This window comes from Macrosteles quadrilineatus, unplaced genomic scaffold, assembly GCF_028750875.1.
Source record: "Macrosteles quadrilineatus isolate MER2022 unplaced genomic scaffold, UCM_ALF_1.0 Scaffold_5__1_contigs__length_97177068, whole genome shotgun sequence".
In the NCBI taxonomy this organism is placed as follows: domain Eukaryota; kingdom Metazoa; phylum Arthropoda; class Insecta; order Hemiptera; family Cicadellidae; genus Macrosteles; species Macrosteles quadrilineatus.
This window is the reverse complement of record NW_026542598.1, coordinates 51603998-51732316: the sequence shown is the minus strand read 5'-3', so window position 1 is coordinate 51732316 and position 128319 is coordinate 51603998. Positions and strand designations below refer to the sequence as shown.

The following is a 128319-nucleotide window of genomic DNA, read 5'->3' as shown; positions in this document are numbered from 1 at the left end:
CCTCGGTGGTCTAATATTAATTTAGCGGGCCGTGCTGATATGCTGAGAGTCCCGGGTTCGAATCTCGCTGGTGGCACTAACTTTTTGACTAAGATTTTTTCATTATCAGCAAGTTTGGTTGGTTTTGTTCGGTTATGACAGTTAAATTTTATTATTAAGTCATTATAAAATTTTAATTGAGCAATTTCTAGTTTTATTTAATGAAAAGAATTATATTTTCTATTAATAAACTTTTTTTATATTATTTCACCATCAGCAAGTTTGGTTAGTTCGGTTAGGTCATGATAGTAATTTTATAATAAAAAAAAATATAAAATTGAATTTGAGGCATTTATAATTTAATTTTATGAACAGAACTATTTTTGCGATTAGTAAACCATTGCCAAAATGCTCTTTACTACAGCGCTGTTCACGGAGGAATTTTGAACTAATGCCTCAATCGTACCTCCCAGACTCAGAATCAGACCCGAATTTTAGTGTCATGGGACTTTTATCGACCGTCGACCCACCTTGTTTAACCACAAAAGTGATCGGTGATGGAGTACTATAGAACTGATAGCTGTATGAATCGCTGGATCATAAACATAAGCAAATGACGTGGCCGGCCCGAATCCAAGACTAAATTACCCTAACATAGTAAATATCATAGATAAAACATAGTCGCTTGGAACGGAACTATGTTTTATCCATGGTAATATGCTTACAGTATTTTATACAATACTCTAAATTTCTTCATTCACACCCAGTGGCGTCATTTCACCAAATCCTTGGGGGGGGGCAAACACCGGGGGGAATGGGGGGTATGGAATTCCCCTCAGCAAACAAGGGGGGTCCGGGGGTACCCCTCTGGGAAATTTTGCAGTTTTCAAACAAAAAAGAGAGGTTTAAGCTTATTTTAACTGTCAAAAGCACTTCAAATAAAAAAAATATGAGTAAAATTTATTTAATTTAGGCAGAAAGTTAATGAAACTAAGAATTATTGACAACAGACAGAAACACAATAATTTTATGTTGGTAAGTTAGTCATCTAAGAAATGTGATCAATAGTTCCATGATTAGTATTAATATTATGTTTGTTATTAGATTCATGACCAATTTCTCTTGTACAACATTTAGCAATGAATATGGTTGTTCATAGGTTATAGTTTATAACAGTTTATTTTGGTTTTTAAATAAAATACAAGTATTTAAGAACTTAAAATCAAATCAAATTTAATCACCAATAAAATAATTTGACACAAAAGTACCAAAGGTTCTATTTAACTTTATTAAATTGGTAGTCTACAATTTTCAAAATAACTTATGTAAAATTTATACACATGTATAATTGTATAAATTGTATAATACATTGTATAATGTATAAAGATAAATTTAAAATATAAATTATTATACAGATAGAATTATAATATTCATTCATCTTCCAAAATGCTGACTACTTAGGGTAAAAAAACTAAGCTGGATAGTCTAACTTTTGACAAGTTCTTTGCATCGCTCTTCAAACCGCCATGTGTTACGCTAACAATTATTTACGTTTCCCACCCAAAAAATTGTTTTATTATTTTTTATTGTTTTATTTTAAAGAAGAATAAAAAACTATTTTTTCTTTGCTGTTGACGTACGGTACTTTATGAAATCAGAAAGTGCGAGCATTGTGTTACTCTACACAGTTGTAAATAAACACGACAGCTAGGTCACATAGAACAAAAAGTTGTAGGACACTAAGTCTATGGGTGCATGTCATGAGTGGCTTAGCAAGGGTCAGATATATTTTCCCACTCCAAAAATTGCCTCCGGGAAAATTTTCTGGATTGATTCCGAGTTTAACAGAATCAACGATAGAATCAAAAACTAATATCATACGAGTAGGTGGTCAAATCGGATCGAACGATATAATATTTTGTAATGGAGATAATTAAAGGTTCTTGCTCTCTGGCAATATTTTGTGATGGAAATTCAATCTTGGGTGGGCCGTGTTAAAGGAGAGATCTATTTGTGTTAGTTCCTGGCATTGACTATATAGGTAGGCTATAGTCAATGGTTCCTGGTATGGGTCAAGGCTACTGTCTTTAGAACGTTATCCATGGTGAAGGTGTTTACGCCAGATTCTGTCGTTGGTGTCATCCTCAAAGGCGGGGTTAAAGTGGGTGAGGCAGTTGCTTCATATGTCCAAGAAGTACTTCGTATAAGGCAAGTCGAGGGTTGTCTTGGTGATCTCATTAGGTTAAAGTATATGGACCAGTCAGGGCATGAGACACGCGGCCAGCGTGAGGGTAGTCATGCAAAAGCGTTCGGGCTTGAATCCAAGCGGCCCGTGGGGAGTTTATTAGTTTAGTAAGTGGGTATGACTTGCTACTTGCATTGCAAGTTGAGTCGTCACGGCACAGTTCAGTGATTTTCGTGGGACAATGACTATTCTTCCTGCAAAAAACTAAATCAGAATTTCATTTATAGGAACTAATAGTTTGTCATGTTTTTACAGCAGCTGTGCGATCAACTATAATGTATTGACGCACGCTGCGAGAAGCTTGCTTACAGCATAGATAAAACATACTCCCCAAGGAGTTCCTTGAGGAGTATGTTTTATCTATGCTTTCAGTCAGAAACCTGCGCTTGGTACCACCTAATTTCCAGACTGCAACCATTGAATATGACTATATAACACTAGTGTTATATAGTCAATGCTGCAACTAACTGCTGCTGTGGACTTATGCTGTGGAAGTATATACAGTACATATAATTAATTTATAATCACCCAACGATCATACTTTACAGTATAACAGATTGATTGGCGTAGTAAGGAATCCGATTGCACTGGTTATTATTCTACTGTAATTGGTACCCTACTGTGGCAATCCTGAGGACAAAACATTTTCACACTGAATTCTTGAAAGAAAAAAAACTTAGAATACTTAGAATACCACATGCATTTAAAAAAAAAACATTGTCTATATATCTCTGATAGGGTTTCTGTACAAAATTTTCCATATTTTATAAATTAAAATGCACAAACCTTCTCTATTTTCATAGCTGCTAGAGTATTGGGTTTCATAGTTATTTTAGAACTTTCTTTTGATTATGAGTTTTGTTTATGACATTGATTATTTTAACGACAACGGCAACCAAACTTTGATTTATAAATTATCATAAACAATCTCTTGCAAGTCGTTGACTTTATGACGATTAAGATGATATCCTTAGGATAAATTGAAAACAGTTGGAAGTTAAATGTATAACGATTAAACATATTTCCTGAACGATTTCACACTTGTTATCAATATGCTTATAATTAACATTAAATTAAGTTAAGAATATTCCCTTTATGACTTTGTGTTTCTTGAAAATCATATGGTAACGTATTTAAAGACAAAATATTTTGTTTACTGAAGAGTACCTAATTATTTAACTTAGAACATTGTAAATTTTAGTATTTTTTTACAAATTAAAAGTGCATTGTCCTAAAACTATTACGACACCTCATTTCAACAACCCAAACAAGAAAATCAAGTTTTATCTGGGAAGAATATTAATTATTACATTTTGAAATGGGGGATGCAATGCAGAATGACGCTGAAAAGCTGTTTTTACTGGAGGTATTGGTGGATAACCTGCTTATACAAACCGATAGTTCCAGCCCAAACCTTAATAAGGATTTGGCGTCAAACATGGCGGACACATGTGTGATGTTCCAGTTCCTTCACTATCCTCCCTTGGTTGTCTGCGAAAGTGACTTCATTGGAACCTCTGTCAGTAATAAAGACACCAGTCACATTACATTCAAGAGTGGAAAGTCCTGTTTTTTTTCTTTGAAGACGCCACAAGGACCAATTCTTCCAGTCCCCTTCGAGGTTAAGGTGAGTGTCATTCGGAAAATGAAGGAGGGGGTTCTCCCTGATAAGCTGGAGTTGGGGAAAACAACTGTAGACATAGGGGATAGTTTTACGGAACTTCTAAAACAAAACACGGATGAAAACAGTGACACATCATCTTTGTCCAAAATTAAAAAAGGGACATTTGATATAAAAGACGAGTCTGGAAGAAAAGTTGGTAGTATAACAGCATTTTTAAGGCTTTCGTGTTTCGGGAAGATTATTGTAACTCAGTTTAGTTTGAATAAAGAAACTGAAAAGTCTTACCTTTTCAAAGGCACTGACTTAAAAGCTGCTTGTAAAGAAGAATTACCGGTAGAAAAACCTCATTATGTGCCTGCGGCTCAAAATCGCCCACAATGTTCCACAATACCTGGGAACCCACTACGTAAACCACCTATCGAGCCATGGGAGCAAAGACAGGTAGAAACTTATTACCCTCAATCAGGACCAAGCAGTACTAGATCTGTCCCTCAGCCAGGGGATCCACTGCATTGCTACCCAAAGTCATCATGGCCGCAAACAAGCAGACCCCAGGTGACTTGGGAGCAAAGCCAAGTAGAGACTTTTGATCCACGGCTGAAACCGCCAAATCCAACATATAGCCAAAATATCACACAACCTGGAGATCCGATGCGATGCTACCAAAATCCAAATAAATCTAGTCCTCCGAGGCCGCTTACTCCATGGGAGCAAAGCCAAGTAGAGACTTTTGATCCACGGCTGAAACCGCCAAATCCAACATATAGCCAAAATATCACACAACCTGGAGATCCGATGCGATGCTACCAAAATCCCAATAAATCTAGTTCTCCGAGGCCGCTTACTCCATGGGAGCAAAGCCAACTTGGTGCTTACGATCCAAGAGTAATCCAGCCTCCGACTAGAATAGGAAGAGAAATACTTTGCGAGTGCCCATACCCCGTGTCTCCCGCATCCAAGGCGAATTATTCCCAAAAGACTGATAGAAACATGATTCTAGCTCCAGGAGAAGTTGGCATGCAAGACGATCAAGTTATATTCCAGCTTCCTTTGAAGAAACCTGGTGACCCTCTGTCGGAAAGAGATCAACAACTAGATTCGCAAGTGTATTATAAGTTAACATCCGCAGAAGAAACTAGAGACGGTATGCAGAAAAACACTGTAAATGTTAAGTCAGATGACATCCCCGGGATGGCGACCAAGGCAGCTGTTGGTCCTGTGTCAGGGCTACCCGTGGACGAAGGCCACGATGTTTTCCTCCTCAAAATAGGCAAAAAGTGTGAAGGGGACAAAAAGAGAAATTTAGAGCTTGAATTGCGAACTCCAAAAATGAAAGAACCAAAACCTCCCGCAAGTGACAAGGACACTCAATATCTCGAGTCAGACATCCCAAAAACGTCAAAGAAAAGCATCAAAGGTAAGGATAAAGGTAAGGGCAAAGGGAAAGGAAAGGATAAAGGAAAAGGTAAAGGAAAAAAGGGTAAAAAGTGAACAAGTCATTTGTAGCAAGATGGTTGCTGGTGGTTGGGTGATTTCAGATACAGTATTAGCTGCATGTACAAGTTTCATATTGTCTAATAAATATATTATGTAAGAGGTAAACGTTTTTAATTTACTCCTGATTTGTATAGCAAAATTCTAAATGTGAACACAGTTTACTGGATACTAAAACAACCCTGCTTGGTTTCTATGGTAGGACTTGTACTGTATATATAGTATTTTCTTTTTTCCTAAGACGCTAGGGCTAGGCACGATCCTGGAATTGTTTTTCACATTACTTCAGGGGTTGCGGCATTATCACTTAGATAAAATCCATTGGTGATTGGCGGGATTCGAACCCGGGACCTCAGGGACTGGAGTCCCGCGCTCTAACCACTAGACCAGCTCGCTCCCCAAATGTAGAGATAGACATAAGCAATGTAATGGGATGTTGTTGGAGGAATTCCGGGTGGACCTGAAGTATGCGTGAATCTAGAAACTTCACCACAGAGGAAAACCTAATTTTGGTACAATTTTGTTGTAATATGGGTTTAAGATAAATTTGGAATTGTTCAACATCTAGCGTGTGTTTCCTAGCGTTAACGCTCATGAAAATCAGTCAGTGCATGAATAACCCATGTATGTGATCGTTGGAATAACCCGACCGTTACAGCATCATGAACATCGTCTGTATTTAATGCGAAATCTAGAACATCTTCAGCGGCCATGGTGAATTAGTGAACACTGAACATTCTCTGCAGTAATGGCAAAATAGTGAACATGATGTGCAGGCATGGTGAAATCGTAAAACGTGATCATATTTTGCTGAGCATAGGCCTCTCACCCACTCAACGATTTCGGTCGTCCGACACAGAGTTCGGGGTTGCGGTAATGTATTCTACTAACTTGCCTTTAATTTGATACCAAATTCGACCATTGCTGCTATTTCAGAATTTCGTCTGACTCTTCGTGGACCGGGGGCCGTCCCCCTTTAGGGAAAAAGTTATAGTGGCTTAAAATAGTAGACATTTATTTATTGTTATTATTGATTTACCAGGTCTCATTAGTTTATCGAACATGGTAAAACGTACATCGTTCCGGGACTTTTCAATCACACTGTATAAGATGTGTCCGTGTGAATTCGAAAAACATAGACAAAAACCATCGTCAGGTTGTACATTGAGAATTCTACTTGCACTGTTCATAGTCAATGATACATTTTTTACATGGAAATGGAATCCCTAAAAGGATTAATAATCCCTACTTGTTGAGTGGAACGAGCGAAGCTTCATACAGTACCTGCTTTAGTTTTCCAAATACTCCTCCTGAACGGCTGAAGCCGTATTTAGCACAGTCATATACAGGGTGATTTGTACTCAGTGTGACAAAATTTTGTTGATGTAAGTACAAAGTAAATGAAGTGTGATGATGCCTCCACATCAATGACATGGAATTCTTAAATTTAAAGTTTAGTTATTATTTTTCCGTAACCGTTAAGCATTCAGCAACCCAACAGTATACGAAATTAATTATTTTTTAAAGCTCTAAATGGGCCTACCTGACAAAGTGGGCTTCATTGCACTGATTATAGCCATGTTTTATCTATGTTATAGCGCACAACGTAGCTTTTTGCCGCTCTAACGTACTTTTTTCGTTCAACACTTGGATTTAACAAACCTATGTTGTTTAGTGTTTGAAAGACTAATTATTTATGTGCTTTTTCTTTATAGTAACTATAGGAAAAATACAATGTGTAACGTGAACGCAAAGTGCTCCACTAGTGGCACAAAAAACTATTGGAAAGTAATTGCAACATTTAATTTATATTCCTTAGATGCCTCTTAGAGTTATCTTCTCCATCTAAAAAAACAATCTTTTAGAGAAATCTTTAGTCAATACACGATTTTAACATTTGCTTTCTTTGTACTTTGGAGACTTGCTGTCGTTTGTGAAAAAGAATCTTGACATGTTTGATGTTTCTTCTTGTCAAAAGTATTTTCTCTTCGAAACACTAATCATTCCCATCCCCCAACACTATCACCAGGCTTGTGAAGAGAGCTCACAAGCAGGCTTACTACAGCCTCTAGAATTTTTGGCTGTTAGATTGAAGGAGTAGATTCAACCTGAAAATAGTTTTACAGATGTTACTAAATAAGAAGTTTTGTGTTTTGGTTTATTTTGACCTCGGTTAACGTTGTGATTGTATTTGACTAAATAAATTACTTATTTTCGGGATAAAAAATGCGAAAAACTATTATTACCCCATAAAATTCCGTATAATACAGAATGAGTAACTAATTAGGGCATAATCAATTATACCCGAGCCAATTGGGGACAATCGATTCGTACAGTAGTTACATTTCCCAAATTGGATGAAATGCTTTCCCCGCTGAATATTTCAAGCAGACATCTACATTGCATTGAATCCCTAGTCTGTATACTTAATACAATGGTTTTCCATATTACACCCCTTTTCCAGCCGACCTAGAGAACCGATTTTTACTATTGAAGTGTCATTTTAAAGCTAATGATCTAGTGTACCCGCAAATGGCGATTGAAAATGCAATTTTCTTTGCGGCTTGGCCCTCACGTTTAATTTAATTATTGAGCCCATTTTCAAAAATCCAGTTATGCCACCAACTTTCTATATAACGGATTAAATGTGAATTGTATTTTACCATTGACTATATATACCTATATAGTCAACGATTTTACTGGTGTTCCTTCAGTTAAATGTTTAATCACAATCACGATTGTAAACAAGAGATTAAAAGTTTATGAAAATGCACGATTACTAGAAAAAACCCGGTATGGATCATAAACATCAACAAATGACGTTTTTGGCCCGAAAATAAACATGATTTAACATTGGTTAAATGGAACTGCTAAAACATATGTTCAATGCTATTAGTATAGGATTCGGGCCAACAACGTCACTTTGTTTATGTTTATGATCCATACCGTTTTTTGACAACTATGATTGATTGAGGTAGGTAAATTACTTTTAAAGTGTAGATCTAAAAACAACAAATAACGTTAAAAATAAATGTTAATAGTTATGTTAATAACTGTTCTAAAAAAAATATATTGCAATTTGCACAGTTTGCAATTTGTCCCCTCGTAACAGTAATTGCCTCAAATCCACCACAACAATATGTACCATGTACCAACTAATCATATGTTCAACAGTACAGGAAGATGTTGCGCGCGCAGGACCAGCTGGCGGCGTTGTAGTTAGCTCAAAGCGCGCGAGAGTTCGCACCAATCGGTCGGCGCGCGGTAAAGCCAAAGGTTAGGTAAGAAAAGACCGAAAGGCCATTCTACGCTAACACCTTGCCGTCGTCTCTCGCGGCCAGTCGGTGTCGGTTATTTCGTCATCCCTAACCTAAACTTTGCCCCACGTTGTGTGGTGAATTATTACTTTCGTGTACCTCACACACCTGAAAGACAGTGATAGTTTTAAAAAAGGTGCGACATTTTTTGGTGATTTACCGTTCGCTAATTCGTCGGCCACGTGTTAAGAGCTGTTTTCAAGGCTGTAAGTAACATTCAATATGTTTTCTGCAAAATGTTGTGTTTGAAACAAATGTTTAATGGGTTACAATTGGTATTTGACTTTTTTATAACTATTTAATGTGAAATAAAATATTTGTTGGCATTATTTTGTACCAATTAAAGCACTTTATAAAGTAATTATGATTGAGATGGACGCAATCATTTAAATTATTGTCCTAATTGTATTGCAAATTTGAAGTCTCATTTATATAGGCCCTACCACGAGGGTTTAGTAAATTAAAAACATAATTACCTAAATTATTGGTTTTACCTTGAACTTGGTTATATATAGCAGTATTAGTATCTAGAATGCATTTTACTTTAATTCATGCTAAATGTTAAAAATGGTTAGGGATTATTACAAACATTTCTTAGCTACAGTTTCACAGTAGATTAGTCTCCAACCTGAAATACAATAAATACAATTATTATTGATAAACATATTTACTACGTTGAACTGTTAAAAAAAGTAGATTAATTTTTATTGCGAGTTGAACTAATACTATCTACATCAAGGAGATAGTAATAATTTCATTAATTGGATTAATATGATTTTTATTTGAATTGCTAGAGCAAGAGTATGGAATTTCAATAGGCAACACTTTTTTGTACTCTAGACGGGAAAATTTATTACGGTTGTGTTTTAAGTATTTGATTTTTTGTTGACATTTTGAATACATATTGATAAATATTATGCTTTAAAGTTATAAACGCAGTTCTCCATAACCTAATAGGCTATAACTTAGTGGTGGTGTCAAAAAATCGCGTGTGCCAAAAAATAGTTCCATAACAACAATTTATTAAATACTTTTTTACGATTTGAAGAATGCGTAAACATCGTCTTAAAACCTTTGCCACTTTGTAATGCTAATTTCTATTGCGTCTTTAGTTCTTTAATTGTGTTTTGAAAGTTACTGTGGTCACCGGGCGATCGATTGACAGCTTACCATAGTAAGCGATCTTTTTAACTTACAGAACTTTTAATTAATTGATGTTTAGTTATTTATAACTATTAGTTATTTTTATAGCTATTAGAGTTTAGCTTAGAAAGATTTAAAATTAGTTTTAATCTCATCTTATCTGGACCACCAAGGTAATGGAAGTACCTACATTGTGTTTTAGAGAGATAAATTATAAAGATGCTGTTAAGTGTGTTTTCACTCTCACTCAGGAGCTAATCCTATTTTACTGCCGGTTTATCTGTTTACAGCTTTTAGTAAAGTGCACTATCTCTCACATTTAGTTGTTAATTTTACTTGTTTGCACAATAGTCGTGTTTGGTTTGAAATTAGTGTGTCTTTTATTGTGTTTTTAAAGTCATGGGCATTTCGTAAGGAAACGGTCCACACCTTGGTTGTCGAATTTTAGTTCGATACGATCGTTATCTGATGACCGATTAATTGATATTGAAATTGATTTATGGGTTCAGATTTGACTCTGTTAGGATGAAAGGACAAGATGTAATATCTTACAGAATAGATTAAAATGTATATTGCTCCAACACACTGGACTTGGGTTAGTCGCATCATAGATTAAAGGAGTAGACTACCCTCTAATCTATGGTAAAATGGATAAGATGACAGTTTTGTTACTGACAGATCAGCTGATCCAAGAGCTATTTTATTAAAAACATGGATTGTACCAGCGTCTTCTGATTAGGAGGCGAGCACTTTTCAGCTGATCAGAGAATATCTAACATCGCATATGCGTAAACATTGAATACCACTTTAACATAGATTTTGAATATGAAAATTAATCGAATCTAAACCAAAAACTGCTCAATAAACTTAGAGAAATTTCATGTTTCCATTTCTCCGCCGGTCTGACATTAACACCGGAAGCGTGTAGGACTCAAGGATATCTCGAGGCGGTGTTTTTCACAAGTTGAGTTCAATTGTAGGTTGATTCTAGACTAGACAGACGCGTTGTAGTCTACGACCAAAATAAACCCCCATTCTCAAGCGGCGATGCACTGCGTCTATTGACAGAGTTTTCAGCTGGCACAAAAACTAGGTCAGTTGTCTGTACAGGGTGTTTGTTTTGTGTACGAGTGCCGTGACAAATTAACTAATTTTTGTGTAGTTTTGTTTTTTGTGCTTTGAATTTTTGGATTATACAATACAAATAGATTTTAAAATTATTGCTCTAATTCTACGATTAAATAAAATTCCAGAGGTAAAGCAGCAGTTTAGGATGGATCGGTATATTAAGCTACACTAGTTGGCTAAACAAGTAACAATAACTGCAGTATGTACAATATAAAATCAAATATTTGTTATTTTAAAAATACTAAAGAAGCTGTACAGTAAATATATAAATCACAAATAATTACATATAGGCTTCTCTCTGTCTGTGCTTGGTCAAAAAAGCGCCTTCATAACACATACTTTAAAGTAGTGTAATCGGCTGATCCATAAGGATGGAAATAGCTATTTTTGTGTATTAAGATCGCAAAATACACCCAAGATTGTTCCTACGCCATAATTAACTTATAGTAACACACAGATTATTTTATTAGATGAATAAAATGCCATTTAGGCTATGGGTTTGCTCTTGTAAAAGGCCGCCTTTGTTATTTCTTACCGGTTGATAACTAACGTACCGTATCCGCGGCTGTGTTTGGTCTAGAAACGACTACTGGAATATCAGCTGATTGCTGATTTGTATGTATATCAGGCAAATGTAAATTTGCTTAATCTGCAGGTTTGCTGCCGTTGGGGTATTTGTTCTATAAGTTTATGCAATAATGTCATATAGTTACCGGAGGACAATTTGTTCTTTCATACGTTTATTTACGGTATATCAATGGGCACGCCCTGTGAACAAGTATCGGTGCACCGGTTCATGTTCCTAGAACGCGCTCATTGATTTATCCCTTTTGGTTGAGTTATTAAATTCTGATCTGCATTTCACTTCTGATTAGTCTTGGTGTATGTGGAAACGAAGTGGAAGCATATAAGAATACAACTGTGCAAAAGACATACAGGGAGAGCGGAGTAAATAATTTAGTTCTTAGTAGATTTAATTTGTGGTGGAGATTTGTTTGACATTGATCGTTGTGGCTTTGATTATTGAAATGCGTTTTGTCTAGTAGCAAAATTCACATTTAGTTACATTTATTCCATTCCAGCACCATGCTTCATCCAATAATTTTTTGTGCACACTTGGTCGGGTATTTTAAGCAGAACTTTAATGTAATTCGACCTTATTATGAAGTGACACTATCGGTGAAGTGATCTTTGTGCTTTTAATAAACTGACTAAGATTAAGTATTTTTAACCAATGATCAAGGATAGTTACCTCCTGTTTCGGACAACCGAAAAACTTAATTCATAGTAGTCAATTCGTAACCACGTGTGCGCCGCGCTGAAAGGGCAGCACCACAGTAAAATAATACCAGCTGGAAACATTTTGAATGGGCGGAGTAGGACAAATCACAACAACGCAGCACAGATGTGCTGTAGTTGCACAGAGTATGCAAATATTGGCACAGATCCAGAGATAACCTTGTCGACACGGACGCCATGTTTTGTGCTCAGGGAAGCAGCAAAGTGCTAGGCTAGGTTAGGTCATGATCCGTAATCTGCAGTCCATCACCACCTCACATTCACATTGACAACTGGCCTGGAAGTTCCCGCCATTTTTTACCGACTGGCGGCAGACTGGAGACAAGATGCAAGCAGGCGTGACCGGCTCAAGCTAAGAGGAATGTTAGCGAAGAAAAAGAACCTGAGCCTCAATACAATAGTGATTTAAAACAGGTTTTGCGTCTACCATTCAATGATAGCTGGTCTAGGGCTTTGCGATGTGCACGCGGAAATTTACAATGGCCTCTAGGAAGCCGATATTATAGCTATGTGTATTAGCTTAAAAAGACTTTTCACGCCATAGTATAATATCTAATCGGTTTTGACGTGGGTTTCATGATCGGTATACGGTAAATATAGAATGCGTTGATGTTAAATAAATAGTACACTGACTTATTGGCATTCTTCAATATCTATATAATTAATACGCTACATGAAACTTTGTCGGTTGAACTCCTCCGCCATTTCATAACCGATTTTATCCGTTGATGTCTCATTGGAAAGAGCGTTTTGCGTAGATTTGCAAACTGGCCTTACATTTCTGAAAAAGTCCCTTGGACTCTGCCCCAGTGGCTTTGAAAGTTCCCATGTTATCTTTATGAAGAACATAATTGTTTACATTTTGATCAGCTGTATAATTTTATTGCTGTTATTTACTTTTCAAATCAATGAAACACATTGAGTACATTTATTTACTACTAGCTCTTGTACCCGTGCTTTGCAACGGGAAGAGGACACAAAATAGAAACATTTTAATCTTTACATCTGTTGCATATAATAGTTACACATCCGCCAACGCTTTTAGAAACAAAAATTCAACTTTTATGGCCTTAATAGAAACGTTTAAGTTATGACTTTTAAATCTGGCAAGTAGTTGATACCACCATTTTGGTTTTGATTAATTTTAAATCTTGTGTAGGCTGATATGAGAAAAACTGACCAAATCTTCGAATAACTTTGACATACATGATTTACCCTCATCTCCCTAATTAGATATCTTTTAATTTATTATTTACATTTTAAATTTCAATTTTGAAGTTGCAAAAATAATAATTATTAAATTTAAATGAACATTTAATTTCACTCTTCTTTATATTAAATCACAATTCCTTCCATCTTCAGTTTTTTCACTCACAATAAATCATTAGCAAAACTAAGTCAGCTGTTATAGAATGTTAGAAATATTGATGTGCCTTATCAATACAGTCTTTTGAAATATTAAAGAAACTATATCTATAGGTACTATAAAAAATTTCAAACAAATAATTTAGCATTAAAGACAGCAGACAAAACTAATATGATTATCAAAGCATCAAGGACTAAAAATGTAATAGCAAATACAGTATATGTTTCATTGCATCTCTGATTCTACTATAGAAAAATATCAACAAACAACTTAATATACAAACCAGTTCTTTTAATCAGTTCCATCGTCCATTGCCTTTACATTTTCACACTTACCATAAAGAAAACATAGTAACAGATTTTTCATAGATTTTAGAAACAAAAGAACACTGTGTACTGCTTAGTTTTATGATAATTTCCTTGGTGCTGAAAGCTATGTTAAGATAAAATAAGAGTATTTTGTATTACCATTTGATAATTGAATATAGTTACACATATACAACAGATTTTAGAAAACAAAAATCAACGACAATTTAGTTATTGATGATATTCTTTAGTTTAATTTAAGCATAGGTTTAGCAAAACACAATAACTTAATTTACCTAAATATACATATAAAAAACAATGTGATGTGCAAGTTATGTTAAGTTAATCTAACACATGTGAAGCAGTTAGAATTTATTTAAAGTAGCCTCCAAGTTCATACAAAACATCTATACATTGTAATTTTCATACTGTTTCCATGAAAACATATCAAAAACATTATTTTCACTTAAGATTATTAACTTAAGACGCTTTAAAAAATCCAAAGCAGAGCCGGAGTTGATACAGCACCGGTTATAAAATCTTTTTTTCTATAATCATTGACGTAGTTTTAGAATAAATAATCCATGACAAAACGTTAGATTAAAATAAACCTACCTCATATTTATGAAAAATATTATATTTAATTTCTTTGTATCAGCTGTCTGAAATTGTGAAATATGCAGTATATCAGTTATTCTTGTTTATATTTAAATGTCAAAGCAAATGTAAACAAACATTGTTAGTATTCTCATCACAGCCATAGAGACCAATCAATATTTACTTTTAAAATGTTAACCTCAGAACTTTTAAAGCCAAAGGGGCAAAGCCTACGGTCAGTATCGAAATGTGGATAGTCCTATAATGGTCCTTGGTATGGTAGCTATATTTTTGTAAAATTTAAGCCCAGTTGGTTCAGTAGTTTTTGCACCTATTAGTAATACACATACAGACAGACACCATTAGATTTTTATATAATAGTATAGATATAGATTTGAGTTTGTGTAAACATAACCCCCAAGACGGATCGTGTTAGTATGGTTGTATCTTAAATTTGTGTATTTATCGTTGTTTTGTGTCGCTATGATGGATTGTGTTAGCATGATTGTAACTTAAATTTGTGCATTTATCGTTGTTTTGTGTAGCTATAATTTGTTTATTATTTGTTGTTTATTTCTTTTAAATGTCTCCGACGCAACGACAACGAAACATAGACAGGAGGCGCAATCGTGATAACGACCGCAGCTACAGAACAGTGGCGCGTAATAGGCTTAACTCATCACAGTCTGAACCTGAACCTAGAACCTGGACAACTTCAACTATTTGGTTACAAATGCGCCCTAACACTACCCCAAAACGTCTTTTCGTTCTCAATTGGCCCTCTATTAATGACCTGTGTTGCCTGTACAGCGAGGCTTTTTGAGAAGGAGAGAACCGTCCGGAATGCTTTAGGTTTATCAATAACGAAGATAAACAGGGTCTGAGTTACACAACGGTAATATTTGAGTTGACTCTTTTAAACTCATTGTAAGTATGACTGTTATTCAATCTGAAATAAATCCTGTAATACTTTGGAATTGCTCGAATTCGAGCAACATGTACACTAGTCCATAGTTGATCCATTACAATGAAAGTTCTAAGGCGAGTACGTCATGTTTAGTCTACTGGCATTCGGACGTTACAATTTTTAAGGTATATGAGGGAATTATAGGCGTGATAGTAAATTACGTTATGGGTACAACGCCAGTTCGATGACTGCCATTGCTATCTCTAAAGTCAATGAGATAGCAAGTCAACGTTCTTGCTTCAACAAATACAGCCGTGAGGTACGAGGACCAAGCGACTGAAGCGATTCACTCCGACAAAGAAAGAAATACGGGCAGTAAAATATGACCATTTTGCACTGATTGTTATACACTTTGAGCTAATTTCTGCACTTTTTCACTTTGCTTCATTCTTTTTTCTGCACTCTGGATTTTCAACCAAAAAGTAAAATAGTCCGCACGAGACAGCCAGGAGAGATAGATGCCGTACGAGTGAAAACAATCTGTCAACACTGACTGTCAATACTTTTGGGTGCAAGGGTGATATCAGAAGGGTTTACAGAGCTCCCTCTGTGTGTTTGCAAGTCTCCACTTACCAAGGGTTTGGGCGCCACCCTCGGAAATTGTTTGAAAATTTCATCTAAAATTAGAGACTTTTGTGTACATATTTTTACAAGGTATTGCACACAAAACCCATCGCAATCACCCATATTATACGTGAAAACATGCCTACATAATACAACAGCTAATTGTTGTATCTTCTCCACCCCTTTCTGCTATCATCCGTACCAATAAGTTTTAGGGCTATGATGATATAGGCTAATACTTGGAAGGACTTATCGTGGACTGACTAGGTAAAACGGTTAAAAATGACAGTTCCAAAGATAACTGTCAACAAAATCACGAGATAACTGCTTTATCATGTGATACTATTTTTATCGAGTAAAGAGGCCGCTCCACACACTACCTGCCTATTGAGAGATTCATGATGTGTTCACTCACATTTTATATTTTTATGTTGCATGAAAGACTCTAAACGGCAGTGTTTATCAACGCCATTGATTTTTTTTACGTATTTTTGCAAAGGAAGGATCAAACCCCTGGTCTGGTCTGGTTACTATAGCGTCGTTAAGTATAATCTATTATATTATTAAAGTGATACAATCAAATTTTATGTAAACGGTTAAGGTCATTTACCAAATAAAAATATAGGCATATGGCACATCAAAATGAAGCTTAGAGTGTGTAGATTTGCCGAAAAGTATGGATATGGACGAATTTCCTAAGGGCTCTGCCCCACATGCTGATTTCCAAATGGCCTCGCATGCTTCCAATGTTTAAATGATTTATTTAATTTAGTTATTGATGAAACAGCTGGTCAGTACAATGAACTTGGTGTTTGTTTATTTACTCGAAAAAGATGTTTTTTATGCTTAATGTAGATTGAGGAGGGTTATGTTTTGTTTTAAAGTGAGGTAGTATACGTTTTGTAATTGCTCAAAATTTCATTTTTTAATTTATATAGTAAGCTAAATGTGAAGAGGCTTGACTATTGAAGAATTATGGTATGAATCATCAATATGAAGCGATTGATACTATTGCTACACTAAGGTATGTTGTCATATTCTTATGGATCTATGAACATCAAAAGTAGGGGTTTGAAAGTAAGTAGGTTTACGCTTTTAAATCAGTTTATATTTTCAAACTAAGTCATAGAGTTGCTGTATTTTAAAACGCACATCAGCACCACTTTAATAACTCTCTAGGTCACATTTTCTTCCCGTTGCAAAGCACGGGTATAGCAGCTTGTAACAATTTATAGGCATACCATGAATTGATTTCCCGATGACAAATAGCATTTAGGTTCAGAATCGATCTCGCTTGGAAATCGGAACTGAACTAGTATAATAAACTATTGTAAATGTAGAACTTACGCCATGTATCAATAATACTCGATCCCTTATGTCATACGGGTAGGATATGCATTACTACGACACAATTATTTCACACAAAAGAAAATGTTGTAAAACAGACTTTTAAAAACAATTTGAGAACAACTCTGGTACAGTATCTAGTTTAGTTTTCATAATTACGTGACCGCAATAACAATCGGTTCATGAAGTTGATCAACCCATTGCCAACGAGGCGCTCGCATTACTCATTAGAAGAAAGTTTTGTATCGTGCCAAAATAAAATGGGGCGCCATTCTGCAGACGGAGGTATTTTGGCACCAGTTCCCCTCGTCTGCAGCAAGATGCAGTCGTCTCGGTCACCACGCGCCACGGGCCGTCAACAGTGAAAATTGAACAGACTTTACTTTTGTTTCACCTCCACATTAGTGATGTGCTTAATGAGTACTTTCGGCAAAGACAAAAGGGTCCTATTATTCCCTTGGCTGTGCTGTTGAGCTCTCAGTATTGATCCGAGTGGCGAGTCCTTCTTTAGGGAGTTACGAAAATTGTTTACTTGGTAGTCACAGTAAAGTTTGATTATTACATTTACTGTATCAAGAAATCATATTGTAAGCAATGTAGCCGTAATCGTGTCACTGTAGAATAGTAACGTCGTCGCCGCGTCATCACACATGATAATCAGTCAATGGAAACTGAACATTAAAGTATTACCTTTGACGATAGTCAATGGTATTACTAGAGGTCATCCAGTGGTCGAAAACTCACCCAAAAATTTGCAATGTACTTACTTCTTTATTTTAACCAAAGTTTAATTCACTATCGCTTACATTGCTCTAAAAACTAGTGGTAGTGAATTAACGGAAAAGGTCGAAAATTGGATTCACTCGTAAGTCGTAATGAAAACGCAACGTTTATATCGACCAGGCCGTGGCTGGATTGGATAAATAGGCCAAGGTGTATGTAGTGGTGGCAGTGGCGCACGCCTTCTAGATCGTCACACACCCACGTGTCTGAGTGAATCGCGTGTGCCTTTACAACTGTACAACGGAACAGCTGATGCAACAATGCTTGTTTCCGTCCGTATCCGGTGTCAACGTCTTTGACACAATCACTTCCGGTGCGGTCAGATGTCAACTAGGGAAAGGAGTTTCATCTATTGATGTTGTACAAGAGTAGTGGGCTGAAATCTAAAAATTTATGTAATAACAACAAATAAGTACCACATATTTTTAGGCTATGTACTGATTTTAAAAATAGTATTTGAATATTATGGTAATATTATTATTTATTATAAGTTGGTGCAAAGGAATTGAATGTGAACCTAGAATTTTTGTAGATATAAACATTACTACTGTATCTCGATAATTTGTGGACCCAATGTCGAGTTACAGAACATAGAACTGTTAAATGAGTTTTTGTAAATTAGTACAACAGACTATTATTTTATATATTTTTTCAATTTACTACTTACATGGGTATTTTTATATGTTGGGTAAACAATCTTCAAAGAAATGACAAATGCTCAACAATTCAAACTTCTTTGTGTTGAGAAGTCGAACATACAATTGTTAAGACATATGCCTACAGCCAGCTGGACGTGACAGTTAACTGTTGACTGCCGAGTTATCGGGTGTCGAGTTAGTAAAGTTTTTCTGTATCAATATGCTGATGAGAGGAAATCTTTGCTAGTGCACACTTGATAGGAGTCTTACAACTAACATGACATCTGAACGTTTGCCGATTTGATCCAAAGTACAACACATTAGTTTGAAGGCTCAAAACTCTGCACAGCTGTCTTTGATTGTTGGACATTAAATAAATGATACAGATTAAATCGACAGCTGATCTTAGTTTCAGTGGTGACAAAGTTATACAGATCATCTCGCTCCATTCTACTCTCGCCCTACAATTCCCAAGTGTCGCTGTCCTAAAGTATCGGTATTGATAATGAAATGAAGATAATGATAATGCCTTGATGCTCAAATACAAACAATAGTATGTGATAAATAACAGTGAAGACAATTAACTTTCTAATTAACTCTACTTCAAATCAAAACATTAGTTTTCAATGGGCAAAATGTGGCAGCATACTGCTACTGCTGGCTGATAAATGAAAAACATTAAAACCTACATATACTAATTAAGTTGTAATTATTTCACTTACAATTATTAAGTTACAATTATTTCAGTGTTTTATAATGTTATACAATTGTAATAAACAAAGCTTATACATGAAGTTATTTTTGTATTATTTCCAAAGAAACATCCGTGGAAAATTACGTGAGAAGTAAAATATAATACTGCAATACAAGACTTGTTAAACTTAAGTTATCTTTGTGATATGTGGTACCTTTTGTAGTTTCTCTTGTGACCTAAACTTTAAGACCAAATCAACTAAAACAGCAGAAGCTGAGAGTTTGTACGTTAGTACGTCGCAGTCTCAACATTGCTAAAATTGAGCTATTTTCGCATCTTTGGCATAGAATGCGCGGCAACAGCTGAAACCCATACAGCTGATTTGCAGGTGATTTTACCGCCAAACTATCCACGTGAGTCACCCACTAAGGCAGTTTTACAGCTTATTTCATGGTTAAGTTTTTTATAAAAAGCGTAAAGATTTTTATACCACTGTTTTTCTAAGATAACTTTGTGACTTGCTTGGAGTGCGAATTGCCTTGAATGTTATCCTTCATTCATTCATTATCTCAGAAGTAACTTACCGGCTAATTATTAAGACACATTAAGGACTTATCATCCCACTGTACATTCTCAAAGACGTGTTAATCGTTTTATCTCCCGTTATACGATTGACCTGATGTCGAATTAATACAGTCAGTTTTTAAGAAATAGTTTTATTTTGTTAAATAAATTTTAAAATTGGGAAAATTACAAGAAATAAAAAGTAAACGTCAAAAGAGACTCTTATACTACACCCTACATACAGCAAATAAATAACACAATACATATAGTTCATTGAATATATAATGTAGTATGTTTCAATTATCCCCAATATCGCAATATCAATCCTATTAATGATCGGGCGTTGCTCTATTAATCCAGAAAATTCGTTAAAATTGCCCATAAACCAAATTAAACTAGGCTTATGTTTTTTACGTCTAAAAATAAAACAAAAAATAAATCATCGAACATGTATGGTAAAATGCCGAACACCTTGACAGTTCGTCCAACGTGACCCGAAGCACAGAAAACATACTACTCCCCCGAAGTAAGTCACTTTGTACAAAATCATACACGAGAAGTTATCATGAGAGTCAGTCAGATTCTTGGATTTGACGTTTCAAAATCATTCAACAAGGGCCTTCACACAGCTCACAAATGAAGTAGTGACCAGTGTCGTGGAAATATTTTATCACATTCCACGACTTGAGGTCAGTAAATGAAGCGATGTAGGACTGACCTCCGTGACCCCGTGACCTCCATCGGTGATAACAGACATGTACAGCCGTTATCAGTCACGACGTTATCACTTACAGGATCACTTGACTCCATTATGCCAAACGACACCGAAGTGACGTCCGTGGATGAAACGGTTTCATGATAATCCCAGTGCTTCTGTGAAATACGCTGTGTTTTATTACTATTATTTTTGTTTTTTAGTGTTTTTTTTTATCTCAGCTCTCGGGAAATATGAGCGAGACTGGAAAAGAAAGTTTTGGTCTGAGTAAAGGAATATATTTTTCGTCGATCGCACTATTCTTCAGGCTTGTTGTATGTTTTATATGATGGGACAAGATGATACCATTGACGATTGGATACATAAGTTGTTGTATTAATAGTCAAAGATGATACGCACAAATTCAACAAGCATTGGTGACACGACGAAATTCATTATCGTAGACGAGAAGGGTAATTTTTTTTCATACATTTCCATTTAAATGCTAAACATTGAATGGCCTTTAAACGTTTTGACAAAACTCCGATCACATGATCCATGGACTTTATTCAGGCTATCATGAGTTGCCTTATCAACCATTCAACAGACAGTCAACTCATAGTGAAGTACTGCACTCGTTTGTGATTAAGTAGTCATATAAGTGTTATGATTGTCAGTAACCTACTAACTACCATGTTTTCCGATTAAGTTTGCTAAAATTGATAGGCTAAGATTACTGTTCTGAAGTTTTACCTCAAAACTTTTTTGGAAATAATTGAGGTTTCGAGAAAAACTGTAGATAATCTGAATCGGGACCTTTTTTGTTAACTTACATTAACAATTACTTAGATTGTATGCAACGACACACAAGTGAAGTTTTAGGCTATTCATCGGCTCTAATCCATCAATCCATCCTACACAACCCGTCCTAACCTAACCCTTAACAGGATTTGCATATAATTATAATATTTTAACTTGAAAAACAGTAGTTGAAGGGAATGAAGAGAAAACGTCCTTAAATTGGTTTTGACCTTGTCCTGAAATTGAATGGGATAAGAAGAAAAATGCAGTTGGGCGCTCTGAAGGCCTGTGTCGAAGAAGAGACGAGACACAAGCACAGGACGAGGACGATATGCAGTTGCGTGGTGGGTTATCTCTGCGACCTTGAGAGGACACCAGAGTGCTTATCAGTTAGTGACCTTGATCCTTAAAGCTGTCAGTGACAATGTCAGTAACTGTCACTCGACGTAACTGTGTGTGACGTTTTACTGACACGTGAGTTAGACACTTTGTCAAACCAGAAGTTAACCGGTTCGATCCCGAGGAGAGTGTCTGTAACATTGTGATGTTTCGAAACTTGACCCAGCTGTTTATTGGGCTATAATAAATTATATAGCTAAAGACAGATTTAGTCAGTAAAAAAGCTACAAAGGACATATACTTTCCTGTTACGGTACTTTCCTGTTAAAGGAAACATTCTTTATTATCGATGATTTTTTTCTCAATATATCGATATTAACAAATTGATACATATCAGCTGACAACTACGATAAATATTGTTGAGTATCAACAAACAATAATGAAATGAAATGTTTCCAAAAATATAACCTAACATAACTAAACAAACTTCCTGTAACATTTAAAAATTCCGTGTTTAACTTGCCTTTTCTATTATCAAACCCAAACGGAATTTTTAAATGGTACAGCAAGTATGGTTGGTTATGTTAGGTTAGCTTAGAACAGTTTCATTTCTTAATTCATATAAACAAACAATTTCTATTTTCTATTTTAAATAAACTATTTCTATTTTAGCCTAAACAAGATCAGTTGACAATATGTAATGAATCGGTAAACAAAAATATCGATATATCGAAAAAATCATCGATAATAATGAATGTTCCCTTTAACAGGAAAGTACCGACATATCACTATCCGCACTCTGCATTCATATTCATCCTAAAGTATGTTAACACAGTGCCGTGCCGAAAAAACGTGATGAAGTAACTTGGGATACTTACTATAAGTAAATTCCTTATCATATTGTAAAATACGAATCTTGGTTGACAAAAAACATTCATGTCACTGATTCCAAATGTATGGCTGGTGATCAACCATTTCTAAAGTTTATATTCAAAATTAAATCATAGAGAAGATTCATTACGAGCGGTAAATGGTTATCTGGAGCAGTAAAGCCATTGCTGTCGTAGTCATACCATTGGCATTATAATCTTATTAGTGGGTATCCTGCTTCTTGTATTTATTTCGTTGGGAGTAACGTTATCAATACTGCTTGTTACCGGTACGCACTTTAAAGTTAAATTCTAATGCAGGGTGATTAGCCTGATTAGCATGGAGCTGTACTGTGTTGCTTTGCAGAACCATATATGAACAGCTTTTGGACTGTTTTGTTTATTTGGCCCTTGGATCAAATTTTGGCCCAGTTCTAAACCTTTATTTTCTTAGGATTGAACCGACTACCTTTTGAATTCCAGACGAATACTATAACCTCTTAGCTATTCTCAGCATAGCTTTATATCAGCTAAATCTCCAACTAATAAGAAAACTAGCGCAACAATTGTCTTAAGAGGGTTTGATTTTAAAGGTCCACAATGGGATACACATAGCTGTACCCAAAGGAAAAGAAAAGTTTGTGCGGAATTTTTATTCCATGCATTTCACTTTTACCCAGGATCGACAACGGATAAAGGTTTGAAAGAGTGAAAATCTCCACCAATTTTATAAATTACCACGTACCAGCAATTTAATGAGTGCAAGATAAGTTACGATTGTTGTTGTTGCCTTTTTATAATCTCAACACGTATAAACGTTTATTTCAAGGTTAAATTCGCTACAGTCTGGCGATAGCGCACGTAAAATATTAGACGGGCCTTGATGATAAGTGCAAAATGCACTCTTATCACGTTTCCTTATTGTTATTCCATGTAAACAAACCATTATTACGTGAACTGTATCTACTGTTATGTAATAATTAGACGAATAGCGGAATCCAAATATTTACCTAGATAAACCGCGATAGGTTACACGACAATTAAGATACTGTATACTCGTTTCTATTATAAATTAATAAATACTAGAGGTAGCCTCGTGGTTGAAAACTCAACCAACAATTTTTTTTTACCATGCAAACTTCTCTATTTTAACCCCATGCTGTAAATAAAACATGTGATTGGAGTTTCTTCCATTTGTTTTGATTTTATATAATACTAGCTGTACCCGCGGGCTTTGCCCCGTTTAACTTCATAAGTATTCGCATGGCTCATTCACGTCCTGGTTGAAGTTCGTTCGCTACGCTCACTCACCTTTAGGTTGGAGCTCGTTCGCTGCGCTCACTTGCCTTCAGGTTAGCTCGTTCGCTACGCTAACTCGCCTCCAAATTGAAGTTCGTTCGCTACGCTCACTAACCTTTTGGTTAGAAATTAGCTGTTGTCATAAATAAAAAAAAATAATAGTACTGCACCCTGTTGGTAATCCTTGTAACTTTTATGCTATTGAACATCATAGAACAAAACCAACTTGTTTAATTGAAACAGCTGTTAAGATTCATTAATTCCTTTTAAATATGAAAAACCATAAGGTTAACATGGGGAACTACAGAGCCACTGGGGCGGTGCCCGAAAGGATTTTTGGGATAATAATATGCTGTAATGTTAATCGGGAATGTGAGCTATCATCATGCCAAATTTCAGCCCAATCCGTCCAGTAGTTTATGCGTGATTGAGCAACACACACACACACAAACACACACACACACAAACTCACAAACTTTCAGATTTATAATATTAGTAAGATTTCGTTGTTAATTCGTCACCCCTTAAGACCAAACTTGTTTAGTTTACTTTCTTGTTGTTTTATAGCACGTAGTGACGATTGATTACCTTTAAGGTTTAATAATAGCTTTGACTATCAATACAATCCAATAGTCAATGATAATAGATAAGGCAGTCTTACACCACTTGAGGGGGAGTCATGTCAACAATGAAATCTGCAAAGTGGTTCTAACCGATTTCCTAATATGTTTATTGCATCTCAACCATTTCATTTGATACAGTACTTGCAAATATAATGCTCTTGTAGTGTTGTAAAAGGATTAGTAGTTTATCGTATTGTGGGATTAACAACAACCCACTACTGCTTTTTGTTGGAGATTGTTTAATTGTTATGACGTTCTTTGCAATGAAGACAATTTTAATTATTTTGACTGTGGCGAAGAAAACACTGTATGTCTCTCTCTATATTGGAAAACTTTATACTCGAAGCCATAGAAAAATTAGCCACACGATGAATGCGAATGCCAAAAAATACAGTACACCCAAACGTTTTGTAACACTTTATTCCATTTATAAACAATTACAGAACACTTATCACACTTATTATCATTGTCAATATGTTACATTAAGACCAACATAAAGAACGATCAAATTTAGAAAAATAAAAATTATAAACAAATGAACAAAATATAAAAAGATAACAAATCAAACACAGCGTGAGTCCAGCCCTTCTCAACAGAAACTAAACGCATGCTTTTCCTCGTGACATGAAATGCTCAAAACATTAATTCGAAGTATATTTCTACTTAAATACGAGTATACAGGGTGATTTATATAAGTGTGCCAGCTCTGTTATTCGAAAGTTATAAGAGATATCAAAAAATGTTAAATTGTAACTGCCTTGGTTTTTTTTTATTTTAAAAAATTTGATCGAGTTGAAAAAAACAATTTTAGCCGCTGTTTTTTCCGATATGGCTGCCAACTTTGATTTTTCTTATGGAAGACCCTATATTTTATGAATGTTTTTGAAAGTAAATGTAATTTAAAAACGTTTTAATCGTTGGCATTTTTTTCTCTAAAACTACTCATTTAGGAGTTACAGCGTGTTAAAACTAAGAAAAAACAGTGTACATTCTGTGCCATGTAGCCCCTATACTAGTAAGGATTAAAATGAGAAAACTATGTATTTTATGGGATTTTTAGAATGTAAATGCAATTTTAAGACTTAATTACTCTTACTATTTTCTCTCTAAACTTACTCATTTAGTAGCTATATGGTGCAGAATGTACGACGCAAGTCATTTTTTTATTTTTTTTTTATAGTTTAACTGTAACTCCTAAATGAGTAGCTTTAGAGAAAAAAAATTCAAGTATAAAAACGTTTTTAAAAGGAATTTTCTTTCTTAAAAATGCATAAAATATATGGTCTTCCATAAGAAAAATCAAAGTTGGTGGCCATATTGGAAAAATGGTGGCTAAATTTTTTCAACATGATCAAAAATGTTTGATAAAAAAACCAAGGCAGTTACAATTTTACATTTTTTGATATCTCTTAAAACCTTCGAATAAAACAGCTGCCACACTTTATCAACCACCCTGTATAGTGTTTTTAGGCAACTGAAGGAGGTCTCAAGTTACAAAATGTGAAACTAATCGAAAGAAATTAACTGATAGAAATCAGTTCACCTATACTGTACTATACAGTACTTCCTATACGCAACAGGAGTAATGCATTGCTTAAGCTATGAGCGTGCAATTGAATGCACATAGTGTAGTGAGTGTCACATTACTAGATGTCAAACAATGTGATGCACTCTAATTCTTGACCCATCCCGCCCCCGCGGCCAGATATAGCTATCCCATCCCACTGTTGTCCCGACCCATTAATAACTTTGTTGGTTGTTTCGTCCCACGGTTGTATTTTGAGATTCTGAAATGTCATTTGATGGTTATAATCGTTATTCTGTATGAGTACAATACCACTTTGCGCCAACGCAGACAATGTATTTAAATATTTACCAAACAATAAAATAATTTCGCTAACGTAAATGTTGCAAGTTAATGTTTTTATGATCACACAAGTATTTGTCTTAGTAGACACATTGGTTTGTCCAGTCTGCTTAAAGAATCTCAATCTTCTTTAAAGATTAGAGACATTGAAGAGTTTTCATGTATAAGAAAAAAAAACATGTATTGTTAAAATAAGTTAAATTCATTTTCAGTTGTATGCTTTAGATTAGTAAACAGATCCAAAAAGTCAAACCAAAGTTTCTCCCGTGATAATAAGCTATCGCTCTCGAGACAAAATAAATAATTGTTTGAAGATTTTGAATTGTTGATAGCGAGTTTGTAGTTTTTTAACGTGGCTTAACTCTGGCGGCTCACAGGTTCACACACACGATGAGTCATTATTTAAATTTACTCATTAGAACACAGGAAGTGGTTGGTTTAAAACGCATTTCAGGAAACTGCACTTGGCAAGTCTGCCAACTTGACGAGTCTTTATCAGAGCTACCAACTGTGCAATCGCAATTGTACTAACGAAATACACAATGCAATTAATTGTTAGACACCTGCCTTGTTCGTTTGACTGTTTTAAAATTGTTTGCAAAAGTTAAAACGGGGGGGGGGGGTTTACAAATATCGGAAGATAAGGTTTTTTTGCTCTTTGTCGAGTGTTGATGTCAAATAATAAATGCCCCTGTTGAAAAAAAATATTAAGCAGGGTACATTTAGGTACATTCCATTTTGACTGATTTCACAATAAGACGTAAAGTCTACTTGTAGTACAACTATCAACTACTTGTTTAAACCTATCAAAGTACAGTAGAACACTGTTTCGCGGGTTGATCACCAAGAGGTCAAAGAGAGGAAGCTGATAACCGATATCAAACGACCTTCCTCTACAAAAATCTTTGTCGATTGTAATTCGAGGAAATATACTGTGTGTATGGTAAAACATTTGGATACGGTAAATTCGTTGCTTACGATACTGCTATTGTAGTAGACTTCTCGTCCTAATGTAATGTAAAATGTAGCACCTGTTTGTATGTGGGTCATGCTGACGACGTTTGAGTGCGCTGAGGTCGGTTAAATAATGTTCATCTATAATATTAAAACGAAAGTGTGTTTTTTTATTTCACGATTCTGAATCAACCACTCGACGGATTTTCACGATTTTTGTGTTGAAAGAAAGATAATTTTGAAAACTATGGAATGTCGAAGCCATAATTTTAGTTTAGGGTCCCAGTTTTTTAGAAATTAAGTTTTAATTTTTAAAAAGTCTAGCAGCCGACGCTAAGATTCTAAACTAGCTATTGGCATAAAATAATTTGCTTAACATAACAGCTGTAAACATTCAGCTTTTGTGTCACAAATTCAGCATTTGGATAAAAATGTAAAGACATACTTAGGGTTGACTTATTTATACTATGTGTAATGCAAATCATTGATACGTTCAATTCTTCTGTAAGAGGATGACAGATCAATTAAATTGTACATAGTAAAATACTAGGATGTTCAAATTATATTTTTTAAAGCAATCTTTGTAATCTTTGATTTGTTTTAGAGCAATATAATTTGTTTTAACTAACAGCTGGTTAAATATAAACTATAGAACTATGAGGTTATTTCATTTACTCTTATTTTGTCATTGATTATAGGAAATAAGTAAGATTAGTAGAGATAATTACACCACAGTTTAAAATAGTTTAGACCAAAATTAATTAAACCACAGTACAAATCGAGGCTCTGTACACGAGTCTTAAATACAAAAGGATAAATGCAAATTATTTTACTATTCCACTTTTCGAGGAAAGAATAGAAAAATAACAATGTTTACATGTTTTAATTCTTCATGGTCGCTTTTTGTTTACATTGATGTTTGTCTGCTTTAACTTTGTTTGGATTAGGTCCGAAAATATTGATGTCATAAAAAGAAGATCAAGAATAATCAGGAATCACGATTTTAAATTACCACCACAACCTCAGCCGAGTTTTATACGAAGATTGAACACAACGTCAACATTGACCTAGGATACTGCAATTAGACAAACCATCCTTTTATGAAATCGTGTTCAGTGTGGTTACGTTTGGGGGTGCTTATCAGCGCCCCCAAACGTGAAAATATCACTTTTATTTCAACTATGAATATATTGTAGTTTAAATTAACTAATATGGGAAATTACGATGTACACTTATTCAATGAGGGTGGGTAATTATTAAGGATAGAACTGATAACGGTATGGATAATTAACATTGACAGTTACGTCATTAGCTTTACTAGCGTGTTTACTTTTTATATTTCTGCTACATGTGACCTGGGGCCCATTTCATAATAAAGTACAAACTAATATTATTAGTAAATCAGCTGATCGCCCAATGCAAATCCAATGGAAATTACAAGTTACAAGTTGTAACTTGTAACTTGTAGTTTATTATGAAATGGGCCCCAGTTCTTTTAGTAATCTTGAGTTCTTTTTTTCCAAACGAATGTTATTTGAACCAAACAGCTGTTTCAAAACAAACTGTTATTGTTTTTACTTTTCTTTGTTTACACTTATTTATTTAGCAATTAATGCAGTGAAATTGATATAAAGGATAGGTGTGACGATTTATGTGTACTGTGAATTTTATTGGATATTAATATTATAGATTATCGTTTTATTTTAGGTCATTTCTATTCAGACCTACTGGAAATTGTGTATAGTAGTTGTATTGTGGAATAATTATGGAAGAGGCAGGTATGCTATGGAAGGTGGTATCGTTGACTAAGTCTATACATTTCTCAATTGACTATTACTCTCTCTACTGTAGGCTACTTATAATCAGTGTGCGTCTGTGCGAATAGGCTGCAAATCTCACTTCAACGCTTTTCACATCGCAAAAATTGCAGAATTGCTGTTTTATTGTAAAATTATCGGATTTAAAATGCATATCGTATAGGCCTATGATGGAATAAAAACATATTTGGTCACATTTGTTTACAAGATGATTTTTCACATTAAAACTGCAAGAAACTTTGTGTTTATATGTGTAAACTAGCTGATCTGAATTGTACACGGTTTTAACTGACTACTGAATTCCCGTACGTAGGACGGGCTAACACCTCGTCTGTCTTTAAAACAAAATCAACACAACAATTCAGCAACAGTTCATGATTTACTGTTTTGCTATAACACGAAAGGGCAAACAATAGTTTAAATATACATTATTATATTCAGTCAAAATAGTTGGCTAAATTTGATAAATATTTACAAATAAATAGTAAACAACAAAACCATTCTACATATTCAAACCAGGCAGAATTGACCTCTTAAACTTATGTCAGTTTGTAATACTGGGGTTCTTAAATCATTGGAAGTGAATTGTGCTGAGATTAAATCATAAAAAATGTCTACCAAGATACCTCTAAACAACATTTTTGTGCAAACTCTAACCGAGAATATTATACGTTAGCTGAATGTCTTGAGAATATACCAACTATGATAATTTAATGAGAGAAATATACCATTTTAACTATCTACTTTAACTTATGACTTTCATAAAGTTATTTAATAGTTATTTTTAGTGAATTTGACTTGGCTAATGCATTTGTAATGTTGATCTAGCTAAATGAATGAGTTATTGAGTCATAATGGTGTTTTTTCATCAGCTCGAGACTTTTTTAATCTTATATCAATGAGTAAGTTTAATTTTTCGTAGATTTTTAAGAGTATTTGTTAAGCTACCACTTAAATACTACAATGCACAAAAATCCTGAAACGCCAATGCGGCAATAATACACATATATTATTTTTCGCGTTCGAATCGGAAGGTTATACAGGTTATACTGTAGTTAGATCCGAGCGAGTTCGATTTTGGGCCAGATGCTATTTTTTATCATTGGGCTTTAGATTAAATCACGATTAAATTATAAATGAGAAAAGCTCGATGTTATGTGGTAAATTTGTTAACGCCCTCTCACAGAAAACACAAACAATACTAACATAGGGAAACACAAATCAATCCAAATAAAACCGGGATTTACCGGGTCCGGTGATATCTTGATGCAATCAATGCACAATTCAGTTACACCTATAGGAAAGTAAAACTGTTGGGCGATAAGGAAAAAGAGTTCATGGTTGGTTCCGCTTAGCCAGTTAATATTTAAATATTTACAGAAATGCTTGGTAGCACATAACAAGGCGGTGATTGTACCAAGGCGACGTGGACGAGTTCGGCAAACTCAGCAACTCGACGAAAACAGCTGAACCAAGCAAACAATCTGCTTTGTTGGTCGCGAGGTGTAAGCTATTCTTTGTTGTATCAAACTGTTATTGACATTTCTAAACAACTTAGCTGTGACAACATAGTTCTCTACACCGTCAAAAACCAACTCAATATTGACTTGACTGCAATCGTTGACTTTGAATAATATTAGTAGATTTTGCATTCTATTTTAGAATAATAGTATAGTGTCATTCTTTATCACATGAAGATTATTTTAAGATGGGTTAATTTTACTTCAGGTCTGTTTAAATAGTATTTTGCTGTTGACTGTTTTCCGTTATATAACTATTTTCTAGCTATTATTACCAATGAAAACTATCAATTTGTAAACGATTGCTTAGTTCTTTTATTTCTCTAGTATTACAACCAGAGTGTAGCACCAACGTTGTACAATTTGCCCTAAACTAGAAGGGTTGAGAGAGTTTACTCAACATCAGCGAACCTGGACTTCAACACTGTGACTGACTACTAGACTGCTGCATACAGCAAGGGGAACTTTGACGAATACTATTCGACAAATTAGTCAATTGCCGTATTTATTTGCAAGAACTTTAATAGATAGTAACAAGTTGTAGATAGAGCGTATGACTTTTTGTTACTTCTGCATTTCTAGACACTTTATTCTGCTCTCCAAGCATTATTTTGACACAAATGTTGCCAGTAACCTCTATGACAAGGCGACAAGGTAGTATCAGTATCCAGCGCATGCGCCGACACCGCGTTGCTTGCTGTAGGTACACTGTCACTGTATTAGCAAGTCATCAACATACAAAGCCCGTCTCAGTCCCTCGTACCGCACACGCTTAGCTGTCGAATGATGTTCATACCTCCCAAACACTTAATGATGTCCGATGTTGGTATTAGATTAAGGTTATGCAAATTTGCCTTACTAAAATGGAGGTCAAAGGTATAAAGGAAGCGATGATTATTGACAATGGATATTCTTTAGGCAGGAGATAGTTGCCATTTCCGATGAGTATTGTTGACATAGGTGAAAGTTTTCGTACTTATGGACGGCGAGATTTGTGACCGTGATACAAATGTGTGTGTGAAGTACATGTACTCAATTACTTTAAGAAAAGTGAAGACAAACTGACCATATTCTCATTAAGTAATTTTAACAAACCACCCTTGTCAAAAGTAGTCTCTTCCATTTTGCACCTTACATGTATACATGCATATAGCCTGGATGGCTAAAACAGAATATAAATGTTTTGTCATGTAAGTGAAGGTTATGTGACATATCGACCTTGTTTAGTTTGATTGTATTGAAGTTTCTGCTTACACTCTGAAGTCCACTCGCTTAAAGTATAACCCCAGCTTGAGTATGCTTGGGCTTGGATAGTTTCCAGCAAAGTTTATTACGAAATGTATTCTTGGCTTTAGTATTTGTCACATACAGTAACGTAGGTGCATTCACGATTCACCAATCGTGCCAATTATCAGGACAGTTTGCAGAACATAATATAAACCGTCCAATCCACATAATCTACTGAATGACACATGATACTGTACAAGGGTGCTTAATACGACAAACAGGATTGACTGACCCTCCCTCCACAGCCCTTGTAACACTACCCTAGTCACCGGCCAAACCCTTGCATAACTGCAACCATAGATAGACAACATCCTCCCTAGTTATGCTTTCTGTATGGAACTGTCGAAGAAAATTAAATACTAATGCTGTTCGATTTATTTGGTTGGGGTTTGTTGTTAACCGTTTGTTTCTTGGTATTTAACTTGTATAAATATTGTAAAAATTGTTTCAGCAAAAAAGGGTTTATTGTAGACAATAGCTTAACGGCAATAGAGTAGAGCAAAGCTGTTGTATTGAAAAGTAAAATTCATAAACCTACTGCACCTCCAAATAAAATAATTAAAATTCAGATTTCATCAAAGCACTCTAAACGCTACCAAGTCCAAATCTACGAACATACTTGTAATATATAAAGTTGATGGTGCAACTTACTGTTGTAGAGTATGGTCGACAGTTGACGGACAAACAATTACGGTAACTTCATAGCTAACAATAGATTTGAGCAGACACATTAAAGATGTGACTAGTTTTAGAACACAATTGAATTGTACCTTTGACCATGTGTACTGCTGTCTTTATAACGCTGGAAAATATAACAATACTTGTTGTAAGAACGAGCTAATCTTAAGCTTGCAGTATTCGAAAATAAGATCACCCACAAAACTGAGGGTGGAAAAAAAATAGAAAAGTCTAGTTTGGGTAAAATACGGTTAATTTGATTTTCGGTAACCAAACAACTGTTTACGAACTACCGATTGTGAGACATAAAAACTGATGACATAAGTGTATCCTGCGTGCAAATAAAAACATAATGTATTCCCAGTCTTCGGCCCATGCGTATACAATATACAGGGTGAGTTTTAAATGAGTTCCCCCCCTACTTTTTTCTACATTTCTTAAGATATCAACTCTGGACCACGTCAGATCATTGTAAAGTAGTAAGTACTTCATTTTGACTGGGTATAAAATTTTGGCCGCCATCTTGGATCTGCCATATTGGATACAAAGTTTTTTTTTTTTCAAATGCAAAGGTAGGATTGTGACCCATCGTTTCAAACTAGATTTTTACGCTGAATATGATGCTGCAATCCGTTTTTAAAAATCTTGATCCATTCTAAAGTTATGAAAACATTTTATAACTTATTTTTAGCCCATTTTAACATTGTACAGTTACAAACTCAGACTATAATCGTAAAATAGAGCTAGATAAAGATAAGTATACACCACCAGTCATTGTCAACCTATTTTCACTTGGTTATGATCACTTGGATACGATTATGGTCTTAGTTTGTAACTGCACAATGTTAAAATTGGCTAAAAATAAAGTTTTAAACAGTACTCATAACTTTAGAACGGACCAAGAGTTTTAAAAACAGATTGCAGCATCGTATTCAGCGTAAAAATCTAGTTTGAAACAATGGGTCACAACCCTACCTTTGCATTTGAAAAAAAAACTTTGTATCCAATATGGCGGATCCAAGATGGCGGCCAAACATTTATACCCAGTCAAAATGAAGTACTTACTACTCTACAATGATCTGATGTGGTCCGGAGTTGATATCTTAAGAAATGTAGAAAAAAGTAGGGGGGGAACTCATTTAAAACTCACCCTGTATAATAAACGTAGACCTAATTTTATTGAACATTGGCATACAGGGAAAAATAGCGAATGATACAAATTAAAACGTCTCACCAATCACCATAATGTAGTTCCATAATATACATGTTTTTAACATATATACATTCAAATCCCCTCGTATTATTTATTTACGAGGGCTTATAGATAATGCATGTCAAAGATAGATTACCAATTCGACCTTGAAACATCACTTGATTGATTTCCTCTCTATTAGACAGTGACGCTAAAGGAACAGACGTGTGAACTGGAGCAAGAACAGCTGATACAACAATGAACAGCTGATAACGCAAACACATGCGACGTGTTACTTTACAGCTTGGTGTAGGCCACGTGTGTGGTGACGATTCTGTTACGATAGCAAAAACGGCCAATGTAAATAGTATCGCTTACTTTTGAATAGACATTCCATCCATATAGTCCAGCTGTTGACAATTTTTTATTAAAAAGAACGTAGCCTCTCACAGAATGCGCTCCTTTAACTTAACTCAATTGTACATGGGGATTGGGGATGTCCACTCAATTTTCTTCCCTAACTTTTATTACCGCACTAGGATAGTTTATGTGGCATCAAATATTCTATAGCTTACAATGCAGTCCTATCAGATTGACTTGGTTGGAAAGGATGTGTATTCAGTAGAAATCTGAAGATTACAACAAGACAATCTGTTGGTGGTTCAATTCAACTACGTCGATTTTAATTTTAAAACTGGTGACAACTTTAACAAGAGGATATCAATGTCAAAGATAAAACTTAATCAATTATACGACTTTGCAAATGTGTCTAGAAATTTTGTAGTGGCTTTGAAAGTAGTCTAGGTGCCTACTGTTAAGAATATTGTGAAAATATTAGATTTTATTTGTATACTATTTGTATAGTATTTGTTATGAATGGAATAATGGTTCACAACTTGAATTAATTTATGAAAGTTATCAAGTGTCGGATTATCCAGTGTGCCGCGCTGTCAATTTTCTACTGTATAGTAGTACTAATACTACATCCATCTTTCGCTCTTTAACGATAAAACATTTACTGCTGCAACTGACACTCACACATAAATAGTCAGTCAGCAGTCAGTCGTTATGAATGGCCTTGAGATAAATTTAACTGCAAGTTTCCAAGTTGAATTTCAACTAACTACGTTTGAGACTTGTTAGTCGCAAGGCTAAGATAAGCACATCTTATTCTGGTCAGCATGGACAGAGTTTAGACCAATAGCGTCGTAGAGGAAGTGTTTAAATTACAAAGCCAAAAGGAAGTTGTCGGACAGCTGTTATGCCTCGTAACGCCGGATGGGAGTTGTCGTTGAAATTTGCAGACCAGAAACTCTCGGACTTATCAGCTGATCTAGCTGTCCCTGACAAAGCTCTGCATCAGCTTCGCGAAACGTCGCTTCAGTGTCGACTTTCCTGCTTTCTGGCATTACGTTCCACGTGTATGTTCAGTGTTTCTTTCCCGGCAGTCCTTTTATACTCAATTTTATTTTTGTGTCAGTTCGAAATAAGTTTTTGAACATTCATAATTTTGATTCTCAAGTATATTTCCATATGGTAATGTAATGGATACGTTGCGTCAACGAATATTCCAGACCAAAATAACTTGCTGATATTAATCAGTAAGAAAGCTTTCACCATATAATAACCATAACAATATAATAATGTCCTACAGTCATCATCGCCTTCAAACACACGCTCTGTCGATGTCTAATCAAGTACATATCAAGCAACACACAAAATAGCCTTGGGAAGGGAGGGTGTTTAAATACTAGTTTCAGCACTAAGTACATTTCCACATATCGTAGGAAGTTTTAGTAATTATTTGTTGTTGTTTTTCAGAAATTGCCCGCATTCTACGCCGAAGCCGTAAAAAATCCCACCACAATGGTAAGTTATCGTATATTTTCAAACAAATTTTATAGAACAAAAATATCACTAACGACTAATTAATTATATCCCTGTCAAATAAGTTTTTAATATACGATAATATCTCTCGCGAAAAAAAACTTTAATCAGAAATATTTAAGTGCCTGTTACCAGCTTAAAAAATAGTATATTACGTTACTAGTCCTGAAAATAAGTGTTTACCGGACGAGTCGAGTACGGGATTACCATACGAGTCCGGTACACACATTTTGGACGAGTTACGTACGATAGTTTACGCCATACTACTAAATCCGTACAAATCCTTATATATTTCCACCAACTAAAGGACTAAAAATCACTAGTCATAAGAGGTTATGTTTTTGTTTATAAGCACTCACTGCCACCTAAATACAGTATAATCAGCTGATTGGTGTCCGGCAAAACTCATTGCAGCACAGTAGTACGCAATGAAACCCCATTTGAATAAGCTGGCGGCAAACAGCTGTTTTCTGGACTAAATCCTTGCGTGGGAAGTTCGTCAAAATAATGTAGTGTGGCGTAAAAACTATTATTAGAGGTTAAACTTCTAGTACTAGTACTAGTATTATTTTAAACTTCAACGCCAATAAAAAGATTAAACAATTGTGTGTTCAAAGTTATTAGTTGATGGTTTGTCAATTGCATGCAATTTAAATCTTGCCTAATATAACCTCATTTAACCTTGAGTGAAGTTGTTTACTAAATCAATCTGACATTTACTCTCCCGCTTTGATCCCGGAATTAATAAAACCGTCATCCTTCGATTTGGATGTGGGCTCATTAAGGCCATTAGTATTTCCTTTCATATCAATTGTTCACGTGACATAATGTTTTCAAATACCGATATATCAACAGAGCATTAGATGCATCATTAGAACTTTGCAGTTACACGAAACTTGGAGTTCAATAGTAATAAAATTAGAAGCGTTTATTTGTTTTTCTTTTACACTTATATCAGCTAACCGAGAATGTGTTTTGTATTTTTTTTTAGGTTGTAGGACGGGGTTTGTTGTATGTTGTTGCTATGTAAAACAGTCAATGTGCTGAGAAACGCTCGATCGATAAGGTCAATTTTATTCATTTATAGCACACGAGACTCCACCCCATCTTCATTAATTATTTCATCGGCAAAGGGGTGATTATGATTGCCCTCTTAATCTTGTACCATACTTCTGTATAATTCATTAGATATCCTTTCCAAATGGACAAGCTACCGGTACACTCAATCTTTTTTATATATAAATAAAATTAGAGTTTTGTCTGTACATTGCTCAGAATCATACATTTTTAGGTTATTTTTACGTTTTATACATTAAAGAAGCCGAAACAAGTCTCATCTAAATTTCTGTCTGTCTGTCTGTCTGTCTGTCTGACACACTCAAGATGGCATTTTACGCAATCTTCTCCAGGAAAACGAGAGTACCTATCAAGACCCAAGTCATTTTAATGTATTCACTGGATTGGCGAGAGTGTCTTTAGCCATTAAAATATGGTCTCACTACTTTGTAATTAAAATTACGGCCGTTCAAAAATGCAGCTTTGTGCGATTTTTGTCAAGTTTTCTTCCATTGTATCACATAATCATCTATGAAACAACGAACAGCTGTTCGGATCAAGATTATTTTTTCTAACTGTCACTGAAATGTTTACAAATGTTGTTTACAAACACCACAACCATTTCCGATCACGTTTTGAAGGCAAATCCCATCCAAGTGAGATTAAAAACGTTTTTATTACATAAAGGATTTAATTAATCGCAAGTGGAATAATATAGTGTAACCGTAAATTAAATAACTAGGCATCATCCAGGTCAGGAACCAGAAATATGTGTATAAAATTGTTTTGGAGTTTTGATAACCAGAAAGAAGACATTGAATCAAGATTGAATCAGTGTTGTATACGGCTGGGAAACTTAAATTTACTAATGACCGTCGCCAATAGCTTAGAAACAATGTTCCACTCATTGACGGCTCTTCAAGGTGGTTGTGTAAAGTGTAAAGCAAAAAATTACAACTGCAGTGGGTGATTGTAACAGAGGTTTACGGATGATGCTGAACTCGATTTTCCAATGTGTCACTTTCTGTTCCTACCATTGACTATATAAAGTCAATAGTTCCTACTCACCGTGTGATGCAATCGCTGGACCATACAGCCAATAGGCCCATAGCCCTTCTCTTGGGTACGTGTGGTACGTATGCTTACCCAATTATTTATAACAACCCTTTCGACAACGATCCTTGATACCGGTACTTTTCCATAGAATACACGGCCTACCTAGGTACTTAAGAAATAAAATTATAAACGTCCAAAAACCCAACGTTGTGTGATTTTTGTCACATTTCCTTATAATGTTAATACGAGATACCAGCAACCATTGTTTAGAGAATACGTAGGCCTAATCTATTAAATAACAGAAAGTTATGTTGTATAAGGTTTTTTTTTCAAACTGACACCGATAAGTTTACATTAAGAGTTGTATACAAATAAAGCAATTAATGGGAAATAACTTTGATTGCCGATAACTTTTTACGAGAAAATCCAAAACCAAGAGATCAATAACCTTGATTAACGCATATAATTGGTCGGCTGTACTACAGTTCTTAACTGTAAACGTTGGTTTTTGGTACGGTACTGGTTCTTTTCCTTTTAACCTTTAGTAGCAGCAAGAATCATTTTTACGTACCAACACATCACAGTAATTTACAAATTAGTTATCGTTGGTGTTGCACCTTATTTATTACAGGCGTAGGCCTATTCAATTTAATTGATGTCTTAACTGTATAATTTTTGCTTTTTCTGTCTGGATTCCAAAATGTTATGCTAAGAAAACTATAACGCATTTTAGTAAAACATTTATTCAGCAAACCATCATGAATTGTTCAAACACTTTGAACGTTGTTTATGTATCAATAGTTCGTGGCCAATTTTGGTAATTTTTATTACAAATTACCAATCTAAATCATCTATAGTAGGCCTACTGTACTTCATTTCATATAGAAAAACCGATTCAGATAGCATTTCTACAGAATTTCGAGTCATCTCCGGTCCAAGCAAATATAAATTGTTATGATAAAATTTTATGGCATTAACAAAGATTTCAAGTACTAATTTTATATGTACCTTTTTATGCTTAAAGCGTAGCAGATTCCCTAATTAAGTTCGGTATTTTTGTGTGTATGTATGATGGTAACGCATTAATGTTCTTGTTTCTCAATGTTTCACGGAAAGGACAAGAGTGCCTTGATAATGAAAATGTCAACCCGAATAAAGTGTTAAATTAAGAGGTTGAGGTAGTACCTTAAATACTTTTAACCATTATGTTATAGTCCTTTAAACTCTGAACAAAATTGTACAAATCCCATTTCCGTATATTTACTCTCACCGCTTACACATGATAAAGGTTGTTGACAAACTTATGGGAGAAAGTATGTGTCAGAATGCTGATACCGTTTATTTAGTTTAATCATTGGATATAACATATGGACCAACAAGATCCGGGTGACATTTAATTGCGAAGCATTAGTTTTGGCTTGAAACTGTCAGATACTGTATTTGCGAAGGAATAGTTTTGTCAGCATATCTGAAAGTATGCAAACCAACTGCTGTGCTTTATATAAGAAGGTTTTAACTGACTATGATAAGATCCCCGTGCGTAGAACGGGCACACAGCTAGTCGTTAATAGAAAAAGAACAGAGGAATTAGCCCTCCGCAAAGTGCAATGCTGTTAAACATCTGCTTTCTCTCTCAGTATGATAGAATAATAGTTTAGTGTTAAGTAAAAGATGTCTGTATAGTTCTCAGTTCGGCTTGGTTAAATGGTTGGGGTATTTGAAAGACTTGATCTATATAAAAAAAATTATAGTTTTGTCTGTACATTGCGTAGAATCATGCAGTTTTTGGTTAATTTTACGTTTCATAGCCTAAGAAAGCCGAAACGAGTCTTATCTCAATTTCTGTCTGTATATCTGTCTGTCCATTCTGTGACTCTGTCTGTTAACGCCAAATTGTCATTTTACGCGGCCTACTCCTAGGAAACTAGAGTACCGATCAAGGTTCTAATCGTTTTTCTGTATTTACTGGATTGGTGAGAGTGTCTTGGGCTATCAAAACATGGCCTGGCTTCTTTGAAAACAAAATAGCGAACAATCAAAAACCCAATTTTGTTCGATTTTTGTCAAATTTTCTCCCAATGTTTCCTATTACATTTGATGAAATAACGATCAGCTGTTTGGATTAGTTCTCACTTCTAGCTGTCACTGATATGTTTACATTCAAAGTTGTTTACAAATACCGCAACCATTTAATCTATATAAATAAAATTAGAGTTTTGTCTGTACTTTGCTCAGAATTATATACTTTTAGGTTATTTTTACGTTTTATACATTAAAGAAGCAGAAACGAGTCTTATCTCTATTTCTGTCTGTCTGTCTGTCTGTCTGTCTGTCTGTCTGTCTGTCTTTCCCTTTGTCTGTAACACTCAAGATGGCATTTTACGCAATCTTCTCCGTGAAAACCAGAGTACCTATCAAGATCCAAGTCATTTTAACGTATTCACTGGATTGGCGAGAGTGTCTTTAGTGATTTAAATATAGCCTCACTACTTTGTAAATAAAATTACGGACGTTCAAAAATGCAGTTTTGTGAGATTTTTTTCAAATTTTCGTTCAATTGTTATCACATAATCGTCTATGAAATAACGAACAGCTGTTCGGATCAAGATTATTTTTTCTAGCTGTCAATGATATGTTTACAAATGTTGTTTACAAATACCGCAACCATTTCGAATCACGTTTTGAAAGCAAATCCCAACCAAGTGAGATTAAAAACGTTTTTTTTACATAACGGATTTAATTAATCGCAAGTACAATAATATAGTCTAATAGTGTAACCGTAAATGAAATTAAATAACTAGACATCGTCCAAATCGGAACCAGAAATTCTTTGAGTATAAAATGTTTCTTGAGTTTTGAGAACCAGAAAGAAGACCTTGAATCAGTGTTGTATAGGGCTGGACACTGAAATGATCGTCGCCAATAGCTTACAAAAAAGGTTTCCACTCATTGACGGCACTTCAATGGCGGTTGTGTAAAGTGTAAAGTAAAAAATCACAACTGCAGTGGGTGATTGTAACAGAGGTTTAACAGAGGAAGTGCTAAACTCGCTTTTCCAATGTGTCACTTTCTGTTTCTACTCACCGTGTGATGCAATCGCTGGACCATACAGCCAATAGGCCCATAGCTCATATCTTGGGTACGTAAGCCTACATATTTATTCATAACAACCTTTTTGACGACGATCCTTGATACCGGTACTTTTCCATAGAATACATGGCCTACCTACATAAGAAATATAATTACAAATGACCAAAACCCCAACATTGTGTGATTTTCGTCACATTTCCTTCTAATGTTAATAGATATACTAATCATTGTTTAGAGAATGCGTAATCTATTAAATAACAAAAAGTTGTTTGGGTAAGGTTGTTTTTTTTTTCAAACTGACACCGATAAGTTTACGCTATAACTTTTTACGAGAAAATCCAAAAGCAAGAGATCAATAACCTCGGGACTAGATATTAATGTATTTAATTTGTCGGATGTACTATAGTTCTTAGGTAGGTTCTTACGTAGGTACTGGTTCTTTTCCTTAGAACCGTTGGTAGCTGCTAGAATCATTTTTACGTAGGTACCAACACATCACTGTAGTTTACAAATTTAGTTATCGTTGGTGTTGCACCTTATTTATTAGAGCCGTCCGTATTCAATTTAAGTGATGTCTTAACTCTGTATAAGTTTTGCTTTTTCTGTCTGAATTCCAAATCTTAGCTTACCCGGTATGCTAAGAAAATGATAACCTATTTGAGTAAAACATTTGTTGGGCAAACCATCATGAATTGTTTACGCCTTTATATTGTTTATGTATCAATAGTTCGTGGCCTTTTTTGGATTGTTGTTTGTATGTCTGTTGGTAACGCATTAATGTCCTTATTTCTCAGTGTTTCACGGAATGGACAAGAGCACCTTTGATACTGAAAATGTCAACCGGAAGAAAGTATTAAATGGTGAGGTTGAGGTAGTACTTTACATACGTTTAAGTTAACCGATGTGGAAAGTAACTTTCAAATATAGGCCTAATTTAGGGCTACGCTTCATGGATCTATAAAACATTTTTTAGTTTAATCATTGGACATATGGACCATAACGATCCGGGTGACATTTAATTGCGAAGCATTTATTTTGGCTTGAACTGTCAGATAATGTATTTGCGAAGGTTTATATATAATAGTTTTGCCAGCATATCTGCAAATATCCAAACTAACTGCTGTTCTTAATCTTAATATAAGAAGGTTTCAACTGACTACTATAAGATCCCCGTGCGTAGAACGGGCACACAGCTAGTTGTAGAAATAAAGTTATTATATGTATATTGTAGGGAATTTAGTGTAACATAGTATATCTACGTTATGAGCATGTTAAATAGTTCTTATGTAAATGTAGTGAAGACTCATTAATATTCAGTCCATGCACAGCAAGCTGGAGTTTGTTTGTTTTTAGACGACGACATTATTTTGATGGCACTGGAATCGTTGAGTTTTCATTGTACCTACAGTTTCTGACTTGTATAACTATTTCAACAGTTTAAGTCAAACTGAACAACTAAAGCGTTGTTACTTAGTATTTTAACTTGTTTCAAAAAAATCATGCAATAGTACCGGTACTTAACTAGCAAATATAAAAACAAACTCATAAAACTGCAAACTCACAAAAAAGTCGTAAATTTCCATGTAACTTTAGAAAATACTCTCATCTCACTCATGCCTCGGAACGTTAAAAACACGACTAAGCAAAGCCACACCCAACAAGCGCAAGCAGATGGCTAATGTGTTTGATGTTTTATAATAAAGATTTGTTTTCTTTTTGCGTCTAGTATTGATCTCAATGCATTTATGTATGTATTAAATCACCAATGATACCTTTGGTTTATGGCAAAAAGCAAGCTCATAACTTAAAGCAAAACTTCACAACAATAAACCTAGGCAGTCGCAGAGCCTGCAAAAGATAAACCTACGAAAAGTGCGAGTAAAACCCCTTAACATTCATAGATATTGAAAGGACCCCTTGATAAAGAAAGCTATCCAACCTAGTTCATGCATGAATATTATGATTTACGATAGCAAGAGTTCGATATCCCTACCGGTGTAGACAATTAACATACGATATTTAGCTGGGTGGCTGAGTAGAACAGCAATTGCGTGATTGCCTGGTTATCAGAATATTTTCGGTCCGATTCTAAGATGACTTCTTAGAATCGGACGGAAAATATTCTGATTACCAGCTTTTGATGGTTCGAAACTAAACCCAGTTGTCCCTTACCATTGGAGTTTTAATAATTAATTATCCTGCCTGGCTGATGAATCTATATAGATAACAAAGTAACAAAGCTATTATCTCATTAATACAAAACTAATCATTCACCCATATTTATTCGCCTTAAAATTCGCATTCTCGTTTGTCTGCTTCGCATAAATCTAATATAATTATTTATGTTAGTTCTCCCTCTTGGTCTTGCGACCTCTTTGGTCTTGGTAAGTCGAAGATTTCGTGTGTATACACTAATAACCGGGGCAGAAGTTTGTCAGCTAGTCAGACACAAACTAAGATAAATTCGGCTATAGTATTAAATTTGACTGTTTGTGAACAACTGGACGCCTGGACGCCGCATATATTGATTTGGGTCTACAGTGACTAACTACTCGTGTGACGTCATCCTTGCGTGAACATGTGTATAAGCCAAGCCGCACTGACCATATGGCTACTGATAAATTATTTTAAATTGGTGTTTAGCACTATATAAAAGTGAGTAATGCATTGGACCAAATTATGTATAAACATTGAAAGAATCGCATCGAACCGAGTTGTTCCTCGTATTTAAAAGTTTCAACCAGTTGGTTTGCGATTCTTCCCATTTCGTCCACTAGTGAATTGATTAGTTCACGATTAGAGTTCAGCTGCAAAGTAAAAAAAATCCCTTTCAGATCCAATATATTTCACAATTTTACAGTATAACTAAGTCCGTTGTATGATGTTGGTTTTAATGTGTACTATTTATTCCTTGATTTTTCGAGAAATTTAAAACACTCATAACTATATTAAACGGCCAGTTAAACCATAACTTTTTCAGTTATAACAATGCAAGTCAATCACTTAACAGGAATGTATTTAGTACGTATTTTAAGTTGAAATTAATTGTATTAAGGGTAACTGTAGTGCATGGAACGAATTTATGTGTAGCTTTGATATTGACTAATATCACCTGTTTCTTCAGCCAGGATTATTATATTGAAAGCACTGATAAAGGGTAGCTTCGTACCACAGACAATATAGTATTATATTGTCTGTGTTTGTACCTTATACAAATTGTATGAAATAAAGACGTTAGATGAGTGTAGTGTTGTTGCAATACCTAATCCAACAGTAGCCTATTTCAATAACGCAGTATAACTTCCCTTCACTATCTTGACAGTTTTCACCGAGGAATATTAAGGTCATATACCATCGAAGTGATGAACATTTAATCTTTTAGCACATGTTAGTGTCACAAAATTCTCCCCCGTGTATCGCTTATCAGGGTTCATTAGATGTATCGTTATCAGTTGTCAGCTGTTAGATAACACCTCAACATCTGGTGAACATGATCACGCAAAGCCTGTGTAGGGCGTTGTAATACGTGGAGCTTACATCTCCCAGCTACCGTGTTGTAGTTCTATTTTCACATGACGCTTTATGAATGCAAATTGCTGATTTATAATACAAAGACTGCTTTCTTAGCTACAGAGATTTTACTTTTTAGCACACAAAGGGTACTGTTAAGGCTACTGCAAGCATCTTTATAATTTCAGAATTTTTGAACTTCGGCACACACCGCAGATATGCTATGCAGTTGGATTATAGCATTGACTATATACCACAACAATTTCGTTGTGGTATATAGTCAATGATTATAGTTATATAGTTGGTTATCCGACACTTCTCTTGTGAACTAGGCATGATCAATTGAATGCCATTTAAATCGCACACCTGTTCCGTTTTGTACGACACGGAACGGAAGCGGATACATTGAGACAACCCGGCTGTACAGTACTAGGGAGAATTTGCCATTTTGTAGTGCTCTTGAAAGTACTTTTTGATTGTTTTAGTGCGTATCATACAAAACAGTCTGCCAACCTCTCACATAGGGCGCACTACTCTGCCATCCTTCACGCCTTGATGAATTAATAATATACAGTAGCAGATTTTGGAACATTAGACTTACACTTCAATCCGTGTGGTGTATTGCTTAAGTAATTGTTTAGGGTGTTACATGGCTCAGTTATGATCCTAGGTTGGTGAAGCAAGGCAACATGAACCATTTAGCTTAAATTCGGTGTTTCAGAATGAGACGTTTATTAAGGTTGATTGTTGCATAGGTAGTAGTATTAGTTGTTGCCATTCCTTACATGAAATCAAAATTTGTTATATCACATAATTAACGTTGGGAAACTTTATTCATGCTTTTTAATTACACCAATAATAAATAAATACCCTTACTTTCAGATAAAACCTGCACAGAATATACTAATAACAAATAAAGGACACGTATAAATAGGCCTACCTGGATGCATAGATAAGTTGAATAAAATACCCCCGCCGCAGCAAACCTGCAGACTTAGCGAATTTCCATCTGCCTGATTGGATTTAAACTAAAATGTCTCCTTAAAAATATCACATTTATTCCCTATTTAAACAGAATTAGTTTAACGAGTACTTAGGTTTGCTGCAACAGGGAGGGTAAAAAAGTTTTTTTTTTATGTAAAATATTAAAAGGTACTGTTGTTTAGTAAGAAATTAATGTATTTTCCAAACTTGATCAAAATATGTTCATAAACAAGCAAAATACAACAGTTGACTTATTCTCCATAAGAATAACATTGGAATTTTAAAATTACAATTTTTTTGAATTTTCTCCGTAACAATTAAGCGCATAATAACGCTTCAATATACTAAATTATTTGTTTTTTTAAGCTCTACAAAATGGTTTAAAAATAAATTGTGAAATTTTGTGTTTTTAGGGTCAAAAATGGGAAAAACCTATTTTTACCCCATAAAACCCCCCATAAACCCCCGTTCCCATAGTCCGATCATGCTGGTTCGCGAACTCATTCAAGTTTATCCCGCCTTACACCTTCAAACCAAATTTTATCAAAATCGGATAAAAATTACTCAAGTTATCGTGCGGATGGACACATATATATATATATATATATATATATATATATATATATATATATATCTCTATATATAGATATATAAAAATTTGAACGAATGGTGTTTTTGGCCTCTGGGGACATCAAAATGAAAAAGTAAATCGGTCCCGGGTTTAGGTCTTACCATGAGACCTACGGTAATAGCTACTTCCCTATAGGGAAATTCGCTAAAATACTCGTTTTGGAATTTGTTAAAAAAAAACATGTGTTACCTATTAAAAATTGGAGTTGACAATAGATAGTGTCAAAACCAGGATTTAGAGCTCACTCACAAACAACGTAAAAATGGCATTTAAATGAAAAAAAAAACACAAATAAAATGCCTGGACCTACATAATTATTTTTTTATGAAAGAGAGACAATGAGTTGAGTATAAAATATAAATTAATAATGATTAATTTGATAGAAATGTAGGTATAAGCATGCGAGATATATTTCCGTTGAAATTGACGTATATTCTATTTATTTGCGGAGAGATATGATATAATACAGATACAGAACTGTATTGCTATTTTTCAGGCTACCAACGGACAAGCCAACATGACGGAAATGGAAACATTTTTGCCCAAAGATGGATCTAACATCAAAGACAAGTGAGTATTTTTTATGTAAAATTATGGACCTAGACAAGGAGACAAGACAGCTCCTGTTAAAAATTTGTATCAAAAATAAAATAGTTTAATGAAAAAGTTATCATATTCGAGAAAAATCTGTTATTTTTATCAGTTGAGTGGTTGTTTGGCTAAATTTAAATTAAACTACGTTTCACATCACATCTCATCAGTCTGGTTTGTTTTTTTTTTTTTTTTTGAAAGGCAAGGCAGAGGGATTGAAATAAGGTTTTCACTGGATGGTCAAAATAATGTCAAGTGGTCAAAAGTTTTTTTCCAGGACGCTATAGGCACTAGCCTGGAATTGTTTTACACATTACCTAGGGGTTGCGGTATTATCCAATAATAAGATCAAATCCATTGATGATTTGGCGGGATTTTAACCCAGCCGCGCTCTAACCACTAGACCAGCTCGCTCCCCAGTCAAAACCTTAAGAGAAAACTATTTTTTAATTTTACTTAGCTGTTCTATATGCCTTTATTAATTAATTGGTTCATAAACAAATTTTGTCAAAATAACTTGTCTATCATCTCTTTTCACTCGGTTTCTTATGACTCAGTTTCTTATGATACCAAAGGATGTGTGTGACTGTGTTTTAGTCATGAAATGATACAAAATTACTCATGATTATTGCTTATTGCAAACAACTCTTCTTATATACTTCTAATTTATTATATAAAAGGCCTATGGATTTTGATATTACAATATTCATCCACTGTAATGGATGTAAAATAGTAATCAAAACACGTTCACCGTACTTTTACAATAAAAATAAAATTATCAAACTGTCAAATTATTATAAATTTTTACAATTCTTTTGATACTGCAGTTGTTTACAACCCAAGAAAAGAACTTCAAGATAGACATTGGATTTAAGCATTTGTTTCACTGGACTAGCAGTTTATTGTAGTAAACTAGTTATTCTGTATGGTATTTCACCAAATTCAACATGTAAAATTTAAAAAGAAACTTCATTTGTAGATCTAACAGAACAACTTAGTTTTAAAAGTTACCAACGCTGGCAAGGAAGTAGTGGTATTGGTTGGCTGTACGGTTTATTATTCATAATTTAATAGCTGGTGTTTTGTAGATACAAGATCTCAGTTTCTCCAGCCAAGACGAGAGATTTGGAAGCAGAGCGTCTCAACAGTATAGATGGGAAGTACTACGATCCGTTCAAAGAGAGGAAGGTGGAGCACCCTACATCGTAAGTATTTGACAAAAATGCTAATACAAAATTCTCATAGTTATTCAACACAATATGCATTACCTTTATGTTAGTTTCTTCATATCCCTGACCAAAAGCAGCGTTTTGCAATCGTGGCTCAAAACTGATATTTTCGCCTTCATTGACAAAAACACAGCTGTTAATTAATTTTGTCAGGTGTATTCCTGTTATTTTCCAATCATAACCATTTAGATAGAAAAGAAAAGAGAGATTCTAATGGAAATCAGACGTGATTTTAAACATGTGATGCTTTACTATAGATTTGTTTTGTAAACAAATAAAGCTTAGCTAGCTTACCTGTAAAAATTAGAGTCCAGGAGCTAATGGATACACAGTAGAAGGTCACATAACACAGTCTTAATGTAGAACTACTTCAGAGAATAGGTTTAAGATTTCTCAGAATTTTTATTGAACAAGCATTTTTCAAAGGTCTGACCAGCTGACATGCTTGTTCAATCTATACTTATTTAATACGCAAGCAGGATTTTTGTGACAATTACTCCTCCGAAACTACAGAACCGATTGACATGTTTTTGGTGTCATTGGAAAGAGCGTAACGTGAAGTTGTGCAGGAAACTTTCTTTTTAGGTAAATAATTAGAGAGTGAGGCCCTGGGGCCTTTCAAAGTTTTGTATTTCTCCATAAGATTAACATGGGAAACAAACATTGTTTTGAAACTCCAGCTGTTGTCAGAAATTAAATATTAATAAATGGTCTCCATGGAAGCATGAGAAAATTCACCATGTTTACATTTGCTTTGACATTTAAATGTAAACAACCAGAACTGTCAAAAATTCCTATTTTATAATTTCAGACAGCTGATCCAGAAAAATAAAACCACTATGTGATAGGTTTATTTATTCTTAAACTTTATGATAGATTATTTATTATGAATCTATTTTCAATGATTATGAAACAGATTTTTCCTGTTGCGAAGCAAAATTAAAAGTGAGAAGAACACATGTTAATTGTAAACAGTCAATGTGTAAATTATCTATGTTGTATTAAAGATGTGTATAGTTTTTGATGTTGGTTTGTGTTTAATGATATAAATTATAAAATTTTTATTTTAAGGATTTGGCATATGAGTAAGCATGTGATAAATAACACCATTTCAGAGTTCTGCCAGTTTTTTAGTAGAGTTTAAAGTAGCATACACCTTATTGTCTACAAATTGGCTAAATAACTTAGGTACGGTACTTTATAAAATTTGACAGCCTTTTTACGTAAACTTAAATTGTAAGCTTACCTTTTCCCGTCCATGGGCAGGTTGATTGTTATAAATTAACTCTTTAAACTGGAATAGGATTGTTATGTAAATTGTGAGTATTTCTATTAGTTGACTACTAAAAACTACCTATTTAGTTCACTCTTTTAAAATCATCGGAAATTATGACTGTTATTAGTTTCTAAACAAGTTATTTGTTTATAAATAACTCCTGTACTTCTTTGCAATTGCTCGACTTCGAGCAACATGTACACTAGTAAAAAAAAACCCATAAAAAATCAGAGAAATTTTATAAATTTTAGAAGTAGGGGGATTTTTTAAAGTGAAGGAGTGCGATTTTCGGAAAACGCCCAAGAGTGTTTAATATAAAATTTTATTCCTGACCATAAAAATTCTTTCAAATCTTTGCTAGCTCTTACCGTTTTCGAGCTACAGCCGTTTGTTTTTCTTAAAAAAGGGGGCAAAAAATTCAAATTTTGAACTGCCATAACTTTTGATAGGATTGACGTAGAGATCTCTAGTTTGTGCCATTCTTTTTATTTTTTCAAGCCCAAGGGGTACCTTGCAATTTAAAAATTTTAAGTTAAGGGTACCTAGGGGGACAAAGGAGGTGAATGGGAACTTCACATCAAATTCACAACAATTGTGGCCCCTACATCAATAGACGATTCCAGCAAACTGCATATTTCTATCTATTGCAGTTTTTACATAAATAAAGAAGCAAGTTTTTAAAATAACACCCCGTATATTATGGGCACATTCATAGCTATTTATCTTATGGTACCTCACTGTGGGCCAACAGTTTTTATGCTAACAGGTTGCTTTTTACTTTACAAAAGAAGGCGGTGAGGTTAATTTGTAGTGTGAATAGAAGAACACATTGTAAGCCCCTTTTTGTGGGTCTTATCTTTCTCACGTTTCCATCTTTGTATGTTTTGGCAAGTTTGTTGTATGTAAAAGAAAACATTTCTCACTTAACACTCACCCTTTCCACAATGTTACATACACACTGACAGTGCAAAAAGCAGCATGCTACAAGATTGAAATATTCAGCTAGCCTATATTAAATAGTTTTCTGGATTTAAAAAAGTCAGAATTGATGTCTGTACTAATGTGTGTTTACTGTACAGTTTTGTTCAAATCCTTATTTGTTTACAGAGACTGTGACACTTTGACTCATCTACTGAAGGCATCTCTAGGTACAGGGATCCTGGCTATGCCCATCGCTTTCAAAAACGCTGGCCTCACCATGGGAATATTCTTCACCATCATAGTCGCCCTCGTCTGCACGCACTGTGCTTACATAGTTGTAAGTAAACAGCGGCAGACACAGTGAAATTCATAATGAAAATAGATTTTCCTTAAAGTCAGGAAATACAATACAGTGAAACCCAAAAAAATTTCATTCTTGATATTTCTACCTCTTAAATAGCTTTGAACCCTCTGATTGATCCAAGTTTTTTTTAAGTACCTCTATAGTTAGAAGATTAAGCTTAGAAATCTCTCAAATGTATATAGGTGCTGCATATCTGCAAGTTGAAATCAATGCAAAAGAACCTCCCTTAGCTAAAGTTATTAAAAGTTAATAAAAGCTCAAAGTTATCGCAGTGGTGAAAAGGAAAAAAATCTATGCTTTCAAAATTTATTGGTTGCATAATATTGAACCTTGATAATTTGCATCTTGGTAATTCAAAATATGTGATCAATGGTTGTTGAACTAAAAAAGTTATGAGCTACATGATGATTGTGCCACAGGTGAAGTGTGCTCATGTGCTGTACTACAAAACACGGACTCCCGCCATGAGTTTTGCTGATGTGGGAGAGGCTGCGTTCACTCATGGTCCACCATGGGGGAGAAAGTTTGCGAAGCTTGCAAGGTAATTACGAATTAATAGATTTTTGCCTGTCTTTACAATGAGTCAGGTATCTTTTAGTGAATTTTACCCATAATGATCAGCTGATTTTTTAAGCCACAAAGGATTAATTGTCTGGGTAGTCAAGTGGTTAGGGCTCGCCTTCAAGGTTCAAGAGTACAGTAATTCAAAACCTTCACTTACAACCATATGCAAACGTAGCTCAGCAAAAACATCTAATATATAACTATAACTGTTCCCAACACATGTTTAACTTAAAAGTCTGTGTTAGGTTCACCCACCTTGTAAGTGTGATAGACCATCAGGAATGCCAGCAGTCCTGAGCAGTCGTAAAGTTATGTCTCCTGGCCCAGGAGCAGGACTCTGAATCAAGGGTTCTTGATTGGTTTTGCGCGCAATTTATATCCATATTTACATCCTTCCTCCAGTCTAAGATTTTTAATAAAGATCACTATTTTTGTATTTGAACATAAATTGTGTACTAAATAAGATTTCCCGCAGGGTATCCATCCTGGTGGGTCTGTTTCTATCCTATTTTGGGACCTGCAGTGTCTACACTGTCATCATAGGAAACAACTTCCAGCAGGTCAGTACTTGTACAATAAAAGATTAATTGTAGTCTTGGTCATTAATATAAAGTTTAATGATTGTTTATTGTCTTTTTTGCCATGTGATATTTCAGCTTTGTATGGTTAGGTGCAATATTGTATCATACACCATTCATAAAATTTAGGCAGTTTGAGGGGAAGTTCACCATCCACTTTTTTGCTTAATGTACATACAACAGCTGATTAAAGCTGCGCGCGCACTACGGCGGCACGGCACGCACGGACGGGCGGGCGGCACGGCAATTTTTAAAAGTTAATAACATTGAATATCATATAAGTGCGCCCACTACGGCGGTACGGCCGGCAACGGACGTTCGGCAGCTTCCGCCGTTTGTTAAAAAGTCCGGGAGACAGAACTCCAGGACATTTCCGAGCTGCCGTGACGCCCGTACCGACCGGGAGCACTGCACACCGACCGGGCGGGCGGCACGGGACATCCGCCATTCTCAACTGATCTCTGTCAAAGTAGCAGTGTTTTCGTGTGTTGTAAACATAGATGTTAGTAAGTTGATTTTTCTCGTTGAGAAATACCCGAACTGTACAACATGCGACATCCTGAATGTTTTAATAACGTCCGGCGTGACAATATATGGGCAGAAATATGATCTATTATGAAACAATCAGGTAAATTTTACACATAATCCTTCTACAAGATCAGGAAACAAGGTGTGGAACTCTCCAAAACTTAGTCTTTCCCTGTTTATGTGGTGTATCTAAAATATTTGCTTGCACCTTCTTGTTTCCTCTTCCTCTGCTAAAATTTAACCTACTATCACCACTTTATCTACATCCACCTTTACTCACAATTTTTAGCTCGCAGACTGTCAACTGTCCTAAATTGCGGATGTGCGGATGTCCCGTCCCGTCCGTCCGTGCTGTGCCGCCCTAGTGCGCGCACCCCCTCTTAAAAATGCCGTCGGTGCCGTGCCGCCGTAGTGCGCGCGTAGCTTAACGGGTTGAATAAAAAATTATAGTTTTTATATCAGCTGTTAAGCTATCCTTTTAAAGGTACCGGTAGGGACAAGTGGAGGGAATGGATTTCTTACCCTAAAACCGCCTAAGTTTTGTGAACGGAGTATAATGTGGAAGACAATACAATAATAACAAACCAAAATTACACATGCTCAAAAGTTTAAAATATCACAAAAAATTTTATTTACAGTAATTTAAAAATTACTGGTTGACCATTGCTTGGTGCCCCTCTATTTCATGACCAAATATTTTGTGTTGTAGTACCTAAAGAACAAAACGGGCTATGTATTTAATGGGTTAACTATTAAGGTTCATTTGGTGTGAGATACAATGTACTGTAAATTCCCTGTCATTCATCTGACTGTTTTATTTATTTTATTCTGTAAATTTAACTGTATTGTTGTTGTTCAAGTAGCTTATTATTATTTTTCTCAGTATCTATCGTATAATTTTGATTATCTGTTAGGTATATATATGTTGTGGTTGTTTTAAGTGTTAATATAACTTTGCTGTGTTGCCAACCTGGCCGACGGCCCTTCCCGCCAATGCCTAAAGTGTTTATTTTGGCAGATGCCCTGCGTGGTATCTGGAAATGTAAATAAAAGCAGCAATAAAGCACTTTTTCATTCATTCATTCGTTTATCTGACTGGTTTGACCGGCTCAGACAATAACTGTCACATATGCAACACTTTGTCAAATAAGTAACAAACAACCTGTTTACACATGCTACTGTTAACTGAATAATAATACGTTATAATTAGTCCAGCTCTCTTTGATCATTACACTTTTAATAAATGGTCCTAGCATCTTAGTCAGTATAGTAGAGCTGTACAACGCATCTCACTCCATTCTACACATCATATTTGGGTAAAATACGCCCAGTTGTGTGTTCTACTCTTTATATTAATTATTGGTAACATGGTAATAATAATTTCACACTTGCTGTTTCTCCAGGTGATAGATTACCACCTAGGGTTCGAGAACAATCAGAGGATCTACATCATCGCTCTGCTTGTCCCCCTCATACTCATGTCCTGGGTACCCAACCTCAAGTCTCTGGCCCCTGTGTCTATGGTATGTGTACTATTGAGTTTCAAATAAAAATTATACTTTTACTTGAATTAAACTTTTAAGTTTAAGTAGCAATAAAAAACATTGCAATCAAATACTTTGAAGTGGTTCGCTGAAACTATTGCAAAACTAATATATTAGTCAGTATGAACAAGTTAAGCGGTGATTCTTTCCTAATATGAAGAGCATGAACTTATCTCAAAGTTTTGAGGATGTGTTGTGATCTAGGGAGGTGGTGGCAACGTGGTCTTCATCATTGCTTCATACATTGATTTGCTCACCCGTACAATGCAGAGCTACTTGTCAATGTCCATATTAATCTATGTTTCTTATCAATGTTGGTGTTGAATTAGTTATGTTTGGATATAAAGCCGGGTTTACACGATGCTAGTTAGGCAAGCCAATTGTCTTAGCCAATTTGTCATCACGTGGTTGTGGAATTGTCGTAGGCCAGGCAAGTTGAACGAGAACCTGTTCACACGTGGCCAACACTTGCCCAGGCATTTTACAGTGAACCAGGGTAATACTGCCAAAAGACAAGACAGTGCTATTGGCCTCTACACCGTTTACACGGTGCCAATTGTCACGACAACTGGGTTTTCGAGGGGTGGGGGCTTGACTGGGCCCAGCTCATTGTCCTCAGTCTACTCCCGGAGACAACTGAATTTCGGGGCAATTGGTGGGCCAATTGGCTTGCCAATTGGCCTGAAGTGTTAACACGAAGCCAGTAATTTCAAGCCAGTCAGTTGTCTCCTGCCAATTGTCTCGCCAACTGGCATCGTGTAAACCCGGCTTAATATTTGACTAGAATTGCAAGCCAGCTGTAGTCTTTATGTATGCCTGCAGGTGGCCAACCTGTTCATGGGCCTGGGTCTAGGCATCACATTCTACTACCTGGTCCAGGATCTCCCTTCACCTCAGGAGATGCCTCAGGTTGCCCCAGTCATGGAATGGCCCATCTTCTTCAGCATCTGCATCTTCGCTATGGAAGCCATTGGAGTTGTAAGATAAATTTGTAACTATTATTATTAGTATTATCATTTGAGATGGGGACACATATTTCAGATGTGTTGGGAGTGTTAGTGTTTTGGACTGTGTGATGAGAGAGATGGGTATGAGAGAGTGGTTTTGAGAGAAGCATATCCACAAAAAATATAAGGGGATTGCATCGCTTTCCCAAGCATTTAAAAATGATATTGGATGGAGAGGACACAGCTAACTGAACTGAAGAAAGTTTGCAGACGAGTCACAGCACAAGTATATTATATACACTTGACATTTTGACTCTTTCAGACAACCACATTTCACATTTGTATTTTGTATAATTGCAAAACCATCTATTTCTGGCAATCAAGTCTATTGTGTGTATAAATTATTTGTGCTGTGACTCCTCTGCAAACTTTCTTCAGATGAGTTAGCTGTGTCCTATATCATTTTTTAATCCAAGCTAAATGCTTTTTCCTAAAAACATTTCCCAACCATTTGTGATATTTCATACAAAATGCCACAATTATAATTGTAGACATAAGAAAAGTCAAATGAGTACATATATTCTGTAAAAATAATACGATTTATTTGCCATATACTAGCTATGGGTTAAAATTAAATATTAGCCTTGGAAGTAGTTAGATGATCCAACTGGCCGGTTGTTTGTTGTATGCATGGAACATTTCTATCACTTACCAGAATGTTCAGTTTGGACTTCTAGCTATTTGTATATATATATTATATACTTGAGGGCTTCTATATGTACCAAAACAGCTAAAAACATTATAAAACCCATGGCCCCTCCCACTTTTTAGGGCGATATCCTGCACCTCAAAGATCCTATCAGTTACTTTGGAACCCCTTAAATAATTTTCATAAACCAGTACCCCTTATATTTAGTAGTTAGTACCACTTGTAAAAATTGAGGAGGTTGACCAAAATTATAAAAAAGTGCTACTAGTACTGTACCTACAAATATATATAGTTTACTCCAACCTATTTTAATTAGAGTGTTCATTTTATTTATTATACAACTACTTATATATCACAGGTGATGCCGTTGGAAAACTCTATGTCAAACCCACAGCATTTCATTGGCATCTGCGGAGTTCTCAACCAAGGCATGGGTGGAGTGACGCTTGTCTACATCTTGCTGGGTTTCTTGGGATATGTCAAGTATGGTGATGAGACAAAGGGCAGCATCACACTTAACCTGCCTACTGAGGACTTGTGAGTGCCGTTGCTACTATCTTACGGATTCAATTTCTTAATACAGTGACGATTGTTAGAAAACTTACATAGTACTGATGAGGTGTAATTAGGACTATTAATTTGGGGAAAAGAGACCCCCAGACGTAAGAGACAGTGCATACCGTTAAAAAGAGGACGGTCGTAGATTAGGTGAGGTCAATTTGTGTCCGTCATGACTGTTCCTTGGACGTTATGAGACTTTTCAAAAGTTTTAGTTTCAACTTTGGGACAGTACCTTGGTCTATTGCTAGAACTAGACATTCGATCCCTGTGTTAAAGTTGTCACTAGTTTCTGAATACAAACGAACGAAGTTGAATTCAGTCACTGACGTAAACTTCTGATTTCTGTCGAATACGACAACTATTTTTACCAAGTCAAGAACAACTTATTGTAAGCTATAACAGCATCTTTTATGTCACATCAACTATCACGGTAACAATGCAGAAAATAGAATATTACAGACTGTCCCCAAAGTTGAATTACATTAATTACTCAAAGACTGTATCCAACTCTATTCTACGATAGGATTTTATATAAGGATAATAAGATGTCTACTAGCACTATTTAAAGTCATGGTATAATGTACAATTGTCTACACAGCTTGGCTCAGTCAGTGAAGATTCTGGTGGGGCTGGCAGTGTTCTGCACGTATGGTCTGCAGTACTACGTGTGTCTCGAGATTGTCTGGAACGGAGTGAAAGATAGGTTCTCCAAAGGCTCAAGAATGGCTGAGTATGTCGTCCGCACCCTGCTCACCTCTGCTTCAGGTTAGCATAACATTTGTTTTAGTTTTTAAATCAGTTTGCTAATCCAAAAGCCATGATTACACTTATTACGGCTTCTTTTACTGAATACTGAATAGATGAGCACAGACTATTAATGGCACAGAAATTGGTTACTTTAAAGTTGGAAGATAACCATTTAGTTTAAGGCTTTTACAGGTAAATTGTACAAGGACCCACAGGAATATTTTCCAGTAGCAAACTGATGTCTTGTTACGGAAGCATGAAAAAGTCCTCCTCCCAAACAATGTAAGAGAAAATGCTATAAAGCATTGAGACTGTCTAAAAGTCATTTCTTTTAAGCAATCAAAACTTAAAGAAACTGGACTCCAAAAAACAGGAATGAGATTATAATACAAACCTATAGCATAAAAATTCAACTTATTTCTTAACTTTCGAATGTTGGAACTAGCCAATAAAATCTCTAATACCCCTGCCGCAGCAAACCTGCCGACTAAGCGATTTCCATTTGTTTGAATTGATTTTCGATGAAATATATTTGACATTAGGTTTAACGAGTACTTAGGTTTGCTGCGACAAGGAAACTAATTAAGTGTTTTTTTAGTAAACTATTAATAGATTTGTATAAAATAAATAAATTTGCCAAGTTTGATCAAAATATATCCATAAACAAGTAAACTATACCATTTTACAATATTCTCCATTAGAATAACTTAAGAATTAAAAATTTAATTTTTTTCTGTTACCAATAACCGTACAAAAAGACTTTCATAACTATATTATTTGTTTTTTTAAGCTCTTTAAAAAAGTATTGAGAGAAATTGGGAAATTTTTTGTTTTGTGTGTCAAAAATAAGAAAAACCAATTTTTACTCTATAAAACCCCGTTCCCATGGTCCGATCATACTCATTTGTTCATCCAATTCATCAAATTTCATCAAAATCGGACAAAATTTACTCAAGTTATCGTGTTTGCGGACACATAAATCTATCTATATAATATAAAAATTTGAACGAATGGTGTTTTTGGCCTCTGGGGACATCAAAATGAAAATAGAATAATAAATGAAAAACCGATAGAATAGTGTAAACTTGAGTACCTACCTCAAAAGGTATAATTCTGTAGCCCTTCTTGTTAAATGCATTTTGGCTGACAGCAATGTATGTTTTTAGTGCTGCTGGCTGTTGCTGTCCCAACCATTGGTCCCTTCATCGGCCTTATCGGAGCCTTCTGCTTCTCCCTGCTTGGACTCATCATTCCCATCTTTATTGAGATTGTCACCTATTGGGACCTCGGATTCGGCGCATGCAACTGGATCATCCTAAAAAATATTCTAGTCTTCGGGTTCGGAGTGCTGGCACTTATTTTCGGGACGTACACAAGTATAGAGGAGATCGCAGCCATGTACTCTCCTGTGGTCGATGAAGCCCAAGATTTGTTCAACAAGACCGCGGTCAACGCTACCGAAGTCTTCGGACAGCTGGCATCGACAGTTGTGTCGTCAGTCAATGTAACTGACACCATCGACAAACTCCAATCAGCTGTTGGCAATAATACCGCAATGGCTGCAGTACTAGACACCTTTAGCAATGGAACAAAAACTGTCGCTGAGGCAGTACTGAATGCAGGAAACGGCACAAACCCTTTGTCATAGTGTCTGCACTGCAATAGTTCTTGAGACGTACCAGTGATTTTGTATCTCATCCAGTGATTTTTGTAAAGTGGATATGGTAGATGTATGCAGAAGCAATGGTGAAATGAGGCTTGTAAAAACTTCTCTCCTTAGTCCTTACTAAGTGGTATCAATTTTCAGGTTCTCACGGACCTTTGTTAGGCTATATTATTTTATCCTTTAGGTTAAGCTTTTATACAATATACACAAAAGATTATTTACCTTGTTACATTTAGGATGAATTTAGTCTTAACCTAAACTCTACTGCATCAGCCAGGGGCTGATTATAGGCTAAGTTTTAAGTAAATACAACATTTAATGTTGGTAAGTACTTTTTATCCAACCATTATGAAAAATTGAAATGACTTTTTAATGTTTAAAATGAACTGCTTTAAAGGTTTTAAAGAAATTATTGAATTATTTCCTTATATTTAATGGTATGTAAAGATAAATAATAAGCTGGAACTTATAATTTACTAAACAATGATTGAATTTGTTGCCATTACATATTTTAACAAAAAACGAATATATACTAGATATGAAAAATAATAATAATTATTATTGATAGTATTATGAGCTTAATTTGTAGGCATTAAAAAGCCTTGTGATAATAATTTTATTTCACATATTTTTAAACAATCAAACCTTTGGTACTATTTTAATGCTGATGGAGTGAATATAACTTGAACTAGCTGTGGTATGATGACTAAAATTTAACTACCGTACCAAACCATTTTTATTGGTGTTATATTTTTCTTGTTTATGATTAAACTAGTAGCTTTACCTGTACTTCGCTTTGGTCTGTGGACACACCGACAGTGATATTTTTCTGAATAAGCTACAGCAGGTACTGTAGAAAACATCTATCATCATTGATAATAGAACATTACATACAACCTATTATCCAAGTTCATAATCTATGAATGTACAAACCTATGACTCAGTTTAACAAAATGATGAATTTAAATGTTTTTAATAGCGTGACAGTATATATTTTTAATCATTAGAGTAAACAAATCAAAAGTAATCATTAGCCTTTTCCTGCTTTTTCGATGGATACTTACAAAAACATATCCATCCTAGATCAATGATAAGTTCAATTTTATCTAAAACTAAAAGTAATTACTTTGTAGTAGAAAATTTATCTTTTACTGTCATATCTCATAAAATCCAAGTCAAACATATCAGTCACCACAGTTTTGTTTGATCTCGTTAAGATTGTTTTAAATTTGTATTTAGTTACTGTTTGATTTATGTAATTTAAGCCTTTCATAAGTGTACTTAAGTGTCTATTTTGATATTTACTAGGAGTTGTGAAATGTTTTTTATGATGTAATATAATTTAATTTTTTTGCCAAGGACCTACATTTTTACTTTAACAAGTTTTTACAAGTGCCTTTAACAGCATACAAGTTTATGACATTAAATTGAAAAAAGAAAATCATTTTCTTCACCTTTAATGTACTAATGACTTAGCTAATTAGTAATTATTTACTAAAAGTTCCTTTATAAAATAAAAAATAAGCTAGTGTATTACCGCAAATGCCTTAACCGATTATGATTATATGTATATATTGTATTCATTATCACACTCCCTATTCATATACTATTACACTGATGAATGTTTTGTATTTAATATTAAGTTACTTTCCATTCAACCAATTCAACTTTATTGGTTGTGATTTTTTGAGAATTTTTACAATGTTTAAGTTTTGGTTTTTGTTCACGCTGACATTCACTTCAATTTATTTTATGTATATTGTTATTAAATTTTAATAAAATGATTACAGTAAATTATTTATTTTACTACACCCTGTGTTTGCTTAACTTAAGGTCAATCAATTATATGATTTTGAACAATTAAGTGCTAATTACAGTGGAACCTCAGTAAGGGCCTAAGAACATTTTTATTCTATTCATAGGCAAACTGAGATGATTGTGCCACCCCAAACCCCAACATGACAAAATTGTTGATTTTTTACCAACCAACAATAAATAGTACTAGCTGTTTGGCCCGCTCTTGGCTTTGGCAACTCTTTGTAAAATAAATTAGAATTTATTCATCATTGCCTCCAGGATTGATTATTGGCAATATAAATAGGTTACATACCTTACGTCGTCAATCCTAAAATTAGTCTATGGCGACTAGTTTCGAAACATCAAGGTTTCATTGTCGAGCCTCTTGCCTGTTAAAAACATTGTGACATCTTGTCGTCCTCATTATACACAGTACATTTAACATAAACACACGAACACGGACACATACTGTTTACAAAAATGAATGCGTGGCCGGCCAGTACCGCGGTGACGGACACGATGCAACTCATGTGTTGCATGTAATGTTTTTAAGAGGCAAGAGGCTCGACAATGAAACCTTGATGTTTCGAAACTAGTCGCCATAGACTAATTTTAGGATTGACGACGTAAGGTATGTAACCTATTTATATTATAAATTAGAAATGCAGCTGTAATAGTATATTTCATACCTAGGGCCGAAAACGAGGTTTTGCCGGCTCGAGATAGTTTACTTAAATCGATCGAGAGCTGCAAAACCATTTTCGGTCCGTGGTACGAACACTATTTTTCACCACACTACTGCTATTCACAATAATAATAATGAAAACTTATAGTCAACGCAACTTTAAGGTTATGTGAAGAAGTAATTTCAGGAATCAGCAAAAATAATAATAAACAGTTGCTAGGCAACAGTGAAAATAAAAAAATTCTATTTCAATGCTATGGATACTGTTTGTGTAATTAATATGCAAGCGGACAGCTGATTTTGCGGCCCAGGGATGTAAAAACCTGCTCGGTCCCCAAATTACGATGACAGCTGGCATGGCCAGCAAAACGTAACTTTCAGCCACCAATTAACGTATGTAATAAAGCCAAAAACATCATAGTGTGGTGAAAAAACTTTGATAAATCTGTTGACTGACATACTTGATACAATAATTGAGGTACCTTCCATGGATCAAATATCTGATTGCATAAAGAAGGCATGGACCTTTTTCCATAAAGAGACTGAAGATACGTCCAAACGCCACCAAAAAGGTGTGTAGGTACTTTGTTCATTAAGTAAAAATCTAGTTACATATTTCTAAAAGAAATAAAAGAGAAAATTACACACACAATTCAACTGTGTAGTGTAAATAGAAGTAGTAAAAGTTTATGGTTTTCTAAAACAGCTTAACCCAGAAATATTTTAATCTTAATAAATAATAAACAAAAACAAACATTTTGAGATAGATGTTTTACATAAAAATGTTCTAACAGATATATGGTATTGATAAACCATGAATAAAAAATAAAAATCTCCTCCATATGAAAAACATGGGAACTTGGAATTCCCGTGGTCAGAGCCCTGAGGTTTAAATAAAAATTCTGGCTCCGTCACGACATTCTATATATAATGACCTTCAAATCAAAAAAAGAAATCATCAAAATCCGTCAAGCGATTGTCTTGCAATCTGCGTAAACTAAATAACTAATATTTTTTTAATATATAGGATATATCGTACTTAGGGCCGAAAATTAGGTTTTGCTGGCTCGAGATAATTTTTAAGTTCGAGACAAAGTCGGAACTTAAAACGATTGAGAGCTGGAAAACCCCTTTTGGCCCGTGGTACGAACACTATTTTTTACCACATTATACAAAATTGTAAGTAAATGTATTATCAAGAAAATGAAAAACGATTCATTATATAGAGGGTTTTGTACATATTTTGTTTGCTATATAGGAGCATTTTCTATTGAGTGATATGGTGTTTGCACTAGGGTTGGAAAATACTACCTTATATAGGTAACACCACAGTATTGGTACGTCCAGAGTGCACGTCGATACAGATTTTCAGCGTCAGGAATGGCTCTTGATTTTAAATGGAAATGACCATAGTGGCTGCCGGTAGCCGAGCCCTCACGCAGGCATCTGCTTACCAGAATGAATTCTTCATTCTGGTTTCTGATAGAGCTCGTACGCATACTGTTTTCATTAAATCAAGTTGGTCTTTATAGTAAAATATTTAACTTTTCACCCTTACCTTAGGGTTATTACTAAACGCTCTTCAGGAAAAATTCTTTGTAGGTTACACCACTTCCTTACAATACGATGTTCAATTTTAATAATCAGTTTCGGGCTCCATTCAACAGTATAGAAAGAACCGTGCTCAATCATTTTTAGATATGGGAAAATAAAAAATATATAAATATAATAACATGAACACCATTTTCAACTGGTTGTTACTACAAAACAGTTTCAGATGCTATGAATTGCGCACATTGATTCCTCATCTGACAACTCCATAATTACGACTGACTATGTATTTCCTGCTTCCACTGTGGCCACCAACATCAAATCTGACTCAGGTTAACCACACGCCGAAAATCTGAATCTAATTCTGAAGCAATGTGCACTCTGGACTTACAGTAAAAGTGTTCACCTGGGATAAAGCAGGTGCATGTATAAAAAAATGAAAAAAGGAATATTATATTCTCACAATAGAATAGAAAGAAAAAAATATACAAATAAATATATACTGATCTCATTCAGAGGTAAAACATAAGGAGAAAAAGATATTACAATTACAATTATTGAAATTTGGACACATTTTCTGTATTTCAAATTTCCACAATTTTATCCATATAATACTTTGTAAGACTATAAATAAAAATTTCATGTCTCCATAATATTATTCCATCACTAAAGTAAAAAAATAATTCAAAAATTCAAATGATCAAGAATGAAAACTACAACAAAATATATATTACAGGTGTACAGGCTTTGGTTATATTGACATGATGTAAACCAATTAATGAATCTTCAATACATCTGTTTGTTGAGGAGGCAAAATCTAGGAAAAATACTTGTTTAGTTAACAAACCTTTAGAAAATCACTTAAAAACACAATTTTAGTACAGCAATATTGTTTGTACTATTTAGACAATCCTTTAACTACAATTTTCAAAACCGTTAAAAATAACATCATACAAATTTTTAAAACAATTTAAAATAACAATCTCTAAATATTTGATAGTTCAGTAAAAAAAGTAAAAAAGTATGAGCTCTACTTTTTTAGATTTTTTAGAGAACCATCCATAAAAAACAATCTTTTTTACAAACACTTAACTCTGATACAGTTTTCATTTAGAACTGTTTAAAATTCCTGGCTTTGAAACATCTCAAAAACAATTTAGTTTATACATCCAAACAAAAAGCCTACCTGATAACATTCAAGAGCCAGAATAGGCTTATTGACACCAAAGCCTGAACAACTCAAAATATATAACAAGTCAGATTTTGGGAATTGATAATAAAGCAGTATGTAACACTACATATCAGTCTAGTCCTGTCCTGGTTTGCTGTATTTACACAAGTACCGCAGTTGTAACATCTTGACGTCGTCATCGTCCAGTTTGACGACACCCTCTTGATTGTCGATGGACAGAAGGAAGCCGGTTCGCTCCTTGTCTTCTCCCATGATCACCTTGACAGGGTTCGGCCACGAAGGGATGACAGGCTCCAACTGTTCACAGCTGATGCTCACCGTACGATCCTCGTCTGGCAAGAACACATTGCACAGACCACCCTGCACAAAGAGATTTGAGAAGCTCATTTGAGGTATTTCGGTAAAATGTATCATTTGCTTTTAACAGTTCTTATATTGTCCTTATAAATCCATACTATTATATTGCCCTACCACGCTGATAAATCAGACACTGGAGTAAGTCACAGCGACACCTGACATGTTCTGTAAACTAGGAGTCAACTCTAGAATTAATAACTACACTTTAAATTTTGGTTGTTTGGAGTTTTATTAGCAGATAGAAAATTACGTCTGATCAATAGCCGAGCAGTCTAAGGCGCCTCCCAACCGAGCTTAGCCTGGAATCTTTGAATCTTATGCAATTCAAGAGGTGTTCATCAGTCTGCAGCAAAGCTTAGTGCCAGAGGCCCTCCTAAAATAAATGGTCGATGACTCGAGTAGAAGTTGCTGGGATTGGTGAATTGCTTAGCAGTTACAAAACCTACATCACAAATTAGGCATTATTCTACTTTTTCCAACCCTTCCTGTGTGCGTCTACCAATAACTTTTGAAAATTTTTGTTTAGTTTTAAAGAATTATTTATTTCAGTGTTTATAAATTTACGTAAGAGCATTCCAACTTAGAATTTTAAATTTAAATATTTTGTTCAGTTTATGCAACTAAAAATGCTTTAGTGATATGATAGTATCACTATGTGATAGTATATTTATAGTACAGAATATAAATGTTCTCACCGATATACTGCGGATGGTACCTATCTGTCCCACTAGGTCTGGGTCGTCATGGTTCTCTCTCACCCTCACTTCTATATCAGTCGTATGCCAATCCTGCATCATGGGATCAATACCTGCACAAACACATGCAATCAGTTCACACTCTCAAAGTCATTACAAACTATCTAATCACAATGAGGAGACCCTGCACATTTAAATAGGGTTTGATTACGAGACAAAACAAATACAGTTATGCAATACCCTTTTACTTTTAAAAGATTATCAATAATTGAGACAGTTATTAATTAATAAAACTACTAATTTACAATAAATCAAATTGGTTGCTTTTAGATTTACAACATGAAAAGTGGTTTACCTACTTTAATGAGGTTACTGTTACAAAAAATTAGCCTATTTAAAATCCATTTTTTCTTAAAATTTTTTGTCTCATATTTGCAATCAGACTGTTGATAAACATTAAACTGAAGGAATAGCTGTTAAATTACAATTCACATTTAAACCGTTATGAAAGTTAGTTGGCATAACTGGGTCTTTGAAAATGGACTCTCTTAATGAATTAATTGTGAGGGGGCTGCGTCCTAAAGAATAAATTGCCTTAGCACTTGCAGTTGTTCTAGATCATAAGCTTTGCAATGACACCTCAATTATAAAAATCAGTTACATTTTTAATTTAACGGACAGCTGAAAATGGAATGTACCGTATGAAAGAAAATCCTTATTGTGTATACGAAGTCTGTTCAAAAAGTATCTGGCCTTGTTCAGGAAAAGCATAATTTACTGATCAATTTGTTTTAACATATGATCTTCTTCGGACTTCACACACTTATTCCAGCGCTCCTGCCACTTTTGGAAACAAGCCTGGAACTCTTCCTTCTTAATTGACTTCAGACGAGCAGTCCCATTTCCATTTTGCATTATCTAATTTCTGCTCTAAAATCAGGCCCCTTTAAGCAGCATCTTTATGGTGAGGAACAGCCAGAAGTCACACAGTGCCATATCCAGTGAGTAGGGGAGCACAGGAAAGCCATGTCTTGCCAAGAAGCCTTGAACAAGAATTGGAAGAATGCGCTGGAGCATTGTCCTGATGAAGTCACCAAGAGTTTGTGGCCTACAAATTGGGACGCTTGCGACACACTGCATCGCGCATCTGGCGTAGAGCTTTTAAATAGTACTCCTTAGAAATGTTTTGTCCCTCTGGTGCGCTCATGATTAACTACTCCATTGCAGTAAAAAAAACACAGTCAGCATGACTTGGAGTTTGCTTTGAACTTGGCGTGCTTTTTTTGCCGTGATGATGTTGAGTGTTTCCACTGAAAAAACTGTGCCTTGGTTTCGGGATCATACCAACTCGCGACTCATCAGAAGTTATAACTGTTTTGAGAAAGTTTGGGTAGTTCTGAAAGCATTCCAGCATGTCTTGAGCAAATCATCTGTTTAAATTCAATAAACGGAACCATTACTGATATTAACTTCTGTAGCTAGTTCATGAACAGTAATACTTTATCCTTCTTCACTAAAACTTGAACTTAATCGATAACTTAATCGTTTCAACTTGTTGATGGTCTCCCAGACCAAGGTTCACTGTCTACCAAAGTGTGACTGTCTTTAAATCTGTTATACCCCTCTTTTATCTGTGTTACACCCAGAGAGTCTTCTCCAAAAGCTTGCTGAATCTTAAGAATCGTTTGTGTTTAGGTATCACCCAGTTTTTGGCAAAACTTAATGCAGTAATGCCGTTCCACTCGATCCATCATTTTGTTTAGGACAAAAAAACAACGATTTCATCATGTAGTCTAAGCTTAGTTTTAAGAATTGTCAGATTATTTTACTTCTACAGTATTACTATTACATTTTTAAAGTTTTAATTGTAATTAGTTTTATCATCATGAGTATTGACAAAATTTCTAACTATGTAGCCTACATTGTACTACAAAAAATATATTATGAGTTAATAAAGAATTTAAATTTGAATTTTGATGATCACTACGTACACAGTTTCACGATTGACAGCCGACAATGAACTGACGCCATGTTAAGGTCACCCGATGTTCTTTACAGTTGCCTCGATCTACGCGCCAGGGTGCAGCTCAATGCGGTTGTTGGATATTACCAGATACAAAGAAAGGTCGGATACTTTTTGAACAGACCAATGTATAGATAGGTAGATTCTATTTGACCATAATGCTTCTGTTGTAAGATACATACCAGTAGCATGTGAGTTGTAAGGAGATGGTGCAGCGCCAGGGGTGAGTGGACTGTAGCTCATGGGAGACGGAGTGCCATAAGCCCCTACATTCACTGCACTGCTGGGACTAGGAGTGGGCACATACGCTGAACTGCCACCTGTACAGACACAGCGGTGCAATAGAAACAATACAAATCTACTAAACAGATATTACACTCCTTGAGTTCTAAAATGTTCAATTTGACAGTTATTTTTTGAGTTCAAAGTAAGTCAAAGACATTTGAAGAAACAACAAAAAATTGATTTTTCTAAGAACAAATTGACCACCTATATTTTGAAGTGTACATAGACCTATTCTTATAATATTTCAATAAATCTGAAAGCAATAAAAATAAATAAATGCTCAAATAAAAAAAATGTTTGTTTCTAGTGATGGGCGGATCCAAGAAAATGTCGGTACCGGATCCGGATCCGGATCTTGAAAAATTCGGATCCGGATCTTCGGATCTTCGGATCCGGATCCAGATACACACTGTCATAAGGGCAGGTAAAAAAAACGTAATTAACAGAATGTGACGTAATTTTCCTGGCGGACGACAAGTGGGAAATTACGCCACCGGTAATACAACGAAGATCCCAGGATTCGCCCTAGTCTGGTCGCAGGGAGTTTCCCAGGAGTCGATAGTGATTCGGATAGCCTAAATTTGATAGCCCTGGTTGTCAGAGCTCGAGACGAACGTTGCGGGTTACTAAACACCCAACTAGAAATCACCACTCTAGCCTAGGACTTGTGGGGAAAATAATTTTGACTTGACTCTGTGGGCAAATATCTAAATGACACACTACTAGCTAACTTAACAAATCAACAAGTAAGCTAAGTAGTCACTCCGCTTACCTACGGAGTTACGTCGTCAACCTGAAACAAACAAGGTTAGTACAAGATAGGCCTAACCTAGCCTAACTCCCACAGAGTCTGAATTTACTAAAACAAGAAAACAAGTTGGCTTAAATTGCACAAGTGAGGCACGAAACGAGAGAAAAACTGAAACTAAAAATAAAACTGCTCCTGGAGCTGAAAACGAAAAACTAAAACTTTAACTTCCTCATGTGTTCAACTTAAACCAACTTCGACAGAAATTGTCCGGCAGAAACCTGTCTGCCGGAACAAACTTTGAGACGTTAAGGGAACTACTGAAACAGATTTAAGAATTAAAAAGTAAGTCCCAAATACGGATTATGAAACGTTAATCGAAATGATCTGTCACCAACTCCGATACTTTAATTAAATGAGTTGGTTAAAGCGTATGACGAGGTCTGCGAATCAGGCCTAGCCTATGAACTTCGACAAAGTTCTGCCGAAACACAAGTGACGGAGAAGTATTCGAAAGAAAAACCTACGTTGTCTAAGTGTTACACAACTTACCAAACGAAGTAATAATACTGTGAAACACTTTTTGCGCACTCGATGCACCACGAACTTAAAGTAGGCTAACTTTTAAGCGACAAACCAAAAACAAAAACTCTTCAAATTGAAGACGAACGAACTCGCGAAAAACCGGGAATACGAATGAACCAAACTTCACAAAACTTCTTCTTACTTCACCTTCGTCTCAGAATGGAGACGAAAGTTAAAACGATTCCTGATTGGTCAACGAGTTACAGAAACAAAAAAAAACTGGCAGCGAAGGCAGGCGCATGGCAGCTTTAACAGGCTTACAGCCGCGTACCGCTCAAAGGTGACCCCGCTGCTCATCTTCTCTCCCGTAGCCCGGCCTCAGACGCAGTCGAACAGCCAAACAACCAAACTGACACCAACGTCGTCTGCGGTCTTGGAATTTGAGGTTAGGTACGACGTCAGTTTAGTGTCGCGACTAGGCTTACTCAACAGCTTATGTTTAGCTGTTTAAAGTTCGTGGTTTAGCCGTTATTTTACCCCCTACACATTTGACCCGTTACACCCCCTCCACACTTCGGAACGAAAAAAAAGAAAAACGAGAAAAAGAAAAAAACTGTTGAACTTTCCTGCAGATGACACATCAGTAGGATCGTGGGCAGGAAAAATTGACAGAAGCCGATGCCGGACCCCGTTGGTCCGGCTGCTCCAGGGTGTTGACGACGAAAAGTGGGCGAAATTAGTAATGATGTAGACTGTCTGAGGCCGAGTTGCCTCAGAGGTCTGGACGAAAACGAATCGGGGCGAAGAGTAACCAAAGGTGAAGAGTAAGCGTGGGGTTTACAAAGGTAGGGTAGTACGGCAGGCTCGGAGTCTTGGAAGCGGGGCGAAGAGCTACTCACGAGGATTCGTCACCCCCAGACGAGGGTTAGCTATGGCTGCTTGTCGGCAGCTTGACGTGACCGAAAGGACTGACGAACAACGGATCACCAGACGTCGCTGCGGTTGCGGGATCCTTGCAGACTAGTCACGTGCACAGAAAGGTTTCAAGTCTTTCACGTGAACGACGTGCAGTGCAGCAGTATCCTCATCACGCACCTCGTAGAGGTTAGTACCTCGACGACCGACCACAATGCAGGGGCCATGATATTTTGGTGCTAATTTCCCTACGATGGCGTCAGCAGCAGAAGACAGGACGTGGAGTCTTCTCATCACCTGCGCGCCGACTTCGTGCGTCACCTCCCTGCGACGGAGGTTATAATATGATGATTGCCTTTCGTAGGCGGCCTTGAGGTTATTGCGTGTCTGCGCGATCAGACGCTGAAAGTCCTCCAGTCGTTTGCGATGGGTCTCGCTTAACGAGGGACTTTGGTGAGTTTCGGACACCTCAAACGAAGGGCCACGGACGGCACAGGGAGGTTTCAGTTCGCGACCAAAACACAGCATCGCAGGAGTGAATCCAGTAGAGTCGTGGACAGCTGTGTTCAGGGCGTACTGAAACTCCACCAGGTGGTTGTCCCAAGACCTATGGTTGCCTTTTACGAACTGTGCAATCATGGTCTTCACCACCCGGTTTTGCCTCTCGACTGGGTTCGACTGCGGGCTGTAGGGGGCCGTCGTCTGCAGCGTGATGCCCCACTCCGCCGCCAACTCTCGAACCAGTTTACCGACAAACTGCGTGCCGTTGTCCGTAATCAACACATCCGGAGCTCCATGTCGAAGTAGGATAGCCTTCAGCTTTGTCACCACATTCTTTGCGGTTGCAGACGCAATGGAGGCGAGTTCCGTCCATTTGCTGAAGGTATCCTGCACCACGAGCAGAAATCGCTGACCCCGTTGTGATCTAGGCAATGGGCCTACCAGGTCAGCAGACACTGCGTACCACGGTCCTTGGGGTTGTCGGAAGTACATTTTCCCAGCTGGTTTCGTTTGGGGTACTTTATAGGCCTGGCATTGGGCGCAAGACCGTACATAGGCCTTCACCTCACGACGCCAGTTAGGCCAAAAGTACTCCCCACCAACTCGGGCTAACGTTTTCTTCACCCCAAGATGTCCTGCCGTAGCCGTGTCGTGGTTTTCGTGCAGCACCACGGATACTTGGTCGCTTGGCACACACACCCTCCATGTCGTAGGTCGATCCTTCCTCGAGACAGCACGATACAGCTTACCGTCGCGAAGCTGGTATCTCGAGTATCGCCCAGGGTGTTTGCTGACCAGATTGCGAAGGCGGTCATACCAAGCACCGTGGCTGCCCGGCGGGTTACCATCGTTGTCCACGTCGGAAGATGGGTCGTCAGTCTCCTGCTGCGTCGGACCAGGAGCTTCGTGATCGATAACGTCACCCGCCGGATCATCGCCGAGTGAAGGTTCGTCACCTTCAGCATCGGTTAGGCGTCGTAACCGCAACCGTTTCCTATCACCGCGTCTGGTTAAAACTCCGACCTCAAACGTAGGTTGACCGGGTTCACCAGACGAGCTGGGCGCTTCAGGGACCGGCTGACGAGACAGGGCGTCGGCCACTCTGTTCGCTGTCCCCTTGCGGTACCTTATCTCGAAGTCGAATTGCTGCAACTCCATAACCCACCGAGCCAGGCGCCCACTAGGCTCACTGAGCTTAAGCAGCCATTTTAGGGCGACATGGTCGGTTATCGCAATGAAGTGGTAGCCTTCGAGATAAGCCTTGAATTTCCGAACAGCCCACACGAGAGCGAGACACTCCTTCTCGGTAGTTGTGTAGTTCTGTTCGGCCTCAGAGAGTAGCCTACTGGCATACGCAACGACCACTTCTCGGTCGTTTACACTCTGAGTTAACGCTGCTCCCAGGCCATAATTCGAGGCGTCGACCTGGAGCACGAAGGGTTGGCTGAAGTCGGGACAGGCGAGAATCGGGGCCGTCACCAAGGCGTGCTTCAGAGCTTCGAATGCCTTAGTTTGTTCGGGTCCCCAGAGCCACTTGGCGTTCTTCTTCAGCAAACCTCGAAGCGGAATGGTTACTGAAGCGAACTTCTCGACGAATCGCCGATACCACGACGCAAGGCCTAGGAAACTGCGAAGTCCCTTGACGTTCGTGGGTGCGGGGAAATCCTGAATGGCGCGGACCTTCTCAGGATCCGTGGCAATTCCATCTTGGCTCACGATGTGTCCCAAATACTTCAGCTCCCTACGGGCGAAGAGACACTTCTCGGGGTTTAAACGAAGGCCCGCCTCGCGTAGGCGGCGAAAAACAACCCCTAGAAGTTCTAGATGTTCCTCGAAAGATGTTGACACTACCACAAGGTCATCAAGGTACGCGAAGACCTTCGGCTCCAGCTCAGGCCCGATGACTCTATCCAGAAGGCGCTGGAAGGTGGCACCGGCAGAGTGTAGGCCAAACGGCATGACCTTGAACTGAAAAAGGCCTAGGCCTGGCACAGTGAAGGCGGTCACGGGGCGACTGTCGACGGCCAATGGCACTTGCCAGTAGCCTTGCTTCAGGTCCAAGGTACTAATAAACTTGGCCTGCCGGAGCTTCTCAAGGATGGCGTTAATCCTAGGCAGAGGATAGGCGTCCTTGATCGAGGAGTCGTTCACCCTGCGCATGTCGATGCAAAAGCGGTATTTCCCAGTCGACTTCCGGATCAACACGATCGGAGAGCTCCATGGACTCTCGGATGGTTCGATTACATCATCCTTCAGCATGGCAGCTACTTCATCGTTGATGACCGCTTGCATTGCAGGGTTACGAGGGTAGTGGCGCTGTTTGATCGGGACAGCGTTTGGTTTGAGCCGGATGACATGCTCAGTCAACGCCGTGGGTCCCACAACAGCATCGAAGAGAGGAAGTTCTTTCTCGAGAAAATTCTGGAGATGTCGTTCTTCCGTTGACGTCAGCGGTTCCAGTGTGACCGTCGCACAAGGAAGAGTCGTGGTCGTGTCGAAAGTGCCATCGTGGTTGACGTTTATTCGTATGAGGTTAAGGTTTCGAATACACCTCATACCCAATACGACGTCCGTGGTGAGCCCAGGCACAAAATAGGCTCCGAGTATGAGGTTTTCACCTAAGATCTGGGCCGGGATGTGGTACTTCGTCTCAATCCGACAACGTGTACCATCAGCCATCCTCAGGTCCGCCGAAGATATCTCAGGTTTTACCCCACACTCGTCGAAGTGACGAACAACCTCATCCCCGACGAGGTTTACAACTGCTCCGGTGTCCAACAGAGCTTGGAATCTCTTCCCCAGGAGCGTGACGTCGACAAAAGGTCGGATGTCGGTTGACTCTGACGATTTTCCAGCCGACACGTACGAGGTGCTCACGTAATTGAGCTCGGTAGAGGTCGTAGGTGGCTGCGCTGCGGGCTCGAGTGACCTCACGATTCCTGAGCCCGATTCGGTAAAGGCCCTTATGTACTGGAGCCATGAGCTCCATTCGTCGGAGGTAGTGCGGCCACGGGACGTGGGCTCAGGCGACCTCCTGCGGCCTGAGTCCGTCTGGCGTTTCCCGCGCGACAACCGCAGCTCGTAGTGGCCACTCCGACTTGTTTGCAGTAGTAACACCGCAACACCTTCGGCTGATCGCAATCTCGGAAGACATGACCGCGTGCATCACAATTCCAGCAGACTGGAGGGTTGCGGTTACTCGATGATCGGGAGGGGCTCGTAGACGGTAGGCCCCGGTTTCTATTGTTAGGAACGGTGGCTGTCGTATGCTTTGGCTGGTTACCCCCACTCCTTGCAGGGTAATCACCAATGCGGCCGGTCTTTGGCGAGGTAGGTTGCGGTTTACGGTCAGGCAACGGATATTCCATCACCGCAACATCGACGAAACGGTCTGTTCGACGCCTGGGCGTGTAGGCAGTCTCAGGCACCAATGCTTGAGCGACTGGAGGGGGAGGGCGGAACAGCTTACGCTCCCGTAGCAGCTCCTCGTATTCGTCGGCTCGCTCGATGAGGTCGGGTAGCGTGACAAAGTCATGACGTCGTATCATGAACTTGTATTCCGGCCTCATGTTCAAGTACACCAGGTCGATAGTTTCCTGGTTAGAGAAAGTGCCGCTCCGTCGGATCAGGGTTGTCAGGGCAATCACAAAATCTTTAAATGCCTCTGTTTCACCCTGAGTGCGCTTCCGTATCTCGTGATCCAAGTGGCGATGATAGCCAGCAGGGAAGAACTGGACCTCGAATGCCCGCCTAAAGTCGAGGAAGGAACGCCACATCATTTTGTTGTTCCTGTACCAGAGGAGAGCTTGGCCATGTAGAAGCGAAGGCAAAGCCTTCAAAACGTCCTCTGGCGACAGAGAGTAGGCCTCGCGCAGCTCCTCTAGACGCTCCAGAAACGAAACCGCATCTCGTCTGCCGTCGAAGCGCAAGTTCCACTTCCGGACCTTGTCACAGAGGGCGGACGACGTTTTAGCAACGTCATCAGGTCGGTCATCACTCCGTAGGACATACGAAGACCGGACACCTCCATATCCATCCCTTGGCCGAGACGGGACTGTGTATCGGGAGGTTAGCGGGTCGATCCCGTGGACTGGAAGCTCGGCGTAGTCCTCCTCACGTCGTGAGCCCCGCTGTTCGAGGTTCAACACCTCGGCTAACGTGTGCTCTAGGCTGCGCATGTCAGCATTGGGCGATAGGCCGAGCATCTGCCGCATGCGGTCCAAAGTGTGACGTACCGGATCGGCATCAGAATTTTCCGGGAGCGAAGACCTCGGAGCGAAGTCGAAGGCATGTCGAGCGTCAGTCAAGTTCTCCAGTCCTGCGAGTGAGGGTTCATGTGATGCCGAGGTGACCGCAGCAGGTGGGCTCTGACGCTGGAACGTAGCAGGGGGTAGGCCTACGAGTCCATAGGTACCGGGTGGTCTCCACGCAGTAGGCTGAGGCATTGACCCCGTTCGGTAGTCGAAAGGCGATGGGCGTGGAGTAGGCTCCTGCATCGAACTCCGGGCCTGGTTATCTAACACCTGGCCAGTCGTAAACACCTCCTCCTGGGAGGTTGGAGAAGACAGTGCACCAGCGTTGCTTCGCCAGTACGTGCAGAGACGTTTGCGCATTTCTGCCAGTGTACCATGTGATGGCAATTGGTGTCGCGCCATCTCCACCATCAACTGTTGCTTTGACAGCTCATGTATCCAGCCGACACGTGGATCATCCGTTGGGTAGAGCGGAGCAGTATAGCCGGTTGAGGTCACCGGTCGTGTGTACACCGTTGACGTAGTAGTAACTGTTGATGCACACGAGCAGGTAGGGATAACCGATGACGTAGTCACCACGGCCCCAGCCATGGTTAGAACTCCTGGCGTCGTTGTCAAAATTTCAGGGAGTGAGTTAGGCATAGCTGCAAAGTATTAGTGCACAACAAGACAAACAAATTGCAAAAATAGTTTAAAAGGCTGAAATTGATTAACAATTATGAAAATCCACAATAGACCTATTTAAATTCAAGCCTAACGTCACCCAGCACTAGGTAAGTCCAAACGAGACAAATTTTTTTTTTTTTTTTTCAGCCTAAGTCCCAACTAGGTACTCAAAACCCAGAAAATTTGTTAAAATAGGACCAAGTCCAAACTGCTCCAAAATCCAAAAATAAAAAGGCTAAAATGCAATAGGCTACTATAAAGTAAACGTTTTACCTAAAATAAATAGGCTATCACACAAATAGGCTAAAATATTTAACGCTAAACACCAATAGGCTTAGGCTAGCAATAGGCTACAACGACGAAACTAGAAAATATGTAGGCCTAAGCTACCTACTAAACTATAAATGCTAGGCTAGAACGGTAACGTAGAATAAAAAATAACAGTAGGCCTAGGCAAACACTTGATAGGCTAGAGCGGTTAACGTAGGCTAAAATCTTACAACTCGACGTCAGCTGCTACCGCGATCTTAGCTTGAGCTCACCAAGTACTATCAGACTATCCAATCACTGGTCCAACTGCTTCGGGCGCCATTTATGTGACGTAATTTTCCTGGCGGACGACAAGTGGGAAATTACGCCACCGGTAATACAACGAAGATCCCAGGATTCGCCCTAGTCTGGTCGCAGGGAGTTTCCCAGGAGTCGATAGTGATTCGGATAGCCTAAATTTGATAGCCCTGGTTGTCAGAGCTCGAGACGAACGTTGCGGGTTACTAAACACCCAACTAGAAATCACCACTCTAGCCTAGGACTTGTGGGGAAAATAATTTTGACTTGACTCTGTGGGCAAATATCTAAATGACACACTACTAGCTAACTTAACAAATCAACAAGTAAGCTAAGTAGTCACTCCGCTTACCTACGGAGTTACGTCGTCAACCTGAAACAAACAAGGTTAGTACAAGATAGGCCTAACCTAGCCTAACTCCCACAGAGTCTGAATTTACTAAAACAAGAAAACAAGTTGGCTTAAATTGCACAAGTGAGGCACGAAACGAGAGAAAAACTGAAACTAAAAATAAAACTGCTCCTGGAGCTGAAAACGAAAAACTAAAACTTTAACTTCCTCACGTGTTCAACTTAAACCAACTTCGACAGAAATTGTCCGGCAGAAACCTGACTGCCGGAACAAACTTTGAGACGTTAAGGGAACTACTGAAACAGATTTAAGAATTAAAAAGTAAGTCCCAAATACGGATTATGAAACGTTAATCGAAATGATCTGTCACCAACTCCGATACTTTAATTAAATGAGTTGGTTAAAGCGTATGACGAGGTCTGCGAATCAGGCCTAGCCTATGAACTTCGACAAAGTTCTGCCGAAACACAAGTGACGGAGAAGTATTCGAAAGAAAAACCTACGTTGTCTAAGTGTTACACAACTTACCAAACGAAGTAATAATACTGTGAAACACTTTTTGCGCACTCGATGCACCACGAACTTAAAGTAGGCTAACTTTTAAGCGACGAACCAAAAACAAAAACTCTTCAAATTGAAGACGAACGAACTCGCGAAAAACCGGGAATACGAATGAACCAAACTTCACAAAACTTCTTCTTACTTCACCTTCGTCTCAGAATGGAGACGAAAGTTAAAACGATTCCTGATTGGTCAACGAGTTACAGAAACAAAAAAAAACTGGCAGCGAAGGCAGGCGCATGGCAGCTTTAACAGGCTTACAGCCGCGTACCGCTCAAAGGTGACCCCGCTGCTCATCTTCTCTCCCGTAGCCCGGCCTCAGACGCAGTCGAACAGCCAAACAACCAAACTGACACCAACGTCGTCTGCGGTCTTGGAATTTGAGGTTAGGTACGACGTCAGTTTAGTGTCGCGACTAGGCTTACTCAACAGCTTATGTTTAGCTGTTTAAAGTTCGTGGTTTAGCCGTTATTTTACCCCCTACACATTTGACCCGTTACAAGAATGTCAATTTATATCATACTCTTTCAAATTCAATTGAGAAATGGCTTTGCCATATAAGTTATTTAGATCAAGAGACAAACACTGAGTCATGGCCTTGCCATATAAGTTATTTGCATCAAAAGACAAACACTGAGTCATGGCCTTGCCATATAAGTTGTTTGCATCAAAAGACAAACACTGAGTCATGGCCTTGCCATATAAGTTATTTGCATCAAGAGACAAACACTGAGTCATGGCCTTGCCATATAAGTTATTTGCATCTAGAGACAAACATCAAGCCATATAAGTTATTTGCATCTAGAGACAAACATCGAGACATGGCCTAGCCATATAAGTTATTTGCATCTAGAGACAAACATCGAGACATGGCCTTGCCATACAAGTTATTTGCATCTAGAGACAAACATCGAGACATGGCCTTGCCATATAAGTTATTTGCATCAAGAGACAAACACTGAGACATGGCCTTGCCATATAAGTTATTTGCATCAAGAGACAAACACTGAGTCATGGCCTTGCCATATGAGTTATTTGCATCTAGAGACAAACATCGAGCCATATAAGTTATTTGCATCTAGAGACAAACATCGAGACATGGCCTTGCCATACAAGTTATTTGCATCTAGAGACAAACATCGAGACATGGCCTAGCCATATAAGTTATTTGCATCAAGAGACAAACACTGAGACATGGCCTTGCCATATAAGTTATTTGCATCATTAGACAAACACTGAGTCATGGCCTTGCCATATGAGTTATTTGAATCTAGAGACAAACATCGAGCCATATAAGTTATTTGCATCTAGAGACAAACATCGAGACATGGCCTAGCCATATAAGTTATTTGCATCTAGAGACAAACATCGAGACATGGCCTTGCCATACAAGTTATTTGCATCTAGAGACAAACATCGAGACATGGCCTAGCCATATAAGTTATTTGCATCAAGAGACAAACACTGAGACATGGCCTTGCCATATAAGTTATTTGCATCATTAGACAAACACTGAGTCATGGCCTTGCCATATGAGTTATTTGAATCTAGAGACAAACATCGAGCCATATAAGTTATTTGCATCTAGAGACAAACATCGAGACATGGCCTAGCCATATAAGTTATTTGCATCTAGAGACAAACATCGAGACATGGCCTTGCCATACAAGTTATTTGCATCTAGAGACAAACATCGAGACATGGCCTAGCCATATAAGTTATTTGCATCTAGAGACAAACATCGAGACATGGCCTTGCCATACAAGTTATTTGCATCTAGAGACAAACATCGAGACATGGCCTTGCCATATAAGTTATTTGCATCAAGAGACAAACACTGAGACATGGCCTTGCCATATAAGTTATTTGCATCAAGAGACAAACACTGAGTCATGGCCTTGCCATATGAGTTATTTGCATCTAGAGACAAACATCGAGCCATATAAGTTATTTGCATCTAGAGACAAACATCGAGACATGGCCTTGCCATACAAGTTATTTGCATCTAGAGACAAACATCGAGACATGGCCTAGCCATATAAGTTATTTGCATCAAGAGACAAACACTGAGACATGGCCTTGCCATATAAGTTATTTGCATCATTAGACAAACACTGAGTCATGGCCTTGCCATATGAGTTATTTGAATCTAGAGACAAACATCGAGCCATATAAGTTATTTGCATCTAGAGACAAACATCGAGGAATGGCCTAGCCATATAAGTTATTTGCATCTAGAGACAATCATCGAGACATGGAATAGCCATATAAGTTATTTGCATCTAGAGACAAACATCGAGACATGGAATAGCCATATAAGTTATTTGCATCTAGAGACAAACATCGAGACATGGCCTAGCCATATAAGTTATTTGCATCTAAAGACAAACATCGCGACATGGCCTTGCCATACAAGTTATTTGCATATAGATACAAACATCGAGACATGGCCTAGCCATATAAGTTATTTGCATCAAAAGACAAACACTGAGTCATGGCCTTGCCATATAAGTTATTTGCATCAAGGGACAAACACTGAGTCATGGCCTTGCCATATGAGTTATTTGCATCTAGAGACAAACATCGAGCCATATAAGTTATTTGCATCTAGAGACAAACATCGAGACATGGCCTAGCCATATAAGTTATTTGCATCTAGAGACAAACATCGAGACATGGCCTTGCCATACAAGTTATTTGCATCTAGAGACAAACATCGAGGAATGGCCTAGCCATATAAGTTATTTGCATCTAGAGACAATCATCGAGACATGGAATAGCCATATAAGTTATTTGCATCTAGAGACAAACATTGATACATGGTCTAGCCATATAAGTTATTTGCATCTAGAGACAAACATCGAGACATAGAATAGCCATATAAGTTATTTGCATCTAGAGACAAACATCGAGACATGGCCTAGCCATATAAGTTATTTGCATCTAGAGACAAACATCGCGACATGGCCTTGCCATACAAGTTATTTGCATATAGATACAAACACCGAGACATGGCCTAGCCATATAAGTTATTTGCATCAAAAGACAAACACTGAGTCATGGCCTTGCCATATAAGTTATTTGCATCAAGAGACAAACACTCGGGGGAAAAACGGTCTTGTACATGGATACAGACAGCTTAATGTTGGTAAACAAATCGGGGTTGTACAGTGATACAGGCAGCTTTGTGTTAGTAAAAAAATCGGGGTTGTACAGTGATACAGACAGCTTTATGTTAGTAAACAAATCGAGGTTGTACAGTGATACAGACAGCTTTGTGTTAGTAAAAAAATCGGGGTTGTACAGTGATACAGGCAGCTTTATTTTAGTAAACAAATCGGAGTTGTACAGTGATACAGACAGCTTTATTTTAGTAAACAAATCGGTGTTGTACAGTGATACAGACAGCTTTGTGCTAGTAAAAAAATCGTGGTTGTACAGTGATACAGACAGCTTTGTGTTAGTAAAAAAATCGGGGTTGTACTGTGATACAGACAGCTTTATGTTAGTAAACAAATCGGGGTTGTACAGTGATACAGACTGCTTTGTGTTGGTAAAAAAATCGGGGTCGTAGAGTGATACAGACAGCTTTGTGCTAGTAAACAGATCGGGGGGGAAATCGGTCTCTTACATGGATACAGACAGCTTAATGTTGGTAAACAAATCGGGGTTGTACAGTGATACAGGCAGCTTTGTGTTAGTAAAAAAATCGGGGTTGTACAGTGATACAGACAGCTTTATGTTAGTAAACAAATCGAGGTTGTACAGTGATACAGACAGCTTTATTTTAGTAAACAAATCGGTGTTGTACAGTGATACAGACAGCTTTGTGCTAGTAAAAAAATCGTGGTTGTACAGTGATACAGACAGCTTTGTGTTAGTAAAAAAATCGGTGTTGTACAGTGATACAGACAGCTTTATTTTAGTAAACAAATCGGAGTTGTACAGTGATACAGACAGCTTTGTGTTAGTAAAAAAATCGGGGTTGTACAGTGATACAGGCAGCTTTATTTTAGTAAACAAATCGGAGTTGTACAGTGATACAGACAGCTTTATTTTAGTAAACAAATCGGTGTTGTACAGTGATACAGACAGCTTTGTGCTAGTAAAAAAATCGTGGTTGTACAGTGATACAGACAGCTTTGTGTTAGTAAAAAAATCGGGGTTGTACTGTGATACAGACAGCTTTATGTTAGTAAACAAATCGGGGTTGTACAGTGATACAGACTGCTTTGTGTTGGTAAAAAAATCGGGGTCGTAGAGTGATACAGACAGCTTTGTGCTAGTAAAAAAATCGTGGTTGTACAGTGATACAGACAGCTTTGTGTTAGTAAAAAAATCGGGGTTGTACTGTGATACAGACAGCTTTATGTTAGTAAACAAATCGGGGTTGTACAGTGATACAGACTGCTTTGTGTTGGTAAAAAAATCGGGGTTGTACAGTGATACAGACAGCATTGTGTTAGGAAAAAAATCGGGAAAAAATTTCAAAAATCGGATCCATCAAAACCGGATCCAGCCCAAGATCCGGAATTTTTGGATCCGATCCGGTGCCGGTTCTAGCTCGGATCCGGCGGATCCGGTTGTCCGATATCCGGATCCGACCATCACTATTTGTTTCAATGTTATTTATTGATTATGGAATTATAAAACATTTTGACAAACCAAGTACTCTATATAAAATCATCTAAGCATAGATTCTTAGCTAAATACAGTAGACCCTTAACCAACCCTAACGGGACCGGACCTAGGTCGGATAACTCAAAAGGTTGTTTAAAACAGCCATCCCTAAAAACTTACCCTGTAATATCCTGTTGAATTCAACATATTGTTCCCATCAAGGAGCGTGAGAGCGGATATACCAAAAGATTTCTAGAAAGTGGCGGTTAAACCGAACTGCTCTCAAAACAATAATATTTTACAAGCAAGGACTGATAATCCAATTATCGGTTATTGCGAGGTCTGTTAAGGAGGGTTCTACTGTATAGAGAATAAATTCTAACCTAAAAATTAGGGATGGACGGGATTGAATTTTTAGTTCGGGACGGGACGGGACGGGATTTTTATTTCCTTCCCAATTTTCGGGACGGGACGGGACGGGATTTTTTTCTGTGCATAAAAAGACAGTACTGTATTGCAGTTACCAAAAAAAAGACATACGAAATCAATTTTTACCATTTGTGGCACTGATCTATAAAAACCAAAAAATGGGTAACAATTTACAGGTACCTATAGTAACTTGTGACTCGCGGGTCACGGGGTGATCGTCTGTATGACTCATGGTCACGGCGAGATCGTCGTCATGACTCGCGATCACGGCGCGATCGTCGGTATGACTCGCGGTCACGACGCGATCGTCGTCATGACTCGCGGTCACGGCGCGATCGTCGGTAGGACTCCGCGGTCACGGCGCGATCGTCGGTATGACTCCGCGGTCACGGGGTTATCGTCGGTATGACTCGCGGTCACGGCATGATCGTTGGTATGACTCGCGAACACGGCTCGATCGTCAGCATGACTCCGCGGTCACGGCGCTTTCGTCGCCATGACTCGCGGTCTCGGCGCGATCGTCGGTATGCCTCGCGGTCACGGCGCGATCGTCGGTATGACTCCGCGGTCACGGGGTTATCGTCGGTATGACTCGCGGTCACGGCATGATCGTTGGTATGACTCGCGAACACGGCTCGATCGTCAGCATGACTCCGCGGTCACGGCGCTTTCGTCGCCATGACTCGCGGTCTCGGCGCGATCGTCGGTATGCCTCGCGGTCACAGCGCTATCGTCGGTATGACTCGCGGTCACGGCGCGAACGTCGGTATGACTCCGCGGTCACGGGGTTATCGTCGGTATGACTCGCGGTCACGGCGCGATCGTCGGTATGACTCGCGATCACGGCTCGATCGTCAGTTTGACTCCGCGGTCACGGCGCGATCGTCGTCATGACTCGCGGTCACGGCATGATCGTCGGTATGACTTGCGGTCACGGCGCGATCGTCGGTATGACTCGCGATCACGGCTCGATCGTCAGCATGACTCCGCGGTCACGGCGCGATCTCATGACTCGCGGTCACGGCGCGATCTCATGACTCGCGGTCACGGCGCGATCGTCGGTATGACTCGCGGTCACGGCGCGATCGTCGGTAGGACTCCGCGGTCACGGCGCGATCGTCGGTATGACTTCGTCTCCTGCGTTCGCGGACCTATCGCTCGCAATAACGGCGTTATCGGCAATCGCGAAGCGGAAAAATCGCCGACGATCGGACCAAATCCCGTCCCGAAAAATTCCCGAGTCAAATGTAATCCCGTCCCGATAATCGGGAATATTTTTTTCCCGAAAAATTCCCGAAATTTCGGGACCCGTCCATCCCTACTAAAAATTAAGCTATTTTTAAAGTCGGATGGAACAAATTTTAAGCCAAAAACTGTAGTTTATTTATCTGCGTGATAACTATCAGAAAGCAAACCTAATAGTGGTCTATCAAGATTGAGAGAAGTAGGCATACTGTTGGTGTTACTCACTATGGTAGCCAGTAGGGGATGGACTAGCATGGTAGGGAGAGTAGCTCTGGTCACTACCATACATCGCCCCCGGGGTCTGTGGAGTATACGGTCCAGTGCTCGGGTGACCACCAAACTCGTCCAGACTGTAGTTGTCCGGGTCAGTGCGAGCAGGTGTGTTGGTGATGGTGGGGTCCCAAGCTCCAGGTGTACGTGACCCGTCGTGGGACGGGGTCATGCTCCCGTAGTGCGGCGTACGTGATCCAGCTGACGGCAGAACAAGAATATAATATGAAAATATACTGTTTACACATATGTGTCATTCACGATGAATAAATATCAAGGTCCCTCAAAAAGTCAATCCACATCAAAATATTAAATGTAACCAACTAGTTTCAAGAAATTCTGAATTGACACGCCAGTTGGTACTGAAAACAAAATTTCTCTCTGAGTTGAATTCAAGATACTAAATGATATTCAACTCATCTTAACTTAAAACTCTAGTAATAAAAAAATGTGATTGAAAATGTGATATTCTAATGAAGATTGAAAACTTGTGTTTGTTTACCTTCGTACAGAGGTGTCTGAGAGCCGTGCATGGGAGTCTTGCTGCCGTCTCGTCCGTACATTGGAGTGGCCGCACCACCATAGCCAGGAGTGCGGTTGTAGCTGGAGATGGAGCCATCCTAAGGAAAACATTGCTTTTAGGACTGGGAATATTAGAATCAAGCCGAGTACTGAAAATAAATTTCATCCCCATAAACTTTTTGGAATGCTTGTTCAGGAAACGTGTTAAGTATTCAAATTACAATTAGAATCTAGATGACAAGCTATTTATATGAGATTCAAAATAATACCCTGAGCTATGACCCACTCCACTGCTGACAAGATAAGAGACAAGTGTTTTTCTGTAATAATCTTGCTTCAACAAATCTTTGAACTAAAAAAAAACTTTAATTGGTTTTGAAAGGCTACATGCCTTAAGTGTCATAGATATAAAATGTTAAGGATAATATATTTTAACCTGTTGTGATTAGTTTGACAGATGAGGTTGGCAATACTGTGTTGTTTTTGTGGGTGCTCAAGACAAGGCACTATAATTTAAACTCTACACTATACTCAGAGTCTTACCCAAAAAAATGCTCTCTGTAGCTTTAACATCTTACTTAAATGAAACCAATCAGAGAGCTTAGGCCTCAGGTAAAAAGTTTCAGTTGTGGATAAAACAGAACACTTCATAAATGGTAACACTCTGGCATACCTTGTTAGGCATTCCGACAGTTGCGATGTGAGATCTGTCAACGGATATTGTCTGACAAGATGAATGAAGTTCCACTCTAGCCGTGGACTCTGTGGCATCTTTGACCATTCCAACATTTCCTGAAGAGATGGGAATTGTATGTTGTTAGTTGATTTACAAAACTGGCTAATCAGTTCTAGTTACTAAACCTATTTTATGATCTTTCGAGGAATAGCATCTACCTTAGGAATAAATTGGGGAAGAAAGAATTGATACACAACTAATTTAACTATGAAAAGAGTTCTAAGCAGTTTATATAACATACAAAATTCCACAAAATAAATAATTTGATATTCCCCCTCTTTAAGGGAGAGGAAAGTAGTAAAATGTTAAAGTTTTATGATGACACTTAAATAATCTGAAACAATTACAACAATACATAACAGATATTATAATCAAACCTTAGTTAATTATACAAGATTAAGCTGTAATTGGTGATAAAAAGGACAGGTTTTCCTTATTCATTCGTGCATTTACTAACATAGAAACCATGTAAAGGGATGCACACAGTTGAAAAAAAACATCGTAAAATATGATTCAGTCAAAGTTGTTTTTAGGCTTAAAACTAAAACACAAAAATATTTAAACTAGTTACAAGGTCTACTTTGTTTAGATGTTTAGGCATTAACCCCTTAACCGCCACGCACGAGATATGCCGGGCGATACTAGTTTTCAGAGCAACCGCCACGTACGAGTTATCTCGTGTTGACGTAATCAGCTGTTGTGTTTTATTTTTAACAGCTCACTTCCCGCCTTATCTCTGATATACATAACGTACGTAAACAAGTTGTTGACAGTGCTGCTTGACTAGTGCTGCAATCTGGTGGATTTTAGTGGTATTATAGGTCAGTAATGGTCCCGATCAGTTCCGTTGTTGTTTCAGTAAAACTCGTGCTTGCGAAAGCTTCCGTAATGCTTACGTACATTATGCGTGTCATTATAATTGTGATTTTTGGTGGTTGTTTACTTGGTAGTGTTGAATGAGTAGTAAATATTAGTCATAATGGCTGGTGACATGCTTGAGGATGACGATTTATTAGAGTTGTAGACTTTATTGTAGGCCTAATTTTTATTATAGGCCTAACTCAAGAAACCCCCGAACCCCACCCCCCCCCCCAATCTCAAATTTTAGTATTGTTAAAGCTTAATGTTTTTGAAGATGTCTACAAACAATATTGATAACTATTTTCTTTAAAAAAACAACTGGTACAATTTTTTAAATCACAAGTAAAAATCGTCAAAAAACGGCAAAAATAAGTGGCAATGGCGGATTTTGACTAGGCTACTTAGACGGCGGTTAAGGGGTTACGAGCCACAAGCCTCACCTTTGTAAGGGCCTCTGGTGATCTTGATGATCTGTCCAATGAGATCTCTGTCCCTCCTGACCCCCCCTCCACCTCTGCCCCTCCCCCTCCCACCACCTCCAGCAGCCCCACCACCTCCACTGGGGTGCATGGGGGAGGAGATACGAGGCGACATGAACCCTGGCATCAGTCCTGTGTTGTTCTGGTTCTGCGAACATAAACATTCTGTGATAACAACTTTTAAGTATTCAAGTAAAAATTTTACCCTACAAAATGTTTTCAAGTGAGTCTGCTGTAATTATCTTTTTAGTAAGAGATTTTTAAGCAAACACATAACTGGCATAATAGGAGAAGCGGGCCAAGTTTTAAGATTGTTGTTGGAATAACAGGCCTTACTGAAGGGGAAAGAGCCCATCCTGATTCTTGTACATCTGTACACAATCATTGTTCATTGTCACTGACACTTTTCCATCAAGATAAACCAGCTATCCCAGTAAAAACACATGACTAAAATTTATATGACAACTTGTTTTATACAGGAAAAAGGTTATTTACTAATTTATGCCTAACAAACAATAGAAATAATAGAACAAACATACCTTATACATTTAACTTAAGAACTAAATCATGGCGCTGTAGCATGACAAGGGTTTAAGAGTAACTTCACAAAATGTTACTAGAAGGCAAATAAAATACGAAAGAAGTCCTTACAATTTATAGGCTTAAATGCTTGTTTAAAATACACCTATATAGTAGAGGATAAAATTAATTTGAATTCATATTCCTTGGGATATATTACTGCCCAATACCTTTGAACCACCAGCCAGATGAAGATGTCGAGTCTTGCAGACAAATATGCCTCCGTTATCAAGATACATTCTGGAGTACAGGAAGGCAAAGTTACGGTACAGGTGTTTGATTTCTCCATCCCTACCCTGCAAACAAGACATTGTAATCAATTTAACCTATGTAAAGGTAAAATCAGAAAAAGTATGTGGTTAGGAATTTGTTCTAGGTTCTAGTTTTTAATCTACAGTGCATCTATCATTTTTGTGAATCCAGCCCATATATCTTCAGGTCTTCCTCAATATTGCTATTTGGGTTTAAAGTTGTATGAAAGGTGAATGTCTTAGAGACGTTTAAATGCTGACAGTGATTCTCCCAGGAAACTTAGATAATAACCACGTAAACGTTAACCAATAAACGTTTTGAAATGCTGAAAGATTTGGTTATAACTTTGGAAAGGTTTGGCTTTGAGATTCGATTGGTGAGTTTAAGATTCAAAACTAAGTATTGATTGGCCATTGTTTTATGCATTATAAGTGTTTTTATTGATGTCATTCCAGTAATTTGGCAGTATCACGGTCCTATATCTGCCGGATTACTGAGAGTCTACAGTACTTGTTTTCTTAGCTAAAAACTAACCATCCTGTAATATGTAGCATTTTCAAGTACGGTTTAATCCATGCACATACATGTTACACAAGTTAGGTAACTAGGCCTTGAACTATTTTACGTCTCAATCAATAAACCGTGCATCCAGTGACTCACAGAGTGAGGCCCGTCGATGACGTTGACAATGTCTCTCCTCTGTATAGTGTTCTGTTCAGAGTCCAGAGACACGGTGTGTCTAACCTCCTTCTTCTTGTGTAGTGCTTGTGGTTTGGCCTCCACAACCTGTTACAGCAATTGAATATTTAACATCAGAAAATCAAATCCAATCTTATATTCTAGTTTGTCAATGCATAATATGAACAAGATTACAGTTTTTTGTACACATGCACAAGTCTCAGAAATGTTTGTGATTGTATGAATTTGTTTGGTAATGACTTTGGCTCAGTGAAAAGCAGATATATTATTTATTATTTTATTAAGACAGCAATGTGCACTTTTGGTACCATATTTTAAACTGAATACGAGTGTGAGAAGAGTATAGCCTATAGAATGGAGTGAGATGCCTTGATTAGTTTAAGAAACAGAAGACGTTTCTTCAGCCACCTGTCATTAAAAACCCAATAATCATGGACAGCTAGATTATTTTGTTTCGAAATTCAGGTTTTTTTCAAAGCTACTTCACTTCTTACCTCCTGATAGTTGGACGAGCAATAAGCTACACAGCTGTAAAGGAATTTAGAAAAATGTAGACAGGTCTTTCTATCTTTAGTTACAGGCTATGGTCAGAGAATTTGAGTTTTGAAGTTCTCATTAAAGTATAGGCTAACACCAGAGTTTCTTACCTTGCCTTGCATACTGAGAACGTGGAAGTTTTCTCTCTCTAACCTCACTATGACACCGACATTTTGGACACTACAAACATGGAAAACCAAGCAATTAATCAGCATCATGAACAAAAGTAAAGTTGTAACAATCGGCTCACATACATTTTTTTATATTACTTGACATGGTGTTTGTAGTTTAGTATTAACTTTCTGTATTAACAAGATGAAAATGATGCACCAGCAAATCAAAACTAGATTGATTCCATTTGCTTATTATAAATTTATCAGTTGTTGACTTTAGTAGGATTAAAAGAATTTTTAATTAAAAATGTAACAATTTACAAAATTATGAATTCAACATTGACGCGAGTTTTTGAAACAAAATGGAAGTTGAATTGAACCATTGACACAGTATAGTGATGTGAATTGTTGATTTGTCACAAGAGTCCTTGGAGGCTAGCAGCTATCTTGGATGATTTCAAACAGCTGCTGTAGAGTTATTATTATCTCAAAATATTTGTTCAAACACCAGAGTGATTGTAATTTAAATATCTAGTAAACTGCGGGATTAGAAACTTTCTTTGGTTGTTCTTTAATTTTTTTTAAGAGTTAGAACATCTAGGCTCCAAGGATTCTTCAAAGACAACTTATTATAAACAAACTATAGCATCTTTAATGTCAGCTCAGTTAGCAAAGTCTAGGGCAGAAAATATAATTTTAGACTGCAGTGATAGGCTCATTCAACTATGTTCTTTTGAACAAAAACAGGCCACATCTGGTTCATATCAATGGGATGTCTACTTCAGTATCCAAAGTCAATGGTACAAAATGGTAACTCACTCTAGCTGCACCAGGTCGCCCCACTGGAACTGTCCCAGGCTGTCCACGCCAGTAGCCATGTCCGAGCACAGCTGCAAGTCTCGTGGCAACACTTCCAGCTCGTGCATGGTCAGATCAGAGAACAACACCACTCTGTTCTCCTCCACTCGCACTATCAGCCCGGTCTCCCCCTCGTATCTCCCGGCCAGCACCTTCACGTGGTCCCCGGTACGGAATAGCTTCCTCAACTCTGACGCCTGGAACTCCAGAGGCTCGTGCAGGTCCTCGTGCTTTGGCAGGATCATGATCAGGTGACCGTCGATGGACAGGATTTTACCCTGCAGGTTCATCAACTCTCCCTGGCACACCTCGACGTTATCGCCAGCGCTGAACGAGTGGCCTGGTCCGTCGTCTTTCCCACCCGTGGGCAACTCTATGTCAATACCTTCTGGAGCCTCCTCGAACTTCTCCAGCTCTGAGAGTGTTGGCTTTACACCTGCAAAAGTGAATAGTTGCATTGACTGTTGAACTTGTCTGATTAGGTTTACTTTGACACCAACCCATTAGAGTGGAGAAGGGCCAGAGAGGTGTGAAATGAGTAAAGGACCTACAGGAGTGTTCAATGTCTTGATGATTTTGGTTTTAATAAATGGTCCTTGCTAAAGAAACAGCCAAGTCAGTAACTAAGATGTTAAAGATGATGCTAAAGTTCAACAGTGTGTATGCGTCGTAGAAGTTTAATGGATTAAATGATAAGAGATTAGATGACCAAAATACGCTGAATATCTTTCTTACAAGTATTTGCAACTAGCAACTTTTGTATCAAAAGGCAAGAAATTTAAAAGCAAATTTGTTGACTAAGGCTAGAATTATGTTAAATACTATACTTATAAAAGTTGGCTCAAGAGCACTGCTGGTCATTTTAATCTCTGTATCGTCAATATTTTAAATTCCATTATAGGTAAGAAAGAAACAAGTATTTGACTAAATGCAGAATCACAATAACATCATAATGTATGTTTAATGAAATTATAGGAACACTTACAATATGTAAAAATTTCAGAATTCAACTTTAGTAGATAGCAGGGTGAGGAGTCATTAAAACTTGAAAATAAATGTTATATGGTTTTTCGGGGAAAGAGCACTTGCCTTTGAAATACATTGAAGAGAAAGGAATGGTTCCACAACTTGTCGAAGAAAAGAGTTCCAGGCAGTTGACAACACAAAAAACTTAGCAACAACAAGTGTTATGAACTCTTTGTGTTCTCTCAATTGTCTGGAAGACCTTTCTTTTGCTAGTTAGTCGTGAATGTTTTGCAATCTTACCATCGGCTATGATGGCACTCATGGTGAAGTTCTTGTATAGGAAGCCCTTGCGGTTGTAGCGGTTGCCCTCAAAGATGAGGAAATCTCCGTCACTCGTCACTTCTCCTCCAATAGCTCTGATAGCCTCTGGGTCAAATGGTTTGGCTGGCGGACGCCTTTTCTTCTTCCTCTTATTAGCCTCACTCTCCGTCTACAATATTTAAACCCGTATAATTGTGTGCTTTTGCAAATAAAAAAGAAAACTTGGGTACAACACAAACATTAGATTCAAAGACAACAGTTGTTAATGTACACTGTTTTATTCATCAATGGATTTAAAAAGACTCGTAAATAGATTTGTTATCTTTGAGTCTGGGATTTTTTTCATTTTAGTAAAAAAATATACAAAACGGCAACTGACGAGTACTACTACTAAATTTTAACAGACAAAGTGTCTTACATTTTCAGCCTGTACTGTTTTTTTTTTTGTGACCGACCAAAAAAACTTACATCCGATGTTTCTACAGTGTGTTGTGTGGATCATGCCTACAGCAAAAACATTGCTTTACCTGGTTGTTGCGCAGAGCACCTCGAGGCCTGGTGTAGTCAACTCTGGGCAGCAGCTTGAGATGGACCTGGTTCTGAGCGAGGTCTACGTAGTCCACTTGGGCGATGTCATCCTTGTACAGACCTGACGACAAAAGAGACTAACCCTGTAGTCCTTATTCAAATCAATAGTAAAATGATATTTACATTTTATATACAATTTGGTGTAGTTGTTAAGTCTACTCTTTTAATATTTGCCTTTTCTGTGAAGTAAGAACAAACATCTACAATTTTTATTACAGCATGGATGGCTGAGCCTTCTTAGACAATTTCCCATGTCCGGAATGACAAATGACAAATTCTTTATTTAACCTGCCCTGAGTTAGACCAAAGGTCCACTCTTCCCCCAGAACAGGAACAACAAATATACAAACAACATATACATGTATAGAGTTGTGGACTATGAAAATCTAAAATTTACTTTTAATAAGTGAAAAACACAAATTATATAACAATACAGAATAAGCTATTACTGTAGGTTTCATTAAAAGACCTAAACCTGGGACTGCTTTAATTTTTTGTTTTGATTTCCCAGAGGCAAAAACCCCCATCCATTTAAATGTGTGACCCGTTAGCGTGAAAACTCAAGTAAAAATCATCTGAGAGATTATTGTGTTCACTTTAAACCCGAGAACAGAAGTGCCTACCACGTTTGAGTCGGACCCATTGCTTGGGTCTCAGTCCAGTCTGCACCTTGACCACTCGTAGTACATCAGTCATTTCCTTGATGGGCACCATCTACACAACAAACAACAACATTAGCAATGAATCACGTACAGCAAAAATGTTACTTTTCACCACTTAATACTGCTTGCAAGGAGAGTTTAATATTCCATAATGGCCTCCTACATTTGCACTTGACTCTTGATAATCCAACACTGTTGGAATACTTGGTAAAAACGTCATATTAACTAAAATAATACTTAATTCAAACCAATAAGCTGAAGAACAATATAATCTATACAGTCTTATTATGTACACCATGACTATTGAGCAAGGTTATTGTAAGATTTAGGTAAGTAAATCTCTTGTAAAGCTGTATTTCATGAGTCTAGATATAATAAAGTATAATACATGTCTTAAATTTAATAATGTCTAACTATTTCACATCAATTAAGTGCTTTAAAAGTCATAAAAAGTTCATTTGACAAAAATCAAACAAAACGCACAGTACTTATTCCAACCAACAATCACTAGAGAGTCAACACTCTTTCATTGATTTTTAAAATGATTTAGTCACAAGCCTTAACTTCAACAACAAAGTCAATAGTCTAAATCACCTGTTGTTTCCAGATGCCCATGCGCAGGTTTCCTACATTCTCTATGGCCTGTTTGACATGGGGTTGCTTGTAAGACTCTATGTAGATGTATCCCTTGACACCCTCAGGTGCCACCACACTCTTGATCTGCAGTGGATCCTCCGTGTTCTGGTACGTGATGAACTTCCGCATCAGCAACAGCGCTGTGTTCTTCTCCTCTCCGATACGGCATCGGACCATCCACAGATTTGGATCTCTGGAAAGTTATTGGGATTTTAGCATTAGCCAACATGAAGATTCCAAAATGTTGGTAATTAGTTTAGCAAACCTAACTGAGAACATTAGAGACCAAGAGCTACAAGATACACAATAAAATATCACATTTGAGCTCCTTTTAAAAAAGTAACACCTAATCAGTTACTTAACGTTTCAAATACATCTTGCATTCTCAAGTCATCCGTTCAAAAAAAAAAAATAAATAAAATCAGCTTAACATGTTGGAGCTTTAAGGATCTTTAATTTTGAATTAAAACTAACAATCATCTATCTATCTATACTATTATAAAAAAGAGGTGGTTGCTGTATGTGTGTATGTGTGTATGGGAAAAGTTAACTCGAAAAATACTGGTCGGATTGGGCTGAAATTTGGCATGATGATAGCTCACATTCCCGATTAACATATAGGCATATTCTTATTTCAAAAATCCTTTCGGGCTCCGCCCCAGTGGCTCTGGAGTTTCCCATGTTAACCTTATGAGAAATGGAATTATTGAATCTTAACAGCTGTTTCAATTAAACAAGTTGGTTCTGTTCTATGATGTTCAATAGCATTAAAGTTACAAGGATTACCAACAGGGTGCAGCACTATTATTTCTTTTACATTTATGACAACAGCTAATTTGCAACCAAAAGGTGAGTGAGCGTAGCGAACGAACTTCAACCTGGAGGCGAGTTAGCGTAGCGAACAAGCTAACCTGAAGGCAAGTGAGCGCAGCGAACGAGCTCCAACCTAAAGGTGAGTGAGCGTAGCGAACGAGCTCCAACCTAAAGGTGAGTGAGCGTAGCGAACGAGCTCCAACCTAAAGGTGAGTGAGCGTAGCGAACAAACTTCAACCAGGACGTTATTGAGCCATGCGAACGAGATAATCTTGAAAATTAAGAAGTTAAACGGGGCAAAGCCCGCGGGTTACAGCTAGTATTCTATAATTTAACAACCCTGTGCTTAAATAGTCAAGAGGCTGAACTGAGAGCATATGATTGGTTTTCTCCAGACTAACTTGTATTTCTGATAAATCACACACAATATATAATATGAATATATAATATTCAGTCTCAAAACAGAGATAAAATATGAATCAGCTAAACTTTAAGGATTTAACTTGGATTCAAAATTAAATTGGTCATCTCACATACAATCTGTTTGTAACAAAATTTCAAGAGCAAGGTGCTTGCTGTGGAAACTTAAAGATTTTGTTGGTAAAAATATTTAAGATTATTCTATTTTGGGCTCTTTCAACCACACATGCTAATTTTGTGGAGCCACTCTCCACATATTAATGACATCCTTTAACTCCAAAAAAAAGGTGGTTCGAAGCATTACTGGAGAATGCTCAGCTACACAATGTAAACCTCTTTTCATTAATTTCAGGATACCAACCATAGTAAATATTTATATATTCCAAATTCTAACAAAAACTAAATCAAACTTAGAAGTGATTCTCTTTCAGAAAAGACATACACAACCACTATACACTATAATACAGGTAGGTATAAAATAGATTCATTGCAGCACAGATTGGCAAAAACCGAACATTCGTATATAAATAAAATTGTATAAAGCTTTTTAGTAAGCTGCCTGAAGAAGCAAAATTAGTATCTTACAGTATTAAAAAAAAAAAAAACTGTATGGCTGGATTGTTAAAAGTCCTTTTTACAGAATTGATGATAATTTAAGTTGTGAAATAAATAATTTGTATGATTTTGAAGAGTAAGTTGAAATAACGCTATTATTTTCATGTAAGTGGTTATTTAAATTTTAGATATATTGTACTGTAAACACTGAATCACCTTGTAACTATGTATAACAAATGACGTGTGCCTTTCTTTTATAAAGATCAATGGAAAAAAATATTTCTTATTCTTATACTGTGAAAATATTCTTTTTTGGGAATCCAGTCAGCTTCCAAATTTTGTTTTAACATTTGACTGACACGGAATTAATAATAGATAACCTACCTAATGGAATAAACTAAAATTAATGCAGAACTCATGAATGGCACAGGTTTCAGTTAGTAAGGTAGTTGAAGCACATTGTATGGTAAAATACCCGACTAGTAAAAAAAAATCACAATTGGCAATATAAAACATTACAGTTAACTTCAACATAGTGGATAGGCTGAGTACATAAAAAATAAGCGTACTTAATAAAGTAATTTGCAGTGAAAATGCTCTAATAGGACAGTCAATTTACTAAAATCGGAAAAAGGAACAGTTATAAGTGGTTAAAAGTTGTCTTATGATTACAAATTGCTAAAAATACTATTTCTGTTATAGGAGTGCCTGGGATTTCCAAAAATACAACCCTCAGTTTATGACACGCAGGTATGACAAACTAAACATATCAAGTTGAAGGTTCCTTACTTGACGCCAGGCAATAGAGTTTGTTGTGTGATTTCATCAGACATATCTTCGCCACCATCTCCAAAATGTCTCGCTGCTTGTGACTCGTCTGCGTACTTCTTGCGTAGGTACTCTTCGATCTCATCTTCTTTCTGGGAACTGCAAAAGAAACAAAACTTGTTAAGCATGCTGATGGTTCTATGTTTCTACAGTGATAATATAAAATGCACCTAAAATATTACTTTTGACTCATTTTTATGTGGTTTAGGTTTTATGTGGCGTCTCATTGTAATTGTAACACAAACTTATTTACTCTAAGTTCTAAACCATGAAGTTCTAAGTCATTAATTTGATATTTGCAAGTCATATTAGGCCTGTATTTAAAATCTAAGGTATCACAAAAAGTTAGCCAAATTCAAAATGAGAGTCATATAATGGTTATATTTCATATCATGATGGTGGTAAACTGTTATCGCGGTTAAATCTAAACATTTGAATCTCAATACAAATTATTAAAACAATATGTAGAATTTACTTTGGCAATCGATTACAGTATATTAATTATTTACTTTATTTTGAATCACTTCATAAACTTTGTTTATTTTAAAACTGTTTATGCCATAATCGCAGTAACGTCAAGCTTTAAAATTTAGTGGCTTGGAGATTTGACATTTGTGTTACTACACTTTCCTAGCTTATACTCACTCCCACAAGGTATTTCCTCTTCTACGTCCCTCTATCTCCCGAGCCGTTGGTCCAAGCTCCTCCATCTCATTGGCAACAATGCCGATCTCCTGCGCTCCTTCTTCCCACTCGTCGTCATCTTCAGGCTACAAGTAAAAAGTGAGTACCAAGTCACACTAAGTAACATTAAGATTGGAATAATAAAACATTTTTAGTAAATCCTAGTGGATTTTTTCCGGTATTTTATTCTATTTCATCTAGTGTTTTCTACACCAATGTTCATTTTTCATTTTTCATTTGTGTCATTTTTTTTAGTTTTGAAAGGGAACAGTCTATATTATGTATAGTTTTAAACATATATTAAATATATTGTGATAAGTTAATTTTGCAACTCAAAAAAGTTAACAAAAGAATGAAAATGTCATTGATAATATAAAGGACCTTAACCAACCACAGTTGCTGGTATGACAACTAGTTTCAGGTCATTGTATGCAACCAAATCATCAATGTATTAATACATTGTGGTATGTCAACAGATTCTTTAAAATACTGTCAACATCACAATCGTCAACACTAGTCATGTTGATCAAATGATTAAAATGAATAAAAAGTGATAAAACTGGTTAAAACTGTAAAGGCTGGCCAGAACTGTCTTACCACTGTCACTGGCTAAATAAAACTGACTGAATAATGGAAAATTAATCATGAATCTTGAAAATGTCGATCAAACAAAAATTAACTATGATCTATGAACTATGGTTGATGGTGTCAACCATAATTTATTCATATAATTAATTGGGGAATTGTAGTCCTTGGGGGCTAGCAATTCAAAATTTTGAATAATTTCTTGCCAAAACTGTAATGAGGAAAAACGAGTTTTGATTGTTACAAAATCAATAACAAAAAACTTACCTCATCGTCGACTTCAGCCTCGTCAATGATAAAACCACCAAATCTGTCATTCTTCTTCTTTTTTTTGTGTGGTCTGTCGTCATCTTCGTCTTCTTCTTCATCATATTCCTATGAGAAAAAGTAGCAATATTACACTATTACACTTTTATTTATAACTTTTTTATATAGGCCTAACTAAACCTATATAAAACGTTTTTATAGGTTACTCTGAAGTAATTATTTTGTTACTCTGAAAATAAATTATATAAAAAAGGCTAAAAACATAGTTAAAATATTGGCTCTACAAAGGTATCCAAAAGATTTTACAATGAAAAAAAAATTAACCACACATGAATTAAATAACAGTTTTATTCCCATGTCCAATAAAAGAAAAGAATGTTGTTAGAAAAAAAGTAAAAGATCGTCAAGGTTTTGTAGTCAAGGTTAGGCTATACTGTATATAGAAAGATGTTGAGACTTTTTTGTGTGTTTTTATGCCAATGGCATTTTTATCGTTTTGAAAGGGAACGGTCCAAACCCTGGTCTTGTAACTATCTAACGTCAACCTTTTTGTTACATAGCATCATTAATTCATAGCCCAATGACGGATGGAATCTGGGTCTGGGAACAATCTCGCTTGGAATCGAACCAGCAAATTTCATATCATTGAAGGCGAGCACTATTTTAACCACTCGGCTACCCAGATAATTTTATAGCAAGATTAAAATAATTGATTATTGTATGGCTGTTAGTTGAGGGGAGTTCTCCAAAAGAAAAGTCTTTTTTGCCTGAGAAACATTCCCTTTCTTTTCCAGATAGGTGGACCAACAGCTTAAGGGTGAGCTCCATTACTGGGTCACAGCATTATAATGTGGCTTAAAGCCATTAGTGTTTGGAATTATTTGAATCTAAGCCTCCAGGACAGGAATCCTGTGCTCTTCTGTAATCACTTAACCAGGTATGTAAACCCTATTGTTAGATTAAAACTAACTTACAAGTAATCGCTTGTATTTTAGTTTTAATTCACTTAGCCTAAGAGTAGATTGGTAGTAGATTTGATTTCCTTATTCTATTTTATCACTGCCAAGTACCAAAAAATATAAAATTACAGTATCCTTTACAGACCAACAGGCTTGGGCTCTGGATGGAGATAGAAAAAATAGAAACAAAGGTTGTTGAATTTAATTTTTAACAACAAGAAAATTATTGCTGATTTGTGTGTATTGATTGAGATACAGTTACTTTTTCCAGAATACTATCACTTTACTGTTTATAAATATACTGCAATTATTTTTTGGAACTTAGCAATGTTGAAATAAAATTAAATAAATAAAAACAAGTACCAATCTACTCTTGGGCTATCCTATGTAACAGGATACATAGTTAAGACTTGTAATCTCCTTTGTAATTATTCTACAGTTTAACACTTTTAAATAATCAATAATACACCAAATTTAAATCTTACATCCTCCGAGTTGAGATCTTCTCCTTCAGGCTCCTCCTCATCTTCAACCTCACTTCCTGATCCTTTCCTGTAACAAGTTTGTTTCACGTGAGGGAAAAATGTTGGTAAAACAAGCTATAAAACAATAACTTAATTGTGTTAAGAATAACATAATGTTAACAATAACTGTGGCCTTTACTGAAAACTTTCAGACGATATTAGGATTCCCCTAAAGACAAAATAAAGACTTCATTCATTCTAGAGCGATCGAATGATTCTAAGTCAACGACATACAGAATCTACCAATCATTGCATATTTTGATTAGACCTTAAAAAGAAATTGACAAACTTGGAGGATGAAATACCAAGATTGAAACACTTTTACCGTGACTTAGGCTACCATCATATAGATAAATTGTGTAAGCAAAACAGAGATTTTAGGTATTTGACCCCATTAGTGTTACAAAGCCACAAATTTTGAAAATACCAGCGCTACAGCAAACCTGCAGTCTAAAGCACATTTCCATTTGCCTAATTTGATTTTCACAAATAACATTAAGTTTATCGAGTAAGTAACCTAGGTCTGCTGTTACTGGCAAGGTAATAAAGTGTGTTTTAGTAAAATATTAATAACTAATAAAGTTTGGCCACACATCTCAATAACAAGCAAACAATAAGGCCCAGCGCACACAGTGTGACTGTTCTACAACTGTCGTTGCAAACCAGTTGCGCGTACAACTGTTTTGTGACATCCGCAATGTATTGCAGTGGGGATTTAAAGGGAAATTGCACACGATGCAACTGGTTGTTGGTGATCTCAAAAAACGTTTGAAACCAGTCACATACAACCGTGGGCCCGAGGTTGCAGTTGCGTTGCAGACTTCAGTTGCATGAGACCACGGGGTGTTCAAAAAAGGCGTCTTTGTCATTCTGTAAAAATATTTGAATTTCCTATCTGACTGTGACAGCTCGCTAGCTGCTGCAAACAGCCTAGAACTATCAATCTTGCTCAAATAAGGGTGAACCCAATTCTTTATCCAAATTTTTTGCCTAAAAAGTTAAATTTATTCAAGTCGGATCATGCACTTTGCTATAAACTTACTGGTAGGCCTATTTATTTTATTTGTAATTAATAGGCCTAAGTTAGTCTTTTATCACTTATCAGTTCAAAAGACTTAAACTAAAGGTTGGACAGGAATTTTCTTTTAAAAATATCAGGCCTACAAATATTGATATAATGTTTGTAAACAAACTGTACATCAACATAGAATTTCTGTTGGAATACAATAAGACAAAAAGTATTTTTACTTTGGGATTAACACGTTTGCTGCTACGGATGTTCCAGAACGTCAGCTGGGCTACAGCACCAGGAGGCTGAATTTTTATTTCAGCTGCAGTATTTTTAATACTGTCAAAATCGGAGTATTCTATTGGCTGAGGGACCACCATTACTGCAACGATACGGCTAGTTTGCCATCGGCCTCGGTGGTCTAATGGATAACGTGCTGGGCTGAGAAGCCAAAGGTACCAGGTTCGAAACCTCTCGGTGGCATTAACTTTTTATCAAAGATTTTTGCATTATCAGCAAGTTTGGTTAGTTTGGTTAGGTTATAACAGTTTAATCTTATAATAAAAAAAAATTTAAATTGAATTTGAAGCATTTATAGATTTATTTTATGAACAGAACTATTTTTTTGATAAGTAAACCTTCATTCAATTTTTTCATTATCAGCAAGTTTGGTTAGTTAGGTTAGGTTATAACATTTTTATTTTATAATTAAAAAATTAATTTTAAATTTTAAAATTTTTATTTATTTTCCCTTTTTTATTTCTAATTTTTAAACTCTCATTTTGTCCATATTAAAAAACTGCAGCTGAAATAAAAATCGTGCCACCAGGAGCTAGGAACGTTCCAGAACGTCACCATTCATTGTTGTTTAACGTTTCCATGGATCAGCCAGCTCGTCACGAGCGTCCTATATTTCTTTGCAGCTCGTGGGGACGTACTTTTTTGACAATAAAAAATATGGTTTTAGACCACCAGCGTCATTTAGAACAGGGCTTTTTCCCACCTCTTTCCTGCTAGATAGCAACACTACTTTACTGACTGCAACCTGTGTAGTGCTGCTTTCTATCAGAACCACTTAGTACTATGTACAAAGCCAGTTTTATTGCAGAACATTGCCATATAGTAAAACTACTGTTGTTTTTACTGTAATTCAGTGTATCAGCGGCAATGTTACGCAGCAGCGAGCATTAGTTCAGCTCCTGGCGCCGTCCCGGCATCTAGCGGTCAGCAGCGAACGTGTTAAGAAGTTTTGATATAAACATTAGGACGTTTTACACTAATGACTAAACAATTAGCCTGCAGAGCAAAACAATAATAATCCTCTTTTTTAAGAGCTAGAATTTGAAAGAAGATTTTACATAGGCCCTACAAAAAATTGAAATTCATCTTGCTTTAGTACCTTTTTTCTGGATCTTCTTATGGCTTGACCCGTATTTAACTTAAGTTTATGTGTCTTGTAGTAGGCCTAGAACAGTTTTTTAAATGTTTGAACTTAGGGCCTAGACCAATGATTTCATAAGGTCTACTAAAGTTATAGGTGAATTAAAGACATACCACCATTAGGCTAGACACAAATTTCTAATAAAATGATCAATTTTGAAAACAAAATTTCCAAATACAAAAACAACTAAAAATGATGCAATTATTGATGTTTGTTTAAAGTTTCCCCCTAGGAAAAGAAGAAGCAATTATTAACCAACAATTTGCAGTGTACTTCAGCCAACTAAAGAAAAAAAAAATTAAGTTAGTAGCTTACCTCTCAGCTTCTTCGGCCTCAGATCCACTAGGGCTTCGACTGCGACTTCGGGACCTGCTACGTGATCGGCTAACACTCCTGCTGCGGCTGCGACTTCGACTAGGACTCACACTACGACTGCGTGCCTCCGGTTCAGAGTCACTACCTCGACCACTGCCTCGTACACTACCTCGGGGACTACCGGGCTCACTGGCCTGAGGACTGCCTGGCTCACTTCCTCTTGGACTCCCCGGTTCACTACCCTGGTAACTTCCGCTACCAGCTTCGCTGCCTGCCTCACTGTCATAATCCTCTGCATCTGACATGATTCCTAAACATTTATAGTCATTAAATTAGCTTTATAGAGACAAACACAGGCCTACTTGATTAGCCTAAGTTGATGACTTAAATTTTAGTTTAAAAATTCTACGCCAATTAATTGTTTAAATTCACAAATATTAAATAGGGGCAAAATTACTGATAAAGAGTTAAAACTAGGTTCAGCTCTCTAAAAACTAACAAAATTTTAATTGTTATTCAAGCCTAAGTGTAAGTGGGGCCCAAATTGATTAGACAAGTGATGTTTGAGCTACCTTGGTAGGCTTAAGAATAGTAGAAACCATTAAGCCTAATTTGATGGATGAAACTTAGTGCCTACTTATAACTGAATTGTAAAGCATGGCACTTAACTTACAAGAAATACTAGGCCTACCCTAAAATCAATGATGGGGTAAGACCGGCAGGATGAGTAATTTGGTTGTGAACTGAATTTTACATCCAACCAAGTGGTTTATTTGAAATGATTCAGCGTATAAATGTCTCTTGTAATATGCTAGTTTGTAACTACAGTATTTATTTTGCTTGTTCATGTATACTGTATCATAGTAATGAGCCAGAATATACCAATCAATGTAATTTGAAATAATATCTCAGGTACAGTTTCATAACTGGGCTATGTTAATATTTATCGATTGAAACTAGCCTATCGATTTGATTAGTTAACTTTCATGCGATTTTTTCACTATCAGCAAGATTGGTTAGTTAGGTTAGGTGAAAATTTTTGCAACTAGGGTGACCAAGAGTACCATAGTAATTTATATAGGTATCATTAGAAACTAGATTTTTACCTGTAAACAATGGTGCAGAGATTTGTCTGCTGTCACAAAAACTGAATAAACTACGATCGTTTGAATTTTATTACTGTAATGCCTTTTGTCTGCTGGTCTCTGTCGCCGTGAATTGACTGACACAAACATGAATGATTGAAAGGATCGTCTAGGGAAGAAAAAGAAACCTAAGCTGACAAACATTAAGTTTATACAAAGAGGACTTAAAGAGGTAGAGGAATTTGTAAATGCAACTGAATGTTGATTATGAACTACTTCAGTTCTTATTTAGAAATGTGAGGTAGGTAGGTAGTTTGGGTGTTAATGCAGATTAGTCACTATATTACTAAGTGTTTTGAAGTTAGGTTAGATTAGGAAGCTATAGTTTAGGTTATAATGAATCGAGTTGTTGATTTATATTATCTCCAGACTGTTTTGCTAAAAACACTATGTGTTTTTGATTTACTTAAATTAACATAAGTTATTGAAATACCTGTCTAAGAGTGGGTTGTGATGGTTTACATTAAAATGGCATAGGCTAACTTAAGTTTATAATCAATCAATAAATGTGACTTGGACTATTAACTTCGATTTTACAGTGTAAACATTGAATTGCAGATTCAACGTTCCTAATACAACATTTAAATTAAATTAAAACGATCGTAGTTTATTCAGTCTTTATGACAGCAGAAAAACTTTTGCACCATTGTTTTCTGGTAAAAATCTATAGGTCGGCCACTTAGAAAACGACCTGCGCGAAATTCTTAGCGCATGTAGGGGAGGTAATGGCGAGGGAGGGTATGTTCCCCCTCTCCGCCAATGGCCGTTTTCACACTGCACGACACGACACCGGCATGACACCGACACGGCGCCGCCCCGGTGTCGTTGGAGTTGGAATCCTGTGTTACCAAATGGAACTTCTTACATAATGACATAATAACATTTCATGATGCTCAAATATTGATGCGATTTAGGTTATAGCCTACAATATTTTTTGTAGGACCTATTTTTCTCAAGTTATGAAGAACGTAATTGTTTACATTTTAATCAGCTGTAGGCCTATAGCTTAATTGCTGTTAATATGCGGTAGGGCGGCAGCAGAGTGGGGGAAGAGCCATAGTCTGTCTCACTCCCACCGGCTTGGTATCTCTCTCTCGCACCAATGCTACGAGGAGGACGCTTTCTAACCAGCCGACCTAAGTATAGTTTCTAATGATATAAATTACTATGGTACTCTTGGTCACCCTAACTTAGTCACAATAAGTTAATTACTTAATGAAAGTTTCATTTTATAATAATATTTTAAAATATCGAGTAAGCCTATTAATCAATATTTTCAATTCGATAGTTTCAATGGTAACTTAGCACTTTAGTTTACGTCCTACATTTGTATTAAGGAACGCGGCAGCGTTCCGCCCCGCCAAGTCCCCCAGCGGTACACAGCTGCTGCAGTGTATATATACATGACGTGACAAAGTGGCTTTTTTACTCGTCTATAGCTCTGAAGAAACAAAAGCTATTAAAATAATTGTTCATCTACTGGATAGGGGCAATCATTCTCAACAAAATAAAAAAAAAGAATTTAAAAAACGGTTGTGTTTGAGCCAAGAAAAACTAGTTTGAAAATTCACAAATTTTCCGTGTTCTCCTTCTTCTCCTTAAATGTTGAAGGACCTACAGCCCAAACCACTGGCTCAATTTTAATGTTTTTTATGTTGTTTGAAAGCCCTTAGCGTGTAGATGTGCCTTTTGAGGGTCTCAAGTCGGTGCGTTGACCCATAAACCCTTGGCAAGCCCTCAAAGTACGAGTTTGGCCCATTTAAATAACATGGGATTAAAATCAAAACAAAAGAAGGACCAGCTGCGATTAAATCTTAATTAATTAAATGTTAGAGAAATTCATAGGAACAGCTGAAAAATTATTTTAATACTTTTATAAAGTATTTTTTTCAGGTATACTGAATGATTTGAACTACTTACTATATAAAATTACTTAGAGCAGTGATATTCCCCGATACTTTCCATTGAAAAATGCAGTGTACCGATGGTTCACTGGTACAGCAGCTCGTCATTTTTAACAGTTTAATACTACTTATCAAAACATATGAAACCTAGGAACTTGAAACTTAGTACTAGTACGCTAGTACTAAGGTTTGTTCTATGTTTTGATACACTAAAACAAATAAAACGATCGGGAAAATCACTCTACATATGTTAAACAAGCAATTAAAAAGTGATATGTAAATTTAGGATAAATGAGTTATTCAATATTTGTTTTGCCTTATGCTATTTCTAACAAACCTAATTAGTTTGATTACATTTTTGCATCTCTAATAAGGGCTCAATTTACACTAGTCTTTAGATATACGGGTTTAATTATTAGAACACTTATGTAACATCAACACATTTTATGTTGTTCAAGATGAGCATTGATGAAATTTGAAACTGAGTTTAAGCCCAGTGGGTTTGTTAAATAGTAATTTTGGTACGTGTGTCAAAAAGTTTTTAATCTGTTTAAAGCAGATAAGACCAAAAATGTAGAATTTAGTTCTACATTAACAATATTATTGAAATTAAATGAGATGTAGTTGTGCCGTGGTCTATATATCAGAGAAAAGAGGATTTTTATTTTAACTGTTAATTTTCTACAAAAATAAATAAAATCTAACAAAAAACCACTAAGTGGTAACACTTTCCCCGCCAAGTCAGCAATCCAAAAAAGTTAATAAATCATTACTTTTTCCGCCAAGAAAAACAATGTAATGTATGTAAGTTTGGCAACTTGGCGGCAGACTTTTGCTCGATCCCTTTAAAAAATACCATAAAACTAGTTTCATTGAGCAAGTATCCCTCCCATTGGTACATTGCTAGGTGAGAGCTTATTTTACAAAATTTGACCTTATTTGTGCCACATTTCATAAATTATACTTAGTTGGACTAATTAATTAGAGAAGTTGATTTGTGAAATTATCCACGAACGTAACTTAAATGAAAAAAACCAAGCAAAAGTCTGCCGCCAAGTTGCCAAACTTACATACATTACATTGTTTTTCTTGGCGGAAAAAGTAATGATTTATTAACTTTTTTGGATTGCTGACTTGGCGGGGAAAGTGTTACCACTTAGTGGTTTTTTGTTAGATTATATATAAGCTACATTATAGGCCTACATTAACTAGGCTACCAGCTGATTATAAAATGAAACTGTTCTAAACTAAACCTACCATTAACCAAACTATGTGAGTAAATGTAGGACGTAAACTAAAGTGCAGCCGTTTCAATCGATATTAGCATAGTTAAGAAACTGTAAGCTTACCGGTACCATAGATAAAACATACTCCCTTAGTAGATTAGTCATCATAATGGAACAGCTGAAGCCAATTTTATTGTTAAGTAGTTCTGTACGTCCAACTATAGAGGTTATGTTTTGTTTACAATTTGTTTCTTGTTATTGCAGTCATTTAAAACCTCGTTTAACCTAATAAAACAATGTAATCATAAACAATAACTGGTCTCCTAGTTATACAACCAAATAGTAAAGCACAAATCATGAAAATAACCCTAAAATAATAGAAACAAAATGTTGTCTACACTAGCGATCAGTGGATCAGTGTGGATGTACATGAACTAGACGCCAAAAGGAAGCTTCAAAATTTGCAATGGGATGAGGAGTCTACTTGTGTTGCTTAGTCTATGCCGCTAACCCATATCTATTTTAAGTCTTTTTGTAAAAATTATAATATTGGACCTAAGTACGTCCTATCCTATCCTTGTTATTCATAGGCTACCGGTACTTGATTAAACCATCTTGCTTTCATGTAAATATTAGGGTCCGCGGAATTGGCTAACTCTGGAACTCGCTAACCCCATGTTAAATGCCCTATCTTCAAATTTGGTCGATGAGAGGAACTCGCTAACTTGTTCGGTTTCGGAATTGGCTAACTCCGGAACCCGCTAACCCGCTCTAGAGCCGGGTTAGCGAATTCCGTCCTCGTACGGAAGTCGCTAACTCGGTCCCTCGGCGGAACTCGCTAACTCCCAATCAGAAGCCTCGCGGGCCGTCCAATGGGAGCCAAGCACGAATATTTTTGGCCAGTGTTGCCGAAAGTGTAGTACCTATATCGTATCGGCACCATAATGTCGTATCCTACGAATAATTAGGAGTAAGAGCAACGTAGTCGATAAAATAAATATATTTAGAAGTATGTTTAACCACAGAGAAGTTCTTATGATTATTAGGGTGGAAAATGCATTATAGTCTTACCATAGACTAACCAACACAAGTAAACTTTACATCCCATTGTAAACTTTGAAGCTCGTTTTTCGTGTCTAGTTCATGTCCGGTGACACTGATCGCTAGTGTCGACAAAATTGTGTTTCTATTATTTTATAGTTAACTTCATGATTTGTTCCTTACTGTTTGGTTATATAACTAGGGGACGTGTTATTAGTTGTGATTAGAACGTTTTATTTGGTTAAACGAGGTTTTAAATAACTGAAAACAAGAAACAATTGTAAACAAAACACGACCTCTAAAGACAGTACACCGGACAGAACTAACAATACAACTGTCTTCAGATCATCCATAAGGATGAGAAATGTACTAATATAAGGGAGTATGTTTTATATGTGGGTTTCTTACTTAAATAGTAGCTTATTGGTATGAAAAAGATAAAAATGCACATTTAATTTGAATCTATTACATGTTATGAAATATCTATTTTCGTAGTCCGCCATTTGTTTCTTTTATTCGAATAAATACCATTTTGTGAACTTCTGCAAATAAAATGTTTGAGTTCGTATTTTATATACTGGGCTTGTAGTAACCTTAAATCATAAATCATAATAAAATTTACACGTTAAACGTCATTACAGAATTACATTGTAGTGGTTATGTATTTTTAAATAGAGCTATTGAATTTAAATAAATATTTATCAATACATTATAAAGTGGTAGGCCTAATGTATTCATGGATTGCATTAAAAGTTAGTCTATGCATAAATACAACTTGTAAATTTCTTTTATCGTAGGCTATTAGTGTAGAACCCGGGTCATCCTCTTAATTTTGTTGAATTAATATTAATTTTACGTCTTTCAGTAGGCTTACTTTTTAAAAGTCTGGAGTTTTTTTCCAGGCTGATTCTATCTTATCCAAAAACAAAGCTATTGTCTATTGTGTAGCTCAGTACTGGGGAACGGTGAACCGAGCAATGGCTTGGTATAGTTTATTTCGTTTGTGAAAGCAATATAAAGGAAACCCAACATTCAAATCAGGAAAATCCGTCAATTAGTTTATTAACAATCGTGAATTAAAATAACCCTGTCACGTTTTATTATATGAATATTATATCTTCTCCTAGTTTTTACTAGTGGTGCTTAGGTGTACAATCTAAAAACTGTTTTAAAACATGTAACATTATTGCTAAAAAATTCAACACAGTCTATGCATAAATACAACTTGTAAATTTCTTTTATCGTAGGCTATTAGTGTAGAACCCGGGTCATCCTCTTAATTTTGTTGAATTAATATTAATTTTACGTCTTTCAGTAGGCCTACTTTTTAAAAGTCTGGAGTTTTTTCCAGGCTGATTCTATCTTATCCAAAAACAAAGCTATTGTCTATTGTGTAGCTCAGTACTGGGGAACGGTGAACCGAGCAATGGCTTGGTATAGTTTATTTCGTTTGTGAAAGCAATATAAAGGAAACCCAACACTCAAATCAGGAAAATCCGTCAATTAGTTTATTAACAATCGTGAATTAAAATAACCCTGTCACGTTTTATTATATGAATATTATATCTTCTCCTAGTTTTTACTAGTGGTGCTTAGGTGTACAATCTAAAAACTGTTTTAAAACATGTAACATTATTGCTAAAAAATTCAACACATTTTAGAATTAGGCAACTATTTACTAGTAGGCCTACAATGCTTTGGTTCAAACTATTAGGCCTAGATAAAAACTTAGTCGATGTCATCATATTTGTACACGTAAGTTGGACGGTTCAACGACGAACATTTAATTTAAAATCTATGAATTAATTATGAAAGTTACGATGGTTGATGACTGTATTAATTAATGGTTTTGGTTTATTACGACATTACAATTAAATCTGTTTTCCGTGTTTAAGAACTTGCGTGTAATTTAGCTTATTTTCGTAGAGGTTTAATTATTTATTACCAATTAAACTAAATTTTGAATATTTTTCATATTCTATTATTTTCTTTTATACTGATGGCATTTATATTTAAGATCGAAATCATAAACATTTAACTGGCCATCGTACAGTTTAATAAGAAACAATTTTTCATGATTTTTTAATTGTCTTTTAATTACTTTGGGCTAGTTATGTGTTAAAAGTGGAATTGATAAAAAAAAAAATAACATTTACTGTATCTTTATAGACACTGACATTTTGAAATACGGCAGTGTACGATTATTTTGTCGTACAAGGTTGGCAACGCTCCGAGCAGTGGGCGCGGCCTGGTTAGCGACTTGCAGAGTTAGCGAATTCCGCCGCGAGACAAAATCGAGTTAGCCAGTTCCGCCACACGACCGAGTTAGCGAGTTCCTGAGTTAGCCAATTCCTACGTCTCAAATATTATAATAATGGCCGTTTGACCTAGGAATAAATAAATACATTAGACTAACACAGAGGATACACGTTCAGTGACCTGACGTGGATTAGGCGTCCGGCAGTGACGGCACCAGGTTGCGGGGGCCTCGGAACGCCATTACCACAACGATACAATGCACAGCCATCCGTGTTCGTGGTGTAGTGGATAGAGTGCTCGGCTTATAAGCAAGAGGTCCCTAGTTCGAATCCCATCTGTAACTTTAACTTTTTGTCAAAGATTTTGCTTTGAATGCCATTTCTTCTTTTATAATTTTATTTTATGAACAGAATTTAACCTTCATTCGATTTTTTCATTATCAGCAAGTTTGGTTGGTTAGGTTAGGTTATGACAGTAAGTTAACTGCCGGACACCTGACCCACGTCCGGTTACCGGACGCATATCCTCAGCGAATAGGCTAAATAAATAAACCCCTCCTAAGTTAAGTAGGCCTAGTGATATGATTTTCAACACACATCCTATATCTTATAGCCTACCCCGATTAGCTAAAGCTAATTACTAGCCTATTATTAGGGACAGGTTTAAATTAGCTATGTTTATGTTTAATATATCCAAATGCATCTAGGCCTAGGCTAATTTACATTAACTTATCCTGAGACGATAAAAGGGGATTAGCTTTTAGTTGAGATAGGCTATATTCAATGCTAGTCCTATAGCCTAAGTGAAACTGTTCTGAAAACATCAATATTACCCAGGCCTAACTTACCTTATGTTGTTTTTTCTTAGAAACACTGATAAAATAACAGAGAAGTTTTCAGTGATCTACAGCACTGATTGTCTGACACATTTACCGAAACCCGAAACGAAACATAACCAAGACTATTTATTAAGCTTTATATGATGACAAGAACAGACGAATGAAAAAACCAACCAAACCGGGCGATATTTTCAGCTTTTTGGTATAGTAAAAATTATTATTACTTTTATCTCCCTCCCATCCAAGTCCCTCCAACTTCACTAATCAGTAATCACTAATCGAAATCGAATCGACGAATCGACTCGTAAAAAGTTAAGTTAAATAACCTAAACCAAACCTAACCATCAAATCAAAACGTAGACAAACTTTTTGTACAGACGATTTAGCATTTAGTAAAATGAAATTGTTTTAGATGCAGCCATTGATTATAATATGATAACACGTACAAAACAGACTAAATTTGTTGGCCTTGGTAACCCTAGCCTAGTAAGTGGTGTTTTATCGAGCGGCAGCTTACCATGCTAGTCGAGTAATGTACGATACTTTACATCTTAGTCTTACTACACAGGAAAATTATTATAATATTTGTATATTTCAGAAAATAAAATAGGCCGTTTAGTTGCAATTAGCTGTTTAGATAATATTCAGAGAGGCATTGGCTGAGAAGTTGAATACAGATTCTTCATAAAAGTTGAAAGTTGACGTAGTATTGGGACAGTGATGACTTGTATTTTTTATACAGAATCTTCTTTTGAATTACTAAACTTCTAAGATGTTTTGAAAACCATTGAGGAAGCAACTGTAAACTTTTCTCATGGGCGTGTACTGTTTGATTGCAGAGATTTCAGGTAATTGCAGATTTTTTTTAATTCGTCTTCATTCTTCAATGCTCTGGTGATCGGCAAAATCAGGATAGTTGAGTTGGAGCAGACTATCAAAAACAGCACTCTTGTCGCAGTGACGGAAATCATGGAAGTATCTGGGGCCTTGAGAAATTGGAGGGGGCAGTGACCCTGAAAGAGAAAGTCAAAGCAGGGTGTGGTCGTGGGGTCCCAGTTTATCGACATCCCAAAAGATCGACACTGAAATAGTCCCACTTTGTCGACAACTCAAAATGTCGACAGTGTCGGTAATATGGGATGTCTGTAAAGTGGGATGTCGGTTATGTGGGATGTCTGTTATGTGGGACGGTTGTGTAAATTTTCCCACTTTATCGACACGCAAAATGTCGACAAGCAAAACAGATCGAAAAAGAGCGGGAGATTCAAATTGAAGGTGAACAGCTCTTGCTGAACAGATCAGTTGAGTATAATGAGAGTCGTTCTTTTTTTAACTCCGAACGACTTCTATTCACGACGCTTGCAGTCTCCTTCAAATTTGTCAATGCTATATCAACTATCTTGTGTATATAATATGTGTTCTGCCGTTTGAAGGCTTTACAATAATTTGACATTTGTTACACTTGTATTATGATTCGTTATACTGTTTTTTTTTCGTGTAAGAAGGTACCTAGTTAAAACTTGCTACCTAGGCCAAACTTAGCTTGAGGATGAATATGGTATCCATCTAAAGTGTTTTCAATCATAAATTTATTTGAAATATACAGGTGTTCATTTGAAAACTTTCCATATCTCTTGTGTGCAAAGGTAAGGCGTTTAACACTTGTTTGTTCTCATTTCCCCCTAATTTGGACATGCAAAATCCAATAAAATAATTTTTAATTTTGAAAAATGCCCCAAAAGGGCCCAATTTGGGGGGTAGGGGTGCTTTTTGAGAAATTTTCAAATATAAACATGGGTTGTGTGATACATCAATTTAAAGGTCTAATCACCCCGATCATTTTTGTGCAAACAAATTTAATTATCTTTAACCGTATTTACAGGGTGTGGATCAAAACGTTTTACAAAAGGACTATGAAGTTAACTACCGTAATACCCTAACTACTGAACGGAACAGCGCCAAATTTCTTTCCAATCTTATTCATGAGCTACTCTTTAAGATAACTTGTAGTAAGGGCATTTTCCATGTTATTTTCTAATTATAAAAAAATCTCGAATTTGAAGAATAAAAGAAAGCTGAAAACTCAAAACTGTTAAATAGCAAGCTAGGCCTATAACAAATCTTCTATATATATAATATCCAATGTATGTTTGTTTGTATGTATGTATGTTTGTTTGTCCTTTGTGGACTCCGAAACCGATCGACAGATTGTAATGAAACTTTCAGTTATTATTAAGCATTATTCAAGGATGGTTTGTGTGAAGTTTGGTGTAGATCCGTCAAAAGGGCTCCGCCCCAGTGGCTCTGGAGTTTCCCACGTTAACCTTATGAGTACTCATATTTAAATGGAATTAAAGATTCTTAACAGCTGGTTCAACTAAAGAATTTAATTCTATGATGTTCAATAGCATTAAGAAATTAATAGGTTTACCAACAGGGTGCAGCACTATTATTTTTTTCAATTTATGACAACAGCTAATTTGCAACCAAAAGGTGAGTGAGCGTAGCGAACGAACTTCAACCAAGACGTGATTGAGCCATGTGAACATGCTCATCTTGAAAATGAACGAACATTTGACATAAAACCACATTAGGACAGGACGACGTCTGTCGGGCCAACTAGAAATATATAAAAGAAAGTTGTGTTAGTTACAGCGTTTATAACTAGAAAACTACTGGACCAATTGGCATGAAAATTTACAGGGATATTCCTTAGGTACTAGAATAACATAATAGCCTGTTTCCGTTTCAAAAACCCTTAAGGGTAGCGTCCTAAGGCCCTTTGCAGTTTACATGTTAATCTTATGGAAGAATGTTTTATTTTGTTTACTATGCCATGTTTGTCATTTCTTGATTAAATTGAATTAAGGAAACAGCTGTTGTAATGATAACCTAACTTTTAAAAAACAAATCTATGCATAAAAAATGAGAGCTATCAAATAGGTTTCTATTCCATTTGTTTTTTACGAATATTTGTTGTCAAATGTAACATAAAATATTACATTATGTTGTTCAATATTACATGTTGTTCCTTGGAGGCAATTCTGGAAGCAACCACCCCCTTCATACATTGCAATGTAATTACTAACGTTGATTGTTATAACTCTTATAAGCCTTGACTGAGCTCCAATATTCGCTTAAAAAGTGGAGGATAAAAGTCAACGAAAACAAGTCCAAACATATTGTTTTTACTCTGAGAACAGAGTACAATCCTCCAGTAACCATTAATAATATGTAGCCTTAACGGAGGCAGACAGTGTAAAATATTTAGGTCTAACTCTTGACAAAAAATTAAATTGGTAATCTCATATCTGGTGCAAGAGACAGCAAATGGAATTAAAAATTTGTAAACTCAATTGGCTACTAACTAGGTACGAATTCAAAATTATCATTGGCTAAGAAAATTTTACTGTATAAAATTATGATCAAACCAATTTGGACATACGGAATTCAACTTTGGGGGACCTCGAGCAAATCCAACATCGAAATTCTTGAACGATTTCAGGCTAAGACGCTGAGAAGAATTGGCGCACCTTGGTTCGTATCCAACACTACAATTAGGAATGAATTCAAAATTAAATCAGTGAAAGAAGAAATTACAGACCTTAGCAAAAAGTATCAAGAAAAATTAATTAGAATATCATCCGAACAGTCTTGCTGTTAATCTGCTGGACAATAGTCAGTGCATTACCAGATTAAAAAGTGTTATGCATGTGCTGGACCTAAGCTACAGATTTCTGTAAATATTTATGATTGATCCAATTTTTGGCAAGACTTGTTGATGAACAGGTGCTTGCTTCCTGACATTGTTTTGATAAATGTTTTACTTATTGTTCTCATATTTGTTTGACCAGATTGTAAAATAAATTCTGATAAAAAAATGTAACTGAAGGCAAGTGAGCGCAGCGAACGAGCTCATCTTGAAAATGAACGAGCATTTGACATAAAACCACATTAGGACAGGACGACGTCTGTCGGGCCAGGTAGTTAAATATAATGTGAAATGTCCTTTTTAAACAAACATTTTACGTATTTAAGTTTTCTTTCTATCTCTTACCGTTTCTATCTCTTACCGTAAAAATTGCAGTAGAAAAACATAATCTTCTATGGTAAAATTATAACTAGTTGTCTAATAAAACACATTGCATTTGCTCAACGATGTAGTAGGATTAATTACAAATTGATCTACTATTTTTAATTGTGTCAGTTCATCTTAGACCATTCATCCTGTCCCTTTGTCATTGGTAACTGAGAGTAACTGGAAAACTTCCTAATTTAATCATTTACAGCTATTATGACTTCAATAATCTCGTTTAAGTGACTAATTGAATGATATACGGTTTAAAGAAAAATAAAAAGTGTTTGTCAAATGACTTAGAATAGGCTATATGAGTTCCTGTTAGGAAATGTAAATTAATTAAAAGTGTTAATCTATTTCGATTATTTTATTTAAAAATCTAAAGATCAACTGTTGTATGAAACATTTGTACATATTCATAAACAGGCTGTTATTGCCGTAATGTCTTATTTGAACCGTTTACCTATTAACTTTTACACTTAATTGTAATAATCATGTGATTGCGTTTACCAAAGTTTGTTTAGTGCCTAAGCTAAGTTAGACAATAAACAACAATGAATTTTTAAATTTTAGCTAATAATCTAGCTCATAGAATACTTTTTCGATTCTCATTTTTTACTATGTTATAATTGATGATTAATGTCTCATGGCACACTCTCTTATATGTCGCTCTAAACACAGATTGTTTAAATTCCTCTTAACGCTGATGTTTTGACACTAAATACACAATTTAAGCTAGTCGGACGGCAATAACCCATTAAATTTAGTAAATAAATTAGCTTTGATGGACGAAGCAACCAACCCCTTCATACATTGCAATTTAATTACTAACGTTGATTGTTTCAACTCTTATAATTTAAACCAAACAACTGTAATGCTATATATGATTTTAAAATATTACACCAAAACATAAGAAGTTATGGTAAAAACATTGACGAATTTCTAGTTTTATTACAAGGTATTAAATGTAGATTTAATTGTATTATTCTAACGGAAGCATGGTTGAATCATCAGGGTGATCTTATGCATGGTTATAATACTTTCAGAAGCTATAACAATCTGAATCAAAGTGACGGTATCGTTGTCTACATCGATGACTCGTTAGTGTCCTGCAATCAGCTGCTGCTCGCTGGCGTGGCTACGAGCTTGTCCTTGACCTTCGACTGGGCCGGAGCTACATGTAACCTGCTTTGTGTATACCGTAGTCCGAATACATCTTTACAGATTTTTTAACGACAACTTGAAATAATTTTTAGAACTTAACACAATAAGTTCTCAGATAAATGTCTACGCAGGGGATTTGAATTGCGATATCATTCAAACTAATTTTAACTCACAAGAAGAGCGGTACCTCGATATCCTGTCCGACTTAGGATTCATTGCTTGCATTGATAAAGTAACACGTCCTGCTAGTAAGACATGCATTGACCATTTTTTCATAACTTTGCCACCATCTTTCACAGCTTCCTCGGCTGTGTTGGAGACAGAAATAACAGATCATTTTAAAACCTATCTGGAATTGCAAAGCACCAGGTCGAAAAATATAGAAATAAAAAATTGTACTTCAAAGACAATCAATTGGCAAAGCATTGGCGTGGAACTAAATTCATCCAATTGGAACAATAGGAATTAAATTCAGACGTGGACGAAGTTTCAGAAATGTTTAATAAGATTTTAGGGCAAATTTTAGATAAATATACAATTATTGAAAATAAATCAGCCAAAGCCTCTAAACTAAAACCATGGATAACTAAAAATGGGCTCCTAAAGTCAATACCGGTACGCTATCGAGATAAGTTAAGTAAGCAGCTCCGACATCATCCTTTCAGCACGCATTGCGGACAAGGTTTACTAGATACCGGAACATATTAATATAATTGATAAAGAAAGCTAAATACAGGTTATATAACACTAAAATTGATTAAGCTAACGGTGACTCAAGAAAGTTCTGGAACATTGTGAATGAGGTCGCGGGCCGCCCAATTAGAAAGGAAAATGTCCCAGTTGAGGGTTTCTGCGCGCACGGTGACTCTGCTACAGCTGTTTTCTGTGACCTGACACAATAAAAATTGTCAGCAAAAATAGACATGTCAGCGAGAACTCTGCGATGTTGTGAGAACTATAAAGATTCAATTAAGCTGCCGGATGGGATGACATTCCATCGAAGCTTATTAAATATAATATTGAAACTTTGAATAAACCACTTTTACATATACTTTCTTTATACTTTTCTTTGAAATGGCGACCATACAACGAAGGTATTTTAAGCCAAGTATGAATGGAGATCGGAGATGAGTGTATGATGAGTGGCGCGATCTTGTAGTCTTGTTAGTGACTAAGGTCGACATATTCCTTAGACACAGCTGTTAATTAATAGCCTAAACAGCTAATGGCGACTAAGGGACCTACAGATTTATAGTGGAATCCGAACCACTTTTTTCCTTGGTATATACGAATTGGTCTAATTATCAGGATAGTACTGCGGATAGTGCGTAGTTGCCACCCGTCCCAGTCTATAGGTATATAGTAATACAGTAATAGGTACACTATAATACAGTATAATAATGGTGTTTTTGGCCTCTGGGGTAATCAAAATGAAAAAGTAGATCGGTCCCGGGCCTAGGTCTTACCATGAGACCTAAGGTAATAGCTACTTCCCTATAGGGAAATTCGCTAATATATACAAAATTCCTTATCCTGCATGCCATAAGCTATTTACATTTGGTTAACATTTTACATTTTGTTTGGAAATTCACTTATTATGCTCATGTAAAAATCTTTATCTCTTATTCTTATTACCTCCATAAACTCCCGTTCACATTCACGTATTCCAAATGTGTTGGTTCGCGGACTCATTCGTTGTAGGTTTTCACGACACGTTTGTACAAATTTCATCAAGATCGGATTATTTTTGCCATGAGACCATGAGAGATTTTTCGCATATGGTAATAGCGTATTACCTATATGGAACAGTCACCAAAATGTTTTTTACAATATCTTTTAAAGAAACCACATTGAGAACTCAGAGCAGCCATTTTTGGCAAAGGGTATGGTATGGTAAAATGGAAAATTCTATTAAATTCATTTACATAGCTAATGTGTTTATCAAAATATATCCATTGATATTTAGTGGTATTTCTCATGGCTAAGTAGTTTATTTAATAATAATTAGTGAATCCGTTTGCTCAGAACAGTCTTCAATTTATCAAAGCTTGCCTCCTTGTATTACAAATCAAAATAAAATCAAATCAAATATCATTTAATCCATAAAAATTAAATGGTTACAGAAATTACAATAATTCTTAAAAATAATGGAAGATCCCCACATAGGCAAAGCCTGTGCGTTAGGAACGAGTACATCAGTCCATCCATATTCTATAGTCGAAACATTGTTACATAGACAAGTTGCATTTACAAAAGGAGGAGAAAAATAATTTTACCAGGAAGCCACAGCGGATAACGTTAACACTATGAAAAATAACTAGCAAATTTAAATAAAAATAAAAATAAAATTAAGAAAGTGCAAGGAAGTATAGAGCTGGCAAAATCGGAAATAGGGAACATATGCTACAAGCTAAAATAGTACGATTTGATTAATGCTACAAGTTTCACAACTCCATTAACGCTCTATTATAAATACTCGAATAAATTATAGATTTGATTGGTTTAACCCATAATAAGCCTAACAAATATGCATGAAACATTAAGTTTCATTCAAAAGTGTTTTAGAAATATAAGAGATTACGTTAGATTAGAACGTTAACCAGAAACGTTTACCAATTCTTGGACATGAAAGTACATACAGTAGTTGTACAAATCCATCCCTGATGTTAGGCCCCATTTGATATGGATCCATATATGTTCATTGCAGCAAGTGTTGCAAAAGTTGTAATACCGGTTAAGCGCATTTTGCTGCATAGTACAGTATTACATTTTGTGTAACAACACATTTTTTTCTTTCTACCACCTAGACTACTGCATAGTTTTACCATGTTTGACAGAAAATGACCCGCCAGTCATTTATATACATGTCAACGATAAAATTATTTAAATTTATAAATACGTATGTTAAGCCTATATTGACTATAATATTGTGGTATAATTACCTTTTATATCGCCCAAATAAACAAAAAAATAATAAAATACATGCATATTTTATTTCGTGCAACATGGGGTCACCACATTTGATAATTATATAGTTGTTAAAACGACGGATAGTTACTGAAAAATGTGGATTCCACTATAAACGGTGGGTCCCATAGTTGTCATTGGCTGTATGGGCTATTAATCAACAGCTGTCTCTTTAGGAACTGTTGTGAGAACAGTTTATTCCATAACACCTGTTAAATTCTGTTAATTATAATCATATGTTTTTTCGTTATTCTATGTTTTGAAAAAAGGTAAATAAAGTTAGTTACACGATATGACTATTTATTTTCCCAAGATCTTTCACTGGGGAGATTCTTGGTCAAGTAATTTACTTATATTATGCCTTTTACTAATTGTTCACAGTTGTACTGAACAGATTTTAAAATAAAATAAAGTTAAAAAAAAGTTTAAGTTATGACATAAAACAGTGCATCCACTTAATTCTTAGTAAAATATGGAGGTACATGAACAAGTCGGCATTTTAGTCATTGACAAGACTACGAGATCGCGCCACTTCCTACACTCATATTTCGGTTAAACTAAAATACGCACAGCGACTTCCTCGGGGGGGCCACCAGTTGACCGACAAGATACTTGGTCGTCTTGCCACTAGACCGTCTTTTTTAATTAAATAGATAATTACTGAAAACCAGTACGTCGACAAGTTATTTCATCGTCAGTCCAGTTGACCGGCCTGTAAATCTAAATTATTATACACGAGAAACCAACTTGTCGTCAATCCTCCCGACCGACTTACCACTTGCTCGTCTTTTAGGTGGGGATGTGTTGAGCGGCAGTGCCAGCGGCGCGCGCAGCTGTGGAGGGCCCTGCAGGCGTACCAACTTCTGTATCTTGTAGCGGCGGTTTTCATTCCGACGATTTTCAGCTATCACAATGCAGCGGACTAGTGAGGTTTTTATTACGTGTAATTGTTTGTTTCTCAATCGATATTTTGTTATACACAGTACAGTGAATATAAATGGGCCCATATTAGTTTACTTCAATGAAATAAATGTTTTATTTAACTAAATAAATAAAAATACGCCGATTGAACAAATAAAATTGTTACAGACAACAGGAAGTCCTTAATATGATCAAAAAAGTGTTTATCTTTATTAAAAAATTACTGAAATTTGTAAACTTACTGCTGGCGACAAGGGTGGTGCCATGCATAGGTTTATCAATAAATAAGATAAACATGGACAACCTTATGCAGCTATAAGTCAGGAAACATTTGTAGAAACATTAAAATGCAATACCAATTTATGAAATATGATAAAATATTTACAGGAAATGTTGATTACTGTATATACATCGTGAGTATCTCCAGCAGTTACACACTGGTGATCTTTGAGTTGACTCTTTTAAACTCATTGAATATTACTTTTTTCGTTTTGAAATAAATTCTGTAATACTTTGAAATTGCTCGAATTTGAGCAACATGTACACGAGTTTGTATATTAAATTAACTAACATATTTATGTAATAGGAGGGTCAAATATTGTGAACAGTGGTGAGGTAACTACCGTTACATTTATTCAATTGAGAGATAAATACAAATTGATAATACCGGTTATTTAAAGCTTTGTTGTCTATTTTTCCCTCTCTTAAAAAAATAAAATAAAGAATGAATTTAGACTTTTGGTGACATTAGTTTGTACTATTTCTCCTTAAATGACACTGCTGTCTTGGTAAGCAATAGTTATCTCGGTAAACTATTTATTTGCTGAAGTGCACAGTGTGCTACTTAGCCTGAGAAACATCTTTTGTTTTATGATTTTGTTGTAGGCCTATTGAAAACCTTGTCTAGAAGGAATTCCCATTGCCTGTGTTACCGGGGAGAAGTTTTTCTTAGTAAAGTCTGTAGACGTCTTCGGTTTTACACAGAAACATGTAATTATAATTGAAGAAGTACATGTTTTATCCTCTCACGTTGTTGCATGGACAATACTATGGTGATTCAATTCTGTGTACTTCAATTGTCTAACTGGCCCTAACTGACGCATCCTTGTTCTTTTTTTTACTAAATAATGTAGTCTTTACTTCCGTAGATCTTTGCGTTTTATTGTGTAACTGTCCTCAAGTAAGTCTGTGTTCTGAGTAAGTACTTCAAATGCACGGCACTACTGTATATTCAGATTTTCTAATGAACTAATATAAGGATAAAAGGAGTATAGACATGTATGTATGACAGAGTATGTCTACTCCTTTTATCTATGGTACTATTTCCAAGTTCATCTGGACGACCCTGCAAATCGTTTCTAGTAAAAAAAAATATTTGGTTTATGTTTATGAACTTGTATGAGTGTTGTTAACTAAAGCTAAATTCACATCAAATTAATTAATTTAATTTATTTTAATAGTTTTCTAATTAATTTCAGTTTTAAGAACATATAGTAAATAAATCCTTGTTGAAACGGCTGTACTATCCATGCACTTATTGTCAAACTATAGTTCAAAGATTCCTGGACGGCAATGTTATAATACTAGTTGGAGCAGAGGTACTGGATCTAGGGTTAATACAGTTTTGTGACGTAAGGTATATCATTGCAGAAGTAGTTAGCTCAAGAATTATGACGCGGATGACAAAGATTGGTAGTTTTTGCTATAATAATAACAAAAATATCAAACCCCAAGTACATAAAATCATTCACAGTTTTTTTTTTCACAGTCTATTGAATAGCCTGCAGTTAAGTTCACTCTAATGAAGAATATAGACGTGGCCAGAGTTCCAAACTATTTAAGTAACAACTGTTTACATGAACTATCCTAGTGTGCAATGTACTTATTGAATTTTCATTAGTAATATACCATGGCTATATCGTTTATGTAAAAGTATCAAAAGATAGTAAAACGAAAACGAAACAATCAACCAAGACCAGTGACCGAAACAAGTGTCGAGCTGGCGGCGCCGCGCCTACCTCGGGATTCCCCGAGGGCATTAATTCATCTTTGAAGTAACACCGGTAACACTGACTCACTGGCCGACACGGATACCCGCCTACCACCCCCTTTGTGTCGTCACCCTATGACCACCGGTCGGTCAGCCACCCATCCAAGGAAACTCTAGACATCGGCGGCTCTTTGTCGTTCGTTGACCAGCGTATTTTCTAGAGTTGAATGTATACCCTCACTCACACCAGGGAATAAGTAAACTGTAGTAGTTTTCTTGTTTATGAAAATATTTGCATCAAATTAGAAAAAAATCATTTATTTATTTATAAAATGTTATTATTTTACACAAAAAACACACTTTTACCCTCCCTGTTGCAGCAAACCTAAGTACTTGTTAAACTTATTCTATTTAAATATGGAATAACTGTGATATTTTCAAGAAGTCATTTTAGTGTAAATCCAATCAGGCAAATAGAAATTTGCTTAGTCTGCAGGTTTGTTGCGGTGGGGGTATATTTCGTCATAAACTCTTTTTCCACTTAAGAGTCTTCAATAGTAAAGTAGCAACTAAAACGCGACTCCAGCGACCCAATTCTGGCGGCGCTCTAGAACTACCCGAAGGCCTTTTCCGGTATTACGCGTGCCGCATCACACAAGTAGTTTTCCCGCGCCCCTATTCAAACGCTTGTAGGCGAAGAAAAAGAAAGCGAGTTGACGACCGAGGCTAGGTCGACCCGATCGACTTCGACAGCTGTTTTACTGTCTCTCTCCCTCTCTCTCTCTCTCTCTCTCTCTCTCTCTCTCTGTCTTTGGATGTGTAGGGTTGGCGAGGGTTGTAAAATTGCTGAAAGTGAAAGGGACGTGGCTGGCGCTACGTTCCTAGTTTTTGGCCTCTTGATGCTAACACTGGGTCGGCTACTCGAGATCAAACAACAGCGTGTGTTTAGTACAAAATTGGGTCCACAGTCACATCTATCTATCTATATATTAATAGGCAAGCATGTTTCTTTAAAACCTTTTTTCTCAGCTCGTGTGCATCGTAGGGAAAATCTACGCATACCGTTGGAAAGCTATTTTCCTGTAGGTGTGCAGAATCCCTTTATAAATTTAAATAGGCTCAAAGATAAGCACAAAAAATAAGTTTAAAAGTTGTAAAAAATTAACATGGATCTTATACGTTGCTATGCTGGTTACGAAATAACAACGAAATATAAACAGAAAATCAAAACAAATGGAGGAAACTCCAATCACATGTTTTATTTACAGTGTGGGGTGAAAATAGTTAAGTGAGTACATTACATATTTTTGGTCGAGTTTCGACCACTGGACGACCTCTCGTACTTATTTAATACGCAAGCAGGATTTTTGTGACAATTACTCATCCGAAACTACTGAACCGATTGACATGTTTTTGGTGTCATTGGAAAGAGCGTAACGTGAAGTTGTGCAGGAAACTTTCTTTTTAGGTAAATAATTAGAGAGTGAGGCCCTGGGACACTTTAAAGTTTCGTATTTCTCCATAAGATTAACATGGGAAACAAACATTGTTTTGAAACTCCAGCTGTTGTCAGGAATTAAATATTAATAATTAATTGCTCCCCATGGAAGCATGAGAGTTCTGTAGAGTTTAAAGTAGCCTACACCTTATTGTCTACAAATTGGCTAAATAACTTAGGTACAGTACATTATAAAAGCTGACAGACTTTTTATGTTGACTTAAATTGTAAGCTTACCATTTCCCGTCCATGGGCAGTTTGATAGTTAAAAAATAACCCTTTAAACTGGAATAGGACTGTTATGTAAATTGTGAGTATTTCCATTAGTTAATAATCTTTTAGTTGACTCTTTTAAAATCATCGGAAATTATGACTGTTATTAGTTTTTTAACAAGTCATTTGTTTATATGTAACTCCTGTACTTCTTTGCAATTGCTCGATTTCGAGCAACATGTACACTAGTTAACCTATAATTTTATACAATAGCTAAAATATTCCACATTCCAACCAAATTTCTGGCCGAAAGTAGTTTTTAATTGCATTTTAATTGAATGATTTGTAACGAATCGAATTGAACCATAATTGTGGTTAATACTAGGGACTAACAATTAAGGGACACTAGGTTCTAAATACTACAAGTGCAGAAGGGCACAGTACCCATTCGAGCCGTGTCCATATTTTGTTAAATTAATAGTAGTTTACAGCAACTGGATAAACATTTTACAATATTTATGTAGAAATATGTGCATGATTTAGAAAGTCATTAAGCTGGAAAACTGCAATATACTACAGACTTTTCAGAGAGGTTACGTATTCATTCAGCTTAGTGAAAACATAATATAGATACGTATACAAATAAGAACTTGAACTCTTTGAGAGCCATTGAATGTTATTAGACGAAAAGGGTTGTGCATGTTTACTAGCGCTACTCAGCAACAAAAACCATTTAATTTATCTCTAAAATGTATATTATTAAAGTGCACTGAGCAGCAGCCTAAAAAATCTATGTAACTTACCTATATAGTTACAAAATACTCAAACTCGCATTGTGACATTATAATTCGGCTAATATTTCTCCAACAGATAATTCATCTACAGAGAAGAATTTTATTGTACTCTTACCGTGTCTAATAACATCCAAAGACAAAAACCTTGCCTAAAAATGGTACCTGTCTTAACAAATTATTTGCAGTGGCCTATATTACGGACCGTGGCTCACTGGTTGGTAACATTATTGAAAATAACACGACATTTTGGCTGTAAAAATGGCCCAATTAGTAAATACTATTTAAGCAGCTACTGTCATAACAGAAAGGTCATATTCCTTTTAAACTAGATCACATCATCCTTTATAAGATACGTTGATTAACAATGCATGTAAACGTCAATAAATTACGTAACAGCCAATTTATTTTTTGCTTTTTGGAAATGCCAAATTTCTATGTAATTTCCATTATTTGTTGCCAATGAAGCCACACACCCATATAAATGAGGAGACCCCTAACAGTTCAAGAATAAAAGCTAACTTCACTTCAAGTATATTCCACTACACCTAACATTCCGTAGAGAGATTATATTGACATCTTTATGAAATTGATAAGGCTGAGACAATTAACTGACATCCCCCATGTCAAGGAATTCCAGTTTTAACAGTAACCCCACAACCAATTAATTTCTCCCACCAATACTATTTTAATACTATTTAAAGGTTCTTTCAAAGGAAGAGATACCAGATTAACATATTAATAAAAACTCCGATTACGTACAGTATGGGAAATATTTTATTCATTGAATGATCAACTATATTTGGCAACTAACGCAATTAATATCATTTTAGCGAATTTCCCCTATAGGGAATAAGCTATTACCGTAGTACTCATGGTAAGACCTGGACCCAGGACCGATTTACTTTTTCGTTTTGAGGTCCCTAGAGACCAAAAACACCATCCGTTCAAATGTATATATATATAGATATATATATATATTTATACCTAAATATACATATACATATTTATATATATATTTTTGGATTGGTTTTTCTATGATTATTCTAAAAAAACTCCCTCCAAAAAGTTAACATAAAACAATATAACGAATAGAGACTAATCACACTATAACACTGGAACAGTTCCAGAATTTGTGTAAAACTGGTTTACAAATTGTTATACTGTACTAAGGTCATAAGAATACTAGAATGATAAAATCGTCCATAAAACAACTACAAAAAAAAAAAAAAAAAAACTAAAAACCCCGCCTATGCCGTTTGAGTTCCAGTAGGGGATGGGACTGGTTCTGAAGACTAGGAGTTTCCTTGTTTGTTAGGCATTTCTAGGAAGAGGCACTTTCTAGTTTACAGCCCCAATGTGCGGCTGTTTAGTTTGATCACATTGTTGCCGCCCTTTTCGGGACACTAAATCATAATATTCACAAAGGCAACACACAACACTACTAAACTTACCCATATTCGAAACAGATGTCTTTTAACAGAATTTAATTATGACATTTAATATGATTAAAATCTAATCTCTAATTACATTTTAATTAGAGTACAGGTAAAATAAGCATCGCAACGTAAACAATGTCAAGCGCAAGTATTTTATGACGGTTTGCTAAAAAAATTTTAATTTAAATGTGTTAAAATTTTGGTAGCATGAACTAACGTTTCGGAATCCAGTCAGATAACGCAAAACATATACAGTACGGTATGACATAAATTATAAATTAAATGTAACATGACTGTAAAAAATAAGATGGGACAACAACGATAATTAAGTTGTAAATAGTGATTTTGTGTTGTCTTCACTTGATGTTGATGTTCATTATCTGACAAGGTCATTTGTTTCTGTTTAGTAATGTAAAATGTGACAATGTTTGATTAAAACACAAGTATCAGGAGACCAAGCTTGCTCGAGGTGTCAGGTTATTTCATAAGTAGCGATGCATATTTGGCTAAATACACTCTCGCCAATTCAGTCAATACAAAAAGACTATTTTAATGTCTATCGTATTTCGTATTCGTATTTCAGGAGAAGACCTCTCGTTCATCTTTACATGCAAACACTACGTAAAATACCTTCTGGGCCGTGACAGACAGACAGAAATTGAGATAAAACACTAAAAGCTTTTTAATGTATAAACGCAAAAATAACCGAAAATAAATAATTCTGAACAGTGTACAGACAAAACTCTAATTTTATTTGTGACTAGCTGTGTACCCGTTCTACGCACGGGGATCTTATAATATTCAGTTGAAACCTTCTTATATAACGAACAGCAGTTGGTTTGCATATTTTAAGATATGCTGGCCAAACTATTATACATAGCTTCATTTTATGTTGTTTTTTGTTGTTCCGGATCGGTATGACAATCAATAAAAGATTAAATTACCTCTGTGTCTGCCGGTCGATCCTATAACGGTAGGCTTACTTTTATTTTTACTATCTGATCTCGTTTGCATGGCTCAATCACGTCCTGGTTGAAGTTCGTTCGCTACGCTCACTCACCTGTATGTTGGAGCTCGTTCGCTGCGCTCACTTTCCTTCAGGTTAGCTCGTTCGCTACGCTCACTTGCCTTCAGGTTAGCTCGTTCGCTACGCTCACTCGCCTCCAGGTTGCAAATTAGCTGTTGTCATAAATGTAAAAGAAATAATAGTGCTAGTGCTGCACCCTGTTGGTAATCCTTGTAACTTTAATGCTATTGAACATCACAGAACAGAACCAACTTGTTTAATTGAAACAGCTGTTAAGATTCAATAATTTCATTTCTCATAAGGTTAACATGGGCTTCCAGAAATTCCACGTCAAAAATCGACAAAAACTTGATTTTCAAGGGTTTACTGTTAAATATCTAACTGTCTCATATTCGATGAAATACGTCTAAAACCATCTCATATATGTATAGTATTTGGAAAATAAGTTTCAGGCGGGACAGTGCTATAGTTATTGAGGAGTAGTTGTAATAAAGTGCGTATTTTAGCGTTACCAAGAGAATGACAGATAGACAGACAGACAGACAGACAGACAGACAGACAGAAATTGAGATAAGGTTTGATTCGGTTTCTCTGACCTATGAAATGTAAAAATAACCAAAAAGTTCATTATTCTAAGCAATGTACAGACAAAACTCTAATTTTATTTATATAGATCAACTACCGTACATTAAAGTAAACAAAAATCAGCTGTGTGTGGTTTCTAATGCTATTCTTATGGAGACAATGTTACGTTATATATAATTTTGTGTTGAAATTTGGGGAAATTAACTATTTTTCCCGCCATCACGGGATCGAGTCCTTTAATTTGAGCCCTCTCCCGTCCTTCTACGACTTCCCAGTCACCCACAATTTTGAGGTAAAGACCGCGGCTTACGTAATAACGTAATTAATATATAGATATGAGGAGTTTACTTGTATGGTATAATGTACCAATCGTAATAGATGAAATGATTTGAATCCATTGCTAAACAGCTGCTTATTTGCTATAGCAGAATTGAAAACAAGCTCATTTTGATAGGTTATCTATACACAAAACCTTATTCGTTTTCTAGTTTAGTTTGTTAATTAATGATGCATATGACGAAAAATATAGTTCACCACACGGGCAATTTTCAAGTCTCGCTCATTTACCGACCTCGGCTTTGCCTAGGTCGTAAAACTTGACCTCGGGTCAAAAAGAGTCACTTGAGGTCCTAGTGATTAAATATTCTAATAAGATAATTGTTTTGACGCTAATATGCAGTTTGTAACAACTGTAAAAAATAAAGATGTTTGAGTAGCCGACCCTGTAAGTCAACATAAAGTTTAAATGAGTGTTTTAAAGTTTGTTTGATATTTATGCCAATGTTAGTAATTAACAATGTTTAATATTTAGAAAATCATAAAAAAATCTTACTTTAATAAAAACAATTGTTATTGTAGGCGTACCACTATCACACACTGTACACTACTGCAATGTCTTGTTTGTGTTTTTATGCCATATATTAGGGTCTTTTGTCTTATATATCCTTTTGTGTTCCTTGTTCACTTATAATAAATCAACATTAACAATTCATTATAATTAACAAGGGAAATCTAATTTTTTAACACCTTTTACAACTAAAATTAAGTCTATTTGAATGATTAGCCAGCTGTACACTTTAATAACCCCAGTATTATGTATTCGATATTGTTACTTATGCATTGTAATTACATTTTAACGTTGGTCAATTTTAGGAAAGGGTTTGTCAATCATTAAATTTTAAGTTGTTATTTCATGACAACGTAATACGAAGTTGACGTACCACTTTAGCATTGCTCTGCATTTTACCCAGAACTGAAAGAGTAATATTTTTTTTATTACAATTAAATAATATCTCATGAACTGCCATGCTGTAATAGCTAGTTTCCGGCGTAGGGCTATGGGAGTAATAACACCCTGGATGCCCCAAACTCGTGCCGATTATTAAGTATTGTGTGAACCCAAATCAGCTATTATTATTTCTTTTTCTTCGCCTCCATACTAGGTACATGGCTAAAACCTTCTTTTGCCATGGTGTTAGCATCGCAACTACTGAGCCACAACTGAACAGAAAATAATAAATATTCAGGCGTGAATAATATTCTAATTAATAACTATAAACTTTTTAAAACCTCATACCATCAAAAGAGTACTAGTTGGAGCAAGGTAATAATAAAAAAAACCTATAGTTTACCCAAGAATTGAGAGTTTTAAAGCAGGAAAGAGCTAAAGACCACCTACAGTGACAGTTCCATGTGACGTCAGGCCTCTGCCAGACCATAGGACACTATACATACAACATACAACCATGATATGAGTCATGATGACATACTGTTTTTTTGGTCAGATATTGTAGAGATTTAAATCATATACATTGTATACTTATTCCCATACTGATGGGTTGAGGCGTTCGAAAGTTATGGGACTTTGAAATCTCAAATTTAGACAACTTTCTTCACCCAGAAAATCATATTTTCAGTCTTACAGTATTTTCAATTAAATTCTCAACAGTTGATACAATTTGTCCTCTTGATTTAATGTTTAAAGGTATTTCAAACCTACATCCTTATTCCTTATAAAGTAAAATTCAGAGACATGCCGGGAGACAGCTATAGTGTAAGAGTTCCTTATCTATTATCAGGCTCATGTAACCTATATCCTTGTCCTTCTACTGTCTGTGCTGTAGTTTGACCAAGTTCATACAGCACAGGTCAGTTTCATACAGCACGGACAGGATATAGGAATATTCTCAAGTCATTAAACAAGCCAAGTACAGTTAAAAAAAAAAAATAAAATCAAAGATGCAGACGGAGACTCCAGAAAATTGCGGCACATCGTAAATAAGGTTGCAGGACGTCCAAGTAGGAAGGAAAAATTCCCAATAGAAGCATTTTGCGCGCACGATGGCACTGCCACCTCTGTCCAGATAATAATTGTATGCAATAATTTAGATTCAATTTAATTATTAATTAAATTAATTTAATTATTAATCATTCCCTAAGACTTTTGAAGCATGGCTTTGCATAATTCCATATTCACTTGACATTTCCCACCCTCCAACTTGCCTCCACTTCCTCTACGTCGTGGACCTGTTTCCATCATTCCCTAAGACTTTTTAAGCATGGCTTTGTATTATTCTATAGTTACTTGACATTTCCCACACTCCAGACCTTTTGCCCTTGCAACTTGCCTCCATTTCCTCTACGTCGCGGACCTGTTTCCATCATTCCCTAAGCCTTTTTAAGCATGGCCTTGTATAATTCCATCGTCACTTGACATGTCCCACACTCCAGACCTTTTGTCCTTACAACTTCCCTCCACTTCCTCTACGTCGTGGGCCTGTTTCCATCACTCCCTAAGCCTTTTTAAGCATGGTTTTGTATTATTCCATTGTCACTTGATATTTCCCACACTCCAGACCTTTTGCCCTTGCAACTTGCCTCCATTTCCTCTACTTCGCGGACCTGTTTCCATCATTCCCTAAGCCTTTTTAAGCATGGCGTTGTATAATTCCATCGTCACTTGACATGTCCCACACTCCAGACCTTTTGTCCTTGCAACTTCCCTCCACTTCCTCTACGTCGTGGACCTGTTTCCATCATTCCTCAAGCCTTTTTAAGCATGGTGTTGTATATTTCCATAGTCACTTGATATTTCCCACACTCCAGACCTTTTGCCCTTGCAACTTGCCTCCACTTCCTTTACGTCGTGGACCTGTTTCCATCATTCCTCAAGCCTTTTTAAGCATGGTGTTGTATATTTCCATAGTCACTTTATATTCCCCACACTCCAGACCTTTTGCCCTTGCAACTTCCCTCCACTTCCTCTACGTCTCGGGCCTGTTTCCATCACTCCCTAAGCCTTTTTAAGCATGGTTTTGTATTATTCCATTGTCACTTGATATTTCCCACACTCCA

At 36.5% G+C, this 128319-nt stretch overlaps 2 protein-coding genes across 2 annotated transcripts; one reads left to right on the top strand and one right to left on the bottom strand.

Moving 5' to 3' along the window:
* Positions 1-8610: 8610 nt before the first annotated feature.
* LOC128994794 (proton-coupled amino acid transporter-like protein pathetic) lies at positions 8611-60208 on the top strand. The gene is made up of 12 exons (XM_054419572.1): positions 8611-8865; positions 35816-35863; positions 46705-46778; positions 47888-48004; positions 50412-50562; positions 51009-51130; positions 51629-51713; positions 53663-53782; positions 54626-54781; positions 55818-55996; positions 56619-56785; positions 57934-60208. The coding sequence occupies exons 2-12, from the start codon at positions 35861-35863 to the stop codon at positions 58413-58415; spliced, it is 1656 nt and encodes a 551-aa protein (XP_054275547.1). The 5' UTR covers positions 8611-8865; positions 35816-35860; the 3' UTR covers positions 58416-60208.
* A 2829-nt stretch (positions 60209-63037) lies between these two features.
* LOC128993874 (transcription elongation factor SPT5-like) lies at positions 63038-108571 on the bottom strand. The gene is made up of 21 exons (XM_054417937.1): positions 108302-108571; positions 99880-100189; positions 97076-97142; positions 95632-95739; positions 94741-94865; positions 94057-94194; positions 91438-91672; positions 90805-90895; positions 90121-90242; positions 89573-89762; positions 88268-88742; positions 87446-87515; positions 86760-86885; positions 86018-86143; positions 85230-85416; positions 83866-83984; positions 83173-83290; positions 82626-82871; positions 66916-67053; positions 64711-64823; positions 63038-64018 (listed from the first exon to the last, which is right to left on the bottom strand). The coding sequence occupies exons 2-21, from the start codon at positions 100182-100184 to the stop codon at positions 63773-63775; spliced, it is 3345 nt and encodes a 1114-aa protein (XP_054273912.1). The 5' UTR covers positions 100185-100189; positions 108302-108571; the 3' UTR covers positions 63038-63772.
* Positions 108572-128319: the final 19748 nt, after the last annotated feature.

What these genes read in the sequence shown, in the direction of transcription:
- LOC128994794 (XM_054419572.1), top strand. An exon ending in AAGTTTGCGAAGCTTGCAAG is followed by an intron (nt 51,131 to 51,628) that starts GTAATTACGAAT and finishes GATTTCCCGCAG; the next exon opens with GGTATCCATCCTGGTGGGTC. An exon ending in TAGGAAACAACTTCCAGCAG is followed by an intron (nt 51,714 to 53,662) that starts GTCAGTACTTGT and finishes CTGTTTCTCCAG; the next exon opens with GTGATAGATTACCACCTAGG.
- LOC128993874 (XM_054417937.1), bottom strand. Translation starts at nt 100,184, where the DNA reads ATGTCAGATGCAGAGGATTATGACAGTGAGGCAGGCAGCGAAGCTGGT. An exon ending in GTGCTCTGCGCAACAACCAG is followed by an intron (nt 89,763 to 90,120) that starts GTAAAGCAATGT and finishes TAAATATTGTAG; the next exon opens with ACGGAGAGTGAGGCTAATAA. An exon ending in CTGTCGGAATGCCTAACAAG is followed by an intron (nt 83,291 to 83,865) that starts GTATGCCAGAGT and finishes TGTTTTCCTTAG; the next exon opens with GATGGCTCCATCTCCAGCTA.